General features: G+C 40.4%; 5 protein-coding genes and 1 long non-coding RNA gene across 8 annotated transcripts; 5 read left to right on the forward strand and 1 right to left on the reverse strand.

The window, feature by feature from the left end:
- Positions 1 to 53,805: 53,805 nt before the first annotated feature.
- On the forward strand, positions 53,806 to 63,130 carry xpc (xeroderma pigmentosum, complementation group C). The gene is made up of 14 exons (XM_075476326.1): positions 53,806 to 54,128; positions 55,665 to 55,967; positions 56,119 to 56,215; positions 56,721 to 56,805; positions 56,915 to 57,072; positions 57,322 to 57,442; positions 57,550 to 57,639; positions 58,300 to 59,169; positions 59,762 to 59,922; positions 60,074 to 60,155; positions 60,489 to 60,620; positions 60,733 to 60,902; positions 61,546 to 61,639; positions 61,850 to 63,130. The coding sequence occupies exons 1-14, from the start codon at positions 54,017 to 54,019 to the stop codon at positions 62,171 to 62,173; spliced, it is 2,799 nt and encodes a 932-aa protein (XP_075332441.1). The 5' UTR covers positions 53,806 to 54,016; the 3' UTR covers positions 62,174 to 63,130.
- A 1,857-nt stretch (positions 63,131 to 64,987) lies between these two features.
- On the forward strand, positions 64,988 to 80,693 carry arih2 (ariadne homolog 2 (Drosophila)). Of its 2 annotated transcripts, none has more exons than XM_075476327.1 (15): positions 64,988 to 65,109; positions 68,183 to 68,738; positions 69,471 to 69,538; positions 69,913 to 69,985; positions 70,147 to 70,288; positions 71,650 to 71,771; positions 72,747 to 72,856; positions 73,128 to 73,245; positions 73,425 to 73,475; positions 73,742 to 73,763; positions 74,191 to 74,342; positions 77,185 to 77,328; positions 78,205 to 78,273; positions 78,480 to 78,602; positions 80,481 to 80,693. In XM_075476327.1, exons 2-15 carry the CDS (start codon positions 68,472 to 68,474, stop codon positions 80,550 to 80,552), a joined length of 1,533 nt encoding a protein of 510 aa, XP_075332442.1. In that variant the 5' UTR covers positions 64,988 to 65,109; positions 68,183 to 68,471; the 3' UTR covers positions 80,553 to 80,693. The 2 variants fall into 2 exon arrangements, with proteins under 2 accessions (XP_075332442.1, XP_075332443.1); XM_075476328.1 differs by having other exon boundaries at positions 68,210 to 68,738.
- A 2,990-nt stretch (positions 80,694 to 83,683) lies between these two features.
- Positions 83,684 to 100,418, forward strand: impdh2 (IMP (inosine 5'-monophosphate) dehydrogenase 2). Of its 2 annotated transcripts, XM_075476329.1 has the most exons (15): positions 83,684 to 84,151; positions 86,425 to 86,473; positions 89,227 to 89,328; positions 89,423 to 89,497; positions 89,920 to 90,126; positions 90,891 to 90,978; positions 91,110 to 91,309; positions 91,728 to 91,818; positions 91,903 to 91,998; positions 92,890 to 92,961; positions 94,556 to 94,699; positions 96,894 to 97,038; positions 97,653 to 97,796; positions 99,785 to 99,868; positions 100,078 to 100,418. In XM_075476329.1, the coding sequence occupies exons 1-15, from the start codon at positions 84,054 to 84,056 to the stop codon at positions 100,097 to 100,099; spliced, it is 1,617 nt and encodes a 538-aa protein (XP_075332444.1). In that variant the 5' UTR covers positions 83,684 to 84,053; the 3' UTR covers positions 100,100 to 100,418. The 2 variants fall into 2 exon arrangements, with proteins under 2 accessions (XP_075332444.1, XP_075332445.1); XM_075476330.1 differs by lacking the exon at positions 92,890 to 92,961.
- A 3,298-nt stretch (positions 100,419 to 103,716) lies between these two features.
- LOC142390214 (uncharacterized) lies at positions 103,717 to 106,140 on the forward strand. Its single transcript, XR_012770439.1, has 2 exons — positions 103,717 to 103,793; positions 105,425 to 106,140. It is a non-coding gene; the product is annotated as an uncharacterized LOC142390214 (long non-coding RNA).
- Positions 106,141 to 106,950: 810 nt separating this feature from the next.
- On the reverse strand, positions 106,951 to 110,157 carry LOC142390215 (uncharacterized). Its single transcript, XM_075475609.1, has 2 exons — positions 109,514 to 110,157; positions 106,951 to 108,395 (listed from the first exon to the last, which is right to left on the reverse strand). Exons 1-2 carry the CDS (start codon positions 110,061 to 110,063, stop codon positions 108,106 to 108,108), a joined length of 840 nt encoding a protein of 279 aa, XP_075331724.1. The 5' UTR covers positions 110,064 to 110,157; the 3' UTR covers positions 106,951 to 108,105.
- Positions 110,158 to 112,711: 2,554 nt separating this feature from the next.
- On the forward strand, positions 112,712 to 119,802 carry dalrd3 (DALR anticodon binding domain containing 3). Its single transcript, XM_075476331.1, has 13 exons — positions 112,712 to 113,122; positions 114,180 to 114,487; positions 114,623 to 114,933; positions 117,093 to 117,151; positions 117,231 to 117,332; positions 117,419 to 117,483; positions 117,959 to 118,017; positions 118,179 to 118,261; positions 118,499 to 118,625; positions 118,911 to 118,969; positions 119,085 to 119,201; positions 119,298 to 119,366; positions 119,642 to 119,802. The coding sequence occupies exons 1-13, from the start codon at positions 112,859 to 112,861 to the stop codon at positions 119,759 to 119,761; spliced, it is 1,743 nt and encodes a 580-aa protein (XP_075332446.1). The 5' UTR covers positions 112,712 to 112,858; the 3' UTR covers positions 119,762 to 119,802.
- The last annotated feature ends 15,746 nt before the right edge of the window (positions 119,803 to 135,548 follow it).

Genomic DNA, 135,548 nt, shown 5'->3' on the forward strand with positions numbered 1-135,548 from the left:
AAGTGAAAGAGGAATTAAAGGAAATAACTTGGAGGATGTACTGGAAGAAGGAGAGAAGTGGAGTTAAAGAAAGTAGGAGGGAGGAGGAAAGGAGTAGAAGTGTGAGGGAAAAAGTGCAAAGATGGAAGGAAGGAGGAACAAGTGGGAGAACAGGGGAAGGAAAAAAAGTTCAAGTACATTGAGTGATTTTAGGGAGGAAAAGCAAGATGGATGGAGGGAATAGAGGAGAAGTCAGTGAAATGGTCTTTGATCTCTGTCTCGTTTAAGGGGGAAAGGAAAGGAATTAAAAGTGTGTGTGTGCATGTACTGATCCAATAGGCCTCCATCCTGGTATGTCAAATCCTCAGCTGAAGTAAAGAGAGAACTCGATGGTTTGTGTGTGTTCCTACATGTACTTTATGTGTGTGTGTATGTGTTGGGGCCTAGGCGGATGTTTTCTGAGCTCAGCAGCCGTGTCGGGGTAAGGACGCAGAGAGAGGGAGAGGTAAATGTAAGAGAGGAAAAAAGAGAGTGGAAAAAAGTGTGTCCCAGGAATTTACAAATGAAAAGAGAAGGTTTTTCTCTTAATGCGATTAAATTTTTCCATTTCACCGCTTCCCCGGCCGACAGTTTCAGCTCTTTAGGAGCACAGAGCTGCAACGCAACACTGTCTTCAAGATGGGACGGCAGGGGGTGTTGGGTGGGAGGTGGAGAGAGACGAGGGGGGGTAGAAGGGGGTAAACCGGAGGGAGAAACGGGGAGAGTGAGAGAAAGAAATGCTGGCACAAATGTTACTTTTCATAAACCACTTTGGCAGCGGTTCGCCTTGTTAACAGTCGAGCCAGTGCAGCTATTCAAGCTGAGAAATGAAATTGAAAAAGTGACAGAGAGATGCTGGAGCACAGAGAGAAAATACACAAAGATTAACACTGGATAGACAAAGCATGTTAAACGTGAATCTGAAGTGGTTTATTTCAGCTTTCCATACTTTAATTATTGAATACGGGGCAGGTTTGTGCAGTGTGAACTGCACAAATTCAGTTTTGGCTCACGCTGTGTGTCCCAATGAAAAAAGTAACACCATCATTGATTTCATTTCAGCGTTGAAGGCACAGATAAGAAAACTGAATTTATGAACAGTTCTTCATTGATTTTTGATAATATAGTTTGTTAAGCACAATCATTAGGACCTGTTGTATATATCGATCTGGCATATAGTATTTCATTTTATGAAGTCCTGCTCATGGCTTTGTGAAGCTGCAAGTAACTATCATGATGATGGGACACTATCTCCAACTAACAGTGAATTAGTTCAGTATTAATCTGGGAATCAGTGTGTCAGTACCATTATGTTAGAAATCATAACAATGTCCCTACTGAAGATGCTGAAAAAAATCTCTGCAGTCGTTAGGAATCATTATCTGAGGACCAATTTTTTACAAATGTCCATGACATACATGATTTACACTTTTCATTCAGGACCGAAGTGGTGGGACCGGCTGAGGAAAACAAAACAACACATTCTGTAGTTGTTACAACTGATAATATCCAAAGTCGTCAAAACTACTCTGCCTATAAGCTCTTTCAAGGTTACATTCTTAAACTAACAACAGTATATGCTTATAAATAATGCTAAAGATAACTCTTGAAACGTTTTCAAAGCTGTTTCAAAGCTCATTTTAAGCAATACCTTAAAATGATTTTCATGTGGCCATCGATATGCCCACACAAGTACTTTGTTTCAGATCATATTTTTGGGTGTCTGAAGTCCCTATCAACTCAAAAACACTGCAATAACACAACCCTGGCACTGGGGTTATTGGGATAGATTGGATCATATCTCATTCAATTAGATACAATTGAATACAAAACAATACTTTTTACTGTCCCTTTTGGAAAATTTGTCTTGGACTTAAATACTAAAGACAAAGATCCCAATGTTCATGCTTTATTACATACCATTACAAATAACCCAAACAACACAAGCCCAAAAGTAAAACTCCATGAAAATATTGCACAGTCCCCTCAGCTTAACACAGACTTTACTTAAAAGTTAAATAGAGGTAGGAAAAACAGAGTTTTGCTGTGGATTTCAATGTCACATTTCCAGCTCAGAGTAGAAATGTCCACCCACTTACACTGAAATAAGCATGACAAGAAGCAGCTCTGAAAACAAATTAACAGAACTAGAGGGGGAATTCTTCATGCCATATCAAGAGAGAAATGGCTGTGCAAGCCAAAGGTACATGAATACAGTTGTTCGAGCATTGTTTTTACTTCATATATTTGCTTTCATGGTGTAAATTATGATTCAGCTTCCAGGGTAAACACTGCAGTGGTTCCATACATCACTATCGCTCAGTTGGGCTGTCACAGAGGATGTATTGGTTTTTCACTCTTCCGGACTAGGAGTAAATGCACTGTTGCAAATTGCTGTGTGCGACTGCGAGAAAACACTCCACTGGAAAAATATTTCTCACTGAATACACCCTTGCTGGTTTGTAACTGTTCAAATAGGCATAAACAAACAACGAGCAAAACAGTAAACTGATTCACTGAGGTGATTGAAGGTGACAAACTGTATATTTGTGTTATTGCACTTAAAAGGTGATCAGTGAGGCGTTGCAGGAAAAGAAGAATCCACTTGGACAACTCATATTGTTTCCTGGCTGCTTCGTGGTCTGTGTTAACAACTTAGATCTGAGCCATATTTTTAGGTGGGATGAAAGTACTTAGTCACATTTATTCACACCAAACATGAGGGAGCAGGCTCTTGAAAGAGGATGAGACAAAGTGTAGAGAAACAGCACTTTAGACAGAAGCCAGTGAGAATTTCAAGAGAGAATTTCAAGACGGAAGTGAGTGATGCCCCTTTTGAGTGCTTGATGAAGAGGCTCAGCAGCACATTTAAACCAGACACAACATAACATTCTAACAGATGCTGCTCGCTAGCAGCAGACTAATGTAATTCACTGAAGTATACCTGCACTCATGTACGCTGATTGCATGTAAAAAAAAGAATCAAGAAGGGAGCGAGAACAATATACTGCATCTCTCTAAATAATTTACAATATAGAAAACAGAAATAAGTTTTATGACATTTTATTTAAGGTCGACCGAGTGAATCTGTTATTTTCGGTAATATTAAGCAGAATTGTGTCTGTCTGCAGGGGAAAATACAATCTAAGGCTGCTCTCACAGTAAGTAGCATTTGCCTCGCTCTGCTCTACAACGCTCATGTGGCCAGTTTTCCTGCCCCTGCTGCTGCTTTCCAGTTTTTGCCACAGTGCCCCTTTCTGTTGTTCAGATGGAAAGCACTTATCAGCAAATAACACAACAGTGTTTTATTTGGTTTAAAGCACTCAAAAAGGTCACACAAGGGAACTTTGTTTGAGGTTTTGTAAGTCAGTGCATCTGTTCCACTTCCATCTGGCACAGTAATGTAGTTATCTCCAGAGAACCTCCTCACACATGCTGGATGCGCTTTCATTTGTCATACGTTGGGCATATGTTTCTTCTCACAATAATCATGTAGAATCAATCAAGACTTCACTCGGTTCTGACATTCTGTGATGTATGAAGCAAACAAGCAAAAATTGAACCGTTTCCAGCGTGAGCTCTGTGTTATGACAGTCTCTGATGAGATCAAGGAGCATCACAAGAGAACTTGGCATTTTTTTAGGGCAGCTGTTGCTCAGGAGGAAGAGCAGTTGTCTTCCAATCAAAAGGTTTGTAGTTTGATTCAACCCGGATCATATGTCGAAGTGTCCTTGGTAAACCCATGCGTCCATCAATGTGGGAACGTATGTGATAGGAAAAAATGCACAGTGGAGCCTGTAATACTATATAAGACTATAAGACGTGCTGTATGAGTATGGTGTGAAAGTGCTTTGAATGGTCAACAACACGAGAAAAGCGCTATGTAAGTACAATCGATTTACCGTTTGCTCTTTGAGTTCCCCTTCAGTTGTGGGATGTAACACCACTTCTGTATTAATTAACCTTCTGAACCCTGAACATACACAGCTGCATGTGAATTTGTTGTCATGCTTCAGAAGCTGAAAGAAAAGCACATCCAGAAGCCATATAGCCAAATATGTCAAGAGGCAAGGCATAGTAATGTTACAGGACCTAAAAAGAACAACACTGCACATTTTGACATACTATGATATACGTGATGAACAAACATGCTCATAAAAAAACTAAACAAAAAATAATAAAATGTTCTACTTTAACACAGCCTAGTTATTTTCATCTTAATAACATTAAAAACATTTATTTTTAACATGGACACTTGGTCACTTACCCATCTCATTACCTTGTCTGATCAGTGGAAGTTGCCAATAGATATCTTTATAATGGTTCACAACATATCTTTCTAATCGTGATCATATTGTTATCACTGATGGTGGGAAATCATCTTAAAATCAATTTAGGTTCAGTTCTTGGTCCACTTATGTTCAGTTTAGCCATAAACGACTCATCTTATTCATGTCCCGTGCTTGTTTTCAGATATATGCTGATTACACAGTTTTATATATATATATATATATATGTAGCTGATAGTGTCATTCATCAGTCTCAACACAGCTGTCAAACATTTTGCAGAAAGCTTTGAAAATCAGTGTCTGGCATTTAATGTTTAAGTTTCCTGTCAGGGCCAGATCTTTGATTCAGAGCAATGTCTGAGATCAATGGGTAATATATTGAACAAGTCTCATAAATACAATATATCAGTGTCATTTTGGATTCTCAACTAAAATTTGAGAAGCATGTTAAGATGTTGAACAAAGCTGCGAAAGCAAACTATCATAGATCATCAGAGACTGTTAATCTAAGTTATTGTGGAACTTCCTGGTTGCAAGCTTCAGTCACAACAATCAAACCTGTAGAAATTAAATATAATAAGGCTTATATGGTCTTGGACTGGAAGCCCATTAAATCCAATCATTACAATGTTCTTAAGACATATAATATGATGAATTTTGATTATTTCAATAAATGATCTAGCCTTAAACTTATCTTTAACTGCTAAACTCATGAAGCATCCAGGAATTGCACAGGGCCTTTGTGTTAATCTTCACTGGAACAAACAACTTATTTTATACACAGGATTAAAATGTGGAATTTTCTAAGTGGGATCATAACTGCAGTCATTAATGAGCTACCTCTTCTCCTTTTATGATGTCACTGTGTTGTAGTGCATCTGTCTATCATGTCTTGCATGGCCTTGACTTCTTGTGTTATGCTTCTATATATTTACTGTGTGTTTGCATTTAGAATTTAATTATATGCATTTCATGCAATGCGTTTTAGGTAACTGAAAGGTTCATCTGTGGACAGCTATGGTAAATTAGCTCAAGCTAAGAATGCTTTAGTATGCAACACTTGTTTTTGCAAAACATTTGTTCCTATTCAGACAAACATAAAATAGTGTTACATTATTTTTTAACCTACTTGCATGCTGCTCAGAAGCTGCCGACATGAGGACGAGTCAGTTCCATCCTAGTGCAGAAGCAGCAAATACCGCCTGGGACTTCAGCAACATTCAAATGCTTTGTTGCGCTTCACTATTTGTCCCGGAGTGCACCGACTCTCACAAACTGTAATTGCAAACAGTCGGGTTTGTTGCCAGAATGCATTTGCCCACACTTTAGCCTTTGTAGTTTTACACTGAAGCCATTTTAGCTCCAGAGTTCTGCCCTGCGTGTCGATCAGTAACTTGTGCCAGCTGGCTTGCCGGCTGGAACACTACTATGGAGATGAAGTGGAGGAAAACACTGTGTGTCTGCAGCCAAAACCTGATGGGTCTAACGAGGACCCTGCACCAGAACTAGCTAACACCTAAAAGAGGGCATTTAATGTATGTGATTTGAGTCTCTCTTTTTCCTTCATAACACATTACCCCCTGTTATAGAGTAAACAAATGAACAAATATGGCTCTTGCATAAGTATTGGAAATATTGGCATGATTTCACCAAATACCAATATGAAAACAATTTTTCCTACTCAACATCACCAGTGCCTGCAGGAAGATAAACACATTAAATGTATTTTTATGTCTGTATCTTATGTCGATAAGAACCTGCAAGTGGAGTAAATGTCCAAACAAACATTACAAGTCTGGACAATAATCAAACATTCACATCTGAGAGGCACAGGGTTAAAAATCATATTGTTTTTGATTGTCTAAATCCTGCTTGTGTCTGTCTTCCTGAAACATTTTACCTTGAAATCTTACACTTCATCCAGCAGTTGTTTGAGAAGTGCAATTTACGTTCCTCCATAATAATTCAGCCAAGGACAAGCAGCGTGTGACAAAAAGGAACAAACTAAATGTCCTTGCAACATAATGTAATCTTGTTTTTTTCTGAAGTGTTGATACAAATTATAATGCTCTTTTCAAAGCATAAAGCAGAGCTGTCAGCCTATCTTTGCATCTTTGAGTGATTTGTGGAGCTCAAATGCATAACATGAGTCATCACCCCCTGGAGAGAAGCTTCCCTTTGTGTTGTTTATCCATGCAGCAGTACATTGCAGACAAAAGACAAAGTTACAATTGAATTTAAATTACAAGACCCTTTGTTTCCCCCAGAGGCTTTTCCATGCCCACCTTTTTGGTATCTCTGTCCACCACAGTGTAACATCCAGCCAATGAACTAGGAAGCCAGCTATCCTGCCCGCCTACCTGCCAGTCCTCTAAGAACGACAGACAGACAGCGGGGAACGGGTTGGGTTCTGGAAGCTAATGGTTCATGCCCTCCTCCCGGGGATGAAAACAGACTGGAATGTTGTTTACCTCAAACACAGCAGGCTGCCACAAAAAAAAAGTCAAGATAGAGAGTTTCTTTTAATTGTTACACTGACATATTTTCCTTTCTTTGGGGAGAGGCAAGGGCCAGGTGGAGTCACTGTGGCACCATATGAGATGTCTGACTAAAATTTCCAGATTTTTTTTTCAGAGAATGCAGACATTCATCTATTGATGTGCTGAATATGTGTCACTGAAGACAGGCGATATGACCTCACAAACACAAAAAAAAGCTTCAATTTTGGCGCCTCAAGAGGCATTATGTTTGAGCTTGTTGTCCAGCATGTAATTGCAGGAGCCTCAAGTGGCTTTACACACCAACAGAGGCATTTTCAGAAAGACTGTTCATGTGTGTGTTGATGTATTTGATACCTTTCAGTGTCTGTCACAGATGGGGCCTGACGCACCAGTTAGAGCTCCAGATTAAGCCTGAATGGAGTGACAATCGAGGTGAAGCAGGAGGTCCATTTGTGTCCTTTCAGAGGCTTTTCACAATGTGCACGAGGGTTTTAGTTCGATGATAAATTATGTCAGAAAGGCTAAAGGTCATTTGTAGGGTCAAGTTCAAGCTCATAAGAACTCAAATTTATGAGTGACTTTGTTGTACAAGGTTGAAAATCCTGCACTAATGAGTAAAAACTTATTTATTTTAATTATTCATTACGTAGGACCAAGCATGCGCATCTAATGGATCTGCTAGTTATCTGACATCAATGAAAGCTAGTTATGTCATAATAAAAGAGTAAACTATTCATTTGTACTATTTTCGCTACATTAAATAATCTCGCCTTCAAAATGTTCAAATCCTAAAGATGATAAGTAAATGTTTTACATGTTGTTGCTAAATCTCTTAAAAACTCTTAAACTAGTTCAAATGAAATCCAGTAGCCGGAGTCAGGAATCCAGATGTTTAAGCACAGGTTTGGTCTACATCAATAAAGCTCGTTTTTCAAACACACAATTTTTGATCTGCATGTTTAAAAGCTATGATTAACATTACTATATCGAACAATAAGCTTTTATCTCCTAATTTTCATGCAGATGTTCATTTAAAGTGCATAGAATTGATGAATTTGATTTGTTTAATATTTTGGCGTTCTCAGTTAATCTCTCTTTCAACATCCATCTAAAACAGACAACAGGAGTTGAAATGTTTACTGGGAATACATTTCTCTCCTGTGAATGGTCTCTTTTGATGTTATTCAAGTGTTCAAAAATAGTAAAAATTACCAGAAAGTGAGCAAACAATGCAACACTTACTGGAGTAGAAATCCCCCCTGAGTCTTTAGTCAGAGCTTTAAAGGGCAGCAGTTTGAGAACTGGAAGTACTTCGGTTGGCTCGGCCAGGCATGCTGAGTCTTTTGCAGTGACCTTCAAAAAAAATCTCAGACCTACATAAGACAGTCCAGGAACTGGGGAAGCTGCACCGCTCCCTCCGCTGATATCTGTGAATTTATGACCTTTCACAAAGCCTTTTCAATAGGTCTGTTTTGCCCCTAGGTCATGAAACCTTTTAGTTTTCAGTGTACACACAGGACATAGCAAGATCATTTATTCAGGGGACTTTCTCCTTCTCCTTCAGCACTCCATCCACTGAGAGGTCAGACATCAAGGTCTTCGTCAGGCACTGTGTGGATGCAAGTTAATCACAGATCCTTCCAATGTCAAGTGTATGACACCCTGCTGCTCTGTTGTTTCACCTGAGAACTCCAAATGCAACTTTTACCTTTTTAATGGTGCATTTTAGCAACAGCCCTCTGTAATCTCTGAGTAGCATGCAGTCAGTGTAACTAATGGCTGTCCTTCAGTTAATACCCGACTCAATAGTGGAAAGGGAGGTAACAGAAGAATAACTAGGTGGACAGAGTCACATATTTAGTGAGCAGTATTTTATGTTGAGGCTGTACATCCAAATCTTTTTAGTGGCATGCAAACTGTGTCAAGATTGAAAATCTGAACAGGAAAAAAAACCTCATAGCATCCAATTGATGCAAATGGGATCCAAACTGCATTTTGGAGTAGTTTGAAATAGGATTCAGTTTGGATTTCTAAGTATGTCAGTCCTCATGGCCACTCTTGCAGCATAAGACATATTTCAAAATGTCTTTCACGCCATTTGTAGCACGACAGTTATTGATGATACTAACTCCACAGGACAGGGTGGAGAACAGCAGTCTGAGGACAGATGCCGAAATTAATGGTCTGCCGATGCTTTGTGGGGAGTAGAGGGAAGCTACCAGTGACATCTCATACTACCAGCGTAGCTTTGTTTTACTGAATATATAAATCAATACCGCACCAAACCATGCAGACTGATTGGTGAAATCTTGACACAAAAATCCGATCTGAGAGATTTGTCTTGGCATACCCTGTGAAACAACACAAATATTAGCACTGACAACACACAAAAAAAGAAGGGACTCAGGATGTCGGGTGCCAGTTAAAGAAAGTTTAAACAAAGAAAAAGACTCAAGCCTTTTTTAGACTGGTTGAAAAACAGCTAACACCTGGTAAGATCTGACTCTTGAGAACAATGTTTGTTATCTGTGATAATTAACAATGTTAATTGCTGGTCCTGAGAGGTCAGTTAAGTTCCAGACCTCAGACCACTGTTGATAAACCTGCTACGACATGCAATGGGAAAGGCTTTTAATGGCTTGTTTTAGTTTGTACACAATAAGTTATGTAACTTACTTAATCTTACTAATCAAACCATCACACCATACTGACATTCCTGGGATAGTAGGACATCTAAACCAAGTGTTTTTAGATAAATGTAGAGTATCGTGCAAACGTGTTATTTACTGTGTCTGATCACATGAACAATCAGCTGTTTCTGCCTCCAGAGAAGGAACATGAATAATAAAAGAATATTAAAAGAAAAGCAACTACATACGGGAAGCAAATTTTAGGTGTGAAGCAATATTTCAAAGATTTGATTCAAAGTCGCTCGAATGCAGTTTTGAGCCGCAAGGTTAGTGTGACCTTAACCAAGTTGTTTTTATCAAATTTTCTTATGCTATCTATAACTTTAACCTTCTGAAAGTTGCCATTCACTGAATTTACCAGAGTAATCCTAGTGTTTATGGGTTTCTTGGCTTCAGGATGCAAAGCATTGTTAACAGTGTGCTTTAAAAGAGCTTCTTTAGTGTCATCATGCCTGTCAGTTTTATAGATTGTTCTCCTCGAAACAAAAAGCTACATATCCAATTAAGAAATTACCTTCTAGACTGTTTTCAGAAAAAAAAGAAAACAAGTCTGGCCTCAGTGCCAGAGATGTGGCTGTGTGTTGATACCTAAATTTTTACGGTGAGACTCAGTTATTTTAAGACGTTGCCGCCATGCTGCTAAATTGGATCCTGTTATGGCTGAAAAGTCATTTAGGCACACTCACATTATTACATTCTCATCTTACTGTTATCCAAAATGAAAATTGTTTGTATTTGGGAAATCATGACAGCCATTGTTTCACAGTTTTACCATGACTGTACGCTTGAGAGAAGAATGCAGAGGTTTTAGAGCAGGAGAACCAGTTGCACACAGGTTTAGATGGGAGACGCATCAGTATAACACGCATCCCACCACATTAGAGCACGTTAGAGCAGGGTAGAGTAGCGTGTTTGTGGCGTGCCTGCATTTCATGGTAACCGTGTGAACTGCCTAAATGTAGCGGAAAGATGCTGGGAAATTTGTGAGTGAATGTCTTGCATGAGCTTCTGATTTTGTGCTCGGGTGAGCGTGTCTGGAGGTGGAAACATCTGTGTATCTGTGTGTGCTAAACCACCACCTCCAAGAAGATTTAGATGTTTTTGATACAGAAAAGGGAACGCAGTGCTACATGTTGATTAACTCGTCCTCTTTCCCCGACTTAAACACAATCACGTGCACCAGAATGTACACAAACAGCCGGACGTCTGCATGTGGCCGCATCAGTTGAGTCACAGCTCTCTCACCACCTCCTTCTTGCTATGAACCTGTTTGACCCGGCCGCGCACACACACACCTACACAGGCAAAACACACAAACAGGAACACACGCAAGATGCAAACATGTATTCTCAACAGGAGGCAAAAAGATGAAACAACACTCTCTCATTCTGACTCACACTAAAAACACACAGTTCTTTTCTTACCTCCTGAAGTGTAGACATTCACACCCCTCGGTGACTCTGACAACATGGCTCATCTGTCATCACACACAAACACACACATAAGACACACTTATTGCACACACACCAACACAGGGGGAAGAAATAATGACCAGCGTGCGTGCGCGCAAACAGCATTCACATTCCTGGAGCCGCTGACCCGGGCTCTGTGGGTAACCATGGTGACCACTGCTTCACCATGGAGACGACCGTTACTCCCTTTACTTGCCCTCCTCCTCTCATGCTCCCTACTACTATTTACCCCCCCTTTACCGCCGATCCCCACCCTGCTCCTCTTACTTAGTGTTTCTCTCCAGTGGTACCAGCTGATCACCAAAATGGGAGCCAGGTGTGCTCTTCATCACTCTGAAGAGTCACTTTCAGGCTTTTGTCTTCTTCTTTCCCCCACCCACCTCCTTGTATTTTCCTTTCATTCTGCCTCCTTTTTTTTTACGCAACTGTAGCATCTTAAATGTAATGCGGGCACCCACCACACCCTCCCCTGTTCGCACACTAGTGATCAGATGTTGCAAAGCAGCGAGGCATAAAGTAGGACAGATGAGATCTTGTAAAACCAGTGCGACTTGGTTGTACTTTTACACAGCAATGTCTAACCTCAGTCAGCATGATGTGTTCACATGAGCATACAAAGAAGCACTCAGCTGATCGATATGTAACTTGCAGATGCTGTGATTCCTGAAAAAGAAAATGCAGCTCATCACAGCAATAATTTTGCAGGACGTTTTTCCACTCAAGTTCAACAAAGGCAAACAACATTTAAAAGGGCGTTTTGGCATGACATTTCTATGGAAATGCAGTGTTGTAACATATTTGTGTACTCCAGACCTTTGCTGTAGTGCTGTGTATCATGGGTAATGGGCAATACACTTTCATTCCTGTATTATATCAGAGAATGAAGCACAAGTTATAACCTGTTATATGACATATTGATGTCATGCACATTGAAATGCTTGGAAAATGCAGTTCAAAATAAGCCAACAGTATATCAGAAAAACAAACACCTTTTATTTTTTGCTTTTTTTTTGTCTTTTCGTGTTCGTATTTGTTCATCAATAAATATTATGGTATATTAAAAAGCAGCTGTGTGTGATCCAAAGACTATTATATCTGTTTTGTCCAGATGTTCTGGAACAGCCCTGACTAAATGCTTCTAAGGATTATATTCTCCTGGACATATGGTTTGGGGAAATTGTGTTGTTTACATAATTATTAAGTTTATTTAGAAAAACTAAAGAAATGGGAGCGTGTCAATGTTGTTTAGGCCCCAGAAAACAATCCTGGGGAATACAGCCCTCCACATGTCTACTGTGATTACCTGCACACAATAGTCTCTTAGTCTTTTGAATAGGATTTAAACCAAATGAAGCCTTTATGGGTCACTTGATACATTACACATACATAAGGTGCATGAGCCATACCTGCCAGAATAGAAAGCTGACCGGCCCCAACTTTTGTGTTTTGGCCACAAATGGATGGTTTGGACAGTAATCTCCCCAATCTGTCAAGAATCCAATTCAGCCACATCCTCCAAAGCTCTTAAATATTCTGAGCCTGTTTCTAACGTAAAACTTGAATACTTTTTGAATATTTAATCTGAGTAAAGAACAAAATAATGGATGATATGATACACTTTCATACACAATATGAAATCTTTTGGGCAATGCCTGAATCTGAACAACTTGAATGTTCTATAGCAAAAACAGTACTGTGAAAATAGAAGAGGGTGCAGTGTTTAATTGAAACATGTTGAAACATAATTAGTATTTGGCAAAAACTTGTGAGTTTGTAAAATTCTAACAAGCTCAAAAGTCAGTATTGGTAACAACTTTATTCATCAACACGTCTTAGACAAGCTTTCTTGTAATTTCCATAAGTAGTCCTCAGGAATAGTTCTCCTGACTACTTGAAGAACATTCGAAAGCTCTTCTCTGGATGTTGGCTGCCTTTTGTTCAGTTCTCTGTCAAGGGGATCCCACACTGCTTTAATAATATTGAGGTCCGAGCTCTGCGGAAGGATTCATCACTCCATAAGTCCTGTTGACTGATCTTCAGTCCAGTTCTTGTCCCATCTAGCGTACCTCTGCCTTTTTTCTTCCTGTTTCCCGTCCTTAAAGGCTGTTTTATAGACGACACACTGGTTCATCCCTTGAGTTAGGTTCTATTTTATGCTTTTAAAAGCATGAATCTATAAACAATTTTTTTAGATGTCCTAATAACTGACAGACAACGGTGTAAACATAACCTTCTTGATGGTTGAAAATATCAGGCACAATGAGTATCTCTTACGCTACTATTTTGCCTTTGCACCTAAACGGCAATTCCACCCACACAGCTGTCACGGCCCCTTGAATCAGTACTTCCTTGCTTCCACACATTAATGTGACGGATCCAAGTTTTGTGGGAGGTAATGTCTGACCTTCACTCAGCAGCTTCAGACAAGATGTCCTGGAAGTGTCTTACAGCACAGACAGGGCAGACTGCCAGAATGGTTCATACTCGTATAGATTTCAGCAGAATTCATCCTCAGCAAATGTTAAATAAATGGGAAGTAAGAGGAGTCTTTCCTCAGCTGTCTCCTAAATTGAATTGGTAAGAAGAGTGATGAATTACTCCTTTGTGGGTCTGCAGAGGTGAACGACATCTTTTTTCACCTACTTCTCGCTGCACTTTCAATAAGTCAATTTTTCTGAAATTTGGAGAGGCAGGCTCATTTTAAGACTGATGACCGTGGACCTTTGAAATCTTGTTAAAGCCACTGAGTGGATTTTGCTGGCCCTGGGGTAAAAAAAAAACACCTATTACAAAAAAATTAAAATCCTCCCCCAAAAAACGCTTGATCCCCCAAATCTGTTCCAACGACAAAGGTTTAAAAAAAAAAACAGCTCCTTATTAGATCTGCTTTTATGTATTTGTTGAGTCCATTAAATGTTGTTGTGGTAAACACACAATATATCAACAGCAGGTAGAGTCCAAGTATGGATAGAGCCAGGATTGTGTCTTATTAAAAATGTGGCCAAGATGTGCAGAAAAATCTATTTTGACTGCGTATCAAACAGCTTTTACAGACACATGCTGTGTTGATATCTGCTGTCACTTACACATCCTTCACACCTTTATGATGGTGTGATGGGGAAATGACACAGAAAGTGTCAAAAAATGGACAAGCCTTGCACACAGCAGAGTGAGTCAGCAGTTCAAGGCCAGTACCATGTCAGGATAACCCCACAAGTGTGATTCCAGCCTACTTACTTTGTCACATCTCATGTCCACTCAGATTTGTTGTTCTTCCTTTTGTTTTTGTCTCTTTTTCTTGCAACTGAATCACATGCACACAAATTCACCACAAAAGTATTACAGAGAGCATTAACAGTATGGAAATCAACATAATGGATAGTTGATCATTTTAAAATGAAAAAGACCTTATAATTATCTTGCGTACGTGATTTAACAGATAAGACATTTGAAGACATAAAAGTAAAAATATAATGTTGAGACAAAAAAAATTCTTGATTTTTAACTTTATAAACACAATAAATACAGATTTGCACATATACTTTCATGCATGTTCTCTGCAAGCAGCAGAGTTCAAGGATGGGAGGCAGGTGATAGATCATGTCCTTGTACAGTATTTTAGTAGGATAAATCTATAGCACCAAATAAATAATAGTAACACTGAGTAGATTAAATTGTGTACTTACAAGATCAAAAATGTGCATGTATGAATGAATATAAGCTCTCCCTTAACCATGAGCATGAAAATACCTTTTGTAACTTATAAACATGACAGTGTAAACAGCTGCAAAGCAGAATTTCCCTGAATGTGAATTATGGACATTTATTTAAAAGATGGAGCAAAGTAAATATGTTTCATTTTATTTGGAGGTCTGGAGTTTAAAAGATGAATAAAAACTGCTGATTGGAAAATGGTTACGGAGACTATGAACTATGATCAGAGCTTAGAAACCTGACAGATGTAAGGAAGACGAAAGTGCTCAGCTGTTGACCATCAGCTGTAGATTCTAAGAGCATCCACAATTAAAACGTACTCAGTTATTTACAGTGCAGTTTGTGAATAGTAAATTGCACAGATTGCTATAGTTGTGTGAGCAGATGTGAGAGCATTATAATGTCAAAAATATGTGTGAGGTACGCAGATTCTGACTGGCCATTATTCGTTATGAATACAAGTTTATATGTGGGGAAAAGGCACATTTTATGTGTAAATATTGTTTATAGACCAATGCCCAGATCTCTGAAAGAAGGCAGTTGCAACTGTGAGGAAGAGAAAATAGTTTTTCCTTACCAGTGGAAAGAAAGAAATTAACTGTTCTCTGACAGGTCGTCGTAAAAGTTGTAGTGATGCATTAGTTAGTGATGTCGCCTCATGGCAACAAGGTTCTGGGTTCAAACCTTCTGGCTGGAACCTTTACACTGATTTCCCCTCATTCAGATTAATTGAGTATAGCTGAGCAGGTCATACCCCAACAAGCAATTTTAATATTTTACTTTTTGCCTATTGTGTTTGAAAAATTTTGGTTAGACTGTACAAAATTTAATAGGCATCTGTCTACAACACTCCGCCTTACTAGTAGCTGTTGCTCATGTCAGCTCTGTTCTGATTAGGCCCATATTACCCGAAAGAGAGCTCCTGCATTCAAAAGTTTGGCAGATTTAAACTGAATGTCTCTTCGTATGAGTTGTTGTACTCACAGACAGTCCCCTGAAAGCTGTGGTTGATCCAGCTGTCGCCATTGTTGAGTGTATGCGGGGTGATATTTGAATCTCTATGAAGTTAACTTCCACCACTATGCACTGCAGGAAATTAAAAGCTTTGCCTGCCTCGGCCCTCATTGTCTTTTCTTCTAAAGACCAATCCCATTTTCCTACAAATCCATCCCTGCGCCACAGAACTCATCATGCAGAGTTGAGAGCCTTGCAATCTTATCATTGTAAAGGATGTTCCTGGCATTGGGTTTTATTGAGTAATTACTTTAATGCCTAAAAATGTATGTGACAATGCGGTATTGATTATAAAAAGCAGCACATAGCTTTGTTGAAAATTGATGTCAGTGAAGACCCTTAAATCAAAGCTCTGTCACACTGTTTTTAAAGAATATATATTTTTAAGCACAAATATCAATTTATGACATTGGGTTTACATGAGCTTCATCCTGAATATAATTTCCGTCACTCTTTATCCCATTTTTGTCTCATTTCGCCTCAGTATTCACTGCAAAATTCAACTTTTGACAAAGAAACAAAACAATGAAACACAAAACCTGGATGAAATCAAGTGATTTCAAGCTGCCCACACTGTCTGTGTTCACGTTATTGCAGAGCGATGGCGTCATGCACCAACAAAGGTGAACCCACAGGTATTTAAGTCTTCCACTGTTGTCTTTGTCTTCCCCCTGTCTTTCTTTTATCTGCTCACCTCCGCTCCTCATCTGCATTCATCTTTTCTGACTGATCATCTGCGCCGTTTCGCTGCTCATCACATATTTTTTTCATCTCCTGTCAAATGATCGTTTTGATCCCCAGACCAACTTCCTCCTCCCTCCATCCTGTCATCTGTCAGTCTCGCCCTATTCCTGATTGTCTGCCACGTTTTTAACATTCACCCTCATTCCTTTACTCATCTGGCTGCTTTTTTTCTCACTCCGTATTTCCCTTTTGTTCCTGGTTTTTGTCACTTCTTGTGCCTTTTGTTCTCATCTGACCTCTTTGTTAGGTTTTCCCATTCCATTTCCCGTGTTCTTCCTTGTCACTATTCTCTCCACTTCTCTCCCGAAGCTTTTTTTGCAGTTGCTTTTCCTTTTTTAGACCCCTCCACTTTGCTAAGTATAGCTCTCTTCATCTGCTGTATTCATGTCTGACTTTCAGCGTTTTGCCTATGTTGAACTTTTCCATCTCAAAAATATTCTAAAAGCCAACTTTTTCTTGCCAAAACCCCTGACAGTGTGATATTAATGTACTGCAATATTATGATTCCTCTTTTGGATTAATAAAGTATTTTTTAGATTCATTATTTTATTCAAGCACTTTCTTGGGGTTTGAAATGTCCTGTCTGATCAGAGTTTAAGTACAACATCCAAGAGTAGTCCTGTTTTTTAGTGTGTGACAGGTTCCAAATGTCTATTTCTTAAAATAAATGTATTCATTTCCTTCTATTTCTACATAACGTAAGGTGGGATCTGTTCTATTTTCCCAGAAATGTTCATGTTATTTTTAAGCCATTATTACAAATGATCCCGATCTGAGGAGTCATGATGGAAGACGTTCAGCCAGAGAAAGTATAAATTTCAAATGATTAACAAATTGAAATGTGTCAGGATATAGTCCCAGAAGTCATTTCAAAGCTGTCCTTTAAAGGAAAGTCAGAAGCCATGTGCATGACTTCACTCATGGTATAACATGTTTCCTCCAAAACGAACGTCTTTTATATTAACATCTCTCATAGTTTAGACCACAATATACCTAGAATTATATCTACAGACACATTGTGTTTCGTTATTATTGTCATTAAGTGTTTGAAATGTGGATCACACATGTTTTGTATAACTGTATCAGGACAACCATACTAGGCTTTGTGGTGTCATCAGAATGTGGCGATATAGAGTGGTTTGTAGTCAATAAAGTAGCTGGCATAGAGGGTGCTAATTAGAAACAAAGCCTCCAAAGAAGGAGCAACAAACTAAACCAGTTGTCTCGTTCACATATAAAAGGAAAGTAGAGATGTCTTTTTTTAGAACCTATTCAGAAAAGGTGTCTCCATCACCCCTTATGCGCGTCCACTCTTTTTGGATAAAGAGAAAATCCACTCACATGGGAGTAAAATTGAATCTGTCTTTAATTGTTTTCACCTCAGTGCCTCACATTACACATAAAAATAGCTTGCGTAATAGAATGTGTCATCCATATGCCATGATGTCTGTGGGAAGACATTGAACCACAGTTGTTTCCAGTGGCTGGTGTGTGTCTTGCATGGCAGCATAATCACCATTTCCTTAAATGTGTATGAATGGGTGAAAAAAGCCCTTTATATGTTGATTAAAAAAAACATTAACACCCTCCAGCATCTGGCTGTTAAGTGTAATGGGACAATGTTTAACCGGCATTCAGTCCAACCTCAAATGACCTTGCAGAAATTGCTCTGATTGGCAATGATGGGAGCACCCAGGTGCGCATGGGGGTTGAATGAGGGGCTGTCCGGCCTACAAGAGTGGGCACAGCTCGCTTTTTTATTTTCAAATACCCACGTTTACCAACTTTAATGTCTCAAATGGGAACTCTGAAACTCACAGCAATAACTCGTAGACAAAAAGAAAAGAGATTGATCAATTTTACCTGTCTACAAGACAGCTGGTGGCTCACGTTCAGTTCCATGTGGGGCTGACATCTGCGGTCCACTCAAAAATAATAAACTCGCCTAATTGTTCAAGTGAGTTTATGATTCAGAGTTGTGCTTATCAGAAACAGTTGTCCAACACAGCCCAAAGGATACAGTAAAATGAATACCCTTCATATAGTTGTAAGGAGAAAGTGATAATAAAGAACACAGTGTAGTTCTTAGAGCACTGAGGGGAAACAATCTACTCTTGGCAAAGAGAAAGGCTTTAATCGGCTTATTTAAGTGGATGTATCTGCATTGAAAAAAAAAACCTAAACATCAAACTTTTAGTGTTTATAATCACATATGAGATACATTGTTAAATCGAGCTAGACTATTATCCTTTTAACACATGTACTGCATCAGAGCAAACCTGGAAAACTGTGCTCTGTAACATTTGGGACATCTATTCGTGCCACAGTGTAACAAAGTCACCTTTTGTATAAGCTGGATTCTTGTGAGATTCGCAAAATCCCGATCATGAAAGAATCCATATTGTCTGCCTCGGAGCTATCTGTGGCTAAAACACAAAGATTCAGACCAATCAGTAACCTATGTGACAACAATCAACCTATTCACTGGCTGCTTCTGAGTGGTTATGCTTGGTTTCTCTGATTGGTTTAACTTTGCTTGGGACTTTTGCAGACAGATGCTTCATTAAGTCACCTGCTGACAAACGGTTTCCATAAAGGACTTTCAAGATGGTTTCTGTGAACAAACCATCTGGCGCATCAGATTAGTAACTAAGACAACCTCTTGTCAAGGAAAAAAAATCCCAATATCTTATCTTGATTTAAAGCAGCATTCAGTACATTTTCTTATAAAATAAGAACATTCCCTCTTATCATATTTTAATTGAGTATATTCGACTACATTTATCTTTACTTTATTTACTTTAGTTTTTAAAAAGAAACTTGTTGAAAAGTCTCCTTCTGAGGTGCAACTATGTTATTGTTTTTTCTCCTCTCCAACCTTCCAAATGTTTTGTCCTTCAGCTTGTTATTCTCTCCTTTTACACTCTCGCTTCTCTTTAATGTCGGCACCGTTTCTTTGCCTCTTATCTATCATTTCCTTTTGTCTGTCTCTTATTGTCTTCAGCCATTAGTTCAGCAGTCTCTCCCGCCTTCCATCTGTTTTTCTTGCAGGCTTTTTGCCTCCCCATCCTTTTTTTTCCACTGTGTCCTTGTTCTTCTCACTCCCCTCTCTCATTGACATTTCTCCCCCACTCGGTGTCTCTTTCTTTTACTCGCCGGGTCTCTCTATCAACGCTCACTTTTCTTGCCCCCCCCCTCACACACACTCTAACTCCCTCACACAAACCTACACACACACATTTTTACACACAGACTCTCCTCATTCATATTCCACCTGTGTCAGTCTCCTTGGAGTTGTCAGAAGGAATCAAATCCACCTGCAAACTCATCTTTTTATTCTTCTTATTCCCTCTTAGACTCAAGGTCTTCTTCTTTCCTTCATTCTACTCCCCCTCTCTGTAATATGTTGTTAGTAAATGTATTGGTGTGCAGCCTTCCCAAGATGTTGTTAACACACACACAAAAAAACATGTGAATATGGTATATTAAGCATAAAGTGTAGAGATACATTCAGTATCTAAATAAAGGTACTAAATTGCATTGAGTACAAATTCTTTGTGACGCTATCTCACTAAATGCATAACAGAAGGACATAGTGGCCTGTAAGAAAAAAGAAAAATCAGGATGTAAAAGGAGAAACGTCCTTTCTAATCTCTGTAGAAGACCATGAGCATATCACTTGTGTCATTTCATTTCCATTTAAGTTGGATTTTATAACTTTGGTCTTCAAAAATGACCATTACAATTATCACCTCAATTACCAAATGAGGAATGTCTTTCCATTCCCTATTAGAGATTATTTATTCATTTACAAGTCATTTTTTTCTAGCCTAACAGGTGACAACAAGAGGGAAAAAATAGCTCTGTTGCCTTTTGATCACTACTGGCAAATCATCAACAGAACCAGCCAACTAACAAGAGAATAAGTATGTGCTAATTTTGATCATGCTGCTGATAATGTGCAGGCCAGACACTATATCACTGGTATCTTTACATGTATAGAGATTAATTAATGCAATTGGCTCAGTTTTGAATAATATAGAAGCCAATATATTAACACTGTCCTTTTCACATATGAGCTCTGCCTTATCAGCAAAATAAATAAATAAGAGACCTTGTGAACCAACCTCTGTTCCTCTTTGGTAATTCACACATACCAAACAGAGGTTGATCAGCTCCACATAGGTGCATCCATCGGCGTGTGAGCGAGTGTCATAGAGAAAAAGCACTGCGAAGCCTGTAAAATTGTATGTGCTGAGCCTGTGTGTGAATGGACGAATGTGGCCTGTAGTGTAAACGCTCTTTTAGTGGTCAACTAGACTAGAAAAGACCCACATAAGAACAGTTCATTCACCATTTTATGCACCAGATCAAGTCGTCCACAGTAAAGGAAAGCAACATCAATATTTACTATTGTTTTGGCTCTTTTTCTGTCATTTTGTATTCCTGCTGCTGAATGCTGTTCCTTTGTGAGAGCGGTTGGTGGCGAAGGCAATGTTCGCTTGACGGGAGCTTCCGACAATTTTGTAACCCTGGAGTTTCTCAGTAGTATATTTTAGCAGCAATTCTGTTGATAGCTGTAGTTGAAGTTTCATTGCATTGATCTTTTTTTCGACAAGGACCAATTTTAAGAAGTTCAATTACACATCTCTACTGACAGCAAGAAAGCAAACCAAAAAGCAGAGTGGAATGTAACATACAACTCAGTTTTTAACTTGAATAGTCTCTTTCTCCAGTGAGATAGCATTTGTGAAAAGGCCGTGGGAATATGACTCAAAAAAAAGCACCAGCCTACTTGTGAGCGTCCAACTGCACAGAATCAGTATAATAACAGGTGATAATGAAGTGCAACACATGTTACATTCCAAGAATCATTTATCTCTTTTTTTGCCATCATTCAGATATTCGCTGGTTGACATGCATTTATGATGTCAAAGAGCTAGAAAGCAGACCTCGTTTTCTAAGCTCAAGAAAGAACTCCAAGACCTCCATGTATTCTGCTGACAAATCACATCACTTTACAATTTGAAAATCAACGAGTTTTAATGAAAATGTATCAGTTTTACTTTATCTTACGTACATATTTTAACACTCCTCTCTAAGTTAGAATAATAAGCATCATATTTACAATATGTTTGCTCTTGCTCCATCCAGTGAAAATCAACTTTATATGTCCATGTGGTGTTTTTTTCTAGCTAAAAGACATCAAGGGTTTTATATGATATGCACTTAAACAGTCAGGGTTTAACACGTAACAAACCTGAAAACCAACCTTATTATCCTCTTGAGTGGTGCTAACTTGTTACAGCTGGCCATCAGGAGCAAGCTATATATAAGAATAGTAAGATAATATTTGCTTATGCTAATGTGGTCAAGTTAAGGCCTCATGAGCATTTGAGCAAAGTCAACGGTGAGCAGCTGCAGCCTGGTGAGCAGTGGAGATAAGAGCAGGATGTATTCACAGATCTGCCCACGATAAACAAGGCAAAGATGTGGAGTTATATCAAAAGCATGATGTGATTTTTTTTTTTCTTGGAAAAATACGGTCCTGGGATTAGTCCAGCCATAACCAGGCTTTCAAAGTGCATGCAGACATGTTAGTCCGACCAAAATCAAGCGTCTCAGCTCTGGCCAAACACACTGAAGATCCATTTTGGCATATTTTTTGTCAAGCGTAAGAATATCTTACAGCCGAGTTCCCAACAAAGCTGCTCTCATTTACATATTCTTAGGTTTCCTTTTTTAGGCAGATAAACATGTCAGAAATGTGATTGAAAATCAGCTCATTAAGACTGTGTCAACTCGCAGTTGCCTAAAGCATTTTTAATAACATTCTAATTTTATAACCACAGCGTCATCTGACAAAATCATCATTTAAGTAACTCAGAGTCAACATCTGTGCTATTAATTTAGAGATACTTATATGTTTGATGATTTCCAACAGAGAGAGTTAGAAGCAGGCGAATATCTCTGTGTACTCTGACATACTTCAGTTGATAATTCACGTCTGCTCTGGTCCATGTATACTGGAATGAGGCCAGCAGTCTAATTACATGTATATTAGCCAAGCTATAACTGTAGCCTGACTTAACTATGCACGTGACCATGCTGACTGACACTCGGCTGCTTGATTATAGAATCAGCAGTTAACACACTTTCATACATGAACTGCTTTTCAGTAATCTGATTTCAACTAAATATGTTTATGTGTGAGTGAACCCCTGTGGTGCATTTTCTGACAGAAAGCTCCCCTGTTTGAACTTAGTAACATTTATCTATTAGATTCAACTGACACAAAGCTGAACTGCTGCAGTTGCGTTAGTGTTTCGGCACACAAAGTAGCAGTGGGCTCATTTGGTTTCTGATCAGCTATTCAGAATCGACAGATTGTGTTATTTGATAACAGCCCTGTTCAAACTTTACTCTTCCGTGGTTTTCCCTTCGATGAATTGATGCAGCATCAAGTCTTTTTTTGAAGCAGCAGCATCTGAGCCAAATAAGTGAGAAAAAACTATGATTAAAAACTACTTAACTTTAGGTGTAGCTTCTGCTTTCTTGTCATGTTATATTTTCAACTGCTTCCACATACTACCAATATGTTCAACACATCCACTGCATTTTTGCCATGAAAATATAGATAACTATTACTTTGATTTGGCATTATATTGTGACAAAGCCATGATTTTGCAGACTGTTTTTAACTTTCTGTAGACTGTTGATTAGTCTACACCTCTGTGTTACTGCTGTAGGTACAATATTTATGAATGAAGCTGTGAGGAACAATAAAGTCCTGACCAATATCTGATTGACTGAACAACATTAAGATCCCATGAACACGTGAAGTCTCTTCTTCCAGCAGTTCTGTGGCCAGATGCACAAGTACTGTGTACACTCTTTCCTACAAACTAGTTCTTCTAAAGGACTAATGTACACGTTATTATCGCAAGTTAACCCTGATAGCAGGTGTAAACAGGAAAAGGAGTCAAAACCGACCATTTCACAGAGCTTGATCAGTGTGAAAGTTTTTTTTTTTTTCATATTTTGTTTCACGTCGTCAATTTTCTCACTACACTCGTATTTACTGTCATTGTGGGGGATATAAATAACTGCAGCTGTGCATCATGCATAATGCCTGTAGAAGATGTCATTCATGAGCCTTTAAAAAGAAACGGAATATTTAGAGATTGGTGTGATTTTCTCGCACAAGATTGTCTCATTAGGTTCCACAGGGCTGTTTAAGAAAACTGTAAACATATTATGATCCATCTTAGATCTGTTTCTCCCTCCTGGTCACCCTCACACAGACTGTACACTGTACAGACTATGTGTTTATTACATGCAGATAACAAGCTCATACTAGAGCTTTGATATGATGTGTGAGCTGATCCTTCAGTAGTTAAGTACGTGATTACACGACTGACATCACCAGATATACCTAATTTGTTTTAATCTGTTTCACTGTGCTTCTACTCTACTATTGCGTTCATGATCGTGCCAATTTAATTGTGGTGCAAATTATGTCTTTATACTCAACTGACAAATTTGGAACGTGCCGGCAACCCTTCCTAGTGGAAATCAGCTTTGTGCACAAGCGTTTAGTATTACGATGATTAAAATCCAACCATACATATGCACAGTTTTATACACTTCTGAAAAGAATGCATATTTACATTTTCACAGAGTTTTGCATCTTGTCAAGATAGCAGCAGAAAGCACAATTTAACATAAAAGTGTCACACAAATAAATATTAGTTGGTACCGTATTAGATACTAAAGATAGGAAGATGAAAAGCTTATACGGAAAAGCGATAGACGGCTAGATTCAAAGAAAGGGCCACTGTTTACGTGATTATGTCTTCGGCATATTATTGTATCTTCAGTGGATTTAGTCCATGTCCAAACTCTTTCATAAAAACAGAAAATAAAATGGAAGCTAAAAATAGATCCCTGCAGAACACCTGTAGTTGCTGTGATAAAGGCTGATGTATAGCTTTCTGCCGAAACCCATTTGGTTCTTTCAGAAAGACAATTTCTAAACCAATTCAGAGCTATTTCACGGAGACCTACAGAACTAAGTCTTAGTAATCGTAGTTTGTGATGTACGGTGTGGAATGCTTTAGACACGTTCGCAAATAAAGCTGCACAATGCTATTTACTGTCAACTGATGTGAGAGTATCACTTGTAACTAGTGTAGCTGCTGGGGCACTATGGTGTGATCTAAAGCAATCCATCTGTTTTTTATACCCTCTTTATCTGTATGAGAATCGTGGTGGGCCTGGAGCCTTTCTGAGGTACCATTGGGCAAGAGGTGTGGTACACAATGGACAGGTCACAAGTTCATCACAGGGCCTGATCTAAAACCTAATTAAAAATATTAACATCTGATAGGAATGGTCTCAGTTGGACAGTATCTGAAAGTTATTTAAGTCTGAAGGGTCCCCACCCTGCAACCCTGTAAGTTGAAGAGCCAGAGCTGATTTCCAAGTACAGGGAATGACACAGGAAGACAGCCTCAATGGAAGGGCTTTAACGATATAATGAAGTCATTCATGTTATATGTCATATCTGAAAAGGGCTTTAGAGAACAGCTCGACACGTTATGTGAAGATGTTTCAGTCCACCTGATGAATGTGATTTCAATTTTCAGTCTCTTCTACATCAGTTTCTCAACAGGACAACCCACAGAGGAAGTATGTGGCTCCTAAATGCTCCTTTTTATCGGTAATTTAGAAATGAACATGCAGTGATCAGGGAGTATTTATTATTTGTTTTGCCATGACAGCAGTGATCCACAACAGTAAAGCTGTTGGCCACACAATTAGACAATGAACGTAGAGTCATTGTAAAGCTTTGTGAAGCTGAGGAAGCTGAAGGTTATTTCCTGATAGTTTCATCACGTTTAACAAGCCTTTTTATATTTTAAACTTGTTTTCATTTTGTCATTTCACACAAAAGAATTATATTTGCACCCATTGTAAGAAACCCACCAGGCTCACATGTAGTTACTGAGGACAACAGTCATTGTTTTTCTGTGGAAAGGAGATGCTGTTTGACATTTGTTTTGAAGCTGTAATTGTGGTGTTATGTATTTTGCTTTCATTTAACTTGTTTTGCATAAAATCAGTGGGTGCTTCATTGCTAACTCTTTCCCTGTTTGCTTGCCTTGTTGTCAACCAATTACACTGTGATAGTAAAGTTTGTTGAATTTTTGTTTTTATCGGCGTCTATACTCTTTTTTTTTATTGACTTTAGAGCCAGAACAGAGAATACATGAATACAATAAAAATGCTTACTCTCCTGTTAAACACAAAAACAAAACATGAATAAAAATGCTAATAAGCTATTAGATTTAACGGCAAATATCAGACATGAAGCAGCATTAAAGGTATGTTAGATCTAATAATGTGAGGTATACATCTTGAGAATTCAGTCTATACAAGTGCACAGAGACCAATCTTATTGGTTTGAGTCAATATAGTCAAGAAATGGCTCCCAAATATAATAAAACTTAAATGGTTTGTCCTTGAGTCAAAGCTAAAAGCTTTGCATGCTGTACTGAGCCCAGAGGGAATTCATAGGAGCAGTGTCAGAGAATACATCTTCTTGTTATTTGTAGTTCTTCACCCTTCTTAAATGAAGCAGCTTCATTAAAGAGAGGCTTAAGGTATCTCAAGGATGCAGGAGATGAGTCTAAAGCCTGCAGTTCTTTCCTTAGTATAGAATTGACAATTTGACCCTTAAGTAATTAATGAGAGGGCAGCCAAAGATGCAGTGAAAATACGGATCCCAGCAGTTTTATGCCGCTTAAAGTCTTTCAACAGCATAGGATTAAACTTATTGTTTCACTGGTGTGATTTAAAGCATAAGTGTGACCTTAAACAGCAATTCTCTGGCTTTGTTCTCTCAATTGTAAAGAGGAGTTGCCAAAGTGCATTAATATGAATGATGACTAAGATCCATCAAAGATGGGTTTTGATCTCAGGGTGATCTCTGGGATGTTGGACTCGAGAAGTAATAGGTTTTCAGTACTTTTGTTTTTAAGTTGAATGGATAGAATCGACCCGAGTTGTGATGAGAACAAAGCGAGTAGCACTCTTTCGAAAGAAATTCAGGACTACCGGTACCATCTACACTGCTGTCTAAAAATACCACCACAATGAGCACTTTGTAACAAGTAATTACAAAGCATGGTATGCTCACACTTCATCGCTGTCATTTTTCATGATTTCTTTTTTTTTTTCTCTGCAAATACAAAAAGGTCATTGAAACGTGAGGTAGCTGCTTGTCCTTTTGTTCACCTTTTACCCTGATTTCTGGTTCTTCACTTTATCACTAACATATCACACCAGCCCAATTTGATGGTCATTGATCACTAAGCAGGCCACTTTTGCACCCCAAAAACTGAGATTTTTGAGAAACACAAAAATCAATTCAACAGACAAAATAATTTCCCCTTTTTCTCTATTTTTCTTACATAAAGCCTTTCCCATTGGAATGCCTCTGTGGCCAAATGTAGACTCCCTATTTTAATATAAATATCAAGATTCCAAATCTAAATTCAGATAAGGTTAAAATGGATACAAAAAGCAAGCAATTCAAAGATAAATAACTGCCACAACTTGCCTTAGTTTCTCTGTAATACATTCCATTGCACTTGAGAGCTAATTCATGGAAAGACAAGAGCAGAGGTTAGGCCGGTGGAGGTGAGCTGCACAGCCTTCAAAGCCAATTCCACAAGAAGGCTGTAAAAGTTTGGAATCTGAGGCAATTACTACTAGCACACAGTGAATGATCTGTCCAAAGCTGCTGGGAGAGAAAGACATTGAGCAGATTGAAGAGGATTGCATGTCCCACTTGCAGCATGGTGCAGACGTTAGCACTTTTGCCTCCCAGCAAGTAGGTTCAAACTTCAGCTTGGAGTCTTTTTCTGTGGAGTTTGCATGCCCTCCCTGTGCCTTTGGGGGGTTTTCGTCACGTACTCTGGTTTCCTCTCACGGCCCAAAAATCTGTATTTTTAGTATAACTGATGGTTTTAGATTGATCAAAGGTATGCGTTGTAGGACAGAGATGAGCATACAGAGCATGTTGGATAGGGTGATAAAGAGAATGATATACTGTATGTGAGAGGGCTTATGTGTTGATTTGTTTGTGTGTGCAGCATATCACACTTGGTATAATGGGATTTTGAGAGAAAGTGGGGCATTGCTCTGTGCTTGAGTGGTGACCTGTCAAGGGTGTACCTATGGATTACAGAGTTATGGATTATGCACAGCTTGAAGGGTATTATCCTCATTATACAATGGAAACTAGCCAAGAGGAAAAAAAAGGAAGACCATTACTTTATATTTTGTGCATTTTTCAATAAACATCCAAAGCTTTGCATTGTCCATAACTGTAGTTGAGAGTTGAAACTCAATTCCAAATAGGAATCGATAGGAAAATACTCATATAGTTAAAAAAAAAAGTTTATTTTCTTCTTTTCTTTCTTCTAAATTTCTAAAAACACTCATCAAGGAATTGATTTGAAGCAGAATCGATCAGAAGAATTGGAATCAGAAGTGAATTGACAATATTCACAAATAAACAAATGGGAGGAACCCTAAAAATGACTTTGCGGCAGGAGATTTTACACATCGTCTCCAAATCAATATCAAGACTTTTAGAGCAGGTGGGAGGCAGTCAATGCTTAGGAACCAGAAAAGGAACTTTGGAACAGAAGGTGGCCAGTTTGTTTCTCCTACCAACAGAAAAAAATGTGTGATTGTCTTCCTCTACTTTTGAAGTACCTTTTAGCAAGCCAACCAGCCCCCCAGATGCCCGCTTGTTGTTGCATCCATAGCTGCCAATTGCTCTGAATAATTGTTCCCCAGTGTGTGCTCAGTTTCTCATAATGCAAAGTAAGCAGCCTGTGTGTGTAAATGCATGCTAGAAATGAAGGATTGTTCCTCTTCAGTTATATTATTTGGTGCCCGTTACTGGAAATGAATGGTAGCCATTAAAGGGGTTGAGTATTACCCAGACACATCTCATAACTAGCAGTTCTCCCGATCCTGATCAAAAGTTTCAAGCCTGCTCATTTGTGTGAGACGATGAAAAAAAGATAAATAAATTAGAACTACATTGTAAATTTAGTCATGTGTAAACACCATAGAGACAATTAGTAGCTGTTTATGCAGGTGAAGTTCAGTACTGTATCTGATCTGCCCTACTCTTATTACACTCTAGATGTGATGCTCATTTTGCCAAACGAAATAGGACTCCAAGGCGAACATTCCCTCTTATTGTGTAGTTGTTCTACTGTGGTAGGAGATCTTTATAGATGTGACCTGAAAATGCTCGTCATTTGTGTATAAATTTAGCTGGCTGAGTGCGGACTGTGCTTCATCATTCCTGCTCCTTCTCTCTGTGTCTCTGACAGGCCAGTGTGTCTCCTGGTGAGCGCTGACCTTTCTTCTAAAGGAGAGACGACAGAGTGAGAGGCGGCAAATGAAGCGAGAGGAGGAGTGATTTGTGTAAATGAGTGAATGATAATTCACCGGGATCGAAAGATGATTGTGTGTCGTAGGACAGAGACACACGATGTCGGGATGGGTGGTGAAGTGAATGAAAATCGTGTGTCTGTTTTTGAAAGTATGTGTGAAAGCGATTGTGTGTTAATGTGTTTGTGTGTGATGTGTATCACACTTGGTAAAATGTGAGTGTGTGAAAAATGGGGGGTGTGATTGTGTGTGTGTGTGTGTGTGTGTGTATACCATATGTCCACATTAGTGAGTGTTTGTGTGTGGTGAACTGATGGTAGATAGAGATATTTAGAGCATTTGTCTTCATGTGGTAACCATGACAACATCACAGTAGGCGAGGCTGTCTGTCTCAATGCATTATGACATCAATGTTTAACCCTCAAAAACACACACATACACACCCACACCAACGGCAATATACAGGAAACACTCAAACAATGTAGTGAATACAGCTGGTAAACACACTCACACACACACTCACACATTTACTGCTTGGATACACACACAAACCATGCATTAACATGAAAATACACACATTATTGTAAGGTGCAGGTGTGTGGCTCTCCAGGCTAAAGCAGAGACGCACACTCACACACACACACACGCACTCAAGTGGAGCTGGAAGAAAACCTGTTAACACTCTCAGGGAAACGTGCAAGACGCTGAAGTACTCAGAGAACACAGTGTAGAGTGCTTATATTATGCATGTTTAAAATTCCCCGGCGGAGACTTTAACCTGAACGCATATTGACCCACAGAGACTTAGGTCACCGTGGTGACAAAAATAAATAAAAATCCCCACAGGCAGAAGCTGCTTTTTCAGGGTAAAAGACTTGGCTTTAGGGTACCAAAATTAGAATAAGGTTAAGTTGAAGTATTTAGTTAATCTTCTTAAGTTTAGTGTATAGGGCAATGGAATGCTTAAGTAAAAGAGTGCCTCCCTCAGTTGTGCGTGTCTGTTTTTAGAACATGTTTCTTTCACTTGTTAAACACAGAAAAATATCACAGAGAAGAAAGCTGTAGAAAAAATGTCTCTTTGCCTTTTTCATTTCCCTGCAATAATTATATGAAGGAGAATCAATGTTTTTAACAAATAATTGTCAAAGTTTCAAAATTAGAAAACTGAATGGCATAACATTTACTCGCTTTTGGCATTACATACCAACTGGCACAGATGGCTCAGACAGACCACAACTCTTTAATACAGTACAGTTACAGAATAATGTGCTCTACCAAACACTACAGCAACACATTAAATTGTTAAATAGATATAGAAACCCAGTGGGGAGTGTCAGAATCAAGCCTATAAAGTGTTAGTTTATATAGTTTATTCAGTGTTAGAAGATATATTGGGATTTTATTCTATGTACTGATCTGCATCTGAGTTTAGATGGTGATAAACAAACACAAACACTAAGGCAGCGAAACAGTGAAAACACTCGTACGCCCATGAGGGTATCAGGGTGAGTTTGGGCTCCGGTGTCCTGGGACACTACAACATGTGGACTGGGGAGGCCGAGAATCAAAGCTTTGATATTACTGTGGGTTTCTTCACCAATTAGATAAGGGCCAGGACTTTTGACTTTGTCATTCTAAAGATTATCTTTATATTTCTTTAATCATTCTTTGGTAGAATGACGTTTGTGCATAAAGGTTGTTGTCTTGCTTCATGGTGTGCTTTCTGTTGAGATTCAGTTCATGAACCGATATCCTGACATTTTACTTCAGTTATAGCTTCCTTCTTAATCCATTTAGGGTGTTTATCTTTCCCTTAGAGGAGCATCTGATGTATATCTGGGTACATGGTACAGTGCAATCAAAAGTATTTTGTACACAGGAAAAATGCATTTATTTGTTCTTGTATGACTTTGTTCTTTACTTTGATAGACAAGTGTGGTACACAGTTGAAAATCACTGTTGTTGGTACCTTTTACTTTAACTCTAATGTATTTATGTGTCATGCAAGTTGTCATTTGCAACATCACTGCAATGAATCAGGCAATAGAAGCTGTAATTACCTTTGACCTTGCCAAGTTCTGGCCAACTTGTAGTTTGAAGAAGTCTTCAAAGTCTCCAAAGTTGTTCTTGCTTGTGTTATCTGTGCTTACAGCCAGGGTTTCACCATGACATCTCACCAGGTGTTTGTTCAGATCTGTTGGGCTACAGTCCCACCTAACAGATGCTCTATAGACTTTTTGTCCAATTTTCATTCCATTTTATAACATCTGTGCGGCAACGTTCTGTTTGAAAAGAAGTGGATTTCTCCCAGAGCCCTGTCATGCACAGTATTGTTGTTCAGTGTTCTCCTGATAGTGCACCCACAAACATTATTGTTAACCAATGTGAAAAAGTCCTTTAGCTAATGAGAAGTAACTTTCCTAATATAAGGAAAAGAGTTATATCTAGGCTCCAAAACGTAACAATTAGATGTTGAGAATTGTAAGAAATTGATTACAAGAGAGATTCCATATAAATACTGTACATAGTGATGCAGCAGAAATACAATTTTTAAAATCATTGGATGCAGTCCTGACATTAATAAAATGTGCTCTTACCTTTCACAATTACAGTTGCTTTTTGCACCTGTTGGTAACATGTTGAATGCATTGCCAGAGCTTATGGGAAATGTAGGAAATCAGTAACTGAATCAGAGCTCAACAAAATAAATCAATCACAGCACTTCATCTGAAAATATCTCCTGCCATCCTTTTAACATGTAATACTCACGATATCTCACAACATAAAAGAAACCGAAGGAGGGTTTTTCCCCTGATAATACTCAGGTTAAGTTGTGTTTCCTAATACTATCCATCACCTTGCTCTGTGTGTGTAAGACAGATTATGTGAGATACTGCAGGTGTGTGGGTGATGTAGAACCGCACAGAGAGCAGCAGATAGAAAGAGAGTGAATCATTCCCTGAACAGACCACCTCGACAGCGTGATATCAGATGCATTATTTGATGATTGGATCGCTGGCTACAAAAGCTGATAGATCTGCGCCTGAAATTGATTTCTGTCTGAAAGTGATTCTCTCTCTCTCACTCTCTCTCACACACACAGAGAAGCAATGAGATAGAAAGCCTGGAGAAACTAATTACCAGTTCAATGAGTGCCTGAGAAGCCTGAACCTCAGTGAAAACACCTGAAGGACTGGCAGGCTGGCAGCTAGAGACAAAATAAATTGGGAAATTAATGTTCTATTATTGGAGTTAGAGTGTGCGTGGGCTGTTTTTTTTTCTCAGAGTCGGATAGTCTGAGCGCCTTTAGTGTCGCTTTCGGTCATTTTCAGAGGCAGTTTCATTGAACTGTGAAAAATAATAGTCGCACACTGCATCCTGGCAATCAAACTTTAAATGACTGTTTACCAAAATGTAAACTGCATGGAGCAAATGATTTTCCTGCCACCTCAGGAATTGCAGGATCGTTTTTGATTTGTTCAGGATTTTATTCATTTGAAACAGAGATTTATTGACTAGCGTCAATGTCAAACCTCGCACTGTTCTTGCAGCCAGGTTCAATATTTTGCATCTCAAATCTTATATTTGAAAAAGAAATTCTGATCAGTTTTGTTGTGATAACTCGTTGTTTTGCACCTTTTGTTTTGTTAAAACATTTTAAAAGGGGGAAAGTCCATTAATTTTAGTAATCATCATGTCATAAATAATACTAGTCTGTTGTTTAAGGGTGTTAAGCAACTTATGTCTAGGTTAAACAAACATCTTGTAATCATGAGAATGAGTGCATGTAACATGTCTGAGGAAAGAGGTGGCATCATCTCTGTCCTCGTAAACAAGAAAATGGAGAAGAAGCGTGTTACGTATGGGGGAGTTTGCTTTTAGACAAGTACTTAATGTTGTGAAAGTGCCATTTTAACCGAGACCATAATATTTTCCTTAACCTTACCATGTAATTTAGTTGCCTGAACTAAAACAAAAAGGGTCAACAAAATGATGTCCAATGGAAGACTCTCCTCCCTATGCAGACTTAGTTGCTGCTTCATACTGCTCTATTTTTTACATATGTTCATATGTGTTGTTTCTAGAAATGTTATTTGTGGTGTCTCTCAGTCAGTTAGGTAGGAGGACATGTTGCAGCCTCTGGACCTGAATTAAAGAAGTTACACTTAAATAGCGTTGTTGTGGTGCCTGGAGAAGTGCATAAAAGTGTTTAAGTTGCTTGTGCACTGCACCGAATAAATGCTATGTGTTATAACCATAGACACATTGGTATGTGAACACTGATTTGTGGCCTCCAGCCAGAAGTGATGTGCAATGAATGGATCTAACTGAGAAGAAGAGGACACTATGCATGACCAGCAATGGTACTCACTTTACTCTTAATTTGTTCCCACCCACAAATTTTGCATTTTCTTAATACAGTTTACACAGCTGTTTGTCATTTATGCAATATGATATGAACTTCTGCTTTTACAAAAATATACAAGTCTTCCTTTGTGATACTCCTCTGTTGTTGCTGGTTTCTTCTTCTGTGTCCTGGACAGGAACTCTGAAGCAACTAACACATTTTTTGTGTTTCATCAGTTCCATCAGGTTACGATGTGTTAACTGCATGACCTCAGGGAGGTATCATAGTAAGATTAGCAAGATGCAGTCCATAGGACTTTTCAGGAAACTATTCCATATTGTAAAGTTCATCCAAAGATTGCCTAGATGCTGATAACAGATTTCTGAATTCACTTTTTTGAGTAGTTCATCATCTTTCCTGCTGATTTTATTAATCAAATATTCAAAATGTAAACCAACAAGGCAGACAAGCAACTGGATTTTATTCAATGATATTACAAAGGCAGAACCTACCCAACTTTGCCTATAACTGATTTACCCTGATATTGAAACCATAACCAGTCATTGCTCCTCCTGCCTAAACCTAAACAAGCCAACCAAGCCATGGACCTTTGCAGGATTTTTCCCTTTCAGCCTACTGAAAATAGAAAAAAAAAAAAACATTTTGTCATTTTGTCTGTATCTACAAATCAGACCAATTAGGACATTTATAGTATGTCAGGACCTAAATGTCAAGAACAGGCCTTGCTAATTGCAACCCTTTTACAGATTAAAGCACATGACAGGTGAAGCAAACATAAATAGTACAAACAGCAAGATTTCCAGGCAGGTAAAAAGCCGATTAACTGTCTTTAGGTTCGCTTTCTGCAACATCTGTGCCTCTGCCCATGTATAGGAGTATCTCAGTGGTCATGGTGATGTTGTTACTGGTGCCTGTGTGTGTGTGATGGGTTGGGGGTTACCTCTCTGTCAGAACTCTTCTGTCACACTCGGTAATGATCAAAGCTCTCCCTGGGACCCCCTACCGTACAACCAGTCAACTGGACAGAAATTGCTCAGCCATGCAGCTCGCGCTCCACACGGCTCATACAGGATCCCTCACACACACATATACGTACACACATTATTGCACGCTACTCCTCTTCTGCTTTGTGCCTTTTATCCCTGCAATTCCTTACTCTTTTTTTCTTTATATGGCACTGTGTATCTGTCTGCCATTTCAGCTCCTTCACTTTTCAGTTCTCTGTTTAATGTGTCACCACTCTTCTCCCTCTTCTCCCCAGTTGACTTGTCTCGCTGTTACTCTGCATTTTTTCAGTGCCTCTCTTGCTGGTTCACAGTGTCTGTCTTTAAATTAATTCTCACTCTGCTCAGTTTGTTGTTAGATTCACTGTTTGAGACTTTTTGTTCAGCTTGTTTGCTTTCCTGTTCATCGACTTTCTTTGTTTCAGTCTCAAACTTACTGGATCATCCTGTGAACCTGTCACTTCTTATTTGCATTAACGTCACTGGTTTTTACTCTTTCTCCATGTTACAGATTGTTTTTTTTTTTAATGTTTCTATGTTATTGGTGTTATTGGTGGATAAGATGTGGTTGGAAAAAGCCTTGAATATTTTTTCTTTATCTTGTGTTGTTGTTCTCTCTGTGGCTGTATCAACAACCAGGGATTCACAGTGACATCTCACCAGATGAGTGTCAGATATCCAGATGTTAGATTTGATGGTGTATTATAAACTCAGTCATCAGACATACTTTGCATGTACCTTGTGATGACTGTGGGCGTAAACAGCACTTTAACAGTTAGATCTGGGCAGGGTATCCAGCAGATGGGCTAGTTAAAACTCTACTTGGTTGTAACAGTATGCGCCCACTCTTACATTAACTCTGATGTTTAAATCTTACTTTGACTGTGTTTAGGATCTGTAGCAAAACTTCAGTCAATGTATTTTATTGGTAGAATTGGGCCATCGACTGGTTACTGACATATTCATTCAAAGGATTCCCTTACCAGTCACATTGTTAAAGTAAAAATGTGGTTCCAGTTATTATTTATTCATCTTTACGCCCCTACCATTAATACCTAAATACACACACACATATATACATGGTTTGGGGTTTGCGTGCCCCAATGAGTCTGGGAGCTATGTTGCTCGGGGCTTTAAGCCCCTGGTAGGGTCACCCATGGCAAACAGATCCTAGATGAGGGACCAGACAAAGAACAGCTCACAAAAACCCCCTATGATGATAAACAATATTGGACACCATGTACCCTTGCCCGGACGCGGGTCACCGGGGCCTCCCCCTGGAGCCAGGCCCAGGGGTGGGGCCCGCTGGCGAGCGCCTGGTGGCCAGGTCTGTGCCCGTGGGGCTCGGTCGGGCACAGCCGGCTTGATATAGTCGGACTCACCTCGACACATGGCTTGGGCTCCGGAACCAGCCTCCTCGAGACCATGGTCTCCTTTTCCGGCCGAGACCATGGTCTTCGGCCGGAAAAGGGTGGAATGCCCTCTCCGGGTCGGGAATGAAACCCTTCCCCAAGTGGTGGAGTTTAAGTATCTCGGGGTATATATATATATATATATATATATATATATATATATATATATATATATATATATATATATATATATACACATATATGTATATATGTATATATGTATATATATACATACATAAACATCTGTATGTATACTTTTTGCAATAACTGATTGTTACTGACAATCTTACTTTACTTCTATTTATATGTTTCTTTCAGTTCACCTGTGATTTTCTGTTTTACTTCCTCTTTTTCCTCTTTAATGGTCCCTTTTCATCATCAACAGATTTGATGTAGTTTGCCTTTACTCTTTTGTACTCTTGCTGGCTGCACGAGTCTCAAGATGGTTGTTAAAGACTGTCATTGGTCTCACTTTCATCACCAAAATAGCGTAATTTTATTGATTCTCCTATAGGGTTAGAGTTTACTCTCTGAAGGGGTTACAACCCCAATCAAAAACTAAACGGTGCTGTACTGACATCCCTGCGATTACTGGAGGGATTCAACCCCTCCCTCTCTTCATCACAAACCACTGATTCCTCTTGTGTCTTTCTCACTTTCAAGAGAGACTTGGTATCCCACCTCCCTTCACATCCACATTTTGTCTTCCGGGTCCTTTGATAGACCATAGAGCAAAAAGGCAGGAAATGGAGCAGAGAGACGCGACAGCCCAGCATGTGACTGGAACCAGACCTACTCGCATCACACACATCTGCACCAATCCAACAAAACCATCAGAAAGCCCCATTTGTTTTATAACTTGTCGCCTCCAGAGAGGCTTTTCTGTTCTTGCCACTTATCATTCCTCACATGTCTGACATACACTGTAGTTTTAAAATCTACACCTGCTTTATTATCACTTGTCTTCTCTCTGCCTATTAGCTGCTGAATCTTTGCACATAATAAGTCTCCAATATTCCTCATAATTTGCCCCCAACTTCTGGAAGGTTAATAAAGTGATATCAGCTCATATTTGTTGTGTTGAATTTCACCGGTGCCTCAGTGCATTATTCAAGCAGCAGTATGCTGTCAGTAAGCTGTTAAGGTCTCACATTTTGATTTGCAGCATAACAGTGACCGTAAAAAAATATGTTTTGCATAAACATTAACATGTGGTCTTCCTCGGTTAATATGGCTCTTTAACTGTAATGATGGAGAATCCCTGTTTTTTACACATCATACTGTTTTTACAGGTACTTCACATATTAAATAAGAAAGTCAAATTTATGGTGGCCAGAAGTGGCTGCATGAAGCTCCTCCTCTCTGCTGTTAGCTCGCTGCTTGAATAGTTTCACTTAAAATTGTACTTCAAGGTATTGTGAGTGTCAGGTTTTGACAGTTTAGAAGGATGCATGGAACAAGAAAGATCATATCTGTTATTCTGTTGTACAAACACTTTGAAAACAACACTTTGTAAATATCTGTTTATAAACTGCTGCACAGAAACTAATGACATGACCATACCATCTTAAACCTTTATAACGATACGTAATGTCTGTAAAAACACATGTGGACACCACTAAAAGCAGCAAGACTCTCATCTTCCATGTATTTTCTTGGTTACCAGAGTTACGACTTCCATTCCCGTCTGAGCAGTGGTGGAGGAAGTACTGAAGTGTAGTACTTAAGTAAAAGTATAAATACCCAGCAAAATATATACTTAAGTAAAAGTAGAAGTACTGCATCAAAAATCCTACTTAAGTAAAAGTCCTAAGTACTGACTTTTAAATTTACTTTAAGTATTAAAAGTAAAAGTACTCGCGCTATTGGTTGTCTTTCAATGTCTTGGCCATTTTGATGAAGAATGCAGGTATAGCTACTGGTAATACTTAAGCCTCTACAGAAGTCACTGTTAGCAACATTGAAGCTGACAGAGCCACCTGATTGGTTTAAACATATTTTTGTGTAGGCAACGTTATGGCGAAACTGCATTTATAAAATGTAACGAGTAACAACACATATTGTAGAAATGTAGTGGAGTAGAAAGTATAGATAATAGCTGCAAAATGTAATGGAGTAAAAGTCGAAAGTATGCATAATTATTTTTACTTAAGTAAAGTACAAATACGGAAAAATTTACTTAAGTACAGTAACGAAGTAAAAATACTCCGTTACATTCCACCACTGCATCTGAGAGGGTTGTAGGTTACATGCATTCAAACAAACTCAAATGTAGCATCTATTGTTGATTTTTTTTCCTAAACCTGACCAAATACTTTTGTTGCGTCAAATGAAGCATAAAACTGAGCATACACAGACCCTGAAGAAGAAGGCCTGGGTAAACAATGAAAGATCAGAAACACTTGCAGTAGCCATCATCTCTAATTTAGATTTGTGTTTGTTTGTTTTTTTAATCGAGCTAACACAAAGAAAGCCTGGATGTGTTGAATTTGTTTTTTGGCTGCCTCCTGCCTGGGAATTCAGTGTTTGGGTCCTCAACTTCAACTACGACACACATCACAACAAAACCTAACCAAACAGAGACTGAGACAAAAGAATAACCAAAAAAAATTGAATGGGTCATCAGAATTACGTCGCACAATGAAATCAAATCTCAGCCTCCTGAATTAAAGTCTTCTGGACACACAATCCTCTATTAATGTTAAGGTAGGCAGCAAACAATATAATGCTACATAAAAATCTAGAAATAAATGCTGTATGTCTACTGAAGCCTGGTGAGATGCCCAAGCATTGAGAAACACCAGTCCTCTTTAAAACTACGGTTTCCTTGCTGATAATATGCAGTCTGTTCTGCTGAATGGCAAATTTAATGCATTCATTCAGACACTTTAGAGACATAAAGGTTTCTATCCGTCTAGATTTGTCACAGCAACAAAAAGCAGCACTGTACATCAGTAGCCATAGAGTAGCTATAGGAACCTAAGAAATTATGAAAAATACAAAACAAGCAAGTGTGAAATTCAAACATTTATAGCTATTAATTTCTAATTTCAAGTAAATCGGAAGCCAGTTTAAATCTGTTGTGTCTTGTTTGAGTTATTCTTGCTGTAGTTTTCTGCACCACTGGTCGTGTGTGCATCAGTCTGCCTTGAAACACCCCCAACTCATCTGAAAGAACCTCATTAGTGCTGGTTACAGCTGAGACCTGTGTGATCTGTGACGGTCTACAGGCTGTTTTCACAGATTTCTCCACGCTGACGATTTGGGGGCAGACACTGCAGCACAGGTAATAACAGGATAAGGTTGGATTTTGTCTCAACAAAAATAGCCTAGTTAAAATGCATACAAGCTATTTTTTTTTCAGGACAAAATGTGAATTTCATTTCTAACAGTGGGCACATGTGATTCGCCTAAAAGCTAAACACACCACAGACCTGGATCACTACTCTCAATCATTCACAGATTATACTATAGCTGGCCAGGGCTGACTGTGCACTGCATCCTGAATAAAGCGGGGAGACAGCGAGAAAATACAGAGGATAAAAGAGCAAGAGGGAAACCCAAAGAGGACGATAAAAAAAAAAAGAAAAGCCTGCTAGTCATCGGCTCTGTGGAGCTGAAATCCCCTCTCTCAGCTTTCTGGCTGATGAACAAGCAGGGAGCCACAATGGCTAACAGATTCCCTTGGATTTGGAGCACAAAGGGTGGGCAGTCGTCCACCCAATAACCCTCCAAACCCCCTCCACCCAGTCGCATGCATCCCTCTCATCGCCCCAAACTCAATACACGTGGCTTTCCGTCCTATATGACTTGTCAAACGGCCATTTTGGCCTCCTGAAGCAGTAGCCAGCCAACTGACACAATGAATATGTGTGTTAAAGAATGTGTGCACAGACAATCACCTCATAAATCCTTACAGACTTCAGCCACCTGTCACTGTCCTAGCAAACAAGAATGTCATATTTGTGGTAATTGGAGTTTTGCTCCAGGCACACACAAACACATACACACCTTTCTTTTCCTGAGGGTGTGAGGTCTATTACAGTACCTACGTTCATTTGTGATTCCTCATCCCTACTAACGCCAAATGATGCTTAAATGAACAGACTTTGTATTAATATCAACAGTTTAAATTATGAGTCTTTCTGTCAAGGCTTTTAATATACACATCAGCTGACTGTCCACTGGCTCTGAATGTGTGTTAATAAAGTTTTCAAGAGTAGATTTAAGCACTGCCTCATTAAAAGTTTGCTGCTCTCGTCACACATGGAGCCAACACAGAGGAGAGCCTGTGATCCTTTTCTAGTCCTTTCCCTCATCTTGAGAAATTCTTGGCATCAGCTTGATTACAGCCAGGTGTTTAGTGCTCTTGAGTTTGGCATAATCATTAGGCTGGTCTCAGACAATTAAACAATGAGATGATTAAGCTCAATTAATGACTAATGTTTGATGTCTCAGCTGCTGTTATGTTCCTGCTTGAAACCAAGGTAGAGAGACGGCAGCAGGTGGCTGACTATAGCACATCGAAGGAGCATCCACTTAGCCAAGTTACAACTACCAACTCTGTGTATGTGTGTGTGTGTGTATGTGTATTATTATCACCAGAAATTGTGCCATTTGTGTTTGCCATGACAGTGATAGTAATTGCAGCAACATTTGGCTTCAGTGCTAATAGAAGTGTCATAAGCAGCCAGGCAGCAACTGAGACACATGGACTCTTCAGAAATAGGCATCAAAGGGTTTTGAATAAAATTAATCAGTGTAGCTACAAGAAAAAAAAAATCGTATTTCTGTCCGGAAGACATTGAGGAGGACATAAGGTTTCCAAGAATCTACTTTGTAGTAGTAAGTGATGTTTTGCCGTAAGCATGTTTGTCTTCTCTTAAATTTAATAGAACTTCATGGCATTCGGTTTGCATGAAAAAAAATGGAATACATGTGTTTGATGCACAACAGAAATGTCTCTATCCACAAATCCTGCCCCAGTAAAAAATCTACCAAAACTTTTGGGGACTAATTTCACAAGGGAACTGTTTTCTTCCTCTGCATCACTGCGCAGAGGGAACTATCTCAGGATTTCTGGACATTGTGTGATTTTTCTTTTTTCCTGCTCTTTTCGAGCCAGACATCGCTACATCTGCCATCTCCAAAACTCAATAACTCACCACAAAACAATTACATGGATATACAGAAGCACAGGACTGGAAAAAAACATTCTTATATTTGATTTGAGCTTACTTTTCCATTTAAGCATAACATCCCAAATCTGAGTTAGAGCGGGTATCCAATGTCAAAATTAATTTTCTTAAATGTAATAACAATTCTGTTTGACATCCATTTAGTTTTGGCCTTAAAGGATCCTTCAATGCTGCTGAAATGAACTTCATTTGTAGGCATGACTGAAAAGGACCAGTTGACATTATTGATCACATCTGGCCTGGGAATCCCTCTAGGATTCAGAGAGGGATGAGCAGGATAACAGTGGGAAATGAAATAGATGAAAAAGGGAATGATTCCTCTTATTTGGAATCTCTTAATTCATTAACTACTAATATTGAATTAAACATATCATATCAACAAATAATTTCCCAAAAGAACAGGTAGGGAATTTCCTTGGAGGCATTCTTTAGTTTCCATTAACTTCTGTTTGAGTACATTCACTTTATGTCCGATATGGGATTCAAGTTTAATTAATAATGCGGCACACCCATTCAACAGTTATTTGATTCTTCAGTCTGGGCCCAAATTAAATATAAAGATATCTTCAAGTTCAAAGTGACATCTCAAGGATGTGAAATCTCTAAAAGTAGATTTTTTTGCCACACAGAGCGTTTTATTCCAATATTTTTCTTAAATCAAAAATGTGTCATGTTACCATCATGAATTTTTTTATGTATGTTTTTCACCTGAGAATGATACTGCGCAAGCTCAGGAGCAATGTTCACAGCTCCGTCTTTCCTCAGAGATTTTATATTTATCATTTCATACAGTTCCAAATATTCAATCAGTCCTAAACCCACAGGTTCCCTCAGAAATGTCACACACTTTGTTATTACTGCAGCCTTATCAATCAAAAAGTTGAAGGATGCAAGCTTTTTATAGAGATTTTTTTACAGTCAATCCCAGCACTCTTTTTTTACAGCTGCTCTTTTCAAGGCTGTCTAAGACGCTCCAGCATCTCATTCTCTGCTGTTGAGACAGCGACAAGAGGATCAGTAGCTCAGCTGCCCCACAAAAGGTTAAAAATATGATTTTCTGCTCTCTTGTAAATGTAACCAGTGACTCATACCAGACTGCCTTCAAAGCTGGCTCCTGCTTCTAAACAGTTTCTGGGCAAATGACCAATGCCATCAAAGAAAAAAGCTTTGATTCCCATGGCATGTTTATTGATCATAACACTGCCTTTTGATATGTGCTGCTAGAAGAGGAGCTCTCCCCTGAATATCAATGAAGTCCCACTGACAGGCAGATAGACTGGGAATATCATCAAGGGCCTATTCATATTTCATGTTTTTCTATTGCAGCCTATTCTCCTCTGTTGTGTTCAATTCTGCCTTTAACATTTTTTCTCCCTTATTTAAGTCTTTTCTCCTACTCTCCTCACTCACCTTCTCTTACCCCACTAATGTTTTGTGTACAATCATAAAATGTGCCATGGTCGAGCAGAGGCAACCAGAGTTTATATGGGAACATACAAACTTAATACTCATTATTCTTTTTTTTTTTCAAAGGATCGAAAACATATCAAGCAATGATCAAAAGAGATATACTTTCTTTTTGTGTGTATGTGTGTGTGTTTTTTTCATTACTCTGGTCCTCCACTAATGATCATTTGCAACAGTAGCTGTGAAAGCGGTATATTAGAGTAAGCAGCCTCAATGTCTGAAGAACTGTTTGTAGCCACCCCACTTAGATTAAAGCACTGATAGAAAACTGTGAAGTAAACGTGTCATTGTCAGCTTCTTCAAAAAAAATCTCTTCAGTAAGGTGTACTTTTATTCTTCCAACTCTGCTGAAACATGGGGGAGATTCTTTTTTGCAGGTGCTTAGAATTAAAATGCTCATCCTTTCCAGACTGATGGTTACATGTTTGATTGCAGCTGTAAAATCCCAGTTCTGCTTCGTTGCTTCCTGATACATCATCATATCCATATTCACAGTACAACACAGCCCTCTGAACATTATGGCCTTTTTACTACTGCTGCCAGCTCATGTCTGCCAGCTAATAAGTTTTGGTCAGAATGATTAAATTTATGAAAAAAATGCAAAAAATGTTTAAGTATGCTTTATACTGTCCATATGTTATATGTCTTAGATTTTGGCTCAAAGTACGACATCCAACTGTGATCAGCTGGTGGCAAAATGGCAACTGTTAGCATTACAAATGGTCTCTTTCTTTATACAAATGATGATAATTGTCTCTTGTAGTGAGGGAGCTGTTACCTCTGCATTTGATCTGTAAGGGGCAACCATGTTGAGCTTTGGTGAATCCAAGTGTCGCTCCATTACTGTTCTGATGTCCACTTTCTTTTCGCGATACAAAGCTGCACCCTCAAAGCTGAATGCACAAACTAGTTTCTTTTTCTGAATTGTTTTCTTTTAAAACTTGCTCATGAGTTTAAGCCTGAAAACGTCTGAAAGACACACAAACCTGTGCGAACGTTCGATGTATAAAATAAGAACACGATAGTGAATCATCTGACATTTGGAGCGAACTGGCTGCTGTCACTGTTGGGGAAACTCATCTCATTACTCTTCTCCGTTTTTTAAACTTTATTTTTTTTCAAGGAATCCACTTTCCTTTATTTTCTCTTCTGAGAAGATATAAATCATACTTAAAACAGCCTGTCATTGAGTATGGTTATGTGATTAGAGAAAAAAGGGAATTATTGTGTTCGTAAGACCAAAACTGGACTTTAAAATGCATGGAAACGTGTTAGATTGACTGAAATCATTCAAGATCAAGCTTCTCAAAACTGTGGAAACACACAGATAATGTAGATGGTGATCGAATCATTCTTGTAAGTAATGCTCAAATAGACTCATAATGGCCTAGATTTTTCTTTACACACGCTAAAGTTTTATCTTTTTTGTAAAAACAATAAAGTGCAGGTGTATATCAACACAGCCAAATTCCCAATGAAGCTGCTCTCATTCACATATTTCTCTGCTACTTTTGTACGATGGTTAAGTGCGTCAGAAATTGTGACTGAAAATCAGCTCCTTAAGACTTTATGTCAACTCACAGTCACTAAAAGCAATTCCAGACTGTCACTCTGCTCTAATAAAATCCTGACTTTAGAACCACAGCGTCATCTTACAAAATCACCTTTTAAGTAACTTAAAGAAAATGTCTGTCCAGTGAATTCAGCAATACTAATATGTACAATGATCTCACGCAATGAGATAGAAGAGGCAGAATGCTTTGAAGGTTTCCTCACACCATCCACAGCGTCGCAGCATACTTCAGTCAATAACTTGATTCCACTCCTGTGCAAGTCCGCTCGGAAAAAGACGATGGTCCAATTATATGGTCCAGTCAAACTGTAGCTGTAACTTGACACAGCTAAGCATGTAACTGTGCTGATTGTACCATAATCTCAATAAAAATGAAATATTGGCCTTTAAAACCAAGATGAGATGACCTTTAACCTGTGCTCTTCTATCGTATAATCCATTTTTATCACCCTTAGACTGCATGCATGTGGATCAATAAGTACATTTTTCAAACATCCTGTTTGCTGTAAACCTTCATGTCTCAGATAGATTGTTTGCCACATTAGGACCCCCACCAGAGGAGAGCAACATCCATATACGCTGAATCTAGTCTGCCTGCGGTTGCTATAATGTGGCCCAAAAAGAGTTTATAGTGTTCATGTCTTTTTTTGTTTACATCATCTCATCTGAAAGGGACCGTCTGACACAATCTTATGTTTACCTTGTAAAAACATCCTGTTTTCTGTTTGTACTTTGCCAGAGAGCCAAGAGGTGTTACTTGAGACTCCAGCTCAGTAAGATAATCCGAACCGATTTAATCCTTTAATCCAATCCACATTCAACATTTAACTTCTTGTTTTGAAGTTTTACCTCACATTTTTAAGAGCAAACTGTGCCCATTTCCTCCCACAGAATGCTCTCAGTCTTGCTTGGTTTGGTGAGTAAAGCTGCCACCGTGTTTTCTCTCATTCTATCATCTTATTGACCTTCATTAAAGCAGCGACACCTGGATGTGATGAGGTTTGTTAAGGCTCCCTGTTTGTCATTTTGGAGCTTTAGGGCACAGGTGGCCAACCATGTTTCATCAAGACTTTACAGTCTGGAGGTTTTCATCCAGCTGATTACCTCTGCCTGGTCCTTTCCCTCTGCTTGATGGAGTATTACAGTCTTTGGCTGGAATGAAACTTTGGTGCTCTCTGTGCTACACAGTGAGCCATCCCATTAGGTTCCCTTATTGTGTAGACTTGTTCATCATTATTACAAATGAGGGGTAAAAAAGAAAAAAAAAAGGATTTTCTATTATGGTCATTTTCATAGCTGCTGCAATCAGCACTGTTATGTTAAAGTGCCTTGTAGAGTTTGTTTACATATGATGTTTTACCAGGGCTTTAACAGATGTGTTGAACACATTCCTTCCTCAACAAATATTTGACAGCTACATTGTTTAACATCAAGTTAACAAGTTAACTAGTCTTCTTCTTATTTCCCACATCTGCTGGGACATTGGTGCATATCTCAATGTGTTTCTGCTATCTGTAGCTCTGTTGTATTCCTCTATGTCTTATATTGAAATGTCACAAGTTATTGGTCTACTGCTAATAATAAGAATGCTCTCTTGTTGCAGCATTTTGCTTAAATTATTCAGTAAGCTTATATCCAGAGTTAAGTCAGGCTATGATTATAGCTTGAATTAGCCATTTAACTGGACTATTGTCCTTATCCCAGTCAGCACTGGTGGGGAGTCAATTTATCGACCAAAGTATGTCCCACTCCACGATGATAGGTGGCTCCCTTTTAGCTTGGACTATATTAAACAGGGAATTGAAAAGCTTTATAGCCCTGTACATCTCAAATGTTCTATACTTATATGCCTACCACTTGTCTTTATTCTCTGTTCTTACTCGGTTCATTATCTTCTGTTATTTGGGTTCAAAACCTGTAATGGGACGTGGAGCACATAGACCAGTTTGAGTTCACCTGATTGTGGATACACAGTTGTAATGTGACTCCCGTCCTCATTCACTACAGTTGATTCAAGCTACAGTTGGTGCTTGGCTTGGCCTTTGAACCACTGTCCTTGTCCCGTATACATGCATGGAAAGCGAATCAAGTAATGGACTGAAGTATGTCCCATGCCTCTATGCTGTGGACTGTGTGAGAAAATATTCAAGAGAACTGACGCTCTAAACGTTCTCTGTGGGAGATCATTAAGTATAGCTGAATTCAGATGACGCTGAGATTATGAAATCTGGATTTTATTAGAGCAGAGCGACAGTCATTTAAACATGTTTAAATGCATTTTAAAAGTCTGGTTTTGGTCAAACTAACACAATAATTATTTTTTTGTGTCATGTAAACATGTTCATTATCTAGGAGGATTTTTCAGACTTTTAGACTTTTTTTAATATTGCAGAAATGTACTAAATAAAAAATCTTTCCAGCACACCTTCTATTGTCTATGGCATGTGACTGTCAAGTTTATTTAAGTCCATTAGCAAAAATAAATGCGACAAATACCACATTCAGGAGTAGGGCACACTGTTGATGATGCAGCTCAACAAGTCCTGTCTGATGCTGCTACCTTTCTTCTGGTGTTTTAAACACATCATTATTTCTTGTATAACCTTTAGAATCATCTTTTAATTAGACTACTTGATATGGGTAAAGAAAAGCTTGTGATATGGGTTCAAATAGACCCTTTCACAATGTTAACCTCTTTTCTCAATTTTCTCAAAATCTCAATTTTTCCAGTTTGTTGGTGTAATTTACTTCCACAGCCAATCAAGTATTCACAAAAATATTTTACTAAATATTACTAGCCTGCAATAGTACTCTGTAATGTTGCAGGTAATATATTTTCAGCTTCAGACATATGCGTTGAAAGGAATCAAAGTTACTAAAATTAAACATATCATACTTTCATTTCAACCAAAACACTGAACATTATATGTCAGTGATGTGTCTGGGTAAACTCATGCAATGTAATACTGTATCTCTAAAAACTATTCAGTAAAAAATGGGTTTGACCCTCTTTTGGCAGTGTTTAAAAATCCCACCTGTCTTGCAGCTCAAGCATTTCTCAAGCAAATCCCACCACTTGTCAAAATGTGGCATAAACCATCTGTGTGTGCCATCTTTGATAGCACACTATCCTTCCCTCCATCCACTTCCACTGTCTTTAACTACATTATAAAACTTTATAATACCAGACACTTTAGAACAAACCCATCTGACTAATGGCCTTAAGTAAAGCAAACGATCTTTAACAGTGATTTTCTTTTTAATAAGGAAGGAGGACCAGGGGGAGGGTGGCAGTGTTAAGACTTCCATCTTTTTCAGTAGTTTCTTGTCTTTTCTCTATTTCTCTCCTCCCACACATACTCACTCCTTCCTTCTGTCACCTCTCTGTCCTCAACTACATTTCACCAGCTCCCCTTTTTCTTTTGATCATTTTTATCTCTTGTTCTTTTCTCTTTTCTTCTCCTCACATGTCCTCTGTCACCTCCTTCACTTCGACCCTAACCCTCACACCTCTTCCTCTTCTTGTTCCTCTGATTTCCTCAGACCACGCCTTCATTTTTTAGTTTTTTTTCCTCGTTGCTCCATCTCTTTCCTCCTCTCTTACATCCTTCCTAATATTCATCATCTCTTCTCCTTACCCATTTCCTCATCCACCCTGTCTTTAACTCCCCTCCTCATGAGGCTCCCACCTTCACCTCCTCCCTCTCTCCTCCTCCTCCTCCTTTTCTGCCCGGCATGACGTGGGCCCAGATCAAGGAACTGTGTTGCTGGGAGTAACGGGGATTGAGAGCGACGCGTTGGAATGCAACTCCAGCCGAGCCCCTGACAACAGGAGGAGGTGGAGGAAGGGGAGGTTGAGAGCAAGTATTTCCACTTTATTCCTGTGCAGTGTTTCACTCACTTTTCTTTCCCATTCTTTTGCGTCTCCTTTTCTACTTTACCCTGTATGTCTGCCTTTTCTGCAAGAATATGATCTCCTTCCCTTTTGGTTTGAGTCTATTTTTGAGAATCCTCAGAATCTCCCCTTCTACTGTCTCGTCTCCTTGTACACCTGTCTCTCACCTCACCTTTTACCTTATTGGTTAAAGCTTAATTCATACTAATTTTCTTATGTTTAACTCTGTTCCAGGGTCTCCTCTTATTTGGGGCTTCTGTTGATCAGCCATCAGTCAGCCTGTACCCTTCTGTTTGTCTGGCTGTTCGCAATGTAAATGCCAGTGCAAGAGACACGGGGAGAGAAGGGGAGAAAGAGGGCAAACACATGGAGATGTAGATGGAAACACACACACATTTCCTCGCTCCAACGTGCCACCACACACACTGTCCCTCTACTTTATCAGCAGAATGAAAGTGCTTTCTGGCGGTATTTGAATGAGACAGAAAAGAGCCCTATTCAGCCCCTGTGCCCGGCTTTTATTAACACTGTGCCTCACTCGGGCGACATAAGCCCCCCTCCCTCACACCTTCTGTCTGTTCACACGCACACATACTCACACACACACGCAGAGGGGAGTCTCCTGTTCAGGTATGATGATGCCCCCTTCTTGCGTTTTTCCCCCTTCTCTTCACATCTTTCTTTTTGTTGGCTCCTCCTCACTTGTGGGCTTTTGTTTCTTCACCCTCTCCCCCTCCTTCTGTCCTTTTCCACCACACCTCCCTCCCGGCTCTCACTTTCTCTCCCTCTCCCTTTCTGACTGGTTGCCTCTGCCCGCTGAATGGAAATACGCACAGATGCGTAAAGGGGCGGTCAAACTCCACATACCCACCAGTGGCAGCGGCAGCAACACTGACCCTGTTCTTTTTGGACAAGAAGACCGTGCAAGGGCACGAGCTGCTATTTTGGGCAATTCTACTGACCTCGAGGAGAAGCCCAGACATGAGCCCGGAGCCCACCTGTTTGAAGCCGGACACTGTTTGCTCGGATCACCGGCGGGGCTTAGAAGTCACAGAAGCCCGGACGGAGGACGCTGAGGGAGCAATCGCAGGTATAAGTCAGAGGAAGACCTGCAGTGTCCCGGCTCGGATGCACAGATGCTCGCCTCTTCGTTCCCCCTCTTCCCCCTCTGGCTGCTGTTGCTCGTCTGAGGCGATCCAGAAATAGCATCAGCTCGTCTAGAGGTTGAGGTGTCTGAGAGGAGATTTATTTATGGTAGTAATGTTATCTGCTGCGAATTTGCCCGCGTTCTCTGATTATTTTTCTTTATCAATTTAATATTCTTATCTCTTTTATTGGCTCTATTTTGAGTTTCCAGCCTTGATGCCGCTCAGTCTGCCGGAGTCACACTAATTAGTGGCCTGATTGACGGCTCGGTAATTGGATTTATTTCATATCCGCTCCTTGAAGTTGTGAAGCCTCTTAAGGCGCGACAGGAATGGTTTCTCAGGCTTTATGTCTTTAGAAAGCAATAAAAACATGCCTACTATAGACTTGCAGGGATTTGGGGTGGAAGCTGGTGTTTTAGTTTTAATACATTTACTTGCCAAAATTCTCTGTCTTGTTCCAAATCATTCACGAGACTTATGAAACCAAATAACTCAGGACAGCAAAGGATATTTCAGACAGAGGATATCGTTTCATGCTCCACCTGGAGCCCCAGACATAAACTTCACTGCAGAAATGTGTCATTTTATTGAGTTTGTTATCAATCTTTATCACTCTGAGCTGTCGTTTGTTTTAGGAATATTCCAGAAAATGTCCACATGTGGCTGAAAGAGGATGATCCCCATGCTGCTTTCAGAGAAACGACCTTTGATTTAAAGTACACATCTTTCTGACAGATGAATAAAAACCTCAGTCCTAACACTCCTTAATCTGAATGTGTTTGCAACAGAGGACAACAGGTGTTACCATTGCTCATTGGTGGAAAATTTGACTCCTTCCATTCAAAGAGGAAATTACTGACAGAAAAATGTCTCTGTCTTCACAAGCTGTCCTGACACAGTTTGTTATTTGTTTGAACAAACAAACAAAAAGCCTAAATAATGTTGGCTGTAATGTAACGGTTATGGATATATATCTTTCCAACAATGAGGGAAATGGATAAAAACGTGGGGAAGCACTTTGTAACTGTCTTTGTGTGCCACAAATGTGTATTTCCTTTCTTTATTCAGTGTCTGTACATCCATGAGGAAAAAGGTATGTGGATTATAGACTGCAGAATTTGTGATACTGTGTTTACAAATTGTTACTTTTTTTTTTTCTAAATGCAGAATGCAGCCAAAGTGATACTTGATGAGGAGACTGAAGTGTAAAAGGGTGCAAGAATACATATATATGTAAGCAGAGAGAAGCACAGACCTGTCAGGTAACCCAATCTCCAAAAGTGGACTTTCTTGACAGTTTATGAGGGTTTACAAGTCAGCACATATCATAGTCATGGGACAAAGGTTGAACATCATACAGAAGGGGTGGTTCTCATCATCAGGAGCTGCGTTGTTGGAAATCCGAATCCCTCAGGGGCAGCGCTGTGGGGATAATCGTGTAGTTTGGTGTTTCATGGATGATAAACCTGTTGCCACACTTCAGCAATAACGAGCATCATCCATGTTTGATGAGAATTCAATGCTCTCCATTTTACTTACACACTCACTGTCCTCTGATCAGCCCGTCTTTTTCTCCAGGTGTCTATCTCCACCTACTTTTTTCAGTTTTGCTAGCCTCAAGGTTTTTTTTAAACCTCTTTCCTTCTATCATCCGATAATGAGTGTGTATGCCCTCGTGTCCCTGTGTATTCTTGCTCTTAAGATCCAGTCTTCCCGATGCCCAGTGCACTGTATGGCTTTTTATTCCTATCTGACTGTACTAATGGTTCATATAGGGATGGAAGCCATGCACTGCGCTGGAAGCACAGCACACTGGACCATGGACTTTAGCTCTTTCACCCCACACACACACACGCACACACACATCCTCATACTCAAAATAAACACACTCTTCACATACTCACAGAAGGCAACAAATGCATGCACACGTTCAGGCGACTGTGAATCGAAAACCTGTCACACACTCTCACAAAAAATATGGATGCTCATGCACGTAAACATGCATTCATTTATGCGTATGCATGTAGGAGGTGTGCATATGTATGCTGCATGCGTCACACACTCTCAGGATGGAAATGGCTCCCCGCCATCAGGCCCCTGCTGCAGCGAGTCAGTCTGAAGCTGTCGAACTGTATCGGCTGACAGACAGGCTCTCTGAAGTGAAACGCACACATCTGCCACAGAATCCCAACATGATCGATACAGATCACAACAGAACCAAATGAAAATGAAATTGAACTGAAATGAACTGAATTGATTTGGAATGGAGAGGTAGAACTCATTTCTGGGGAGTCACACAGACTTGTTGCCAAACAAGATAAAGAATTCATTCAGTCATGCTCTTTTCCACGCTAAAGTCTTTTCCAGTGTCCCACAGCGATGGAACAGTACTCCAGCGTGTGCAGGTTGGGAGGCAGTGAGACCTTAAAGACATGGTGAATGCACAGATGATTTTAACCACATTCATGTCTGCTGCCAGGTTAGAATCTGAAATCTTCATAACGCAACCGCACATGCAAATTAAAAATAAAATGAAAAGAACTTGTGCTTGTCCTGCAAACAACAGCATGTTCACAATATATTGAAAGCACAAAAGAGCACATGGAAAATAACATTTGAGCAAAAGCAATACAAAAGAAACACTGATGAACAATAAATGCTGCAGCTCTATCGTGGTATAAACTTTGTATGCGCTGTTGCATATTCAGTCCCCAAGTAAGATGGATAGCTGCAGAGACTTACATTAAATCTGTCACATCTGGTTCTGCTTCAAATGACCTGACATCAGCTTTACTGCTACTTATTTTCAGACCTGTCAACAAGCATTTGTTCTCACTAACCAGGTGATTTTGACAGACAGTCGTGCCAGGCTTGTTAATGGTCTCATGTTGACGCTGTAAAATCCATGCAGCATCATTCTGAAGTAAAATCTGTACCTGAATTCAAGGATCATATTCTCTTTTCTTTTTCCTCATAATTATAACTTAACACATTATTGCTTTTGGTAGGGTAGAAAATTCTCTGAATTACTTAATTGGTGGGTTTTATTAAGTAAATAAGGTTTATGTAACTGCTTTCAAACCATACCATGATATTGTATATTTCTATGGATGTCCCATACTTCCTACATTCAAAAGAGTCAATGGCTACCATTCTTTACTCTCTGGTGAAAACCTCAACACAAAATGATCAATCACATCTCAGTTGTTTTAATCTTTTATATGATATATGGCAGAGATAAAGAGTAGATTGGTGCTAAAAAAAAGTAGCCATTGTGTCATTCAGGTTCAGGAAGAAACAGCAATATTGAATTCATGGTATGCTCTTGAATTGATTGGCTGAAATATTGAATTAGTATTCAATTTTATGTGTACAAAATCTGGTATCTGTTTAATGCCATTTTAGATTAATGGCTGTGGCAACTTTTTTTTTTAACTACTTAACCTATAATGTATTCATTTGGCTAAATGCTTGAAATATAAGAATGAACACCTGGTTGTGTCTGGGGCCAAGATGACAGTTAATTATCAGAAATAGGGAAGAATAGGGCTCTTCAAAGGTCTTGTTTGATTGATAATTGAAAGACTTATGATTGATATGGCACAACATTAAAGAGGGTTCCTGGTTCGAATCCCTACCTTCTCTCTGGGCACTCCAGGCTCCTCCCACCGCCCAAAAAAAATGCATGTCAGGTTTATTGTTGTCTCTAAAGTGACCCTAGGAGTGAGTGTGAGCTTGCATAGTTGTTTGTCTCATGTGTCTCTGTGTGGCCCTGTGATGAACTGGCAACCTGTCCAGGGTGTACCATGCCTTTCGCCCAACAGCTGGGATAGGTTCCAGCCCTCCCATGACACTGAGTTGGATTATCGGTATAGAAAATGGATGGATGGCACAACATTACCACTCAGTGTTCAAAGGTGGTACTGCGTCGCAATAAAACATCACATTGAATACAGCACCGTCACAAGTTCTTTATACACTGCTAAGCTAAGGAGAAATAAGAGCAGTGATCCAATGAAATGTAAACATGAATAGAAAAACAGACAAAAACTGAATTTGTACAATTATAACGAGCTTAAAACTCAATATTTGGTGAAAACCACCATTACTTTTCAACACAGTCTGAACCCTTTTGGACAAACTCTCTTGTAATTTCCATAAGTAGTGTTCAGGAATAGTTCTCCAGGCTTCTTGAAGGACATTCCAAAGCTCTTCTTTGGCTGTGTTTTGTTTGATTTGGTCCGGGCTCTGGAGAGGGTTAATCCCTCCATAAGACCACTTATTTTCAGTCCAGTTCTTGTGTCATTTGGCATACCTCAACCTTTTATCCCTGTTTACCTCCCTTAAGAAGGGATTTTTGGTTTATTCTTTGCTGGATTTGTTTTTCTTTATTTTCTTAAGGACTTCTGCATACAGATACTTTACATACCCTACTCTTGTCCTTCACTTGATTGGTTCACAAAAAAAGTAGAAAAAAAAAGTACACCATGCTAAGATATGCCAAGTTTTTCGCCAATCACCTTGTTGATGCAGAAATACAGTTTTTTTTTTTTTTTTTTTTTGCTTGAACGATTCATAGATCAGAATGAAGTAAAAAAAAATCTGAAAATGATAAGGTACAAAGACTGGACTGCAAATGAGTAAAAGAGCCACTAATGACCAAAAGAGGACCTTCAGAAAGCCTGGATAACTTTAAAAGATTATAGATCACTGGATAATTGAAAGCAAAATAAAGTATAAAGAAATGACAGATGGCTCAAGGCTTTTCCACAGTATTGCACATGGTGAGAAGAAGAAAAAACGAAGAAGAAGAAGAGGAGCGGATGTGACGTCAGCGCTCGGCCCCCAAAACAAGCGGAGCGCAGTTTCTTGTGTTATGAAAACTCCTGAATGAAATGTTAGGTAACAGCTACTTCCTTGACGTTATACAACACCATGTGGAAAACTGAGCGACGGCTCCTTGTCTAGTGTAGCCAAACTCATCTCCAGAAAATATTTATTTTTAACTGAGGAAAGACAGAAGACAGCATGGCGAAGCGGCGAAAGTGCGAAGAAACGGTGGCCGATACAAAGAAACGTCAGCAGGTGCTGAAGGCAGAGAGCAAACGAGCAGGAACAAGAGCGAAGAAGAAAAATGCAGGTATTAAAAGTCAAGACTGGTACAAAACTGCCTTGCTTTGTGTAGTTTTTATGCTTTTTGTCCTCACCATTTGCATGCAAAAATTAGCGATATGGCTAGTTAGCAAGTGTAAATTTGTTGCAAATCTGTTGTAAATCTGCTAAGTTGTGTGTTTGTATGTCAATACAGACAGGAATTGTGGTTCCCAAATATCTTTTGCATCTACACGAATTGTGGTTAATACTAGATTAAAACTAATTAAGACAAACCCTCAGTTATAACAGTTTGTTTGAACAGCTTTGAACAATGAGAAACACTAACATTATTCAGCCAAATATAGATCAAAAATACATTAATTTTTTTCCATATTGTTGACTTAACTTCACAGATGTATCTTGTTTATTCATGTAGCCACAAAAAGGCGCAGTGTGAGCATTCAGAGTGCAGGTGCATGGCTACTGGAGTGGATCTGCTGGCCCAGATGCACATCTGCGCTCCACTTCATCAAAACAAGAAGCGCACTTTTTTTGTGCATAGCTGGTGTTAACGGGAATCTGTCGTAACATAGACTGAATTCCTGAATTCTGCATCTTTCACAACGATCTGTACCGTGTTACATTTGTGAGTAGTTCTGCTGGTTTGTCCACCTCGCTTGATTTGCTGGGTTACAGTTGTAGATTAAAGCAGCCATGCTTTTCTCAGATGTGCTCTGTGTAGCCTATGGAAGTTTTTCTGTGCCATCAGTTTGAATACGAATTTCTAATATCGAATTTTTTACAGCATCAAAATCAGACTCTGAATTTGAAAAACCAACAGTGTAAAAAAAAAATTCAGTGGAAAAAAATTCAACTTCAAAAAATTCAGTGGAAAAAGAACCAGACTTAACATCCGGGTAAACAGGGAGAAGCAATCGATCCGTGTTTTTCAAATTCAGAGTCTGATTTTGACGCTGTAAAAATTCGATATTAGAAATTCGTATTCAAACTCTGATGGCACAGAAAAACTTCCATATCTGTGTAGTATATTTGAACACCAGCGTTATTGATGCTGCACTGTTCTTGCCATAGATGATTGAGACTATGATTTAGATGAGCTATGACCTGTATTATTATTATTTCTTTCAAATTTTGTGGCAAGTGATTCATAAACTGCAATTTATTTCACAGTTATGCTTCCTGTAGTTATGAGAAGACCAAACAGCGCCATTGTTTAGTTGAATTATTTTTTCAAATTTATTATTCATGTTTGGCTTTTAATAGTTTAGAGAGGTTAATGTCGGATTTCTCCCAAAAAACAGTACCACTTTACTCATTTCTTGCTTTTTAAACAAAATCTTTCATGAAATAGGCTAAAGCACTCTGCTATGACACTGATTGAGGTAAGACAGTCTTTTGTGGCTGTCAGTTCTAGGGTAATTATTATTCAGTTTTTCCTATATGAAGTTTAGATTCGTTGGTGGGGAGTTTTAATTTACAATGATTGAGACTATCTAGCTATAATAGTCTCAGGTAACACTAAACAGTATCCGGCTAAACTTAACAATTCTTTCTGTTCCAGTTAAAGACCTCATTGAGAAAGAGGAAAAGCTTGAGAGGAAGGTCAATCCCAAGTCACGCTTGTCTTCGAAACGCGCAGCAGGGAACTCCTCTTCTTCCAGGTCCAACGCCAGCTCTGATGTCAAAACTAGTAAATACTTCCAGTCACCGGTTAAGGAGGAGATTGACAGTGAAGACGACTTTGACATGGTGACCTCTCCACCACGTGTGGCTGAAGTAAGCTCCAAGAAACTAAAGAAAGAAGAAGAAGAGGAGGACGTTGATGATGACAGTGAGGGTGAAGATGACTGGGAGGAAGTGGAAGGCAAGTGAGCGATCAGTGGAAACATCTCTAATCTTCATTAATGTTTTATGCCAAATTGAGAATGTATGACAACATAATTTTAAGAGGGGTGTCGGAATGGTTTGAGAAAAGTGGGGCACATAAATGAAAACATTTTGTGTGTTTCGTTCAGAGCTAGCAGGGCCGCTGGGTCCAGTTGAACAGCCTGAGCCCAGTCTGCCGTCTCAGCCTTTAGAGATCGAGATTGAGACCGCAGAAGTCAGAAAGCAGTAAGTGAATATGTCCTACAATGTTTTCATGCTGAATATAAATGTGATTAATATTATCTGTATCTAAAACTTTCATGTTAGTTACTTCCTGTTGTACAACCCATTCTTTCTGTAATTACAGAGATCTTAAAATGATTCTTTTAAAATAAATGTTTGAATTTTTTTTAGTTCCAACAAGAAAATTTTCTTATGACTTATTGTTGTCATAAAAACCCTATATTATCTCAAATACAGCCCCAGATATCGCTAAGATATATTTTTGTTGAAAGCTGCTGAAATCTTCCATTTTTTTAGATTGAGTGTGAGAATTCTTACAATCCTGAAGTCTCATATAAACATACAGTGTAGGAATTTTCTCAGAAAGAAGCTAGTGGGTATATTTTCATGGATATGTTATTATAGATTTGTACACAAACTGTATTGTTTCCATTCTTGTAAATTGGACTGCAGACATTTGTGTCTCTGGTGTACCCTTATACAATAGTCTTTGTTTCTGATTGGCCAGAAAGAAGAGGAAGGCAGAGTTTGAGACTTACCTGAGGCGAATGGTGACGAGGTATAAGAAGGACACGCTAATAGACACACACAAGGTAAAAAAATACACCGTACCTTTTCTTTTATCGTGCTGCTTAGTCTGTGGTCTGAAACGTTAGTGGAGCAGGATTTCGGATCTTTACAATGTTCTGATTGGTCTCTCAGGTTCACCTCATGTGCCTTATAGCCAATGGGATATTCCGCAACACTTTGTGCTGTGAGCCAGACCTGCTGGCCATCACCCTATCCCTGCTGCCCGCCCACTTCTGCATGGTTGCCAAGGAACGCATCGACCAAAACTACCTTTCTGGATTGCTCAAATGGTGTGTGCTCCTGAAATGTGCACTGTGTTGCAGTGTGTGATGCTGCTTGTGAATGTGTAAAACAATGAAAATTTAAATTTGATTAACCCTGAGCTTGTCAGGTGAAATAACTGGAGTCAGTGACATCAGGCTTTACCATAGCTGTCATTCAAAAGCCAAATGGCTTCAAACCAGTTATCTCATTAGTAATGGGAGACTTTGTTTATCTTTTGATTCCACGTTTATCGTTCACCTTCTCTTCCCTTTTAGGTTTAGAGCAACGTTCGCCCTCAACCCCAGTCTTTCCTGTGAAAAGCATCCTAACACGCGAGCCCTCTTGGAGAGGCGGCTGGCGAGCCTCTCAGCCAGGGACCACCAGGAGATGACTCATGTTGGTAGTTTTTCTACAACAATTTTACTTTATGCAGACCAGCCTCAGGTTGTTCACACAGGAGAGAATAAATTAGGAAAATAATTATGTCTTTCTTTGTCTTGCAGGTTTTCCTGTTGGTCCTGAGGTCCCTGCAGCTCTTCTGCCGACTGGTTCTGTCTTTGCAGCCGGTTTCATTTAAACCCTCATCAGCCAAGGTACAATCACAAAATCTTTTTTTCTTCCTTTATAGAGGATGTATGTATGTAGAATTGTCTGCTAACCTAGGGTTTCCATTCACCTAAGGGGGGCGCCAAATCACGGAGTGTATGCAAGCTTTTCACTTCAGAGCGTGTTAAAATGTATGTTTGTTGTTGCGTGGACAAGAGTTTGGGTGTTTTATAGAAGTGCAGATAATAATTCTTTAAAGTGTGCATCTACAAATCTCTACAAACAGCTGACTAATGGGGCAAATGTTTTTGTATGGGGGGGTTACTTACTTATCACACTATCACATGATTAGTGTGGAAGGTTCAGTTGTATTTGAAATGGATAAAACTGTAATAACTGAGATGGATAATACTGTAATAACTTTACTTGTAATAGTGTAAGGCCAACAAATTCTGATGCTTTCATCTGACATAGTGAAGATATATGAGATATTTCTCATATAGATGCTGATCAGGGAAAGCCAAGGTGTTTAGATGGTCTATAAATCATTCAAGGGGTCAAAAACCCCACATATACTGCATCCTCCGCATATAGTCTTTCTGGCCATTACAATATGACAACTACGCAATTTAATTTAGGATTTGATTTTAGGAGTCTTCTGTTCTGACTGACCTATTTATTCTAATAAATATCTGTCATTTCTTTAGTGCAAAGGAGCTAGAACATCTTCTGGTGCCCCAGAAAAGGGCCAGACAAGCCAAGAAACCTCAAAGACCAACTCGCCAGAGCTGAAGGTGTCTCCAGGCACCAAAAGACCAGCTGCAGGGGAGAAAATAAAGGCGAGCAGGGGAGGAAAGAAAGCAAAGAGGAAAGAAATTAAGGAGGATGAAGAAGAGAAACCTGTACTGTCAGGAGGGCAGAGACCAAAGAACTCAAAACGCCGCAGTGTCGCCTCAAAGGTCAGCTATAAGGAGGACAGTGAAGGAGATGAGAAGGAGGAGTTTACAGATGCAGAAGATTTTAGAGGAACCAGTGAGGATGACAGCGAAGATTCAGAAAGAGAGGCCAAATCTACAAAGGGGAGAAGGGGTAAAGGGAAGAGCAAGGCCAAAGAGACCAGCAAGAAAAATACCACAGCTCCAAAGAAAAGCAGTGGTGGCAGGAAAAAAAGTCAGTTGAAAGATGAAGAGGACAGCGAGTGGCAGGAAGGAGAGGAAAAGGATGAAGATGACGGAGCGACGAGCAACGGAACAAAAAGGAGGAGTGGCAGGAGGAAGGAGGGGCCTGGAGTAGATGAGTGGTTGGAGGTGTACCTGGAGAAAACCTCTTCCTGGGTTTGCGTAGACGTGGAACATGGAGTTGGAATGCCTCATCTCTGTTCCCAGAATGCAACAGCACCGATGACATACGTGGTGGCGGTGGATGGAGACGGGTTTCTGAAGGACATGGGAAGGAAGTACGACCCTACATGGATGACATCGTCCCGGAAGAGGCGGGTGGATGACGACTGGTGGGAGGAAACCCTTGAGCCATTCTTGGGACCAGAGGACGAGAGGGACATAAAGGAGGAGAAGGAGGTACGTTCACCACCAAACAGGTGGGTTGGGTTGTGTTTACTTCTTTCTCTGTCCTTGAACTCATTTCTCAAATCTTAATTTCCCCTCACTTAAACATTAATGACAAACACGCTTTTGGGGAGCTAATCTTGTTCTGCATCAAGTCTTGAGGGGGAGGGGGTGTGACCAGATGTGTCTCCTGCTGATAGGATTATTGTTTCATGTGCTTCCTGACTTCTTAACTTATCATTATATTAGAATAATCTAAAATAAACTTGATAAATGTATCTAGACATTCTGGGTTATACTGCTTTTGCAACGTTCCTTTTTTTTATTCATTTCAAACTCTACAATGAAAACCACCAACCATGTTTTATTTCTCTAAACTAATTATTTTTCCAGTCTGGTTCTTTGTGTGTGTTAATTAACTCGAGCCTCGGTCAATATGTTACAAGAAGGACAAACTGGTAATGCGATTGTTATTTAAATGATTATAGAGAACAGAGGTGCGCCCATTAAAAAGAGTTTGCTAGAAAAGGACTTCCAAAACAGGAAAACAAATGTTCTCATTGCCTCAGGAAAGTGAAAATTTGAACTCTCCCCTCTCCTCCAGCTCCAGAAGAAGCTTCTGAACAAACCCCTGCCGACTTCTATAGCTGAGTTCAAGAACCACCCTCTGTATGCTTTAAAGAGACACCTGCTGAAGTATGAAGCCTTCTATCCTTCTACAGCCACTGCACTGGGATACTGCAGGGGAGAGCCGGTATACTCCAGGTCAGTACTACTTCTGCCATCACGGATATGCTTTATTGAACAATATTTTGTACACTACGATCTGAGTTAACTAGGTTTGTTGTCATTGTAAATGCTCATTTATGCACCACTATGACCTTTGAAGTTTTGACCCAGTATAATTCCTCTTCAGGGATTGTGTGCACACACTGCACTCCAGAGACACATGGCTGAAAGAAGCGCGAACTGTCCGACTTGGAGAGGAGCCATACAAGGTGAGAGCTTGCCTTTTATCATATTTGCTCTTGTTGTCTTGTTGTTCCTGTCCTGTTCTATCTTCCCTTTCTGTTTATGTGTTTGTTTCATTTGAAAAAGGGTTTTAGTGGACAGTTTTCCAGAAAGCCCCCAGATTTAAGGAGGCCGTTTAGGTTTGGTATGAGTTTAACTCATTCAGTAAACTGAGGGCAGTGGCAAAATGGCTTATGGGACATGTATAAAGTTCACTTTTCAAGAAAGAAAATCCCACTCAGCCTCTAACAGTAACCTGTGCTTTTATGAGCTCGGTTGAATTAAATGCATTATTGTGTTCTCGTGGCTTTCTCTGTCAGATGGTGAAGGGCTTCTCTAATCGATCGCGAAAGGCTCGGATGATGTCCGAGGCGAAGGCTGAGATGGACCTGCCTCTGTTTGGAGAGTGGCAAACTGAAGAGTATCAACCACCCATAGCTGTGGATGGGAAGGTAGGTGTCTTTAACTATGAGGAACAATAGTCACTGAAACACAAAATGTTAAGATGGCTAAATGAACTGATCTAACTTCTCAGCATGATCACCTGTTGTCTTTTCTCCTCAGATCCCTCGTAACGAATATGGTAACGTCTACCTGTTTAAACCCTGCATGGTACCGGTGGGCTGTGTTCACGTCAGGCTGTCCAATCTGCACCGCGTTGCCAGGAAGCTCAACCTTGACGCTGCACCTGCAATCACAGGCTTTGACTACCACGGAGGATACTCCCACGCTGTGTAAGACAAAACTGAGACACCTCTGAACGGGGTGGAATCAGTTAAAGAAACGATGTGATTCTGACTGGTTTTGAAGAAGATTGACTGTTGTCTACTGCAGCCGGGGGCTGACATATGGCAGGTCATGACTATTCATGTGTATGGATGTATATTTGCAGGGATCTCGTGGAGATTCATTTTTATGACAGAGGTGTTAAATCCCACTACTGCTGGGGGAGCCAAAGAGCAAAAAATGTGTGAAATTCTCCAGTGTTACTTCTCTGCAGGAGCAGCGATTTTAGTCATTTTGCAGTCTGGTTTAGCTGCTGCCTTAAAATTTAAGATGATATTTGGGGATTTTCAAATTGAACACAGACTTCTCAGACACTTGTATTGGGTTTATTGCTGTTTTGTTTTTTGGTTGACTTTTGAACCACAAAGGACACAAAATCCCATGTTAGGATGTTATTGAACATCCTATAAAGATTTGAATCTTTTGTAAACTATTTTATTTACATAACTTAAGAATAAAAGATAATCTGCGATGCACATCGAAATCTACACATAGTCAAATCTGCTCTCTGGACATCAAGTTTCCTCCACCACTGAAGGAAAAAATCTTAAGGGGAAACGTGAAAGATTGTTGTTTTTGTGTGTATTTTAGGACTGATGGTTATATCGTGTGTGAAGAGGATGAGGAGATTCTCAGAGCTGCCTGGGTGGAAGACCAAGAGATTCAGAAGCAGAAAGAGAAAGAGGTATTTCCCTTTGTACGATTTATTTTTCACTAATATGAAAATGATTTGATAAACGTCAGTTGCTTCCTGTGGTCGTGCATGACTAACTTTGAACCCAAAGTGGAAACTTTAGTTTTAAAAACAAGATTATTTTGAAATAGAAGTAAAAACAGTTATTCAAAATGTAAAAATATCAAAACTCCTCATGGGCTCTTCCTTTCCGCCTTCCAGAAAAAAGAAAAGAGAGTGATCGCCAATTGGACGCTGCTTGTAAAGGGGCTCCTGATCAGAGAAAGGCTTAAGCAGCGTTACAATAACAAGAGCCAGGGACTGGCTGCTCTGGGAGATGACGCTGGTGGGTTTTCTTCTGATGAGGAGGTGGTTGAGGGCAGCAGTCCTGGAGCTAAGACGGCGTCTGAGACTCTGGCAATGTCCTGGCCCCAAAACAGACAAGCAGATGAGGATGGTGGGAGTGCCAGCAGACTGAAGAGAAAGACGACAAAACGAGTCAAGAAGGGTCAGGAGCAACACTTATTCCCCTTCGAGAAAGTGTGACGTCGGAGATCAAAACTAAATCTAAAATTTGGGGTATACAAGGACACGGCTGTCAACAAAGCATTTGACTGACTGCGCATAATATTTACTGCTGAAGATGTTTCCAAGCCCTCAGAGCAGGTATGTTCCTCAGGAGCAGATTCAAGAACTCTTAAATCATTTTAGGAAGATTGGTCAAAACGAGAACAGTACCAAGAGAGGAAGGGAATGTTTCCTCCAGCTGTGATGCTGCATGAATGCTACCTGCTGTGTTTTCACCGATTCTGTGCATGTTTCTATAATCTCCTATACAGTATTGTTATCTTTTTATATGAGAACTTGATGGAGCAATTGTATATGCCACAATATCAGTGAATGAAAACATACATGGTGAATATCGAATCCCACTAGATGGCTCATGCAAATCCGTATTTTCAGTTTGCCGTAGAGAGAACAAACTCATCAATGTGAGTAAGTGTCCTTACAGTTTCATGTCAGTGTGTAACACCACATAAAGCCCCCCCCGGTATTTCCAGTAATACCTCATGTACCAATAACACTACAAACAACACAACTGTTGTCTCTGACTGAGCTCTTCTGCTGTTTTCATTTTGTCAGTTCCAAACTTTTTAACTCAAACACCATGTACCTTTGAGTTGACGTAACTGGTTTGGGCTTGTTAAGTGTTTTTATCTGACAGGAAAGCACACGTCGATTACGTCACCCTTTTCACGAGGGTGCAGTGTTAAAATCCCTGAAACAGCAGTTAAGTTTTTAACTCCACTTTGAGTTCTAAACAGAGCTTTAGAGCCTCTTTTAAACCTGGAGGTTCATGTTTGGTTTTTTGTCTCTACACTTTGTGTTTCCATGTGTCCCGTTCTGCGACTCTGCCCTCCCCCTTAAACGATAGCTGCATTTAAAGTGGTAAAAGTATTTTTGTAAGAAATTTTTAATGAGTAAAAAGCTAAACAACTCAAATGCTGTAGTGGTCTTTATTTCTAATATAAACAAGATAAATGGGATTGTCACATTTGAAATAGTTCAAGCAAAGGGCAAATCTGTGATATGTGAACACAAAACTCTTTCATCCACATTGTATAGTTTCCATATCAGCAACAGTTACAGCCTTGGTTAGATCAGTTAGATCACTTTTTTTTGTGGGGATGGTCTATACTTCATTTGACTGTAAGGTTTCATCTTTTGCTGATTGAAGAGATGGTTGATGAAATGAACATATTTGACTTGAATGTACAAGTAGCAGTGGAACTATAGTATTTACTTTTAGCTAAATTTTTTCTCCTTAGACTGTTGATATGTTTTTAATATACAGTGGTACTCACCAGACACTGTATATTATCAACTGTTAAAACACAAAAGGAAAATAAAAATATTCTATAATCATAAATAGCACTAATATTTTTATATATAATGGAATAAATATGTATATATGTGAGTGTATCCTTTTAGAACATTGGATTTAACACCGTTATGAAGACGCTGAAAATTGTGCATTTTCAACTCGGTGAGTAAACGGTTCCAAAGTTTTGTTTTGTTGATAATTCAAGGAAGGCTGATTGTGAGGTTTTGTGTAATACAAAGTGACAGATTCTGAGGCCTGCCTGGTGACTACTCGTGCTTGAAACAAATTCATTATGTATGGAGAGAGTCTGACCACGTAGGCATTTTAAGATAAGCTTTCGCTTGAAATTATCTTGAAAATACCACTGAAACAGGAGTTCAGTGTTCCAAAATTGAACACCTGCTGTTACTCTAAGTTAATATGTGAGCAGGTTAGATACAGGACAACAAAACATGTGCTGCTACATACCGGAGCCATTTTATTTGGAAACTGCAAATGTCATTCTAACACTTTTGCCTTGAATGTGTCACAGTGTTTTGATTTTTCTGTTGCAACAACAGTCTGATATTGGAGGTTAATTGAACTGAAATGAAAACTTATTGCTGCAAATTAATTGAGCTAACTCGACTAGAATAAAACAAATGTAATGAGCATTGCAAAGCCCTCCTTAAAGTTAAGATGTTAAAGTGTGTTGTGTTGCATCAGAATAAACTGAATGAACATTTGCTGAATTACATGCATTAGATATCCATCCTCAGCAGTTCCAGACCAATTATCTGTGCATTTATCCCTGGACCTCAACCATCTGCTTCTCTCAGATGCAGCAGAGAGGTACATTAGAGGATAATGCAGTATATATTAAGCCATCACTCCTATCCTCCATAGCCATGAGTGTAACATCCATCCAGCGGCAGAGCTGCAATGTCTACAGTTATCACTTCAATCTGTGCCACTTATTAGGAATAACACAGCAGGCACAATTTATCAATCAAGATGTATAATATTATAATACTGTTATGGATCAAAATGCCAAAGAAGACCATTCATGGAAGAATGTTTTCACCTCATACACTGACATCAGAGTGTTGGATGCTTAGTATCTTTAAGCACTGTAGCATTTTATGTAAGAGGATCTAAAATGCAATGCGGTTTTAATGATGGTGCACTTTCCTTTATTTACTAAGATGTTACAAGTTTGAAATTTGAAACATGAACATTACTGCGTGACAGCTGAAACACCGCTTTCTTTGCCTGTTGGCAAATTTAAAATAGGAATAAAGCTTCAAATGATTAAATCAAAATATAAATGGTTAAATATGCTAAAACAAAGTGTACTATGATATATGTCTCCTCGTACATGGAAATTTCAGAAGTAAGCCAAATGGACACCACAGATGCGTGTAATGATGTTATCACTCCAAACAGAGAGGAGGCTGACGTGAGACACGCGGACGTGACGTCATTGATAAGCACCCCTGTAACCGTCTATCTTCCGCCCAGCAGCCAAGCAAAGGACTGAAAATCGCTCTTCGGATTCCCCAGCACAAAAACCCGCTTGTGGTTGTCACGGCGGGCCGAGTCAACGCTGCTCTGAGAGGTAAACACCGTGGACCTTAAACACTGCAAATGAATGCAGCGGTTGTTTAAATCTATCTGTTTGCTCCCGAGCCACAGAGGGCCTTGTTTACATCTCAATCCCCGGACTAGAGTAACTAAGAGGCGGAGGTTTAGCTGAGTGGGATGATAAGGAGGGGTGAATACATGTCGAATTCAGTTCATGTTAGTGGGCAAAATTAAATTCCCCTTGACAAATTCATAAAACCTGCTTTTGAAAGCACTAAGCAGTATAACTCGTTGTGGTCGTGGGCTTGTCCAACCGCTACTTAACTGCTCAACAGAACTAACACCACGCTAGCCAGGAAGCTAATCCGGCTAACGAGAACTCAGCCAGCCGCTGTGTGGATTTCACGCCACCGTTTTTATCTCACGCGCCGAAGTCAAACCTAAATACCAATATCCAGAGACAACCGAACAGTTTTTACGCAGCTTTACCCCGTACTGAGCAAATTATTCGACTTCTCTCCCAAACCTGTTATCTAACCTGTGCTGAGTCGCTGTGTTATAGTAGCTTAGCGAGATGTATGTCACCCAGTTTGCTGCCTATTTTTAACCTGGATCGGGCGAAATGTGAGCACTAATTTGCCGGTGGGCTGGCACCGGAGTCGGCTGGCAGGCTTTCCCGACTAGCCTTATGTTCTCTCTAGCTTAGTATTTGAGAAGTCACATTTAAACCCGGGTGTCCATAAACGTCTTTGATGTTCGTTGACCTCCGTGAATGTGAATCACATGTCGAATTAAGCTGGGCTACCTAGGGCCTCTGTGGTGGTAAATCCGTGTCCAGAGTGCGCTTCTCTTTCAAAGTTATACGATTCTTTAACTTTCATATCACAGTGTGACTGGGTGTTTTTCTGAGTATAAGGCCAGCTACTTCTTTACCTAAAATAAGCAAAACCTTTTCGGGACAGTGATTTAAGTGTGTGATAAGAGGGGGAAACTGCAATTCCATAAAAATTTGTAATTAAGTCATGACCTCGCACAAGTGGATTAACCAATATGTAGAAGGTCCACAAAGCTTTCTACCGATGAGCACCAATGTCAACAAAAACAAATCATTCACTTTATTAACACGTTTTCTAACATGATAACACTATTAAACTAATTATGATAAGGAAAGTGATGGAAATGCATCATTGCAGTCATGATTACATGATACATATAATGTAAAACAATTACATCTGTAGATAAAAGACATAAATATACACTGGTCAAATTCATATCCTCATTTACAGTGATTTCTGGTTAAACATCGCTGCTTTTTTTTTTTTTTTTTTTTTAATTAATCTAAATTTTTGGCAGCTTCCCATTTTGTGTGCAGTGTTACTTCCCGATTTGACACCAAATCAACCTCATACACGGTCCATCTCGTTCCCTTATACTGAGGGCAAAGCGTCTTCTCCTGATCTTTGAAACGGTAACATTGGATCCGAACACATGCACACAGCACTTAGTATTAATAGCATAGAAAAGCATTCGGCCAACCGGTGAGAAAGATGGGTGCAGCTGAACTTTGAGGACTGTGAGTGATGGAGAAACCTTGGCCCCGATTCATTTGCAAGCCATAGCTTTACAATCATGAGTAATTGTTCCTCTTTCATGCAAATAAAAACAAGTTTGTCATCATGCGTCACTCTCTTGCGAACACCAAAAAAATTCTGAAACAAATATTTAGCAACAAAGGTACTTTCCAGCTTTTTAATGGACGATTAATGATAGATTGGCTGTTGAGGAAAGACGGAGGATGACACAAAGACAGCTGGATTAGCCCAATATAAAACGACTACTATAATTTCAGAAGAGTCCAATGTAGAACTAATGACAAATTTCAAGTAATGTAATTGCTTTTTTTTCTTTGGTATGGTCAGTTTTTCCAAGGTGATGTCAATGTGTGGGCAGAACAAGACACAAATAATGTTGTCCTTCACACAGATTCTGGTCACCATCAACCAGTTTGCCGTCACCAGTATGCAGAATTTATTAGAAAGAGATGAAGAAAGCTCAAACTCTTCTGGTCAGATGTTACCTTTTTAAAATAATTTTTCTATACATTCGCTTCATATTAATGTTGTGAAGTGTTTTCTACTCTGCTTCTTTTCTAAGATATGTCTAGTTTTATAGCAGATATGGTGGTTTGTCCATAAGTTAAGAGTTATGTGCTCCCAAATGCAAAACTATCTTAGGTTGTTATCTATCTAGATTGGGATTACGTAGCCACTGTGGGGTGGCCTAAGAGCAACCCATGAAAATTAGGTTTTTGTCAGTTCATTGCATAGAATTTTGTTTGCGTTTGCACATTTTTTTTCTTTCTTTCAGCTTCTTATATCACATTGACTTGTCACATATATTACAGTTAGCTGGGCTTCCTTTTTGGAGATTTTTGAGAGATTTGTGTTCAGTAGAATTTAGGAGAACTAGTTGAACCACCAGGTGCATTGTAAATAGTTTGATAAAGAAGCTCCACTCCGTGTGTCATCACGGCTGGATGTACTGCTGTTGTCATTAAGAACCACATGTTGATAACTCTTATCACTGCAGTGATCAACTAGAATTGAAATTGTCGGTAGCATAAAAAGTAGAAGATATAAATTATAAGAAAATTTGTATTTTATGCACAAATTCGACTGGTGTTTAACAAGACAATTTGTTGTTTGTTACCCTTTGTGCTAATCGCTACTGAAGCCATACAGAATTCAGTGCTGTGCCAAAGCAACTTTTTCTAAAATCTGCAAAAAATAACCAATTGACCACATCTTTTAATAAGCTATTGATTATTTGGTAATTTTTGCTCAAAGAAAGAATTTCTTGTCTTTGAGATGTAAGATGAAATGCTCCTCTCGTTCCTTTTTGTCTTATGTGAAATTAAACTTTATCTAACAACATAAGATGTGACACAATTATTGTAAATCATAAACAAATAATCAGCATGATTTTTTACTGGTGTGTTTTATCTTTTTTACCCTCCTTTTCCATTTTTCCTATTCAATTCTTGTTCCATTTCTTCTTCTTCTTCTTCTTCTTCTCTCTTCTTCCCTCTTCATTGGTCACTCCTCCAGCCTCCTTTTTCCCCTTTCTCTCCTCAGATTGTGCTGTTACCCTGTTTCCAAATGAGTGACGGAGAGTGTGACTTCTTCTGCTTCTTCCGCTGTTGCTGAGCGCGCTCCATACGCGCCTCAGACAGACGGGAAGGCAGGGTGTCTCTTAACAGTGACACCAGGTGGAAAGAGGGCGGGGACAAAAGCAGGTGGAGCTTCAGTCGAGCCATTTCAGCTATAACTGGACCACTTGGATCCGACAGGTAGGCGGGTTGTCTACCTGTCCGGGTGATTTGAGTCAGTCGACTTGATGTCTGTGGACATGAACAGCCAGGCGTCAGACAGCAATGAGGAAGACTTCGGGGTGATCTCTGAAGAAGAGGAGGATGAAGATGATGGAGGAGAAGAGGATGATCAGGGTGACATTGTAGGCTATTATGAGGGAGTGGCCAGTGACGTGGAGCAACAGGGCGCCGATTCCTTCGATCCAGAAGAGTACCTGTTTACCTGTCTGACATACAAAGAGAGCCAGCGAGTGCTGACAGAGGAAGTAAACACTGTGGCGGCTGCTCTGAAGGTGAGTGGCCCCAGGATTTAATGTAAATTCGGCTTGTATGACCAAAAACAAAGAACTTGATCAGAATAAATTCTTGGCAGTAAAATGCACCGAACTCTAAAAGCAACCAGAATATGTGCTAAGAAAGCGGCACAAAATGTAAAACAGAGTCTCTTTATTGTGCTCGATCTCTCCATGACTGATGATACTTATTGGTATTGACATTTTTGCGTAATTGCATTAACGTGTGTGACTGGCATCAAATGGAGAGCTAAATTTTTCTTAATAAAATGAAAGCTTCCAGATTATTTCTACGTTTTTGGTCTCAAAAAACACAAGGGGGTAAATTCTTGTTTACGATTTTAACCACATATGAATAGGGTGTGAAGTATGTTTGTAATTTTTGAGCTAATAGTGTGCCTTTATCCCCAGAGATCTTTTTTTAGTGGTTACCAAATAGATATGTTTGTTATGATGTTCAGACACAGTGTCACAAGGTTATTTAAATATATTCCAGGAATCTTCTCAGGACCTGAGCTGCCAACCATATTTGTTATAAAATGATGTGTTGTGACACTGAAAAAAAAGATTGGTCAAGAAAGGACTGCTTCCCTCTGCCTTTTTGTAAAACTGGAGCTTGGCTGTGTGCTTTGTGTGGGGGAAAAAAAAAAAATGTCTGAAGCAACATTTCGTAGCTTCAAATTATCGGAGCACATTTCAGTCGTCTGCTTTTTTTTTTTTTCTCTCTTGCAGGTTTTACCGTCGGTAGCAAAACTGATCCTGGTGCATTTTCACTGGCACGTTGCACAAATACTGGACAGGTATCTGTTCTGCTCTTTCACTATTATGTCTTCCCTCTTTCTTTTGTTCACCCAACCTTCCCACTTTTATCTGTACTTTTCTACTTTATCTCTCATACTTCATCCTCCTCATTTTCTTTACTATGTCACTGTCGGATTGAACCCATTTCCCTCGGCAACCTTGTTTCTTTAATTCTTGTTTCATTCTGTTGGCCTCTAATTATTTCCCATCACTCCTTTTCTTTTATTCTTTGCCCTGCAGTTTGCCCTGGTGCCATATGTGATGATTTGATACATCTGCAAAGAGCTAACATTGTTTGATTTATCAGTCAGGGTTTCAGTTTGCTGGCTTTTTCCCTGACTTAGTAATTTGTTTCTGTCCATGTTTCCCACAGATTTAAGTCCAACTCCTCTCTGCTTTTGTCAGATGCTCTGGTCCAGCCCAGCAGTACCTGCAGATTAGTCACTGTGAGTATAATTAGTTTATTTTAGCCACTCGTTCACTGCTGCACTCTTATTTCCTGTGAAGTAACGTCAAATTTAAATGCTGCAGACTGGACACCTGTTGACTATTTCGAGAGTGGCCCAGTGATTAGTGTGTTTCTGATGGCTCTGTGTGTGTGTTTCAGGCCCCTCAGTCCCTCCAGTGTGGTGTGTGTCTACAGGTTGTACGGAGAGACTCCCTGCTGGCTCTGCCCTGCCAGCACTCCTTCTGCAAAGGATGCTGGGAGCAGCACTGCGCCGTACTGGTCAAAGATGGCTTGGGAGTGGGTGAGTGCTGTTCAGTGTGTGTCTTTTGCGTGCACCCCTGTAGTCATCAAAGCTGGTTTTAGAGTGGGTGGCTCACGCTTTGTGTTTCTTTATGTTCTGATATATAAATGTGTGTTGCCCACTCTTCATGTTGAAATTTTATTTTAGCCTTTGTTTTCCTGCCAAACCAGTAGGGTTTGTTAAGTTACATACACCAGTGTGTTCGGGGATAGAAAACTGTGTTTTTTTTACGTGTGTCCAAGAAAAACTCTGCAGATAAAGGAGGTGTCACTGCATATAGGAGGTTTTTATGACTCCCATCTGTTAAGTTTACCAAGTGGTCACCCTCCTGCTGCAGCGTCATGATAATCAGCGTGTGTCTGTGAAAGAGTGTGCTGGTGTCAGCAGGACAGCAGGGTGTGTACATGGATCAGTTCCAAGTAGTTGTGCAGTCTAGTATGTACATGTGGTAAAGTGTATATACAGTTTACCAGACGTACTGTCTTTAAGTTGTGTATGAGTTATTTTGCCGTGGGGTGTGTGAGAATGTTTGTATGCAGTCGTGTGTCCCTCTTTCTGCTCCTTACATGGCCTCTCAGTTGTTCCACATAACCAGAGACTCAGTTTGATAAGCGTCTCTCTATCAGCTGCACCAAGGACACATTTATGACGACCCCATTCCACAATCTAGGTCAGTGTAACACTTGAAACCAGTCCGCTTAAACCAGACAAAACGGTAGTAGAACTTTTGACGTCACTAAAGAATTTAAATGATTTAAAAAGGTCCACTTTTTTTTTCCAGTGATTTTTATATTAAAAAAAAAATAAATAAAAAGAAAGAAGTATTTACAGCTTTTCCAGGACTTTGTGTCCGCAGTGTTTCTTGCATGTAGACTTTAGCTGGGCCAACAGAAAAAGTATATTTTGTGATCTATTATATTTACAAACTTCAACATAGAACAGATTAATCCTTCCCTCACGTGACAAAATAATTGGCAATGATTCACAAACCCCACTATAAATATACACTATTCATGGTAATTTTTTTGGCAATGACCATCTACTTTTTGTGGAAAAGTCCCTAATACTGCCTCTTTGTTGCAAATAACTTGATCAGATCAGTGCAGCGCCTGAGCAGACAGAGCAGTGTGTTCATTGAGTGGCAGAGAGCACAGTGAAAGCTGGTCTGCTGACTTGGATTTGAGTGGATGTGTGACAGAAAATAAAAGTTATCAAGTCTCTTTTTTTTTTTTTAATGTAAACTTTGACAAAATCACAGCTCTCTTCCTTGTTTGGTAAAATCTAACTCACTGGAAAACACGGCTACATGTTGCCTCGACTTTAATGTGTTTTGTTTTGTGTGTGTGTGTGTGTGTGTTCAGGTATCTCGTGTATGGCTCAGGACTGTTCCCTGCAGATGCCAGAAGACTTTGTCCTGCCGCTGCTGCCAGGAGAGGAGCTGAAGGACAAATACAGACGCTACCTCTTCAGAGACTATGTCGAGGTGTGTGAATGACTCTTTGTCAGCTGAATCCGTTTGCTCAGATGATGCATCAAAGTCTGTATGCGTAACAAATGAGACACTAGAGTTATATAGGCAGTGTGAAGGAGAACTCAAATCCTTTGTTTGTTGTGCATCACTGAATTTTGGCCGTCTGTGTCGCCAGTCCGTCTGAACATAATTCTGCAAATTAAATGAGACTTTTGTTTTTCCTTTTTGATTTAGTTAAATTACATGCATACATTTTTAGTTGTCATTGACCAAGATCTGATTTACGCTGATAGTTAAGTGAGTTGAAATGATGATTATAGTGTACATAATGAGTGAAAAATAACAAAAAAAGCCCAACACACTAGGGGTGTGCAAAATAATCGTCATGACGATGCATCGCGATTCTAATTTTATATATATATATATATATATATATATATATATATATATTTATATTTATAGTTTTATAAAGCCTATGCACTTTTTTTTGTCTGTACTGATCATCCCTATTTTGTTATTTTAAGTTTTATAAATCCTATGCACTTTTTGTGATGAGTGTGTCCAGTAATAGTTGTTTTAATGGTAATACCTCCAAAAGTTGTTTCAATAAATACAGTTATGAATTGATTTGCTTTGAGTTATGTATCAATTGAAGACACTATCCAGATCATACACAGCCAGTGGTAATAGCTGTATTTTTTATTTATTTTTTAAGTATGTTCAGTGAAAATATCGCGATGCATCGCAATAATTCAAGTATCGCGATGCATCGTGATAGTATCGCATCGTGGCATGTGAATCGTGATTCGAATCGAATCGTGACTTCTTTGCCAATACCCACCCCTACAACACACTGGAGAATCCACAGAATACAATTACAGACTTTTATCGGGACGTTTCTGAGTAAGAGTTTGGGCTGCTAAGTGTGTTTTCTTTTTTTCTTTTTTAAATGTCTTAGGCTAATTCTGACCCCTCTTCGTTTTGCAGAGTCACTTCCAGCTGCAGTTGTGTCCGGGGGCAGACTGTCCCATCGTCATTAAGGTGCAGGAGCCTCGGGCACGCAGGGTGCAGTGTAGCCGCTGCGGGGAAGTCTTTTGGTAGGACACACAAAACGCAGCAAGGAACACCTGCATGAATGTACAAACGCTCATAAGTTAGAAACAGGTGTCAGCTTGAAATTGTACAACTCTGGCGTGATTCCAAATGAAACGTGTAAATGGTTTAACTAGAAATGGTACAAAGAGAACCTACCTAATGTTTGTTTTAGTGGTCTGATTTCAATTCTGATGTCTGCAAGTATTTTGGTTTAAAATGGAGTTTATTTGGACAGAGATTGAACAGTGTGTTTATCTGTTGTCCCTCCCTCAGTTTTAAATGCCGTCAGATGTATCACGCACCCACAGACTGTGCAACAATTCGGAAATGGCTGATCAAATGTGCAGATGACTCGGAAACGGCAAACTACATCAGCGCACACACTAAAGACGTACGATGACTGCACAAACACAAAATACAACTGCTGTTACTTTAACATGCTTGTGCACATACTGTAGTTTTATACATGTATCACCGATGGTGAAAATGTCACAGCGTGTGAAACTAATTTGAACATAACTATCCTGCACAGATTTAAATGGGAAGTTAAGAGCTGTTTTTCTCCTGTAGTGTCCAAAGTGCAATATCTGCATTGAGAAGAACGGTGGGTGCAATCACATGGTGAGTAAGAGCTGAAATTCACACTTTTCCCAGAACACAGGAAATGATAGAAATCTAATCAGATTCTGTGAAATGAGGTCTGAGGCCTGAACTTTAACAGTTTAACACTTGCTTCAGTCCCTCCTGAGATGATCCATTACCTGATGTTAGCAATTCTTTTTCTATTATTTAAACCTCAAGCGGTTTGTGTGTTACTCTAGTGTGACATGCACAGTTAAAGCGGTTCTCTGGTTCATTAACTGGACTTTTTTTCTTGTATGTTTCAGCAATGCTCCAAGTGCAAACACGGTAAGTTGTTCCTCATAGTTTTACACCTTATTTATGGAGCCATGTGGCAAGATGAGTCGCACAAAAATAGACAGCAGCCATAATTACAAGAAAAGGAGGAATAAACTTCCAATTATTATCTTTTTTTGCATCTTTAGAATATCAGTGAACAACTTTTCAAGGACTGTAGGTTAGATGGTCTGATGCCACTGATGTGTTCCACATGTCACTAGTTCCCTTTTCACAAGTTAGTTAGTCATATCATGGCCAAATCAAACTGTGGTTAGGGACAACGATCTGCAACAGAACAGCATCACATCAGTCGTCTTAGATCGCTGTGGACTGGAGAACTAAACCCGTAGATTATTGTTTCATACAAAATGCGTAAACGTGTGCTGCGAACTGTACGTGCAGAGTCCATAAAGATGTGTTTTGTGTGTCCTGGAAGACTTCTGCTGGATGTGTCTTGGAGACTGGAAGACTCATGGCAGTGAATACTACGAGTGCAGCCGCTACAAAGAAAACCCTGATATCGTCAACCAGAGCCAGCAGGCTCAGGCCAGAGAGGCCCTCAAGAAATACCTCTTCTATTTTGAGAGGGTGAGTTTTGTCTTCAGCAAAAAAGTTCATTTTAATTCCTTGAAAAATCTGAAACTCAACTCCTTAAATGGACCTCTGACTAATAAGACTCATAGACCTTAATGTGTTCTTATTACCCTGGACGCTGAAAATATGTCATTAAAAACACATGAAATATTTTAGTAACTTAAAAAACCAGCTCGGTGCATATTTTGACAGTGCCTCGGGTTACTTTATCTGGACATCACCTCGTGTTTCGATTACGATGTAAAATGCTCAAACTTTTATCATAATACACACGCGCCTGTTTTTGTCTGTGTTAAATCTTTTCTGCAGAACTTATTATAAGGATAAATATCAGTCACTGTCTTAAAATGAGTCACTATACTTTCTGATGGAATAGTTACAGTGAAGCATCCAGTTTTAAATCTTTTGGGTTGTGTTTGTAAATATTTTTTCAGTATTAGAGGACTGATGATGAAATGTTGACAACTTAATGGGAAGTTTTAGTTAAACAGAAATCACAGACGAGGAGACAATTTATCCCACAACATTTCTCAGAGATTTTAGTAGGAATATTGAACCATTAGAATTCATTATTTTGATCTGTAACCTACTTTTTATCATGTCATTCCCCGCTTAAATGGCGAGATAATCGCAGAAGATAACTTGTACTGTCTGCAGCCACATCGGTCCTGCAAGGCTTTACTGTCGTGTAACAAAGGGATTTTCTTCGGTTCCCGCCGCAGGTCAGGGAAGCGATCTGATAAGCACTGGTGCGCTGGTTGTTGGACCATCGTCTCAGCTCAGATGTGCTGCGCAGCTACTGAGTGACAGTCAGTTTCCCACAGAACCCTATTTTTTTAGCTGATCTGTTCTAAACTACTCAAACCTTAAACTACAACAATCAGACTTCAAACTCAACAAAAATGAACCTCAATCACAAAGGAACAATTTGGACTTGAATTTGAACAGTCCCATGAGTCTTTTATGCTAACTGTTAAGAAACTGTCAAAGCCCGCCCCCTTTTGGCTCGATAATACTGTTATCTTCAACAATTAACAGCAGAAGGTGGAGCGCCTCAATACATTGAAAGGAACATCAGACTTTGCTCCTTCTCGCCTTCCCGCCGTTCTGATCTTCATCTTGGTTTCCGGGTCACATGAGTCGTCTTCACCACTTTCACTGGCTCGGGTCAAATTGAAAAGGCTGAATGGAAGTTATATTTAAGCCTTTAATTTAATTTAAACTGGTGTCATGAGACAAGACCCTTCTTCCTTCCAAACATTGTATATCACTGCTTCCCATGAAGCATTGCAGTGGAAACATCAATGACTGACTACAAGAAAATCCATCCATCCATTATCTTCCGCTGGTCCGGGGGTCGAGTCGCGGGGGCAGCAGCTTGAGCAGAGAAACCCAGGCGTCCCTGTCCCCGGCCACTTCCTCCAGCTCTTCTGGGGGGACCCCGAGGCGTTCCCAGGCCAGCCGAGAGACATAGTCTCTCCAACGTGTCCTGGGTCTTTCCCGGGACCTCCTCCCAGTGGGACGGGCCCAGAACACCTCACCGGGGAGGCGTCCAGGAGGCATCCTAACCAGATGCCCGAGCCACCTCATCTGACTCCTCTCGATGCGGAGGAGCAGCGGTTCTACTCCGAGCCCCTCCCGGATGACCGAGCTTCTCACCCTATCTCTAAGGGAGAGCCCAGACACCCTGCGGAGGAAACTCATTTCGGCCGCTTGTATTCGCGATCTCGTTCTTTCGGTCACTACCCACAGCTCCTGACCATAGGTGAGGGTAGGAACATAGATTGACCGGTAAATCGAGAGCTTCGCCTTCTGGCTCAGCTCCTTCTTCACCACGACGGGCCGGTGCAGAGCCCGCATCACTGCAGACGCCGCACCGATCCGCCTGTCAATCTCCTGCTCCATTCGTCCCTCACTCGTGAACAAGACCCCGAGATACTTGAACTCCTCCACTTGGGGAAGGATCTTATTCCCGACCCGAAGACAGCATTCCACCCTTTTCCGGCCGAAGACCATGGTCTCGGATTTGGAGGTGCTGATTCAAAAAATATCTTCGATTTTCTTGTACTGAGAATCAGTACAAGATATTTTTTTCTAGTACTATAGAAACAATCCATCCATCCATTTTCTAAACTCGCTTAATCTGTCGGTCGGGTTGCTGGAGCCTATCCCAGCTGTCATTGGGTGAGAGGCAGGGTCCACCCTGGAGAGGTCGCCAGTCCATCACAGGGTCACAGAGACAAACGACACACGCGCACACACACACACCTAGGGACAATTTAGGACAGTTTTTGGACAGTGGGAGGAAGCCGGAGTACCCGGAGAAATTCCACGCATACACGGGGAGAACATGCAAACTCCACACAGAAAGGCCTGAACCGGGAGTTGAACCTGAAACCCTCTCAGTGCTAACCACCACACCACCGTGCAGCCCATACTATAGAAACATTTAGTTTTTTAGATGTCACATTTATTTATATATATATGTATATATATATGTTTTTCCACCATTTATGTTTGTTTATTGTTTTCTACTTGGTTGCTGAAAGTGGTGGAGAAATCTGTGAAGCTTTGGCAGGATTCAAAGTGTGTTTGCTTTAGACTATGTAATCTTAAAGCTCATAAACGTCATCTCCCATAATTAATTTAACGTGTAAAAGATACCTCGTGCACCTTTAAGTTAAACATGCTTAATTTCATCAGCTGTGTGTCTTTCATTGTCTAAAGAATTTTATTTTATGAGAAAAGAGAAAAGTCAGTTTCTTTTGTAGGTCTTACTTATATTTTTCCTGTTTTTTTTTTTTTTTTTTCCTTTTTCTTCTTCTTCTTCTTCAAGTGGGAGAATCACAACAAGTCTCTGCAGTTGGAGGCTCAGACATACCAGAGGATCCAGGAGAAGATCCAGGAGAGAGTAATGAACAATTTGGGAACCTGGATCGACTGGCAGTACTTACATAATGCTGCAAAGCTACTGGCCAAGGTACTGTGTAAACTTCTGCTGTGTGTAGACAAAGGTAGTGTGTGGAGAGAATCTGAGGGTAAACTGCAGAAAGAACAGGCAGGTATACATGCAAAAGACAAACAAAAAAAGGATATATCAAGACAAGTAGCTCACAGGCAAATTTGTGAATTGAAAGTAGGCTGTTTCAAAGAGAAGTGTTTTAAGCTTCATGTTAAAAGCAGAGAGGGTGTCGTCCGCCCCCAACGACTGTCTGGAGCTCAGTCAGTACTCTGGCAGCAGCATTTTGGATCAGCTGAAAGATCTTCAGGGAATTACTTGGACAGCCAGATAAGAGGGCATTGGAGTAGTCCAGCCTTGATGTTACAAATGCGTGGAGTCCTTTTTGGACAGCACGCTCCTTATGTCAGTGATGTCACGCAGATGAAAGGAAGGCAGCTCTAGAGACGTGTTTAATCTGAGAGTTAAAAGATGAAAAATGACTCAAAGGTTCCTTACAGTGGAACTGGAGGCTAAGGCAAGGCGATCAAGACTAACAATATTGTTAGATGGTGACTCTTAAGGTTTTTTGTGGCAACATGGAGCACATCAGCGTAGACACTTTTAGCACATACTCACGAAATCTTAATCAGTCACCTGCTCATTTGATTTTTATCACTAGAAGAACTGGTGTTAATTAAGCTACTGGTCTTGTTTTTTTCTGACTGAAATATTTAAGAACTAAAGATAGGTTGTTTAATGTCCCTTTTTGTATCATGACCTGCATAAGACATTTCTCCTTGATTCCTGAATAGCTGATGTATCTTTCATAATTTTGACCATGTCTGGTTTGGACTTAAAATGTTCCGAAGTTTTCCTTGTGTTTACCATGTTTGCGTGTTTTCTGTTTGTTTCCAGTGTCGTTACACGTTGCAGTATACCTACCCTTATGCCTATTACATGGAGTCTGGCCCCCGCAAGAAACTGGTGAGAAAAAAACTTATTTTTCTTCCTTGTTTTAAAAAAATAAAAAATTTAAACCAACATTATTTTCATTATAGTAGCTATATAGACTGTGATCTTGGTTTCTTTCAAGCCGTTTTTTTAATTTTAACCCAGATGTCTTAAGTTTGTCTCCAATATTGTTTCTCAGTCTGTAAAGGAATTTATTTATTATTTTTTTTCCACTGCAGTTTGAATACCAACAGGCTCAGCTGGAAGCTGAGATAGAAAACCTGTCGTGGAAGGTGGAACGGGCTGACACCTACGAGAGAGGCGTGGTGAGCGAGGGGGAGCTCAGCGCCAGTGATAGAGGGGTAAGGAAGCAGACTAAAGGATAAGATGTGTTTTATACTTTGGTGGAGGGACGGACGTATTTTCAACACAGATGGAAAGATGTGCAAAAAGCGAACAACACAAAGGTTGGCGTGAACCTGCTAAAGGACAGGAGGGGGCCGACAGCAACCAACAAAGAGGACAAAACGCCAAAAATCACAAGAAGCAAAGGAGGACAAACAATGACCACAGCTGCTCTGAACAATCCTCATTATCTCAACACTTAGTTTCACTCTATCACAAAGCAGATCGTTGTCCTCTTTGATTTCTGCGTTTTCCGAAGCTAAAGAACAGCAGTGCTAACTTAAATAGGAACAGACCACAACTCAGAGACTGTCGCCGAGTGGCAGCAAAACGCCGCAGTAACGTCTGGACGTACGTCTGTGACGCACCAATCGAGAGCAAACAGAGAGCTATGCTCACACTCTAAAGGCCCATTTATGCCCTACGTTAACTACGGAAACGGACGCTTTCACCCGGTTCCGGGGGGCGTTTCATCCGTCAGTTTGTCCGTAGGTCAAGAGCTTAGCAATCCGGTGAGCTCCGGGCGAAACGGAGCAATACCAGAGGAATTCGTGGGGGCAGTAGAGAGTCAGGAGCGTGTTGGCTCCGGAAGTTATGGAGGAAGAAGAAGAACGAAGAGTAGGAGATTTAAAAAATTTAAGATTTAAAAATGCCAGGTAATGGAGGAGAGGATTTGTGAGATGGTCAGGGGGCATATACATTTGTTTAGCCCCTTTCACACTGCGACCCGCTACCTTAGCGGGTCCAAATTGCACCTTCGACCCGCGTCGAGCAATGTGAACGCTTGGCGTGTTGGTGACCCGTGTCGCCTGAAGCCGAGTTCAGGGGGCGTTGCCTAGTGGCAGAGCGTCACACGAAACACATAAAATGCTGCGCGTGTGCAATGACGTTGGCACAAGCCATGCGTCGGAGGTAGGGTTAAATACACCTGTCTGCATCAAAATTTTCAAACAAACGATGGCGGGACACCTTGAGAACTCGTTTATGCAATTGTATATGCAGTTCATGGAGATGCTACTTTACGGTGCGTCTTGCTGCGTGGGAAACCGCGCTCTCCCATCTTTCTCGCCAGCCCTTCCAGCAGAGGTCCATCCTTCACCGTCCCCGACATGTGGCGGTAAATAACGTCCTCTGCTCGGAGGCTGAGGAGCTCGCGGACCTCCTTGTCTCCCCAGTTGGCCATATTAAAAAATGTCTCGAACTTCATGTAGGCTAAAACAGAGTAAAACTTGTCCTCACCTGTCGCTGTTGTTCTGAATCAGCTGTCCATTCTGTCTTTTAAACTCCTGACGCCACGCCCACGTCCGACCCGCGTCGATTGTGTTCACATCAAACTCGGCTCGGCAAAAAGACTAGGGTCCGACACGGGTCGAAAGGCGAGTCGAGTTCACGCGGCAGCCCGGGTCGGCAGTGTGAACGCAACAGCAGACACGCTAAATTCGCGAATTAAACGCGGGTTATTCGGCAGTGTGAAAGGGGCTTATGACTGCAACTTCCTTAATTGACGCCATGTTTCTCAAACCCGCGGCCGACAATGACTCAATATATACCGCCCTCTAGAGGATTTCTTACGGACGTGCGCAATACGGACGGAGGCATAAACAGAAGCTCCGGGAGCAACGTATGGACCGGACAGACGAATTTCGTCCGGTTCCGTAGGGCATAAATGGGCCTTTAGAGGGAAGACTGTAATTATGTTCGAGGAGATCTCATTAGGACAAAGACAGCCAGTGAACTTTATAATGTACTGAGAATTTGAATTTTCTTCTGTGATGAGAGCACATTGATTGATTATTTGTTACAAGTTATGCAACTTTCTTTTTTCTTTTTTGTAGGATTTGGAGAATCAGATGCACATTGCTGAGCAGAGACGGCGTACGCTGCTGAAGGATTTCCACGACACCTGAGGCTCTAATCGCGACTGCAGAGCACCAGCATCTCCCTCCTTACTTCCTTTCCTGCCTTTGCTTCCTTCCATGACCATCCCTCGGTGCAGTCGCCCTCCCTCTGCTTCTCTCCACTCGCTCAGTTGCTTCTGTCATTCTGCCCCCCCCTCTTGCTCCCATAATGCTGCGGGGTTGCAGAATGTCACGATTGTATCACTTCTTCCTTATTTCCTTCTCACCTCATTTACATGTTTGGCTTCTGAGCATCTCATTCACTGCGGTTACACTTGTTTCAACTTTTCAGATCTGATCTTATAGCTCAACCTTTGAGGTCTTATGTCTGAAAATAGAGTGGATTTACCTGAATTTCATTGTGACATAAACATATAAAAGCAAGTTTAAGAATCCGATGTTATTTATTCTCCAAAGTAGCTCCTGTGACGGTGAAAATATCCTGGGACTAAACAACCCTGGAGAGTAAAACTGCTCAGGATAGAAAACCACGTGCTGATAAATGGACGAGTAAGATGTGGGAGAATAAATATCCTTTTTTTATTTTTTTTATATTGTTTAGGAGACGGTGCTGATGGTGAATCTGTGTTTTGTGTTCTTTATACAAACGATAAAAGAACTAAATGGTGTTTACACCTGTGTCGCCTAGTTATCTAAACACATGCAAAGTTAAAATTAGGTTTCATCTCCTGTGCTGCAGGGGATTGAGGGAAATGAGTCAAATAACTGCCAGAGGTGGTGTAGTTGTACTTTCAGATTGTTTGTGCGAAGCTTTTTGTTTATGTCAGCTGCTGCAAACCTCGACTTTTCCAGCTAGTGTAGAGTTATACTTGTACAGTAGATGATGCATGTTGCTGCCAGCGCTCTGGCTCCGATCATTAGCTGTGGTCTATGAGACCAGCGACAGCTTCAGATGATCATTTACAAATTGGTAGCAGAGTTTACTGGCCGTTCAAGGTAAAAGCCGTTTATTTACATGTTTAGAAATGTACTCAGCCGTGGAAGTTATTCATATGTTACAGCTTTGAAGAAGATGTCCTCATAGTCCCAAATACTCCTTGAAACATTTGACATGGACCCGAAACAGGAGGCAGTATTTTTTTCTGTGATACACACTCATCTACCCAAGAGGGTAAAGAATCAGATTAATATGTGTTTAGATGGCAGCTGCTTTGGTTTGTTTTCCCTTAGTGTTTCACATTGATTTCTCTCTTTGCTCGGTGTTCTGCTTGATCTCAAGGCGCTGCTCCTACTGCTGCCACCAGGAATCGTCGTGGTCGCGAAAAACTACTGAATTATCCCCGTTCTTGTGCCCTACCAAATCTGATACTGATATTGTTGAGCTAATGTAGATCCAGACTGAGCCTTCTCTGTTGAAATCTAACACTGGTGACTTCCACTGATCAGAGGAGAGTTGTTTTGTTGCAGCAAGTGTAATCTCAGTCATTCACACACATTGCAGCACCTCCCAGTGACGTTGACATGGCATGCACACGCCAACACACTCGCGCTCAAACACTCCACGGCATAAAAGACACATTAATGGTTTATTTGTCTCCTTCGCCCATCTCCTCGTGCTCTCTCCTCATTCTTTACCCTCGTTTTGTTTTCCTTTTTGCTTTGTTTTTTTCCCCCTCTCCAGCTCATATTGTTCACCTTTCTTCTGGAAAATGGCTGTTGATAGATAGATCATTTAAAAAAAAAAAAATTACAAAAAGAAAAAAAATTACAAAAAAAATTGCTGTAATTTTCAACGGTTGTACATTAATACAGAAATAGAGTTACTGAGAGTTTTTAAAACCAAACTCTGTCTCGTGTGTGTTGCTTACCCACCCACAAACACTACACAGGATTTTACATGTGTTAGAAATGATAGGAGTCAAATTTCCAAAGCTATTTATTATCACACCAACAAAACTACCAGAAGTATTTGATGATAAAACTGTTTTTTGGGAACTTAGTATTCCTTTAAAAAAAACACAACTGTGGTTATATAGACACAGACATAGTGGTCTTTACAGTAGTATATTATTCGTATGGAGCACTGTATTTTGTACAGCTAGTAACCGTATTGTGACTATATTGATATTGGAAGTATGAGTGATCGACACATTCATATCGACGTGCCCTCTCTCATAAGTTGCCACAGGTTATAGGAGTTCATATTTGTATTGGGGCCTCCTAACGTGTTGTCTGCGGTTCCACCAAGTTTTTAGTGAAATAAAAGCATTTAGTGTCGATGTAGAAGATCATCTTTGAAGACGAATCACAGTTTTAAAATCTCTTTCACAGCTGTTTTGACTCGTGGTTCAGAAACCCGGGCCACCTCTGACATTATCAAACTGGCAGCTTGTTACAGGGCCTGGTGAGTCTGCTCCAGCCTTATATAGCGAAGTGTAACGGTGTACCAAGAAAGTATTTACTGCTCCACTGCTGCTTGACCTTGTTCGTGACCCAGTTCGATATTCGCATGGTCGATGGCACCCCCAAGTGTTTACTCTGAAGCAGGACAGGCAGGTAGCTCCTCTGAAAAACAGCTCCATGTGGATGTGAAATGATTTACAACTGTAAAATTGGATGAGTATTGAGAACAGTGGGAGGGATTTTGCTTTGTAGCTTCCAGTATGTCAATACATTGATTGGGGATGCATTATATTCTCTACAATGAACAAATTGATGGAGCTTAGGTCAACATTACAGCTCTCCTTGGTATTTGCACCTGTCAGGCCAGCGAGAAAATGGAATTGTTCAGAGAAAACAAGCAAGCTTATCTTCATTAATCATAATCAATTATAACAAATTTGAGTAGCTTTAACCCTATTTAACGATTAATTTGGAAAATACCTGTTTTAGAGTTTATAGTTTACTATCAGTGTATCTCGTATACTTAAATATAAATATATATATATATATAAATATATATATATATATAAATATATATATATATATATATAAATATATATATATATATATATAAATATATATATATATATATATAAATATATATATATATATATATAAATATATATATATATATATGAATTCAGAATTTAAATAGTTGGATTATGTACACTTGTGACTGTAAGATCATTTTCTACCGGAAAATTATCAGGAGGTTTTTGACCGGATGTGACGTAGTTGTCGGAAGCTGTCAGGGGGATGCGCTGCACGTGTTTGAGGGAGCTGTGAAAAGAACATGAACAGCAGGCTCGAGCTCACAGAGAGACCGTAAAACAACATTTTTCCCCACATTGAGACTTTGTGCACAGCTTTTAACTGTTAACAAACACCCGGACAGCAGGACTCAGCCAGGCTGCCGGAGCGGGAAGTCGGCGGAACCGTTAGCTTACCGGGAAGAGGTCAACACTCGGTGCGCCAGGACAGAAAGTTCTCGGTCTCTGTTCTTGGACCAGTGTGTGTCCGCTCTCTGTCTCTGTGCTTCTGTGTTCCCTCTTTACCTTAACAGCTGGTTAAGGACATTTGTTGTTAATTGAGTTGTGTTTGGACGGCATGGCGGACTACCTCATCAGCGGGCAGACCGGTTACGTGCCCGAAGACGGGCTGACGGGGCAGCAGCTGTTCAACTGTGGAGACGGGCTCACATACAAGTAAAGACACACGGTCACACACACAAATGATAATGAACCTGAAAACCAATGTGGGAACATGATGGATATTAATAGCACTACTTTAAAGGGGGACTCGTCGCTGCTGTAAATTGAGCTCCAGAAACGCTGTCATACATTTCCCACTTTAAAGTTATTTCAACAACAAATAGTTTTAAATTGGCGCTCTTTTACAATACTCACATTTGGAAAAACGCAAGATTGTAGACAAAAGTGTGCTAATGAATTACCTTTTATAGATGAATGACAGAGAAATTCGCGTTAGCAAGAGAAATAGATGACACGTTGTTGGCACCACGTCAGACTAAACTATTCTCACTTGGGTTTCGTTACTACTTTTAATTTTTTTCACAGGGTTTAATTGTTGGTACTGTAGATATTACACACGTTGATACAGAAGTACCTGCCTTAAAACGTTAAAAATAAAAAGATTTGATCTGACTTGGAGCTCCCTGGGAATTAAAATAGTGACATACTTTCAGCACACTCACTGGTCCTTAATTTAGGTCCTGGCTTATGGATCCCTGTGTTGTTATGTAGAACTGTGTGGATCTGAGCTATATTTAGAATATGTGTTAGGTCGCCTTCTTTGAATAGATATAACTCATTTGATGACTGACCAGCAGTACATCAAATCGTTAAAAGACCATTTTGGGATTTTTCTTTTTAACCAACTACTGAGAAGCTGAAGCTGTGGTCAGACACTGAGCAGGAACCCAAAATGTTGAGCCTCATTTTGCCTCACTGGCTACCTTTTGGTTAGTTGATGCAACGCATAGTTGTGAATAGAAGAAGAAACTAAAAAAAAATAAACATTTCCCTCAAGAAAAATGCTGCTCCAAGTAAAATCTGCTGAGGAATGAGTGGAGGCCATTTTAGTTGCTCCAATTTTTCATGGTCTGGCTTCGATAGTGATGGATAGCTATTGGATTAAAGTCCCTCAATTCAAAGGAATTATTAGTCAAATATTAGCTAGATATCTTGCATTTGAAAATAACTAATCGTTAGCAGTTTCTCTGCGTCCGAGGACTTGATTGCTAAAATAAATAGTCATGTCGGATTAGACTTGGTGTGATATCTGATACAAAGCCTGGCTGATGCAAACACAGCAGTTGTTCCAATGCCAGGCAACAGCATAGTTTTCAATGGATGAATGCATTCAGTGAATCTGCTGAATACGTTTCATGCCATGCATGAATAGGTGGCCAATTGCTGGTGATGATTTTTTTTTTCCTCCCCGTGTTGCACATTCAACTTGTCAACTATTAATGACGCATTGAACCGTGACAGCTTGGATGGATCGTTCATGCTTTAAGGTGGTGCTTCCTCCATCTGGCAGATGTTTTGGGTTTTTTCTGCTATTTATGAGATAAACTCCTTCCTCGGTGCTTGTCCCCACTTCTTGCTGATGCATCTGATGCAAAGCTCATCTGATACAGTTACAAACACAAAAGAGCTATTTCAGTGCCAGCCAGCAGTGTAGTGTTAAATAGATGAATGCATTCAGCGAATTTGTGCGCCAGCGATGGGAAATGGAAAGAGAAGACACAACTGAGACCAAAAGAAGTAAAAATGTAACAAGAAGGTCCGACTATTCAGGCATGCTTTTCATCATGTCAGACTCGGCAATCAATAATTTGAGCTTTTTACTTACAAATAAAACCCCCTTTTTCCTTCACTGGTGTCCCTAAGACCTACTGAACCAATTATTTGACAGTTTGGTTTGACTACTGTTGATGTAGCCGTCCGTTTAGCTCAAAGCACTTTTACCTTCTCTTTCTGGTTTGACGGGCCCCCGCAGCCACACCTGCGCGCGTATTCTTTACACTTTTCTGAAACATGACACCATCTGAAGGTTTCACAGAAAGAGAAATTCTTATGCCTAGCTTGAACTTGTTCAAGCCTTTTAAATCCATTTTGTTTTACTTGAATGAACTAAAAAAGAAACGGTTCTCAGTCGTTACAGCTTTCAGCTCCACAGAAATGTGTAAATATGTCTTAATAGATATGTGTATTTATTACACGTCCCCTAACTGTGCAGGGAAGCTGGATAAGTAACAGGAGCTGATCATTGTTTGGTGTCTTTCTCAAGTTTTCACTTTTCAGTTTGGAAGTGCGAGGCCTCAGATTGTGAATTTGTTATTTCTTGTCTTCATGTTGGATTAGCTGAGGTAACTTGAATGCTGTTATGATGGACAGGTGTTGTATTATCTAGTTTGTTTCCACCCTAAACTACTGTTCTTTCTCTCCATCAGCGACTTCCTCATTCTGCCAGGCTACATCGACTTTACAGCTGACCAAGTGGTGAGTGAGAATCAATATTTAGAACAAAGTCTGATTAGAGCTGATGTCACATCACACTCATCTGTCTTTGGGATAATGTTCATTCTGGGATCATTTAAGGTGATGAATGAGGATCATCAGCTGTGTGCCTCCCATAACAAAATCAAATCCCCAAATAAGCCTCCCACAGAAAGTCTCTTTCACACATTCACTGCTCTCCATAAATCTGGTGGCAACGAGCAACAAATATTGTACCACTTGGAGACAGAAATCTTGAATAATTGGACCTGTTTGAACTGCCGCAGTCACATTAACGGACAAACGGCAGGAATTTGACTTATCAGCTGCTCAGAGGATTCTGAAAGATTGCTTTGTTGAATAAATAGCAGCGCTGTCGAGACTTTCCTTCTCCACGGTTTTACCTTCAGTGCTGCAGCTTTGAATTTCAGTTGTACAGTTAAACCTTCATGTATAAACGTGACTGCTCGCCAAGCTTAAACATAAAGAAAAGTGATCTTTTAAGCTGCTTCCATCCACTGCTGCTGTTTTTTTTTGGGTTGTCACCACTTGGTTGTCACACTAGCACCGACTGTTGCTGAGTTTGACATGTTGTGAGAACACTGTGACCCGGTGAAGACTGTCACACTGCTCTTCATGCTCTGCCCAGTCTTGTACAAATGGAAAAAAAACTCATGCAGTGTGTTACTTCTTTTTTGTCCTTTTCACAGTGTTGGGAGGGTTTCTTTGGGCAGTTGTTTTAAACTCTACAAGAGACAAAAGTAACAGACTGGGAGCAATGGGGCTGGAGATAATAGTAATGGAAAATGTTCTTGTCTTGCATCTTTAGCAACAGGTAGCTTGCTAAAGATGCAAGACAAAGAACACAGAAGCCAGATCCTCTTTATGACAAAACTGTCATTAATCCTGGGTAACATCAACCACCCCTTGCATGGAACAGTGGCAGCCCTGCTGAGCCCACTGAGCAGCAGACTCCTCCACCCTAACTGTAAGACAGAGAGGTACCGCAGGTCCTTTCTTAGACTGTACAACAACAACAACAAGTCCCTGCGGTAGCCATGATGGTGATAATAATGATGATGATGACAATGCTAAGCTGTTACTGTGACCCCCTCTTCTTAATTTAATTCTTAATTTAATTTATTTATTACTATTTTAGTCTTTTTCTTATTTGTATGATGCTGCTAACACTGCACTACCTCTGGGTTTTTAAATTTTTTAAAAGTTTTTAAGCCCTTTTACTAATGCATTTATTTAGACAGGAATATCTCTATTTTTATATAACATCCCTATTTTATTATCTCCCTTATATAGTTTTAACTTCCTGATCCTGTGTCTGTATGTATGTCTACTTTTGCACGAGCTGTATGTGTGTGTATGTTGCTGCTGCGACGAATGAATTTCCCCACTGTGGGATAATAAAGGGCATACTTACTTACTTACTTACTTTATTCCCAGATGTGTGTGTCGAACAACACGTGTCTTTCATCATGATTTCTTTAAAGTTGTCTTGGACTTTGTTGCATCCAACTGACACATCAGCGCATACATATCTTAGGTAAATATCATATATCTCAGCGTTGGACCATCTCATTATTTAGGTCTGGATTCTCCAAACTTACCATCACACAGACATGTCTGATTAAAGGAAACACTGAGCGAGAACATTCCATTTCCATAACAGATTAGATCAAATTAATAGTGTTATGTATCTAGTGTGTAAAATGGGCTCACAAGCTTTTCGGATTAAAATGTCTTTATAAACAGGTGCAATTGACTGAATATGCCACACAGGCTTTGCACACAAGGGGATGTGGAAGCCATACATTGGTTTTAAGTGAGGATCGTGCCTTCCTATCCTGCACTCTCTGCTGTGGGCTGGATAGCAAATAAGGCACAGCAGAGTGTATATCTTTTTGCATGTCATATAGTTAAGTCTTTGTTTTACTGTTTATATTTCCCCCTTTTTACCTCCAGAACAAAAACACTGCTGACTCTTGAAAGTGTCATTCAAAAGCAGGGCTCTAGAGTGCGACCAATTTTCTCAATGGTGCAACTAAAAAAAATCTGATGTCGCACAGGTGCAACCACCCGTTCGAGGGGGAAAAAAAAAAAGTCTGCTCGACTCTGAAAGTCTCCCTGTGGTTCAACAACAGACACACAGTGAAGGGCGGGACCCCCCTGATTGGCCCGTGTACATGTGTGTACGTTTGAACACGCACGTGCTTGCTAGTCAGACACAGAGGTGATGAACCTCGGCTCGTCAGTTAAACAGTGGATGTAGCCGCGGGTGATATAATTAAAAGAACGATTGACAACTTTTTGGTTAAGTTGAGGCCTGATACGTCCGAAAATAACCACAACCAATGCTCTGACACGAAGCCATCAACCTCCCACATTATGTCAAGTCCTGGTCCGGAGCTAGCAACTACTGGCGCATCAGCTTGCGCCACTACACATAGCTGGCACGAAATCGTGACATCAACACCGCTCGCGTTAGCAGACGCGGCAACCATGCTAGAGCCTTTACAGTTCTGCTTGTTGGATCGGTGTCACTTAGAGCTCATCTACACAAATCAACTTTTAATATCTATAAATTTGATATATATATATATATATATATATGTGTGTGTGTGTGTGTGTGTGTGTGTATATATGTGACCTTTGATACAAACCAGGAGCCAGAACGTGTGAAACATTTACACCTGTTCTGTGACAGTTTAACAGAAGCATTCCAATGTGTGTCTTTTGTCCAGGACCTGACGTCAGCGCTCACCAAACAGATCACCATGAAGACTCCCTTGGTGTCCTCTCCCATGGACACGGTAACAGAGGCCAACATGGCTATTGCTATGGCTGTGAGTATGACACGCACAGTATCCTTGGGTTGTTGGACAGCTGTAATATCTTCTAGTTTGAATGTGGCGACGCTCAGTTGCGTTTTTCTTTCAGCTAACGGGGGGCATCGGCTTCATTCACCACAACTGCACTCCAGAGTTCCAGGCTAACGAAGTTCGCAAAGTCAAGGTAGTGATGAGGATTGTCTGTGTGGTGTTGTTCTTTCTTTAACATACTTCTTTTTAACACTTTATTGTAACAGAAGTTGTTTCAATTTCTCTGTCCAGCCTCCCATCTGTCTTTTGCAAGTGTCTTTACTTCTTTCAGTCATGATTAACTTCCTTTTGTTTTTTGTTCATTTTGTACCTTTATCCTCATCTTCCCCATCTTGCTTAATCTTTTCATGCATATCTTAAGTCCTTGTGTCTGCAGTAGTCTGGTTTTAGTAAGGTCCAGTAGGTCGGTGTTTGTTTTCTGCATTCCTTGCTCTCTAGCTGTAGGTTGTAGGAAGTGATTTTTCTTTTTTATTCCCTCCATTGCTTCATCTACTGCTGTCCGTAATTATTCCAAATCCCTATTCCTGATTTTCCTCACCTCCTTCCCTGTTCTAGCGATATGAGCAGGGCTTCATTACAGATCCTGTGGTGATGAGTCCCAACGAGCGAGTGCGGGACGTCTTCCAGGCCAAAGCGCGGCATGGCTTCTGTGGCATCCCCATCACAGACAACGGCAAAATGGGCAGCAAGCTGGTGGGAATCATCTCCTCCAGAGACATTGATTTCCTGAAGGAGGAAGACCACAACCTGCCACTGAGTGAGGTGAATACTTTTGCTAAAAGATTTAGATCTGGATCGCACTTCCTTCTTAACTCTACTGAGGTTGCTGCTGCCCCAACACACCAGCAAGCACAGATGTTTTTCAAATTTCAGTGGAGTCACTGATGATTTTGCTGAGTGTTTTTAGTGAAAATACACCTAAAGTTTAAGATATGAAGACAATGTGTTCAAACACAACAATGTTACTGGTGGTTTTTCATTGAGCAAATCCAAAATAATGTAGTTAATTTGTGTTTGAAATGTTTCTAAAGATGCGTACTAACAGCAGGAGAACTTTGACCCTGCTTTTTGCCAATAATAAGAAAAAAAAATCGATGTATATTTTGGACCCCGTTCACAATCCGTGAGTCAATAAAATCTTTAATGCTATCTGCGCACGTAAGAATTGTGACAACTTCAGACTTTAGAGTAAAGAATCCAAATACAGCAACCCTAATGACCTATGTTCAGACCTATGTTTGTGAGTAAATGCGTAATGTGTGACTCAATAACCCGAATGACCCACATGATGGTTGTGTGTGTGAACAATATACATGTGACCCCAATGACTCAGGCTGCTTGAGGCCCAGGGACTCGGACTCCCTGCCAGTCATTTAGAGCTAAAGAGTGAAATATGTTCAAGAACGTGACGTTGAGCTTTTTTTTTAAATGGATGTCTTTAAAATGTGACATCTCAGAATACCTTCAGCAACATTGGGGGTAAACACATTTTCTCAAACCCTTTTCTATCACCACCACTTTGACAGGTGATGACAAAGCGAGAGGATCTGGTGGTTGCCCCTGCTGGCGTGACACTAAAAGAAGCTAATGAAATCCTTCAGAGGAGTAAAAAAGGTGACACTTGTTCAAATATTATGTCGTCTGCCTTTTAATTAACGCAACGTGAAATTTAAAGATGAAGCATAAAACTGATTTTTCTCCACCTAGGTGCCATGTTTTCATCTCTGTGGTTCTTCCTCCTGCAGGTAAACTGCCCATAGTAAATGAGGAGGGCTCTCTGGTGTCAATCATCGCCCGCACAGACTTGAAGAAGAACAGAGACTTCCCTCTGGCCTCCAAAGACCCGAGAAAACAGCTGCTGTGCGGCGCCACCATTGGCACCCACAACGATGACAAGTACAGGCTGGACCTGCTGGTGCAGAGCGGGGTGGATGTGGTCGTACTGGTATGTAGGAAGCACCCCTTTTAGGGTGGAGGGAGACTATGATAATGATAAAGTGGACGATATGCATCAGAAATGGTAAACCTGCTCCCGGTCGATTTCCACTGGGTTCCCTGACAACTAAACACACTGGTTTTTGATGGTTTTCTGCTTTATTTCTGTGGCATTAGTACACGGTTTCCTCCACACGGTGCATAACAGAGACAATGCCATAAATTTTCTCCCTGTGAGTTTGTAAATGACAAGTGATCTTTTTTATAAAGATAATTATAATTTTATAAAATTATAATTAAATTAAGACTAAAATTTAATGGTGTGCAGACTCTTTTGTTCGACCTGGATTCACTTCACACTGAAGTTGCTTTTTAGAGTTTGTAAATAAAAAGGTGCTTTATGGTGCGTGTTTCTTGTTTACCACCAGGATTCATCTCAGGGCAACTCAATCTTCCAGATTAACATGATCAAATATATCAAAGAGAAGTACCCCCACCTACAGGTCATCGGAGGCAATGGTAACTACACTCTTCTTTACCTACACACTGAAATGTGTTCATTATTGAGCCCTAACAGCCTCTGTCTCCCCCTGTCTCCGGCAGTTGTGACCGCAGCTCAGACGAAGAACCTGATCGATGCAGGAGTGGATGGACTGCGAGTGGGGATGGGCAGCGGCTCCATCTGCATCACACAGGAAGGTGGGTGACCGATGGCCTTACTCAAAGAACACCACCCACTGCATAATCTGCCCCATCTGCAAAACTTCTCTCAGCCAGTCTGGTGCCACCAAGGCTGCTGTTGGAAGTCAAAAAGGGAAAGAAAGATGTGAGGCAGATGAAGGTTTTAGGTTTGGTTGAACTATTTGAATGGTTCGGCAGTGTAACGTGAGATATTTAAAATTTTGGTTTTATTGATTTTATTGCAAGACAAAAAGTTGGTTTTAATGGTCAAAACGGTTTCTTCTTCAGTTTCTGCGGGGAAAGTAACCAACTTTTCATCTGGAACATTTGGCCAGAGTCTTTTTTTTTTTTTTTTTTTTAGTTGGCACAATTTGTCTTTGTTCATCGTGTTGCTTTTATAAGCAGCGCTCTATGTAAGCTACATCGGCTTTGGGTTCAGTGTGTAGTTGCATTTCTCTTGGGAATCTCACGTACAAAGGTTTGATATTGTGAATTTAGTTCTAGATTAACGTTGTTGTCTGATTCTTTCCATAAACATACAGTTGTTAATAGATTGCGCGTTCTTCCTTAAAGAAGGGTTTTATTTGAACTTGTTTGGGTGCAGAAACAATTTGGTTTAAGTTTTAACTTGATGACTTGGATGAGTCTCAGTGTTTTGTCTGATGTCGTGACGGCATATATTGTCTCTGTGCTGCGTCTCTGACCGTAGTGTGTCCTCATCTCGACCACGTCATCTCAAATCATCAGCAGTTCTTGCTTATTCTCTTTTCCTTATTATTTTCTTCATATTTACCTTATCTTCATCTTGCTGTCTTGGTACTTTTTTGCTTTTTTTTTTTTTTTTTTTTTGCTGTTCCCCTTAAATTCTCTTCCCTACCTTGTTTGATGTGTCTGTGTGTCCATGTCTAGCTCCCTTCAGTGTACCACCAGATTTAAAGCTCCACAGCCCCAAAATCCCAACCATTGTTACAGGATACTCCAGTAAGTTCTCCTGCTGGCTTGTGCTGGGTATTGATTGGCTCCACTCTTCCAGTGCCCCTCCCCCTTCACAGCCTGCTGCATTGATTTGGGTGACAGCTTTGCATCTGTAGATGTAGGTTTGATAGGTTTTGAGAGCTTGGGTTTTGGGGTTTTGGTGTTTTGCTTGTTCCTGTGTCTACACTAATCTGTTAATCATCTGACGTGAATGTTGCTCTTCCTCCACCGACTTTACTGACCTTTTGGTCTCTGGTTTTGATGTCATCTGATTGAGGCTCATATGCAGGGTGTATAGATACTAAAGGGTCAGATAAAGTCCAAACACTTGCTGCTGCTGTGACAGCCTGCCCCACTCATCACATCTACATGAAAACCATAGTTTTGATTCATTGCTAACACACATTCCTAATCATGGAGTAATCGGCAGAGGGTGCGCCAGTCGTGTAATTTGCTGCCACACGGTGTCTCTGTTTAGCAGATGTTGCAGTGGTGTTGGGGCTGGTTGGGAACATGTTTTTGTCCGCTTGCAGGTTTGTTTTACAGCTTAAATGATCTGAATGATCCCGGTTGTAACTTGTGAAAAGCAAATCCTGATATTTAACCAAACTTTTGATTTGGATCATGTTTGAAAACCTGTTTGTGCTCACTTGCTGTGTGGAGTCTCGGCGGCATTGTTGAGATATCTCAGATCTTTTTCTCCTTTTTAATTCTGCTTTAATCATGTTTGTTTAATATAAAAGGGGGAAAAAAAATCAAGATTTATTGTTTGAACATTCTGAGCTGCAGAGAATTAGAAGAACAAAAGATGCAACGGTTCCACCTGCAGCAACACCCACATTGTGTTGCTTTACTTCAGTATGTTGGCTTGATGATATAAAGAACCATTTACTGCATTTGCTGCTTTGATAAGTGATCAAATACATTGGAGGATAATTAGGAACACTCGTTTAGTAAGTACCTCGCTGCCCCGAGTTGACCAGAAGTAAAACCAGTGTGGTTGAAAAATTGTGATGATTCTCTTGAGATATTTTGATGTTAACACTCTGTTAGTGTCTCCTTTTTTCTTTTTATGGGTTAGAATCTTTTCGAGATATAAAAGTTCATTGAGTCACTCTTTTAAGCTAAACCCAGGCAGATAGTTCCTGAGTTTGGTTACAAGTCTTGGAAGCGAAGTCCTATTTCCCTGCTGATGTGACAAGTTTAACTTCCTCATTCTCACATTTAACCAACATAACAGAAAGAAACACGCCCCCGGCCTGTCTGTTCATACACTGCTTTTTTTTCCTCCTTCCATTAGTGGTTTTGGGACCTTTTACTATGCATGTACTCAGTTGGGACATTTTTGAGTTTATCAAATAATCAGTTGGCTGAGAATTCCTTTTTCTACTTTGGCAGCACTTCAAAGTAGAAAATGTTGGAGCCTGTTGACTCTTTCAGAGAAACAATATCAAAGATCTACAGTCTAGCACAGATGACGAGTCAGACAGCCAGCATGGCTCCTGTCAGGATATGAAAGCTGAAAATGATAAACTTTCTTAGCTGTACATGTGTGTACTCATTTAATCCTTCTCCATCTTTCTCCTCTTTACTCCTTCAGTGCTGGCATGTGGCAGACCCCAGGCCACAGCGGTCTATAAAGTTTCAGAGTACGCCAGGCGTTTTGGTGTGCCAGTCATCGCTGACGGAGGCATCCAGACTGTTGGACACATTGCCAAAGCCCTAGCATTAGGAGCATCAACGGGTAAAGATGATGCTTTATTTAAAATATACCTGGCCTTGTACTAGATTTGACTTCACTATCTGTTGGGAATCAAAACTTTTATATATATATTTATATTTATATTTATATATATATATATCCATCCATCCATCATCTTCCGCTGGTCCGGGGATCGGGTCGCGGGGGCAGCAGCTTGAGCAAAGAGACCCAGACGTCCCTGTCCCCGGCCACTTCCTCCAGCTCTTCTGGGGGGACCCCAAGGCGTTCCCAGGCCAGCCGAGAAACATAGTCTCTCCAACGTGTCCTGGGTCTTCCCCGGGGCCTCCTCCCAGTGGGACGGGCCCAGAACACCTCACCGGGGAGGCATCCTAACCAGATGCCCGAGCCACCTCATCTGACTCCTCTCGATGCGGAGGAGCAGCGGTTCTACTCCGAGCCCCTCCCGGATGACCGAGCTTCTCACCCTATCTCTAAGGGAGAGCCCAGACACCCTGCGGAGGAAACTCATTTCGGCCGCTTGTATTCGCGATCTCGTTCTTTCGGTCACTACCCACAGCTCGTGACCATAGGTGAGGGTAGGAACATAGATTGACCGGTAAATCGAGAGCTTCGCCTTCTGGCTCAGCTCCTTCTTCACCACGACGGGCCGGTGCAGAGCCCGCATCACTGCAGACGCCGCACCGATCCGTCTGTCAATCTCCTGCTCCATTCGTCTTTCACACGTGAACAAGACCCCGAGATACTTGAACTCCTCCACTTGGGGAAGGATCTCATTCCCGACCCGGAGAGAGCATTCCACCCTTTTCCTGCTGAAGACCATGGTCTCGGATTTGGAGGTGCTGATTCTCATCCCAGCCGCTTCACACTCGGCTGAGAACCGCTCCAGTGAGAGCTGAAGGTCACGGCCCGACGACGCCAACAGAACCAAATCGTCCGCAAAAAGCAGAGACCCGATTCTGAGGTCGCCAAACCGGACCCCCTCAACGCCCTGACTGCGCCTAGAAATTCTGTCCATAAAAATTATGAACAGAATCGGTGACAGAGGGCAGCCCTGACGGAGTCCAACCCTCACAGGAAACATGTCCGACTTACTGCCGGCAATGCGGACCAAACTCTGACACCGGTCATACAGAGACCGAACAGCCCATATCAAGGAGTCCGGCACTCCATACTCCCGGAGCACCCCCCACAAGAGTCCCCGAGGGACACGGTCGAACGCCTTCTCCAAGTCCACAAAACACATGTAGACCGGTTGGGCGAACTGCCATGCACCCTCCAGGATCCTGCCGAGGGTATAGAGCTGGTCCACTGTTCCACGGCCAGGACGAAAACTACACTGCACCTCCTGAATCCGAGATTCGACTATCCGTCGGATCCTCCTCTCCAGTACCCCCGAAAAGACCTTACCAGGGAGGCTGAGGAGTGTGATCCCCCTATAGTTGGAACACACCCTCCGGTCCCCCTTTTTAAAGAGGAGGACCACCACCCGATCTGCCAGTCCAGAGGCTCTGCCCCCGATGTCCACGCGATGCTGCAGAGGCGTGTCAACCAAGACAGCCCCACAACATCCAGAGCCTTGAGGAACTCAGGACGGACCTCATCCACCCCCGGGGCCTTGGCACCGAGGAGTTTTTTGACCACCTCGGTGACCTCAGCCCCAGAGATGGGAGGTCCCACGTCCGAGCTCCCCAACTCTGCTTCCTCATCGGAAGGCGTGTCGGTAGGATTGAGGAGGCCCTCGAAGTATTCCCCCCACCGACTCACGACGTCCCTAGTTGAGGTCAGCAGAGCCCCGCCCCCACCATACACGGTGTTGACGGTGCACCGCTTTCCCCCCCTGAGCCGCCGGATGGTGGACCAGAATCTCCTCGAGGCCGTCCGGAAGTCGTTCTCCATGGCCTCCCCGAACTCCTCCCAAGCCCGGGTTTTTGCCTCAGCAACCGCCGAGGCCGCGTTCCGCTTGGCCTGTCGGTACCCATCAGCAGCTTCCAGAGTCCCACTGGCCAAAAAGGCCCGATAGGACTCCTTCTTCAGCTTGACGGCTTCCCTCACCACTGGTGTCCACCAGCGGGTTCGGGGATTGCCGCCACGACAGGCACCGACCACCTAACGGCCACAGCTAAAAAAAAAAAAAGTTGTGTAAAACCTCAAATATTATCTAGCTCTCTTGAAAATGCATCACACTAACATGTTCTTTTTCCTTTGGCGTGTCCAGTGATGATGGGTTCTCTGCTGGCTGCCACGAGCGAAGCTCCCGGTGAATATTTCTTCTCTGACGGCATCAGGCTGAAGAAATATCGTGGTATGGGTTCACTGGATGCCATGGACAAAAATTTGGGTTCCCAGACCAGATACTTCAGGTACAGAAACATAACTACAGAGGAGACTCGCGGGCATACCCCTCCCACAGTGAAAAGGGCTAAGCCCTTCATGAAATGTCTGCTGTGAAATCTAATTCTCTGACAGTTTCCCACAGCTTTCAACACTTCTTCTTTTTTTGTGGTTTCTAAACATTACTGTTTTTTGTCAAAGTAAAAAAACCCAAAAAAAGACATTTTGGACAGTGGAAGACATTTTATTAAAAAGCTCCAATGAGTGATAATTTGTGAAGACAACCATTCACAATCGTGAGAACTCGTACAACAAACAGCACTGCATGTGTGCAGCCAGCATCACTAATCTTGGTCCACTGGGTGGCAGTACACACAGTACCTACAGTATAATTCTGCTGTCTACTCATCCACACCTGACAGATGGAAGTAGCATAGCGACATGTTAGTGTAGAGAAAGAGGGACAGATGTGGTTTCCTGCACAGATGTTGATTCAGCTCTCACAGCCTTCGCTGCCACTTCAGAGCTGAAACAACTTTGCCTCGCCTTACAGTCACTCGATCCTACGGGTTAAGTCACAATGTTGCCACTGTAAATATGCTGTGTCTAACTAAACTCAATTTCTTCTTCTCTCCCCTCACAGTGAATGCGATAAGATTAAGGTGGCTCAGGGTGTCTCTGGAGCCGTGCAGGACAAAGGCTCGATCCACAAGTTTGTCCCCTACCTGTTGGCTGGCGTTCAGCACTCGTGTCAGGACATCGGAGCCAAAAGCCTCACGCAGCTCAGGTACAAAGACCAACATAATTACTGCCAGGGTAACGGATGCATTTTCATTAGCATCACATTAGAGAATTGGCTCCACTCGGGGCTTCTATGCACCAAACCGACAGTCGGCTGTCTGGAGCATCAGACTTTTTTTCCAGCATACTCAACATATGGAATTGGGGCCATGTAGGCCTGTGAGAGAGCTCACTCTGATTGGCTGTTACACACAATGTCTTGTTTCATCTTCATTTCTAAAAAAAAAACAGCTGCCTATGCTTTTTTTTAATAAGTAGTTCCTTTGGGCACAACGTAGATTTATTTACTCAGGTGCAGGTTGTACATCCTGGCCGGCGGTGTGTTCAAGTGCCATTTTGTTTGCCCAGATGCTGATGACATGTGGAGGCCTCATGTTGGTTTTGGTGTATCGGAGCCCTTGCAGGATATTCTAATCCCATCACTCCCATGTTTACGTGTACAGCAATATTCCAGTGAAGACCTTTTTTTCGGACTACCTTAATGAGAATAAGGTCATATTTGGAGTATATTGGTCTGTTTAAGAGTGACACATTTTTAAGTGCACAGTACCTTATTTTGGAATTGTTCTCACAGATGTGTTAACGCCAGCTCCCAAAGCAGAGCTGTACAGAATAGGACGGCCTTAGGTGGATATAAAACTTTGGATAGCTGCAAAGATCGCAATTGTATAGAGGGACTTTACATGGGCATTAATCAAACTATGCTCTGCAACATGGAAACTCAAAAAAAAAAAGGTGAATTGTTGGAATATTGCAGAGTCTTACCTGTGGTAGATGGAACTCCATTTTGAGAATCAGATGGTTTCCTGATAGATGAATTAAAGCTAAAAGTTACTTCGAGCGAGCAGAGTGAATTTAAGACTAAACCTAAAAAATTTAGACGTTCAAGCAGATACTAAACGCGGTCCATGTTGCTATGCAGTTATCTGCAGGTAAGAAAGTGTATAACAAAGTGATGCTGTGTAAAAAAACATGAAGCAGCTTTAGCTTGAACTGTTTATAGATGATGAAACCTTTGCTTTCCTGGTGCCCCTGTTCTGAGTAGCCTTTAGCTATCCATCCGATTCTCCAGCGCTCCGTTTACTGTAGTTAAGGCGCTGACTACTCGTTCGTACTTTGAGTAGTACTTATTCACTTTCTGAAAAATGGGAAGCACCACCCCACCATGTCCAGAACCTCGGGTGTCTTGGGGTGAATCTCATACTTCCATGGCATTTCACTCCCAGAACGCTTTCAAACTCCCTCTGTCCAGCTGGTGATCAGTTGGCAGCTCTGCCCCTTTTTCATCACCTTCAAGATGTACGGCTGCAGGTCTGTCTATCAATGACCTTTAGCCTAAGTACACATATGAGCCACCTTATGCTCGAACCTGGTGTTTTGATTTTGGACTTGTGTCCATTACAATCGGGATCAGATTAGGGAGGCCTCCAAATCATTGCCCACGTGGGCATTAAAGTACCCCGCAGGTGACACCACCCAGAGACTCCAAGAAGGCCGGGTAATGTGAGCTGAACTAATATCTAGTTGGTGTCGCTCTTTCCAAACCAGTCTGCGACCCCGGGAATCGGCACGCCCAGCTCACACTGCACCGGACCTCGAAGTTCCTCCCCATGAAGGTGGCTGAAAAGACTAAATAAATAAATAACTACCTTTGGAAGCAGGTGGAGGGGTGTCCCATCTTTAATTTAAAGCTTTTCCTTTGGTGGTTGTTTCACCACACCCCAGTGTAGCTTTTTAAGTACATTTAATTGAATCGAAGGACTCTTTACTCTCACTGTACCTCTCAAAACCTCCACCCCCCAATTTTTTCTTACTTTTTACCATCTAAAATTTGCGTTGCCTTACAGATGTTGTGATTTTTACATTTTCGTCTTCCTGACTCGCACTGAAAAGTTTAAAAGTCCTTCACAATTTGTACATCTTCAGTCTTACTGTTGCTCCGGTATCCTAACAGCGTCTGTTTTCTCCCCTCAGAGCCATGATGTACACCGGAGATCTGAAATTTGAAAAGAGAACAGCATCTGCTCAAACAGAGGGTGGAGTTCACAGCCTACACAGGTACACCAACTGCTGTTTCTTCAGCACAGATCCATTCATTCTTTGATTTTTCGCTTTGGTTTCATATTTCCACGTCTTTACCACAAACAAAGTTAAACTTCCTCTTTGTGCCCGTGTTCTGCCTACTGCAGCGTCTGTCTTTACAGGAAACCTCAGAGCATCACGTAGTGTGATCTGTCCTCTTGATTCTGACTTTTTCTTTCTCACAGTTATGAGAAACGTCTCTTTTGAGGAGGAGGAAACTTTCCGACGGAGAATCCCAACATATGCAAACACGCACTACTTGACCGGCCTGGTTCCCATTCTACACACACCGATCTAACGTCTGATGAAAATAAGCAAATTCCTTCTCCACTCTTCCAAGGATTCATCAGTTTTCCTGCCATTATCATCTATGCATCGTCTGTTCAACATGTTTGGAAAGGGGGTGAAATGCACATGATTTAAAATGAAAACTCTGTCGTATTGTTAAAAATGTTGTGCTGTGACGATTTTTTTAAAAGCAAGAAAAATGATTATTCAACAATAAAGCTTACCTGTTTTTTCACAAGTTGTCTGTTTTTGGTCAATTGTACAACTTTACTTAACATTTTTTTATATCATTTTGGAGAAAAAAAAAAGGCCTAGTTAATAAAACAATGAAGAGGCAGTTTTATCAGTAAGTTTCTCATTACCCAGGAGGAAAAGTACGTCCCATGAGGACTTGCTGCAGCTTGTAACAGAGACGTTGCATAATTCACAACATTTCTGGGGCTTTCCTCAGCCCCCGTTATACACCGTTAAAAAAAAGCTAAAGTTCCTGAGATTTGAACGATGTTCGCCGTTTCAGGATACAATCATAACTGTAGACACTTATGCCAAACCAGTACAATACACGCAGCTCACCTATGAGGCCTCACAGGATTCCAACTACCAACAAAAATGGTCCAGTTACATTGGCAGGGGTCCAGTTAATGCACTCCTGTGAAATAGTCCACAACAAGTCTTACATCCATAAACACACGAGAAAGTTCTGTCAGACCGAGCCTCTACTCCAAATGGTTCAATAACAGCGTTAATTTATTTCTGATATGCCTTTTTTTTTCCTTTTAGGTGTTTTGGGCCAAAATTGCAGGAATTTTAACGGGTTAAACTAAGAAGATTACGTTTAACAAAAGATTTGTAAAGAAAAGACACCGTTGTCTATAAATTCAGGCACTTACATTTTCCAAAACACCACCGCCTCCCTGAAAAAAAACATGTTTGAATTTTATTAATTGTATTTAAAGCCAAATGGTTATAGTGGCAAGCGTAAAAAAATGTGATTTATTTTTTTAGGAAAATACTGAGCAACATTGTTTGCAGACAAATTGAACTTTTTCACTTTAAAATACACTTGTCTGGAACGTATTGGTCCCATCCCATAAATCTAAGTTTTGCATCTTCTGACTTTCTGGTGAGATAAGAAACAAAAAGCTCCTCTTTGATTAGATCTATGAAACAAATTTGTACTCTTTATCGTAGACAAAAATCGTGTATCAATAATTTCCCTTTTCACTTAAGATGAGTAAAGGCCGGGTTTCATTGTGTTCCTCCACCTGCTCTCCACCCACCTCACCTTCCTCCTTCCTGCTCGATCGTCTCCAGGGACTATCGGGTGCTCCTCTGAATGCTCCTCTGAATGCTCCGGACTTTCCAGGCTGAAACCCAGACGGATGCGATGGGAGCGGTCCCGTCACACTCTGTTGGTCACACCTGTCTCACATCATCCATCATGTGGCAGGCAGACGTTTCTAATTAAGACAAGAAAAGAGTGGATTTCCAGGCCACAATTAGCACAATGGAAAGATGAGTGTTTTATATGTGAAACAAAACACCGATCCATGAAATACAGTTTACTGAAGCCAGATGCTTCTTGTACTGAAGTCGTGTCCGACCCACCTCTGCCACAGTTTCCACGAAGCCAAAGTACAATCAACTTTTAAAGCACATTTGAAATAACTGCCTTTGACCACAGTGCTTTGCATTAGACATAAAAAAATATGATAAAAGCAGGACAATAATCCAAAGACACCATTTTAAGATGAGACTTAAACAGGCTCTGCTGAGGAGTCGTTACATAATTTTGGGGCGATGGCTGCAAAAGCTTCTCTGTACACCAACCTTAACTTCAGAATAACTACAATCAAACATGATCCGAGTGACGTGGAAGTCATGTGCGCTCGTACAGCCGCTGCTAAAACGTATGGAAGCAGCCCACTCCTGGAGGATGTTCATTTGTTTTACTGCGTAAAAGAAGCTTAACTATCAGTTTAACAGTTGGACATTTTTTTTTCTAGATAAAAAAAATATTTGAGAATCACCTTGTAATCTGCACTTCTAAAACTAATACCTGCACAAGTCTAAATATACAAAGAGTCGGCATCTAAAAGAGACTTCTTCAAATACGTTGCGTTTTCCCAGACGGATGCGTCTAAAATTTGGAGCAAGTAAAATGAGAATTGGAATGGATAAAAAAAAAAAAAAAAGTGATATTCAGTGATGAATCAAGAAAGGAGATGATGATGTAACTTTTGTTTGATGCAGGTCCAACGAGACAAAGATAACTGCCTGAAGAAAAACTCATTTCCACAATCAGTGGTGATATGGGGCTAATGTCAGGTAAAGATTAGAACCTGCTGGTAGTTATTGCATCTACAGTAAATGCACAGGAGGGCTCATTTTAACTTCAATTTAAAGGTTTGGTGATACCGAGTGATTTATCAGGATGAAGATATATATGATGCCAAAGAGTACAGCGCATTCGAGCTCCTCTTCAGGAGAGACAGCTCAATGACACGGCCAGCAAACAGTCCGCATCTCAATCCTTCTTGGTGGAAAATTGACTGGAAAAGAAAGTTGGAACCTGATTGATGAAGAATTCAAGCAGTCGTAAAAGATTCGGTACCAAATTAATTTATTGGGGTTCACGATTCCATCATTTTTCTATCCTCACCTGATCTAAAATAAAATAAAATTAAAATAAAAAGCCAAAATCACTTTTTACAACGGATAAAAAAGTGATTTTGGTACGACTGATAGATGGAATAGTTGGATCTCATATCCATGTTTTTTCCCCTCCTGAATGAAATAAAACACCTGTATGAACATACAAGAGTGGTGATTTAATCCTTCTTTTCAAGGGTTGTAAGAGGTGGGAGAATATAGAGAATAATGCAACATGTACACAAAACTCGTGAAATCAGTTCACAATCTCCAAATTATGAATCCACAGAACACGCAAACAGCCCGTCTACAAACAGTTTGTTAGTGTAGATGGAAAACTTGGGCGAGAGGGTCAAAGGAGCCGTTTACACAACACAGAACCTAAAGGTGAGCAAAGCGGCAGGTAAGCTTCACTCAGGGCCAATATTACTGGCTGCTCACCAAAATTAAAACCTAAAATACTTTAATCTCAGATGAACAGATGTGTAGCTGCACAGCAAACATCTGTTCATCAGGAGCACAGACCGGCTGTAAACAGATTTCCTGTGAAAATCCCGGGGCACAAAGCCGTTTATTCAGAACAACCCAAGCAGCTCAAACAGGCTTTCAAAGCCAAACTGCACGCAAGTGACAGAATAAACCCCTAAACCATTGATCACAATGTAAAAACATCATTCAAATCCTGTCAGTCAGCACAGGTCTAAGCTTCACCTGACAACTGAAACAAAATTATTTGCTCATTTGGAGTTGGATTTAAAAGGAAGACGAGTAAAAATGTAGAAAAGTAGCCTACTGGCTGCGCGCAGCAGGGAGGCAGCGGCCTAATGAAGGAAGGGAGGAGTTCTGTCTGCTCACGAGAAGTGAAAGTGAAATAAATCTGGAGTACTTAAAGAGGAAGTTTGGACTATCAGAGCTGTTGACAGACTGCAGAGGACGACGCGCCGCTCGCTCTGAGACGCTGGTGAGCTCCAGAATGTTTCTTTTTTTCAACCTTTGTCAAACATTTAAACAGTTCGAGCCTCTGTGGCAGCGGCTTGTGTGTTTTCACTCTGCTCTCATTCAGCTTTCTGTGTTTTCCGAGTGTCAGTTGTTGAGCTACTTATTTTTACTGTTCCCCTTATTCAGCCTAAGCTCGAACAACTTTGCTCTCGAATGGCTTCATTTTCCTCACTTAAATGAGTTTGCTTGGTCCAGAACGCTTCCAACTGCTTCAAAACTCAAACATATTTCAGGTTTTCTTTTGTGTTGAAGCATAGATGAAAAACTGAAAGTATGTTGGAGCGGCTGTTGTCTCATCTCCATTTAGGTCGTCCCGTTTTTTTTCAGGCTCCGGCTTGTTAAAGGTTTAAGGCAGCTTCAGATTTTAGATTTATACAACATATTTTTGAGATGGAAATCTCTTCCTTGAGGTTTGGTCTCAGCCACCTCCTTCGTTTTATCACCTTCAGCTCTTCCTCGTCAGCCTGACCTCTCATACCTCAACTTGTTTGCTTTCTTTTTCCGTCTGTCTCATTAAAAGATAACGCCCAACAGGTTTTACAAGAAAGAGCTTCATTATCAACGCAGGGCTATTCATAAGTGTGTTACTGGAAGTGATGGGCCAATCTCAAAAAATGTAACGAACAAAAAAAAGTCATCAAACTTTAGGACTGGGGTCTTTAACCCACCTGAGAATGGGAAACCACATCAGATACATGAATGGCTTTGTGCTGCTGCTTCTCCTCCTGCAGATCGTAGACTGGAAAGAGAAGTCACTCCATCGGTATTTCGGGAATCTAATCTTGTTCCTAAATCTGTTTGCTCAGAAATAAAAGTCAGACATGGGCAAGTTTAAATCTCAAGAGCTAACCAAAATAAAGGGGATGATTTCAAAAGCTCTATTCTTTGGAATGCTGGCTTCATTTTCAAATATATGCTGAAACCTGACTGATATCAGCTTTTCTGTGGTTGGTGTTTGTTTTCTGGAACATTTAGTCACCATTCTGATCATTTTGCTACCCGTTTGTCCTTTAAGCCTCTGTAATAATGCATTTCTAGGATTTTTCTGAACAAAAATCAAATTCTGCATATATTTCCCAGCCTCCAAAAAGTGCTAAACATGTTGTCAATCTGATAATCAGCTTGCTCGGATCCGAGAAAAGTACTGCGCCGAGTTGATTTTGAAACAAGAAGTCAGACTTTACAGTCAAATATACTTTAATGAGCCAAAGTGACTCTTCAGTGGTCATGTGAAAGTAAGTCAGGTCTGCGCTGTAAAGCCAGAGAAGCATCAGCTTGTTGCTGTGCCATTACTGCCACAGCATTATTCAGCTGGGATCACTTCTCACTTTCAAATCAGTTTTCACAGAAACAACAAAACAAGGTGAAAAAGGAAAACAATCCAAACTCCACTGCTCGGTGTTATCAAAAAAGTTGAAATATGCCAACCATCACAATTAACGATTATTTTCTACATTTCAAAAGAAGCTGCCACCAACTTAAGTGTCCTTTTCTGTCAGACTCAGATTTAATTGGAGAACAATGTTTAAAAATGATCCCTTTCCTTGTTTATTTAACAGTTAATTTATTTTATTTTCTCGTCTCTCTTTGCAGCGCTGACCAAAAGTCCAGCCCTGAAGCTGCTTTCTTTTTTTTTTTGTGGGTGGGATTGTAACGGAACCCATAATGCAGCTGTGATTCTGAGCCCCAGCTGGTTATGGGGTCCGTTTCCATCCCACAATGCACAGCACATCCTGAGCTGACGAGGCGGCGGGGCGTCCTCCTTCCCACCGGCTGCAGGTTACTTCTGCATCTCTGAGGTCAAAGTCTGTTCAGGGAATAATTTGTGTTTTATTGTTTTTTTAAAGCATGGAATAATGTATCTACAATAGAAAGACACATCCCAGTTGGCTAAAAGCCTGTTTAGCCTTTACAATGCTACACCATTTATAAAAGCTGCTCAACACTGGTCCGTTTGAGGTTCAGCTGCCAGTAAAGAAAGTGAAACCAACCAGTGAGGCATCCCATTACTGATAAGAGGTTATTGGGCTGTTGTAAACCATGTGATGACTATGAGGTGCTTTTCCTCAATGACACGTTTTCTCCCGGATTGCTGGCACATTAAATGCAACCGGGAATTTCGTGTCAGCCAAGAAGGACACCTGCGACGACGCTCAAAGAGCCAGAAGAGCACCGTTTTGGATTCTCCGTCAAATTTCTAATCAACCTTTGTTTTTGTTTTTTTAAAGTCTGCCAGTTCAGATATTTTCATATCTCACATTGCTGATGAACTGTGCTGCAAATAAACTTCCATTCACAAACCACTAAAAGAGCTTCTTCTTGACTACAGTAACGGGGGTGCGTTTGTAGCTCACTGCTGAGCAGTGCTGGGTGAACTGTGGCACAAATGAGCAGATTAATGAGCATGAGCAGCTGTAAATGTCATCAAGTACTGATGGAACATTCAAGATCTCATCCAACGTATCCCAAATGAGAATAAAGGCTAAGTGGATGGTTTCCTTTCCCCATGAGGACGAAAGCCTCTTCCCTCCTTTAAACTGCAGGCTAGTTTTTCACCCCCAAATCCTCCTACAGAAGAACATAGATTTTGAGCGGAAACGAGTTTTTCTGAAATTTCTGCTGATTGGCAGAGTTTTGATCACTGAGAGGAGCCGTGTCCCGACAAATTAAATCCTTTTTGAGGCACGATCAGCGACCGAACATCTACATTTCATATTTCAACCGATGCAAAGGAAAAAGCATCCATCCCAGTGTGAAAAGCTGTCAGGAAGTAAGAAAAACTCAGATGCATTCTGCCAGTAAGACATTATTAAAATGAGGAACCTTTTGGTTCAGCCAACTTCCAAAGCCTCTCAGAGAATAAAAGTTCACTTGGACAGACTTCCACTTCTTAACATTCTCATCAGAACAAAACTTTTATGAACAATTGGAAATAGAAAAGCATTTCATACATGTGATGTCTTCCTGCTTTTCAGGGACATGGTGCACTTGCTTGTAACTGCCGTTTGAAGGAATGAGCATCTACATTTCAGAGAAAATCCTCAGCAACTGGATACGAGAGCCCTAACTTTTTATTGATCAAAAGGATGAAAAAAAAAAAAAAAAAAGCTTCACATTTTAGAGACAGAAGACATTTTATTTAAAAAAAATTGCAATAGTGAAAAAGAAAAAAAAACAACCTGAAATACAAATGTTCGACTGTATGTTTGTTGTCTGTCTCGTGTTTTGCACCTCAGAGCCGCGGTGCAACTTAGTGGCCACAAAAAAGTGTTCACGGAAAATATCAGAGGGGCCAAAGTTGGTCCATTCCATCTGGAAAAATCTGAATTTCATAATAGAGGAAGATGCAGCCGCTAACATCAGCATGTCCCGACCTTCAAAGCCATCATAGCTGTTTTGTGTGTATTAAGTTGGAAATCTTCTTTAAGATTTCTTTTGTGCAGTTCTTTTTCTGTCTAATAAATATCAGTGTGAACAGAATGTCACAACTTACGACTCAAAGATGCAACGCAGTGGCCTGCTGTAAACTGTAAACATCAACTGGGACAATAAGCAAATCGACTTGCTCACTAAAACGCAGTCAAATTGGGTGAAATGTGATTCCCAGCACCGACTTCAGAGGTAAAGCGAACGCACCACAGGGAGGCGAAGTGACAAATCTATGACAAACAGACGAGGATTAGAAGGGTGACTAATATAAATTGGAACACTGAATTGAGTGCAAAAGTTTTAAATTCATCATTTGGGGTTTAGTATAGTATAACACATGCAAAAAAAGTGTCTTTTTATATTTACATTTCTTGTCTAATGCTGTCGTAATGCAAAAAACTGCATTAAAATGTGCATTTAACCGCATCTTGCTAGACGTGGGGGAGCAGGGTCATAGCAGACTATCACGGCGCAGCATCGTCGTTTCCTAAAATAAGATTCATTGTTATTTTCCGTGACTTGTGTCCTCCCGACACCGCTGTCAATTTACAGCTGCTACGTGGTGAACTTAAGATAAAAACACAGTCACGTGATCAGAAACATCAGAACGGCTGTGGTGTGACCATGACCTGGTTTTCAACCTGGATCCGTGTTAGCTACAACTGAGCAGACTTGAGGTTAAAGGCAAGTGTCAGTGAATGGATTTCCTTACACCGACATGTACAGTCAAATAAAACCAATGTGGGATTAGGCACTAGTCAGCTGGTGGAGGAGATATTTAAAAATGTTCCACGCACAAAAAAAAAAAAAAGAAACCGTGTCATAGCCACGTTTGGAGGAGTCATTCAGCGGCTGGAGGAGGCTGAAGGTGAAGGGAACCTGGACAGTATTCTATCCACCAGTTCAAGGTTCCTCTCATGGTTTTCTCGACTGATCCTTTCATTCATGGCCACGAGTTGACTCATTAGATTGTTCTGCATTTCCCTCTCGTGGTTCATTAACCTCTGGAGACGGGCGTCCTCTTGCGCCTGCATGACGGCGTCCATCTCTCTGAGCTGGGCAACTGTTGCCGACACCAGAGTGGAGACTTGCTCCATTACTGTCGTTTTCCTCTTCTTGGCCGGAACGGTGAACGCTAGAAACCAAAGACAAAGAACAGTCGCTCATCACCAGGACATGATTCAAACAGGACTTGCAGATTTGCTCCTCTTAACATCCAGTGCAAACAAATTCCAAGCAAGGATAATCTACAGGTTGTGTCTTTATCTAAAGGACAGAAGGAAAAAGTGCATCCACACAGCAAACACATCCCCTGGCTGTTTGTGGCCGGAGGGTTTTAAACCTCAAGTATGACTCGCCCCATGTAAAAAGATTCAACTACTCAGGGAACAGCTCAGTATACTTTTGAAGAATCCTGTTAGTCAAGGCCTGTCACTACTTACAAGAAACCTATTTTGAGCTTTGCCCGTATACAACAGTTTCTAATAATGTCATTAGTGCTTAATCCAAATAACCAGAGGGAAAAAAAAAAAAAAAAAACTGTCAAGACGTAAGCTCCGTATAAACAAGGAGAGCAGAGCAGGTAAAGGTGCCAATAATCTGCTCTTCAAAGCCAACTCTTCACTTTTATTCCAACAAGACAGAAAGCTGGAGAGAATAAGTGCAAACTGGCTTTGATTCAATGATTCACTACACAACTATAATTTAATCCAGTTAAAGTTAGTTTTCCTAGTTTTGTTGGTTTGTGCTCCATACAGCTGCGATAGCTTATGTTAAAGGATGTACTTTTAAAGTATAATATAATATTTGCTAAAAACGGGGCTTAAAATAAGCTAGATCAACAAAAAGATACGTTACTGTGACAGGCCTTGTCTAGTCCATTTCTGCCATATAGGCTACTGAACACACTCAGCAGTTTTCCCAAAAAGTTCATTGGGCTTCTTACAGATTGTGTCAATAAGCTAAAGGTTCCCGTTTCTAAGCACAAAGACGTCAGTACAGTAAACAAGAAAAGCTGTAAATGCAAAGCTCTTGGTAGAAACAGTTTAGAACGACTGCCTGATTGAAATCACTTTTACAAAGTTGGTAAAACACCTTGGTTGATCAGCTTCACTGTCCAGCTTGCTTCCAACTACTAAACACTTCTGTTTGAGGACAATGAATTTAAGTTTGCAGCTGCTCTCCAGTCCCAACACAAACTCCTCCACTAAACTAACCAACTGAACAAATAAGACACAAATTCAGTTTACTTACTGGCATTGCTGGTATGCAGCTCTTCTGGTGGGCAGTACTGTTCCTCTTCATCCTCTGCCTCCACTGGGCCCAAATGCTTATTGAGCTCCCGGTCGTCCACTTCGTCCCAAAGGCTGACCACCACCTCCTGGTGCTGGTCGCTGCTGGCCGGGGCTGAAGGTGGAGGCGGAGGCGGCGACGGCGTCCGTGTCGGGGTATGGTCCGCCATAGAGGGTGCAAGCGGGGGCGTCGGGCTCCGCCGCCGTTCCGCCGGGTTTCCCAGATGCGAACTGGAGAAAGCTCGGCGGCACAGCTCGTAGAAGAGCCAGTCGACCCGCTGGTTGCCGCAGCGCGTCTTCTGTTGGTGATACTTCATGTACTGCTTTCGGAGCGCCTTCAGTTTGCTGATCACCTGCATGCGAGACCTGTGCACCCCCCTCTCCGCGAGCAGCTTGGTCATCCTGCTGTAAACCACCGAGTCCTTTACCGTGCCCGTGATCTGGTTACGGATCATCTCCGACCCCCGGATAGTCAAAAGTTCTCTGATTTCGTTCTCCTGCCAGTTGTGCATCTCCTCTTTTGTGGCAAATTGTGCCGCTGAAGCGTATCAACTTACTACAAACAAACACCTCCCTTGTATATTTGCGCGGCTCTTTACGTCACATTCCTGCGCCGGAAGATGCCCCCCCGCGCCCGTAGAATAAGCACGTGCGCGACACTGGATTCATCCTTGTTTTGGTGACTTGTATATTTTAAGTGGAAGAAATGATTCACACCATATTTAATGAGAAGTATAAGTAGACTTTTCTTCTTTATACTTTAAATTGCGCGAAACGAGGTGAAAAATTTGATTTTATTTACAAGGGAACTTCCATTGTAAATACTGGATTTAAAGATAGAAACAAATGAGAACAAGGTATCCACACGTTTTTAAAATCGATTTTTTTTCTGAACCACTCAAAAAAGTCTCTCACATTGTGAAAAACAAATGATGAATTATTGTTACTAATATTTTGTTGCAGGAAATTTGGCCAGAGACTGCCTCTTCATTTCTCCTTTCAGTATCTGGCAGCTCTATCCAAACGTCTTCAGTGGGATTTGAGTCAGTTTCTAAACAAGCTTTAATACAACAGTTCACATGTTCATTTTCAGTCATTACTTCATATAGTTGTCCTGCTGAAAGACCCGAGGCCCTTGACCTAAAACCTACGGGATCGCACCAGTAATGTTTAATTTTTTAAACGATTTTAATCCAACTCAACCACAAAGAGCTCTACTCTGGTTACAGAACACTATTCCAGAAGGAGTGTCTTTTGAGTCTCATTCAATAGTTGTATATCCCCTCTTGGTCTTGGTTTATGGGGCCCTTCTTGGCTTAGAGTGTATAAAACCCACCACTCCAAATTCCACCAAGTCGTCCTGAAGCTGTTCCGATATTTTACGTTTCCTTCTCAGCTCCCCACCCCCAAAGCATCTTCAGTTTCATGACTTAATATCATTAACTGTTGAAACATGGCTTTCAAGATCTTTGGTTACCGTCTGGTAGACTTTGGAAATGGTTTTTTGATAGCAGCACATCTGATGCTCTCAGATAGCTCTCATTTTTAACTCTTGTGAAATACTTTGAACAATCAGCCTCTTTCTATGCAGTACCATTGTAATTCATTGCTTTAATTAGGACAACCGGAAAGTAGGCAACATAAAAGAGTCTTATCTGTTTTTTTTGTCTTATTTCAATCCATCAAATGGGTGGCAGTAATCGCATTTCCACGTTAATTCTACTCTTTTACTAGAGTCACTTTTATCAAAACCTTGAGACGTTGTTGTGGTTCAGCAACTTGCTGTGCCAGTAATTCTGACCGGGACTGTGGCTGACCGGGACCGGGGCAGCTGTGGCTCAGTGGTTAGAGTCGGTCGTCCAATAACCGGAAGGTTATTGGTTGGCGGTTCGATTCCCACTCTCGCTTGGTGGAACTGATAGCTGGAGGGGTGTCAGTCCACCTCCTTGTTACGGCTGAGGTGCCCTTGAGCAAGGCACCGTACCCCCATGCTCCCCGGGCGCTTTCATGGCTGCCCACCGCTCCAGGCTGGCACCTGTCTCTGAGTGTGTGACCCTGTGTGTGTGCCAACCTGGATGGGTTAAAAGCGGAGGACCAATCTACCTTTGGGTATCAATAAAGTCACTTAACTTAACTTAACTTGACTGTAGTCACTGCAACCAGGTCAATTACTTCTGTAGTTCAGAGCCAAATCGCAGATATGGTTTTATCATTAGCATCTTTCCACAGCTCATGTGTAAAACTGCAACACCAAAATAAAGGAGAGCATATATAAGCTTCTGTTAATTACTGAAAATAACCAAATTAAAATTTTTGCCACGCTTTAACTTTTGTAAAAAAAAAAAAAAAAAGAAACGAAAAATAAATAAACAAAAATCAGGTGTAATTAAACATCTTTCAGATGTCAGAGAGAACTCAGTCACAAAAGGCCAAAGAGACCATAACTGTCCACAAACAGCCCTTATTTTGGATTCATATTTTTAATGAAAAATTCTAAATTTTATCCATCTACAAATTTTGATAGGGTTCTTGACACCTTGGCGAAAGAGGCTGTGTTAAAAGAGGACACAGTGAATCATTCACTTGTATTCAAAATTTAAAAGAGACTCAAATCAAGGCAGTGTAATAGATCAGAACACAAATCAATAACTTGTTTGATTCTGTAACTTACGATGACAATATATTAATTGTAAAGGTTAGTAGCAGGTCTGTCTATATGCAGTTACTTCAGCTCCTTAAGTAATTTTTATTCTTGTATTTAATCTGTTTTTCTCATTTACTCGTACTGCAATGACAAGAGGATTAAGAAATCAGTTAAAAAAAAAATAAAAGGAAACCAACAAAAACAAAAATTCGCTGAGCTACATAAACTTTCTACATAACAATGTGCTGTCTCAAGTTAGTTAAGCTGTTACAGGAATAAATGTTACTAGTAAGTTTGTGTAAAGGCATCTGTGGACTAATATATCAGAGCATTATGTGGGACTTGTGTCACAATTATCTGCAGTGAGTAGAAGCAGCTCAATAAGGTGTCCAATTACTTTTGGATACCTTATTGTAGTTACCTCGCATCTCACTGGGTGGCGCAACACTAGTCCGACACAAAAATGTACCTCGGAAGAAACAATTGCTCGTATTTTATTAGTTCCGCAAAGAGTAAACAGCCAATGCAGTCCCCGTTTACAGCCAACATCAAGACACCGACCAGTGATCGCTACGGCTGGAATAACGCAAGGCCAGCGCAGCCTGCATCGGCCCAGCCAACGTCCCGGCGTTTTTTTTTACAGATGATATGAACACGGTGTGAATGTGCTCACCTGTTTGTGCTGTGGCGGTGATGGAGAACACCGAGCAGCTCTCGCCCCTCCGGATCACTCCTACCGTTCGAGCGCTCAGCTCCGCGCTGCGGGGGAAGCGTGAAAATGTCCACGGCTCGAGCCCTGGAAACGGCGACAGGGTCTTCCCCGACCCAGAGAAGCTCTGGTTCAAGGAGAGCAGCGCTAAAAACCTGCGGAACAGGGACTTCTTGTCGCCGACCACGATGCTTAACACGCTGTTTGCGGACGGACAGGTTGGTGTGGGGCAATTTAAATGTCTCGATGCTTGTTTTATGATGTCTCATATTATCTAATTTCACATTAGCTCTTGTATCACAGACAAGAGCTGCGGGATAACAACAACAAAGAAAAGTCATAACTGAATGTATTCATCTACTAAGTTAAACGGCGTGACAGACGTACCTCCACTAACCGTTAATTAGCACGTAAAGTTCTAGGCCAAAACTCCACATTAATTCTTCCGCTAAGCGATGTAGTTCCTCGTCAGGTGTGTATGAATGCCAGGTTTAGTTAAGCGCAGTAATACTGCGACATTCTCCGAGGTGTTTCAAATTGTTTGGAACGTCAGCCAAAGTAGAACTGGAATTATTTACTTTGTACAGTTCAGCGGGTTCCTCCGGTTCGTCTGTAAAACACTGCTGAAAGTTGATTTGAATCGTCCATCGTTAATTAAAGCACACTCACAGAAACCAAATGTGAATACTTTTAAATGTCACTGAAACGGACATAACGACTGAATTGATCAGAGGTCGCTGAATATACTCCATCACGATCGACCAGACACCAAAAGCCTGCAGCTGTAATTATTAACCCATGTGTGGCAGACACAATGTGGGTCAGATGCAAATTGAACCCGATGTTTAAATGCCAGTAGGGCCTAAAATAATGTCTTCAAGAAGATTATCTGCAGTGTGGATGTTTATATATCCTTTGGGTGTGCTAATGTTTCTGTATTTATGTCGCATCAGGAGCATTCACAGAACACATCTAATGTGTTTATGCAGTAGATATGCAATAATGTTTTTTATGCAGACACCAGTATCTGATATTTTTGCACTGAGATTGACTCTGACATGCATTTTTTTGCAAGACTAATGTCATATAAATTGGAAAGACGTTAAGTTTTTCAGTCAAACTACTGTTGCATTAAAAAAAAATATCTTGTATCAGAAAACTGCTCATACTTGCAAAATTCATATCAACTTTAGTTTAAGTCTTTCTTTCTTCACACATTGGCTGTGTTTTCAGTCGATGCCGCTGCATGAATCTGTAAATGTTGAATCCAACCAGGTTCCTCCTCCAGTGATGTCCAGAGTCCTTTCTCTTCGTGGCAGTGGGGTGCTCCCTGTGGCAGGTGGGGAGGTGATGGGCGAAGGGTTAAGGCTGCGGGTGGACCGGGCCGCAGCGTTCAGGGCCGTCCTGGCAGGTGCAACCACAGAGTACTTAAAGCCCTCATGTCAGAGGGAAGGTTGTGTGGTGCTCAACTGTCCTGCACTGCACCCTAAACCCAACACACCCACTCCTGACACTCTGAGTCTGGGCCAGCTGAGGACTGTTCTGTTGACTGACCACATGGGGGCACTGCTGAGAAGACAGGGGTGAGTCTCTGGTTAAATTCCAGCAGAACAGCAGGTGCTTGTGAACAGGGCGTTGCATGAAAGGTTCAGACCTTTAATTTAATGTAGTAATTCAGTAAATGGTTTGATGGGGAGCCCTTTCCTTCCCTGATGTAGATTTGCAGTATTCTATTGCCCCACGCTTCCCGAAGACAGCGAGATGATCACCTTCCTACGAGCTCTTGGAATTGATTGGCCGACAGCAGCAGCTAACAGGACGATTGAGGAGCGGGAAGAGAAGATCCACAAGGCGCTTGAGAACTCACCATACAGAGAGAAGGGAACAGAGAGAGGCAGGAAGACCAGCGGAGGGGGAGGGAGGAAAGCGGAGGAGGTGGAGAACGAGGGAGCACTCCGGATCAACCTGAAACGAGTTTTCCAAGAGGAGGGGCTGCTGGGATACGACCCCAGCCTTGGCACATGCGCAGGTAAGGTCAAGCCGGCATGTTTAATGCTCTGTGTTTGTAAAAAACTTGAACTCTGTTCTACTGCAACTTTGTCTAAGCAGGGATGCTATTTAGAACACAATCTCTTCAATTTTTACTTGGCAGTCTAAGACGTGGGCTTTGGCTTTGGCATCTTTTAATTATACATAAATTAAACTTACTAAATAAGACTGAATATCATATTTCTTTTCATTACATCTTCACATATTTCACTTCAATCATTCGGTCATGTTTGACAGATGGTAAAATCGCTTGTTGAAGTTGCGCCAGAAAGACATATTTAAAAGTCCAGATGAACCAGGTTAAGGTTAGAACAGCCACCCACAAGCAATGCTCCAAGAAGTAAATCGAATGTACTGACAAGGCAACGGACAAAATGTCACTGATCAACACAACTGTCAATTTTATTTATAGAGCACTTTTAAAACAAAGTAAAAAGGAGTTGCAGCAAATAGCTGTACAACAAATGAAACCAAAATCAATAACATAACATCCAGTAAAAGCACAGTAAAACACAACGTACGCTCCACAGATTGGGAGCAGCCACTGCAAAGAGACGACCCCCTCTGCTTATGTAAAAGCGTCGGGATTGGTCAACATCAAACCATCGACAGCCAGTAATAAAATCTTACATAAAATCCTGTAATGAACAGGAAGCCGCTGGTGAGAGGCCAACAGGGGTGTTAAATCATCACTTTCTTGTTCCTGTCAAAAGATGAGCAGCTGTATTTTATTCCAGATAAGAGACGACTGCTCTAAAACCGTATACAAAGAACTGCAGTAATCTAGATGAACTGAAACAAAGGTGTGACTAACTGTTTCAAAACCTCTGGCACAGAGAACTACCCTGCGTAATTATTTATGAATTATATAAATCCAAAGGCCCTAGAAAACTGATGTTTCCTGTCTGTTAAGTTTGATCGCCCAAATAAGGTTATCTCAGTCTATTTTTTAAATAAAATGATTAAGTTTAGATTCATTCATACTTTGATGTCATTTTAACAGTCCAATAAAGCAAACATATTGAGTAAAGAAGAGCAGTTTGGAGCACAAGCAGAGCTAAATTAATGCACAGTGTGTGAGGGAGAGTTTTACAATATTGTAAAACCGCCCATCACTCGCCTTCTCTGCTGCTGAAACCCTCCTTCATCACTTCCAGAATTGACTACTGCAACAGCATCCTCTACAGAACACCATCCAAAACTTTAAATAAACTACAGTTTATCTCAGCTCAGCTGCACGTCTGCTCACCCGCACCCGCGATCACATCACTCCTGTCCTCCAGAACCTCCACTGGCTCCCAGTGTCACAGCGTATTCAGTTCAAAATCCTCTCTCACACACAAAGCCCTCCAAAATCAGGCCCCGTACTACCTCACTGACTCACTGACTCCGTTCATCTGTTGCTAACCTCCTTACTCCACCATTTAGAACCAAGCACCGAACCTGAGGCAACAGAGCCTTCTCTGCAGCTGCCCCCTCCCTCTGGAACTCCCCAAACACATCTGTGACTGTACTGACTTGTCCACCTTCAAATCTCAGATCTTTTAACCTCAGTCTAACGTGTTTTTAGTGTACTATTTTAAATTGTTTTGCTGATTTTCTGTTTTTTTGTTTATGTAAAGTGTCTTTTGAGTATTTAGAAAAGCGCTTTTAAATAAAATGCATTATTATTATTATTATTACTATTAATAATATTAGACAGTGGAAGCCAGAAATAATGCTCTCAATCTGATGGATCATGTTCTTGAATAAATAAATGAATACACCTTATAAGAGCTGCTTCTTGGCTGGGCCTGTGACTTCCTGTCTTGAAGTCCTGTCTTTGTTGTGAGGTTTGATGGTAACTTAAAGGAAATCGTGTTGTTTTAATTAAATAATAAACTAGATTCAGTGTACTTGTGTTAGCTGCTGGGCCTCTGAGGTGATGTTTGGCCATTTTAATTCAGACCTAAGACAAAGTCAGGTTAAAAGTTTCCTACTGCTTGATGTGTTGATGCTAATCTAAATGTATCTTTTACTTGTCAGCTTTTAAAGGACCAACATAAAAATGAAATGACCAAACTAATAGCTAGAAGTCTGTGATAACCTCAGATGTCCGTAGGAAAAAAACATAAGATTACGTTGGTGTATTTGTTTCAGTTCACAGAGACGGCGTCTCCCACCTGGCACAGCTGGACCTGTCCACTGCTGACTGCGCAGTAAGAAAAACAATCACACAATCACATATTACTGATTTCCTTTCTGCTCATTAAAACATCCTTGCTGTCTCTTTTGCAGGTAGCCATGGTGATAGCGTTACATGTGACTTCCTGTCAAGATGAGTTCCGCCAGCAGCAGATAGCAATGCTGTGGAGAGCCAGTGGGGCGACACATATGCAGGTGACCAGCCACACTGTTTTGCACACGTGATGATTTTTAGTGCATTGTGTTCCTGTTTTTACCTGTTCTGCTCTCTGTGGCTGCAGAGACATCTTGTGTGTGGGCCTGTAAAGACTCCTGGTTCTCACCTCACTGCTGCACAATACCTGCAGTAAGAAAACATCGCTTTCTTTAGCCATGTCTCACCACTTGTTCTTTCTCATCTTCTCACGTCATTTCCACCTTTTGTCTGTTGGTCATTCTACTCTCCCCTCGGTCCCCACTAATCTTTTCTCCTCCTCCCCCGCAAGACATATATAAGACAATATATTAAGAGCACTAGTGGGCACTGATGGTGCTGTTCTTGGTGTCTGTGTTATCGCATTTTATCTTTAACCCAGCTGTACGTACAAATGAGGCTTCTGTTACTACATTAACGTAGCATCTTCAGACCTTCTGCGTGACATTAACTACGTATCTATATGTGTGTATATATTTATATATATATATATATATATATATAGATATAGATTCTGTATATATATCAATATTGTCTGCACCAACTACACCAAGTCAAATTCCTTGTAAGTGCAAACCTACTTGGCAAAAAACTTGATTCTGATTCTGTTTTTTCACCTCTCCTCCAGGCTGAGAAGAGGTCAGATGAAGGAAGCCTCAGAGATGAAGTACGGAGATCAAGTAGAAGGTGTGTGTTCATTTAAAAGCATTGCTCCTGTGTGTATTTACATGAGCACTCAGTGCATGTATGCCCCCTGCTTAAAGAAAGTAACTTGAATTCATTGAATTATTGGCTACAACTATTTTTGAAGTTGGTCAATTTGCGTGAAATGATTCTTCCTCCTATAGGCCAGACCTGGGATGACATCATCAAGGTGATGACCTCTGCCACAGTCAGATTTGAGCTGCTGTCAACTGTCCACACAAGTCCAGTGAGTCAACATTTTAGCTTTAGCGTTTAGCGTTTTCATCCGACTGTGCCAAGCAGCTGGTGCTGTGCTACATGTGTGGTGAAGGGTTGTGTGTTTCCAAAGATGCCGACAGTAATTACTTAAGTCTGTGTTTCACGTGCATGTCAGTACAGGACGACTCTCTGTAAGCAGAAAAGATACTTCAAGCGACTATGATTTAATTAATGGAGTCAGAATGATTGACAGCCCTCTGTTTAGGTGACGCTGGATGTCCAGAGGGAAGGGGGCGTGTCAACCAAAGGGCCGCGTGGAGGAGTGTTTGTGATGTACAATTGTGCCAGACTGCACACTCTGTTTGACAGCTACGAGAGAGGAGTGGAGAAGGGTGAGACTTCAACTTTAATTTCTCTGCTAACCCACTGTACAAATGACAGTGCAGCGTCACCTCTTCTCTGTCTGAAAGACTCTGTTCCGGTTTCTTTTCAGTGCACAAGAGGGCCTTTCATTTAAAAAGTGCTATTGTTGTTGCCTTAGAATATATCAGCACATCTTATTTAACATATATTTGTGTTAAAGACAAAAGAGCAAACTATTATTATGAAATAACAATAAAGAAAAAATTCAACACATTTTCATGTGAATTTATTTAGTTTCTTATTTTTATCTGCAGGTCTGTACCCAGAAATCCCCGAAGGCTCCCAGCTGGACTTTTCTGCTCTGAAAGAAGAGGTGCCAATTAATTCTACCTGTTTTTGTCTCTTACTTCTAGAATTGTTCCCTTTTTGAGTCCTTACTGCGTTGCAGTGTTAACCAAGCTGTGCCGTTGTCATGTTTTCACCGACAGGGCGAGTGGCTTATTCTGTTCAATTACCTCATTCCCTTCTCAGAGCTGCTGGACCAATCAGGGCAGGTGCTAGATTGTGAAGGGGGAGGAGCCAGAGTTAACATTAAGACTGAACAGGTATGCATAAAAGCTGAAAGCTCAACAATGGTGTCCACTAAATGAGAGTTGAGGATGAGGATTTTTATGTAACTCATAAATGTTTGTGTCCCTCAGATCTGTAAATTTCTCGTGTCTCTCAGTAAAGACTTCAGTTCGTACTACAACAGAGTCCACGTGTTGGGGGTGAGGACGTATTCATGTTTTTTGTGTATTTCAACGTAGAGGAGGTTAAATGCCATTTATACTGTAGCCATAAAAAATTGGTTTATGTTTGTACTAATGTGTGCAAATGTACTGAAATATTTAAAACCACACAAGGTTTTTCTATGTACATGTCTATATTATTTAACTCTACATTTTGTTTGTCGTTTCTCCCAAACACACTAAATCATTACCATCTTTTTTTGTTTTTTCTTAGCTTCACACGTGCCGTGACATTTTCCCTCCTTTCTTTCCAGGAGCCGTTGCCTCATCTCTTCAACCAGATGTTTTGTCGTCTCCATCTGCTGAGAGCGTTGAGGGAGCTCTACCACAGTGCTCTGGAGATCCTTAACCTTCCCCCGATCAGGCAGCTATAGCCTAAACACAATCCTCCCATTCGTCAACGTTAGCTTTACCTCCCCCAAACACACTTTCCCTATGTGCTGTGTATCCAGCTGACACACTCACCTTTCTGGCATTGTTACCGCTAATTAATTATAATTTATAATAATTACTTAAATCAGATTTCACATGCTCGCTGTGTTGCGTCTTTGTCAGTGTAGCTGGACATACTGTAACTGAATATTCTAAAGACCTCAGTACCCCTCAGTGGTAATGGGTAAGAAAAGTCCTGATCTGCCATAGTCTTTCTTCAGTTTGATCTGGGCCAAATCGTCTCTTCTTTCTGGAAGACTTGAGCTGTTTATATGTTGTTAAAGGAATAGTTTGACATCTTGCTTTAGATGACGAGAGTATAGATATCACCCAGATGTCTTTACAGTAAATCACTGTTAGCTTATATAAGCTTAGCTTGGCAAAAAGATGAAACAGCGAGCCAGGCTCTGTGCCCAGGTTGCACAGTGCATTTACCAGAACCATTTAAATGTTAGTAATTGGCATATTATATCTTTTTTTTTGTTTGTTTGCTTAATCTGTAAAAAATTGACTTAAGAGTAGAAAATAATTAAATGTTTTGATAGGAGATTCAAGGCAGCTTCAGATCGTATCAGTCTCGCCCTCTTGGTGAGGAAGTTAGTATGTCAAATTATTCCTTTTCGTCATTACTCACTAAAAGCTTGTGAAGATTTCCTTACAGTGACTTTATCAGGAATTGGAGTATTAACACCAAATGGACCAATCTGTAGTGTCTCAGTGAAGCTGAGATGCTTTTTTCTATTGAAGATCAACTTTAATAGATTTATGTCTTAAAATAACCAACAAAACTGAACCACTTGTTAGTGATGTGTTACTGATTTTGGTGCCAAAAAATAACATTGATGTACATGTCCTAACTAATCTGTAGCAAGATTTGTTTAACTTTCTAAAACTGCCTTATGTTATGACCCCTCCACTTAATGCCACTAAAGACTCTTTTTGACAAACAGAGAAATGGTTTGGGTCATGTGTGCAGAAGAGGTTCTGGGCTTTTTTTTTTTTTTTTTTTTGCAGATATTTAGTTAGTTTGAAACCTAAAATATTCACACCTAATGTAAACGATCCAGGCTAAACAGCTGTGTTCTGGTCCAGCAAAAGAGGTGGTGTCAGTCCAGATCATGCAGATAAGCAAAATGGAAAGGAACTGTTCATCTGTTCGAGACTCAATTTTTAGTGACAATAATGTACATTTGCTGAATTTCAGCAGGAGTTCGAACTGGAGAAGACAGTTGCACACAGAACTGGTACACGAACAAAAACCAAACCAATTGTCTGTTGTTGAAAAGTCCCATAACTGTCTCTCCTCTTTTAAACACCCGCAGGTGTCTTAGTCACTGCCTAAAGAGGAAAAAAAAAAAGAAAAAAAAAAAAAAAATCAAAGTTGTTCCACTGTTTTTCTTTGACATTTCACACATGTTAACAACCTTGTAGTTATCAATGCCACATATATATTTATTGTCAGTTTAAAAAAAAAATAGAGATCTGTACAGAATATATATTCTGCTTCTGAGTTTTAATTGATGTGTTCCTGTGAATATTTCAGAGTCTTTAATTTAGCCACAATTATCCTGCTTGACAAATCAAAGAAGTTGGTGTAACGACCGTTTCTAAGTTATTGACAATATTGTACACTAGCAGTATTTTAGGGCTTTGAGCCACAATTTTAGAAAATGCATGAAATGGCATGAAAATAATAGAGTAAATCATAGAGTTTTATGCTAAAAATCCTATTTATACACTTTTGGAGGGAAGAAATAAAGACTTAAATGAATCCTTTGGCGTGTCTAAAATGTGACCTACCGTCTGTTAAAATGTGCCATAGTCTGTTTTATCGTTCAGCTACATTCTGTTAAAGAGTCTCATGTCAAGATGAAACTAAACCGATGTATTGTACACAAACATCTAACAAACTCTCTTTTCACTGCATGAAATGTTATTTGACCCGTGTAAACGTAATGTCTATGGATTTTCTATTTTTTTTTTTAATGGCCTCTTTTCTTTTTTGTTTATTATAAAAAGGGAAGATGCTGATTTATTTACAGAAACTTGTTGTCTGCCACTGTAATTACAACAGTATTAAAGAAGGAGATGTGCACAAACTACACTACCTTTTGTCCTACATGCTGCTTATATCAGGTGTATAGTATTAATTTACATCGGCACGGCTTCTGTTTTGCTGCCACATCTTTGCCTCTCAGGCCCTCAACATCTGACCTTCCACCCATGATTTTTTTTTCCTCTCCATCCTTTTTCACATCCCCATTGTATCCCTTTATTCCGACCATATCATAAAATAAATCCACAACACAGAATCAAGACTGGAGACTGGATGGCTACAAGTTGACCTCCACAATTTTTAATAATACTTTCAAGCTAAGGGCGAAGCAGTGAAACATTTTTTAGAAAGAATCTTTCACACATCCAACATAGTCATAGGTATCACTTGCTTTTAGTAAAAAAACAAAAACAAAATACAGCTTTCGAGCCAAATAACATTCAGTCCATCCTACCTTTACTTAAGATTCCCTCCTAATTAAAACCTGACATCATGAAATGTAAATATATTTGTCCACCTGAATGAGAATAAAACTGCCAAACATCTGCAGACAAACATCTGCCAGCCACACTTTGTGTTTTTCCACTCTGCACAATTAAAATAATCGTGGCGCACTCTCAGTTCGTCTGTATTTTCAGGGACACAGATGGACATAACGTTTATACATACCATGCTAATTAAAGTAATCGATCACCAAATATACATGCGTTATTAATATGATGTACTTCTTGTTTTTGGCCTTCATATCCCTTCCTCTTCCTCGGATTTGTAACCTTTTATTTCGCCATCCTTTCTTCTGTCTTTTGACCCTGATTTATAAAAAAAAAAGAGGAAAATGTCTATAGCTTAGAACAAGCCGAAAATGTTCGTCTTGAGTTGCAATCTAATTTCTTAGGAATATATTACACTTTAAGTCCTGTGAACTGATTATTTTACTTTGTAAGAAATAGTTCTTGCTCTTCAGTATTAAGTGAGAGACGGTTTAGATTTTTTTTTTGTTTTGTTTATGAGGCCATCTGTCGATGAACATCCCTTGATGCTTTCCTCGTCTATATCCTCATGTATTCTCTGTCCGCGTACACATGGCTGTAGAACTGTGCACTGTAAATAACAGACTGTAATGCAACCTGGTTTTGGTGATTCTGATGCAGTCAAATCAGAAAATCTTTACTGAAAAAGATATAAATGTAAGTATGAATTCATGAAATAGGGTACGCATTGTATTTATGAAGTCATTCCCAACCGTTTCCTCCCACTGAGTACTATCATCCTTACTTTGGATCTCGTTAGTATAGTGGACTACAAATATAGAAAAATCAGACATGTATAACATACACATGTTACATCTCTCACATACAGGCCTTCTATCACAAGCTTCCTTCTCGGCGTGGGATAAAATCTCTGCTTTCCAAGCTGTGCTTCATGTGGGATCAATGAATCAGCAGTGGCAGCACCAATCTGCTGCAACATACTGTACTTTATGATTGGGGCGAGAGACAAGATGTCAAGGGATTAAGTTAGTTGACGTCATAGCTTTATGATAAGGGAACGACTCGAATAACAGGCTATGTTTTAATTAACGGAGTAGTGCAGACAAATCAGTTAACTGCCTTAATAACAGAGAGTTTCACTGTAGTTATGGTCACAAGCAGCAATTAGCTTTTCGCCTAGATAGGGGTGCATGCAGTCTATTACTGGAAATTTCACGAGGAGAAGATGGTGGCTGCTCATTATTGTTCATTTCTAAAATAACTCTGGTGCGTGGCAAAGTCCCAATTAGTTCTGCTTAACAATAAAAGAAAGAATATCTTAACCATCAAATGAGAGACCATTAAATACAATCAAGAATAATAATGAGGGCAATTATGCTACAGTGAGATATTGCTGAAATCATTGATAATGAGCATAAAAATGACAGTGTAAAGTGGTGTGTGTGAGAGAGATCATTTACCCAACAACAATTAGTAGTTGTTGTTTTATTACATTATTTAATAAAAGTTCATTTCCTCTTGGCTTTCTGTCATTTTGAGTTAAATCCTACATCTCTTTGTGTTCAGGGAATATAATTTTGCCTCAGTTCCTTTGTAGATTTACACATAAGAAATATTTTTGTTGGAATTTTCTAAACATTTCCTCAATATTTGCTCCATCTATGTTTAGGTTTATAGTTCAGGGTCTTCCTGTGAATGTTTACATCAAGAACTGGGTCTCTTTAATGAGAAAGGAAACATCATTGACTTGATTTATGGTGTTTCCAGGGACAAGAAAAAGGTTCCACCTGTTCTGGTTGTCAGCTTCTTCCAGCACTCCTTCAAAGACAGTCGGGACATTCACAGATGGTCTGAGCCCACACAGTAATGATACATCTTTCTGCCGAGACAGAGCATAAAGGGCAACCGGCTGAACATGTCGCAAAGATTCAAAGCCACTTTGTTTGTCAATCTGACGTGCTGAGCCCTTTGGAGGATTGCAGGGTGCAGGAGAAATGCATGAGGAGAGAATAATGCTTTCAGAATTGATGGAATACACTCCTGGCATTTATAGCCCTAAATGAACAGCAATGACCAATAAATGTGGAGAGCTCACAGAGGAGTTTTAATGATGTGCTGCCTCCTTCACATAACCTGGCTGTAGCCTCTGGTAATGAGCTGTCAGCTGTACCCATCTCTGTTCTAGACAACAATGTTCACAAATCCATTCACACGCTGGCTTTTTTCTATTCCTATAAAGCATTTACAAAATCTTTTAGTACCTAAAAACGTGTCTAACTTTAGCAGGGAACATTACCCTCAAACATGAGTTCGTCATGTGATATCTGTATTATTCTTACATAGGAAACAATTATTCAGAATGTGCACCAAAATATAGAAGCGCCTTAAATAATAAGTGACGTCCAGACAAATACACAAAGATGCTGATTCATCCTTAAGCCTTTATATTTATTTTTCTGAATAACCTGTGACATGAAGCATAGTTCAGTCTGAAGCGTGACGTAATCAAACTGCTATGTGCCATGTTGACCACATGGTGGCAATGTTGAGTTTTTTTTCAATTATTAAACTAGATGAAACTCCAGATGTATGACTCTCAACCCTTGAACCCTGCAAGATACACTGCAAAACAGCTCAAGCTGAAAGGTGATGTACAGCGGTCTTTAGTCACACCTACAGAGTTCAATATTTTGACCCGCTAGATGTTGTTGGACTAATGTCATAGGAAATGGTTTCAATGTGTGAAAGTAATTATTTATAATATATATTAATTGATATTAATAGTCCAAAAATATGTCTGCATTAATGTGAAAAATCTTCATCTTTTTATCCAAATGGTGGCACCTTTAGTAAGAGATCAGTTTTAATAATAAAACTGAATTCCTGTAACTCTGGTGCGATTAACGCTTTTACACTGGTGTTAGTAAAAATTAAAGACACATTACAATGTAAATAAGCTGAACTTGAGCATCAGTGTTTCTTCATCTGTTCGCTTTGTTGTGCTCTATAGGCTGTCAGATGTCAACGTCAGTCATTTTATAGCCATAAGCCTGTCCTTGGTTACATCTTCAGTGTTGAATGACTACAGCTGTCCTTAAAGAACACATATAACACTTGTTTCAAGGCTGTTGGTTTTTTTGCTTCAAATGTTTTACAAGCTCCAATATATATAATAATATTATAATAAAGGGACGTCAACACAACACAGCCAATGAGCCTCAAAAATGAAATCTTTAATTATTAAACAAAAAATAAATATAACGCGAAAGTTCCACAAACATTTGTGTAAATGTTAAAAGAATAATTATACCCTGATAGTAGTTTCTAGTTTATGTGAATGCCTGTCAGTTTGGTTCTTTGGTACTATATGCTTGTATATTTTGGATGATTTCTACCTGGAGAAAAAAACAACGATAAAAATAAAACAGTGTTCAACAGAGTTTAAAGTAGCCACTTCAAGCATGCTTGATGTGAAGAAGAAAAAGAAAATAAATCACAAAGAATATTTCTGCAGTGTAGTCCGAGTGGAACCAGGAGACCTTATCCTTTTCATCTTCCTCACCACCAATCAGAAACTCTCTTTTACGGGACCCCTGCTTGCTTGTCAATCACTCCCCTCGGGTTATAGGTTGGAATGAGACAAAAGAGGGAGGCAAGCACTAGAAAAGGAAAAGAGGTTGGGGGGTGGATTGGAAAACATGGGGATGGGATGTTGGAGAGAGCAGAGCGTGTAGAGTAATCGCTGAAAGAGGATCCACCGTCTTGAAGAGAAATGAATGAATGGGGTCAGGGACGCCCATGAGAATAAAGAGGGCGCATAAGTAAAGGAGAGGGGGCTGGATGGAGGGAGAGAAAAGAGGGGTAACAGAAGATGGGATGGAGGATGTGCACAAGGTGGAAATGGGCTGAGGGCCAGGGATTAAATAATGCTGAGGAACCATGGAAATGAAGAACTAATCCAAGGAAGAGCAGGAGGCAGCAGGGAAGATAAAACACACTGAGAAAGCATGAGGCAAAGTGTCGATAGATGGAAACCAGAAAGAGAGAAAGAAAGGAGAGAACAAGACAGAAAGAGACTTGAAAAGCATTGGCTTATCGAAGCTGAGGAGCAAAGTTACTTGTAAATGTTTAAATGTTACAATAAAAAAATAAAAAAAACTTGAACATTATGAGCAGTTTGAAATATTTAATAATTGTACAATATCCCATATGTGACAGTTTCACCAAAAAAAAAAGGACAGCAAAGGCATGTGATGTTTAAGGAATTTTAGCATTTTTAGCCGTTATTGTAAAACGGCTTTGTTTTGGGGTGTGGACAAACTTAGCTATTACACATTAAGGTGTGAACTCAATACCAGCGCTTCACACATTACATTCACACCACATTTTTTAGCCAGGCTGGTAACTTCTTTGCTGACATATAATTTAATATCATTTTTTGAATCATTCAATGAGATGTTTTATATTGCAGTGGCTCAACGTTCCCCCGCATGACTTAGAACAGTTTCACGTCCACCTCAGCCATAAGGAGCTCCAAATTAAAGTCCCCAAACATTGTTGAAAGGGAAACTTAACGGAATAACTTCACAACAAGAAGGTTCCTGGCTTCCCTCGAGATCCTTTCCAATGGATTTTTCATGTTCTCCCCGTGCCTATGAGTTTTTTATCTGGGTGCTCAGGATTCCTCCCACAGCCTAAAGCACGTTAAGGGAAACAAAAACAAAAGCCTGCAATGTTGGGTTTGCTTAACTTTTTACTTATAGTCAGAGTTAGGTGTGTGCATTAATATTTATTCTCCTTATCCAGTGAAAATACACGCACACACGATGCATGTGTCTGAATATCTTTTAGTGTTTTAGTGTATCCGCAGACTGGGAAGGAAAAGTCTTCTTTCCAGAGCTGCATGTGACAAGAACTTAGTGTGACTATGTTCTCCTGTGGATGTGGTCACATTTTTGTGTGCGTTTTCTAACCATACACGCTCACTCAGGGTGGTAGCGAGCAAAACAGAAGATAAAAGAAATAATGACACTAAAGTACGATGGGCTGTGGAACATTAATACTCTTCGATCTCCACCAGCAGCCAACAGGAAGCAGATTTATCTCATTTCTCCACTCTGACACGTTCACATCAACAGATTGAACGCACTTCTTAAGTCGGTATGCAGCCCATATCTTTTCAGTGTGGAAGTGAAGGCTACAGCTACACGGAAACGTTTTTCACTGTAACCGATACTTTTTCTTATCGTTTGGCTGTCGCGGCCACACGGAGCCGGCGTTCCCATTACCCCAAAACGATAGTTTTGGAGAACGGGTTCCAGAGTGGGAAGATCTAAGAACGGCGTCGTTTCGTTTCCATTGTTACAGCCAGAACGGATTTGTTTACATCTGCGTCACAGCCACATGACCAACGCCACTGACGTATACACATACGTCAGTGACGAGAACAAAAAGCTGCAACATCCATTAAAAATCCGGAAGAAGAAGACAACACAACAAGGACAGACAGCGATCATCATGGACCCCACAACATTGATAGCAGCACTGCTGCAGACACTGCTAACTACAGCGGCGTTGTTGAAGGAACAACGTGAGCTTCGCGCTGGTAGAAGTAGGGGCGTACACGCATGCGCATTGCTTCTTCTATTGTTCTGGTGTAACCGGTGGGGGTGGCTTACAGCGCACATAGAGGTGTGGCGTGTGTACTGCATCGTTTTCAGCGTTTTCATCGTTTCCATCTGGACCTGATTCTTTACAGAAGCTTTCCTGTGTGGTCGCAATCATTTTCCAACCCGTTTTAAAAAAAACCTTGTTTTATTTTCATGTAGCTGTAGCCTAAGACTATTTTTAACTGTTTTCATCCTCCACAAGGTAAGGAGTTCAGAAAAAGAAAGAGGAAGAGGATGGGAAGGCTAAGGCAGTCAGGTAAGCGGTAAACTGCCCCTGGTTTGGTTGGCCCAGACTATTCACATGAAAAAATGACTGGTAATTTTCTTGATTTACATCATGGATGAGACTATGGAGTAAAAAAAAAATGCTGCTTTGCAGTCTTGTACTTTTCTTACTGTGCTCACGCAGTAAGATTTAAAATCAGTAGCAGCGCAAAGATACAAAATATTGATGTAATGATACTCCCGCTCCCAAGGGTTCTGTAGTGTATTTGTTTCCTGGAGCAATGCCAAGCTTAATTTATTGTGATAATTTGACTTTCAGCCCATTTTTAAATGAATACTTGTAACTGTAAATCAATATATATATGGTGTAGCAGTGACTGTGTATATGTGAACATGGGATTTGCTGATGACTGCTTTGATCTACAATATACTCACCGGAAATCTTCCTAATTACACCTAAACTTTTCTTTTATTAAAACCTTTACAATATCGGACTAAAACAATTTTACTGATGATGTCTCCTGCTTGGATGAAGAAATCTGGTCTCTGTGTAAGGGAGCACAAGACACTAGAAAAAAAAGATGTGTTGTCTCAGTCAGTCCAAAATGGGACTGTGAATGTCAGCATGTGTTAGCCTGACCGAAATTGACAGTTAAGCGTGTCAGAAACTGTGACTGAAAATAAGACTACAAGTCAACTCGCAGTAATTTAAAACTGACTGTCACTCTGATTGAATAAAATCCTGATTTTATAACCTCAGTATCTGACTAAATCACCACTCAGGTAACTAAAAAACGTCTCTGCAGTGAGTTTTGTTGTGTTTTTATGACTCCATTATTTTCCATTATTTAACAGAACATCTTTGGTGAATATTTTGATTCCCCTCCCATGTATGTATACTGGGAGCAGTGGTCCCATTCAGCCTGGTCTCATGAAAAGATGTAGTGACTGCACGCCAAGTCATTTGGCGTGTTATAACAAGGATTTTTTTGTACTTTTGTGTGTCATTTAACGCTACATATTTTGAGGAAATAATATCCTGTCTTGTACTTTTGCCCTAACCATAACCATTTCATGGTATGTAGTGTGATAGAAGAAGACCCTCCACCATACTGCACCCTAACCATTTGACATGTTATTTGAACAGCGTGAAATGACACGCAAAAAGTGTGCTATTCATACACATTGCCATGGGAACATGCTGTCCAGTTAAATGGTCAGGTCGAACTCTAACCGTACCTTGAATCAACTGTGCATGTAACTATGCTCGGTATTTTACAAGTTTCACATTTCCACATGGCACAGTAAGCCGTTCATTGGACCATGACTGCTTACTAAACCAAAAGTAATTAAGTTAAACTGAGATTTGAGGTCCACTTAGCAAAACTCCTCATTCAGAAAATAATTTTGAAAACAGCTTTTTATTGTCAAACACCAAACTGCAAAGTGAAGGCCAAAAATCTAGATTTACCAACAATAACCATAGCATATTTTGGACTGGAAGGGGACAAAGAGTTGCATCCTTTAACTGCGGTCACAAAATGCCCCTTGAAAATACTGAACAATAGCATTTTATTGACTTATTGCTCTTAAAGGTTTATATCCTTCTGCAGGTATTGCAGACTGGTAGAAAGGATGTGGTGTATTGATTAACTGAAGCAAGGGCAGGGTTGCATGACACACAAATACACACACCTCCTTAATGCTCTAATTGGCATTTCTAATATTTTTGTGAACAAGCACACATGGCATCAGCGGAAACAGAGCTGCTCTCAAATTGATTCAGTGGGAGGATGGGAGGAGGAGGACTGAAGGCAAGCTGCTGATATCACTGTGGCTGATAGAGTGGAAAAATCTCTCAACAGCAGAGACTCAGCATTATGCTGGATTCAACACGTGGAGCATTTCCTGAACCATGCCCCTCCATTTAATTCCCCAAACAGTCGCAAATGTGCCTGCCAAGTGCAGCAGCAAGTGACAGGCATGAGATTGGTACATGTTTGGTCAAGACAACAATGGAGAAGGAGAGGGGGGGGGGGGTCGGAAAGCAGAGGCAGTCTGTGTTACCCAATAATTGAATAAATTGTGAACAGAATTAAATTAAATCATATAAATTAGGATTCTGGGTATACCTAATTGATGTGACTATTTTTTGCTTGCCCAGGGCTATGGCTCATGATGGGGGCTGGGTCGCAGCTGTGGCAGTGATCCTCAATCCTTGGAGCATAACATTCTGCAGCTTGATAGAATTAAAGATGGTTGACAGAAAAAAAAAAAAAAAAAAAAAAAAAAAAAAAAAAAAAAAAAAAAAAAAAAAAAAAAAAAATCGACAGAAAAAAATTTGCCATATTCCTCATATTCCAAAAACATGCAAAATTCGACCATAAAACCAATTGATGACCAATTGATAGTCGTTTTTTCAGTAAGGGCTTTTGTGCTACTCAATATATACATACATCAAACTGATAAAAAGGAAATATCATGTTTATGTCCAGATTATTTAACTGCAGCAGATGTAAACAGGGCAGGTTAAAGAAAACAAGAACACAGGAAAATCAATATGGCACTTGATCACAAGATAACTCCTGTAATGACCCCTCAGAGACTGCAAGTTAAACTAAGTTTAGAAAAGCAGGGGTCAGAAGCATTTACCAAAATAAACAAAATCCAATTATTTTGATGGCTCAGACCTCAACTTTGAGATGCTGCTGTGGTTGCGAGAGCTCTGGCCATAGAGCGTTCATAAATGTCAGAGAGACATTTTTAAATCCAGGTTAAAGACATTTCTTTTCTCATGTGTCTATGCATGAAATATTGTTTAACTTATCTAGACTGTTGCCTGTTTTTAAATTCATTTAAATGATTTTATTTGTTTCTCTTTATATTCTTTTATGTATTTTTAATGCTTCTTGCACTCCCTGCTGCAATGCTTTTCTTTTATGTAAAGCACTTTGAACTGTTTGTACATGAAATGTGCTATACAAATAAATTTGATTTGATTTGATTTGATAATTCACCTCCATTTGTTGCATAGGATGTGCTGTTTAGGTGACCTAAATATTTGCATCCCAACCCAAACAGGCCAGTCTTACAAGAAAACGTGTAAGAGGTATGTTTGCCCACAAATCCAAACACTTCTACAGACACAATTCAAGGTTAAAAATTGCAGATGTTAACTTATATGTGGTTGTTTTGTGTAGGTGAGCGTCGTAACGGGGATCTGTGATTATTAAGATGTGTAAGTACATCTATTTGTTTCAAATTAAAACTAATTGTTACATATTCAGATCAGAACAGAAAAAGTGAATTTGGTAAAATAGTTAATCTTTCCAGTACATTACTGTATAGTACAACTCACTTCTTTTGGTTAAAAACATCAAATTGATACTAAATTGTCTTTTTGTTTTTTTGGTACTACCTCAGCCACGGTTCCAAGCGAGCCGAGCCAATGCTATATGTTAATGTAGAAACACTGCATATCGTTGATTGGTCAGAGAGAAGTTGTTTTAAAGTCTGTCACACAATTTACGACATAATTCAGGGATATCTTGATTGTGTTCACAGACTGCAAATTGTGTCTGTGATTAATAAGTTCATGTGCATGTTTATTAACCTTATTAACGAATTTAAACAATCGATCTTTTTCTCTGCTGACTTGAGCTGAGCTCTGTAGTGCTCAGTGACTGGGATCACTCCCCGTAGATTTCAAATCCCTCTGACCTACAAGCCCGTTGCAGACTCTTTCAGTCTAATAACTACACTAAACTGGCTCACTTGCAAGTTGCTTTGGATAAAAGCTTCTGTTAAATCAGTGTAATGTAATAAACACACACACGGGGAAGTTGTCTGTGTCGCCGCTGCTTCACACACTGTGGTGATGAACAGCTGATCCTGCCAACGTAGAGGGGATACTGCCTGTAGTGGAAAATGAAGCATGAAAGAACCGTATCAGTTGAACTGTACCGTAGGGTGTAATGGGAAAAAAACACACCATAAGAACCTAAATTCATACATTTACATAACTACAGTGGAAGTAAAATAGAAGAAAATAGTTCACAGTAAATAGCATCTTCTCATACTATAACTTGAAATATATCCTCAGAAAAAACATTAAGACCCTTGAAAGGAGAGATGTGTAACACTGATTATATCTTTTTACAATGCGATGCTCAGCAGGGAAACTTAAGGTCTTGACATTTGCATGAATATAACTGTGACACGCCTCGCCCACGTAAACATTGGCGCAGACTCTATGGTAACAGCTCACCATGACTGCAGCTTCCACCAGTTCCACACAGCAAAAACAGGTAAATTACAAGAAGCCAAAGGTGTTAAAAGCGGCTTTCAAACTCCTCAGATGTCAGTCTGATTTAGCTTCCTGAAATGCACAGGGACACGACAGAACCTCCCTTCATACAAAAGCACCCAAAAGACTCACAGCCAACATGCTGCTACATGACATCACAGCACATTCATCGAGCTCCTACACCCATGAATCGACTGGCCAGGAGGAGGAACTGATCATATTCTGTCAGTGGTTTCAATGTTCCAGCTGATCAGTGTGTGCTTCTGTCTTCTTTTTTTTCATGGCTCATGACTGTGGCTTCTGGAGCTGCTGAGTGGGTTAGAGGTTAAGCTGTCTGACCTCATCTATAGTGTAGTCGCCACCCTCAAGAGGAGATATTTGGCCACCTTAAGTCTTAAGGCTCCTGTTTTAGCCTTTGGAACTTACAGGGAATACAACATCAGAGTTTGAACCTGAAATGTGCACAACAAATATCTAAATGGCATCCAGTGCTGATACTGAAATATGCAGTTTATTGAGTGTGTAGGATTATCAGAATCACAGGCTCTAAATTAAGTTTATCTTGACTGTAAAGATGACTCTGAAGGACTCCATTTCCTTTGTAATAAAGATACTGTATGACAAGTCAAGCACTAGTCTTACTGTGTAGGATGGAGGCGATGACGATGGTGTCTGGAATTTTCTTGCACAAATTTCTGACTAGATGCTGTTGAGTAGATCCTTTTCCTTCCTAACTTTGTGGCCATTTAGATACACTGGAGTATCATTTCAAGGCAGCACAAGGTGAGTTGTGTGTGTGTTTTGGGCATCAGTTGACTGGGTCCCTCCCTCCCACAGTGGAGATGGTCAGATTTAATCAGATAAACTCTCCATACAACATCTGTCAGACCAGACCCAGCATTCTATGAACCAATCTCCCTGCATTCCCTTCATACCCCACCCCCCTCTACATTTTCTCTCCATCTATACTTAATGCCTCAATATCTTTGATGTCTCTACTCTTTATCTGGTTTCTCACTATATCATGGTAGGAGTGTACTTACGTTGTACAACTTTTGTTGTACTTACGTACAACAAAAGTTTTCTTTGTAATAAAGAAAAACAATCATTAACACTTTTTTTTGGCCCTTTAGCAGATGTTGAGATAAGATATTGAACTAAGCTACCACACATGGGATTTCAGTATGCTCCTGAATGAGGCTTAGCAGCAACATTTAGTGTTGTTGATATGATCTTTAACCTTTTCCTTACATGCAAAAGGGTCGATTTGCCAAGCTGCTCTCTCAGTAAATCGCTTTTACACCAAAATAAGAGCGTAGAAAAAGACAATTAACTCCTTGCCAGTAGATGCACTGATATTTTTTTTTGTCACTTTTTCTGGTAAGCAGGAAAACAGTGACAGCGTTATTTTATATTTTTTGAATCAGTCTCTTCCAACTAAACGCTGACTGAATGACAGATTCGTGTGCCACAGAGGTTATCCACAAGCCTTCACAGACCTTTAAAGGTCACAGCACAATTCAAGAAAAGGTTTTTAAATTGGTCATGTCCCCTCGGATATCATGTTTCCATTACTGCTGACTGGAGCTGAAGTTGGTAAACAGGCACAAACATACTAATGTAGAGTCATGTGATGTGAGAAAGAATTCAGATTGTACCCTTTTCCTACAGCAGAAAAAAGCCAGATGTTAGTGGTGTCTGTGGGATTTTTGTCCAGTACGAAAGGGCTTAAGCTTTAAGCTTTACTTATCTCTGCAGCTGGATTATAATGAAATTTAGTATTCTATGGCTGTTATATGATGGGTCCAGAGATTTTGTTGAGTAAAACTCAGAAAGTATGTCGGCAAAATATTGACTGATTAGATGACCAATTCGGCCCTCGATCTTTGTAAGCAACTGCAGTTTGTACTATGAGGAGATTTACTATTACACCTTTTAAGTTTACTGATTCTACATCTACAATTGAGTCGATGTCTGTTTTTGTTGTGGGTTAAAGGTACTTTTAGGATTCTTCCAAATGTAACACTTTTTCTCTTCTATCTGAGCTTGGTAAAATTCAGCTTTTCCGTTTGTAATTAGTCAAAACATAAACCAATTAAAACAAAAGGTACAGTTGGTACATTAAATATTGCCTACATCCAAATACACACTCCTGAATAGCAACAGACTCACTTTCCTACAACATGCAACTTATTTGGTGAAGCTGAGCATACATCAATTTTAAGCCTGATTCCTAGGAGTGACAGAGGGGCAGGGAAGCAATGGAAACCAACAGCTGCGTTGAGCACAAGGTGGCAGCTGAAAGGTGCAGTTTCTATAATTGCCAGTTCAAAAAGTCTTTCAAACATTAAAAACAATTTTTTTTTTTTTATAAAATTATGAACAGATCATGGGGATTCAACAAAATGAAGAAGCAGTCACTGGAGAGCAGGATGGCCATGAGATGAACCAATTTGCTATGGTTTTCACCTAACCACATGGCATTGCTTTCTAAATGCACTTTCACTTTCCCGCTCACTACTTATGGCATCCCCTCCCCTGTACCCAGCATCAAAATCATGTGACTCCAATAGCTAGAGGTCATGTCTCTGTAGCAAGCCAGGATTATGGTGTCCGTGCAGCATATCAAGTTGGTTGTTCGGTGATTTCTATGCTGTAGCAGTGTCTGACAGTGTGTTCTAGACTGATTTAAGGTATCCTGTGAGTTAAAACATCACAATGGCTTCAATTTTTAAAGGCTTTCTAAGAGAGACAAAATTGCCCCCAACTATTACTCTAATTTCCATTATAAGGGATGTAACGGGATATGTGAATGATAAACCAAACTTGTTTTAACCTCAAGTAACAGCTGTGATAAACTGAACTTCTCACACTGAGAATATGAACCATGTAACTGCTCCTTTTAGGGAAAATAGTGGTTGAGTGAAGGATTCTACAACAAAATTTGGTTTTACTTTTTCTTCTTGACAGATCAAAGTAGTA

Source organism: Odontesthes bonariensis, chromosome 10 (assembly GCF_027942865.1).
Source record: "Odontesthes bonariensis isolate fOdoBon6 chromosome 10, fOdoBon6.hap1, whole genome shotgun sequence".
In the NCBI taxonomy this organism is placed as follows: domain Eukaryota; kingdom Metazoa; phylum Chordata; class Actinopteri; order Atheriniformes; family Atherinopsidae; genus Odontesthes; species Odontesthes bonariensis.

Coding starts and splice junctions, on each gene's coding strand:
- xpc (XM_075476326.1), top strand. CDS start 54,017: ATGGCGAAGCGGCGAAAGTGCGAAGAAACGGTGGCCGATACAAAGAAA. Junction 60,621..60,732: donor CCATAGCTGTGGATGGGAAG/GTAGGTGTCTTT, acceptor TTTTCTCCTCAG/ATCCCTCGTAACGAATATGG. Junction 60,903..61,545: donor GGAGGATACTCCCACGCTGT/GTAAGACAAAAC, acceptor TGTGTATTTTAG/GACTGATGGTTATATCGTGT.
- arih2 (XM_075476327.1), top strand. CDS start 68,472: ATGTCTGTGGACATGAACAGCCAGGCGTCAGACAGCAATGAGGAAGAC. Junction 69,986..70,146: donor GTACCTGCAGATTAGTCACT/GTGAGTATAATT, acceptor TGTGTGTTTCAG/GCCCCTCAGTCCCTCCAGTG. Junction 77,329..78,204: donor CTGCAAAGCTACTGGCCAAG/GTACTGTGTAAA, acceptor GTTTGTTTCCAG/TGTCGTTACACGTTGCAGTA.
- impdh2 (XM_075476329.1), top strand. CDS start 84,054: ATGGCGGACTACCTCATCAGCGGGCAGACCGGTTACGTGCCCGAAGAC. Junction 92,962..94,555: donor CATTGTTACAGGATACTCCA/GTAAGTTCTCCT, acceptor TTACTCCTTCAG/TGCTGGCATGTGGCAGACCC. Junction 97,797..99,784: donor AAAAGCCTCACGCAGCTCAG/GTACAAAGACCA, acceptor TTCTCCCCTCAG/AGCCATGATGTACACCGGAG.
- LOC142390215 (XM_075475609.1), bottom strand. CDS start 110,063: ATGCACAACTGGCAGGAGAACGAAATCAGAGAACTTTTGACTATCCGG. Junction 108,396..109,513: donor GCTGCATACCAGCAATGCCA/GTAAGTAAACTG, acceptor TTTGGTTTCTAG/CGTTCACCGTTCCGGCCAAG.
- dalrd3 (XM_075476331.1), top strand. CDS start 112,859: ATGTGCTCACCTGTTTGTGCTGTGGCGGTGATGGAGAACACCGAGCAG. Junction 113,123..114,179: donor CGCTGTTTGCGGACGGACAG/GTTGGTGTGGGG, acceptor GAATCCAACCAG/GTTCCTCCTCCAGTGATGTC. Junction 118,970..119,084: donor TTTCTGCTCTGAAAGAAGAG/GTGCCAATTAAT, acceptor TTTCACCGACAG/GGCGAGTGGCTTATTCTGTT.